The sequence below is a fragment of the Hyla sarda genome, chromosome 2 (genome assembly GCF_029499605.1).
Source record: "Hyla sarda isolate aHylSar1 chromosome 2, aHylSar1.hap1, whole genome shotgun sequence".
NCBI lineage: Eukaryota > Metazoa > Chordata > Amphibia > Anura > Hylidae > Hyla > Hyla sarda.
Genome location: NC_079190.1, coordinates 392,969,208 through 393,113,386, shown reverse-complemented (window position 1 = coordinate 393,113,386; position 144,179 = coordinate 392,969,208). Strand labels below are relative to the sequence as shown.

The 144,179-nt window shown below is 42.4% G+C and overlaps 2 protein-coding genes across 6 annotated transcripts in view; both read left to right on the top strand.

Moving 5' to 3' along the window:
* Positions 1-45,079, top strand: part of PITPNA (phosphatidylinositol transfer protein alpha) — a 64,814-nt gene extending 19,735 nt beyond the window's left edge. The window contains exons 3-12 of the mRNA XM_056558679.1: positions 15,643-15,788; positions 17,615-17,706; positions 19,725-19,732; positions 20,655-20,729; positions 21,780-21,863; positions 22,756-22,833; positions 31,080-31,190; positions 36,628-36,750; positions 40,053-40,119; positions 43,640-45,079. Of these exons, the coding sequence (XP_056414654.1) occupies positions 15,643-15,788; positions 17,615-17,706; positions 19,725-19,732; positions 20,655-20,729; positions 21,780-21,863; positions 22,756-22,833; positions 31,080-31,190; positions 36,628-36,750; positions 40,053-40,100 (765 nt within the window). The 3' untranslated portion in view covers positions 40,101-40,119; positions 43,640-45,079. The remainder of the gene's footprint in view (positions 1-15,642; positions 15,789-17,614; positions 17,707-19,724; positions 19,733-20,654; positions 20,730-21,779; positions 21,864-22,755; positions 22,834-31,079; positions 31,191-36,627; positions 36,751-40,052; positions 40,120-43,639) is intronic.
* A 14,044-nt stretch (positions 45,080-59,123) lies between these two features.
* Positions 59,124-130,578, top strand: INPP5K (inositol polyphosphate-5-phosphatase K). Of its 5 annotated transcripts, none has more exons than XM_056558678.1 (14): positions 59,124-59,159; positions 78,177-78,246; positions 97,026-97,133; positions 103,455-103,563; positions 106,016-106,132; positions 109,162-109,337; positions 111,367-111,478; positions 114,664-114,773; positions 118,422-118,448; positions 123,293-123,485; positions 124,883-125,020; positions 126,422-126,505; positions 126,666-126,770; positions 129,444-130,578. In XM_056558678.1, the coding sequence occupies exons 2-14, from the start codon at positions 78,185-78,187 to the stop codon at positions 129,534-129,536; spliced, it is 1,434 nt and encodes a 477-aa protein (XP_056414653.1). In that variant the 5' UTR covers positions 59,124-59,159; positions 78,177-78,184; the 3' UTR covers positions 129,537-130,578. The 5 variants fall into 5 exon arrangements, with proteins under 5 accessions (XP_056414653.1, XP_056414652.1, XP_056414651.1 ...); XM_056558677.1 differs by having other exon boundaries at positions 59,129-59,234; XM_056558676.1 differs by lacking the exon at positions 59,124-59,159 and adding an exon at positions 59,185-59,273.
* Positions 130,579-144,179: the final 13,601 nt, after the last annotated feature.

Sequence of the window (144,179 nt, the reverse complement as noted above, 5' to 3'; positions counted from 1 at the left end):
ACCTATATTTCTTGAATAAATACCTTCTTTCTGTTGCTCACTTGGTTCGTCTATCTCAATCAAATCACAATAATTGTGGATTGCGATATAACCCTTCGCAAAATTTTGCGATTATGCTGGGAGGTAAACAGTGAGACTCATACCGGAGGTGTCGGCTGTGTGCTCATCCTCTGTAAAACGTGTTCCGGCCCCTCCAGTGTGAGTCTTAAGAGTCTATTCACAAGGCGGAACATCTGCTTGCGGAATTCCGCCTCAAATTACAGCCAATAGACTTCTATGGGATTCCGTACTCCCATTCAACCTTCTGAAATTCGGCTTGCGGAATATCAGGAGCTTGAATGGAAGTGCGCAATCCCATAGAAGTCTTTGGGCTTTAATTTGAGGTGGAAATTTCACCGTGTAAATAGACCCTTACTGTTTCCCAGCAGTGCCCAGCGCTGGGAGGGGGTTAACTCCACCACGGCTGGGTGCAGTTTATAAACTGTGCAGCGGGTCTATGAAGTAAGCCCAGGAGCTGAGCTCGCTGCAAAGTGGCTAATGCCAGAATTACCGATCCGAGTGATGTCCGCATTAACCCTTTAGTCGCCACGATAATGCTGGTAGCTCAGTTGAGCTGATGGGGAAACCCACAGGGTTTCGTTCAGCGAAGAGGATGGGCAGAGGTTCCCTACCTGCCTTCGGCTAGTCCAATCGGCAGTCCAATAATGCAGGCAGCCTGTAGTAATGGAGTACCGATAACACTGATCAATGCTGTGCTATGGCATAACATTGATCAGTGCCTACAATCACAAGATTGCAAATAGTAGAGCCCATGACAGTTTTTTGCTAACAGTGTGTCCCCAGCTGTTGCAAAACTACAACTCACAGCATGCCCAGACAGCCTTTGGTTAACCAGGCATGCTGGGAGTTGTAGTATTGCAACACTTGACAATGTTTGGGAAAAACTGCCCTATGGGGACTACAAGTGTAAAAGAGAAAAAAAAAGTAAAAACAGAAAAGGTAATACATGTGAATATGCCCCTCCTCTAATAAAAGTTTAAATTAACCCCTTCCATCATCCCTGTTTTTACATAAAATAATGTAAACAACAAAAAACGTATGTGGCCTTTCCACATGCGTAAATGTCCAAACTATTAAAATATAACATTAATGAAACAGCACGGTCAAATACCAGGATTGCAACTTTTTGGTCACTTTATATACCAGAAAAAAGTTTTCTATAAAGTGATGAAAAAATCCCATCAAAACAAAAATTGTCCCGATAACTACAGACCACGGCATAAAAAAGCTCTCGTACAGCCCAATATAGGGAATTTTTTTTTTTTTTACAAAAGATGTAATAATTAAATCAAACATGTCACAATATCGCAATCTCATATTGATATCGCAATATTTAAATTAAATAAATCTACATGTAATTCCCCATATAACCCTAAAACTGCTTAGATGAAATGTATCCTGTTGTGCTCTTCTGTGGTTATAGATAAATAAGGAAATGGTGACAGTAGAGAGCACTGTGGTCAGACTGCAAAGAACTACACAACTTCCTATAGAGCATACAGCAGCTAAGTACTGGAAGGATTAAGATTTTAATTAATTTACAAATCTGTATAACCTTCTGACAGCAGTTGTTTTGGAAAAAAAATTCCTTTGTGTTTGTCTTTTAGGTGACGTTGTAGTAGTAATAAAGTTAAAAAAAATAAACAAATCTCGTAGAGGAGACAGTATGACTGTCATGTCTGTACATGAGAAATAGCATTATTTTAAGCTCAAGTCCCATGCAAGTATATAGGACTTCTGGTACTTTACTCCACAAGCTCTGCTCTGCTTCTCCTGGTGAATGCATCAGTCTGGCTGGTAAGCCACACCCTCCCTGCATGCCATGTCCCATCTCATAAAGACACACCCACCTTTTAAGCCACACCCCTTTTATTTTCAGCTTACAATGTCTTTATCACAACTCAGCCCCACCTGAGGACGGGATATTAGGATTAGAAATGAGGATTAGCTATGGGGACGGGATATGGGGTAGAGATATGAGAACAAAATATGAGGTTGGAATATAAGGAGGGGATTTGGGGTCGGGATAAGGAGTCAGGATTTAGGGACGGGATACGAGGACAAATGCTTCCTCCTTTGTTGCTTCTCCTTCCCCACAAGGATAAGGTAGGAAAAACCGGGCAGCACCGGGTACTCAGCTAGTAGGAAATGAAATGCAATCCCCCTACTCTTATTCTCCTTTGCAGATGGAAACTGTAAAAAGAAAAAAAAGGTCTTTTTATATATTTATACACAATAGGAGCATATGTTTGACTTTGACACTACATTCCTATACAGTGACATGCGTCACAGCCTTCCATCTGAAGTATACAGTGGGAGATCCTCCTAATGTATACAATTCATGTGGACTCACAAAGAAATACGAACAGCCTTACTTGCTGGACTACTCAGACCTGTTTTGTTCCAAAATAGAAAGAGATTTCCTGTATATCATTGTTAGATATAAGAGCAATTTATGAAATGTGTAGGTGAGACCAAACCTGCTGGCAGACGTTTATTTTTCATGCAGCACCATATTTAGCACCTGCTTTTCTGGTCCTTATACTTTTTTTTACGTTTTTTAATATTTGTTTCATCTTTTAAAGGGGTATTCCGGGTTTATACAGTCATGGCTGTAAATGTTGCCACCCCTGAAATTTTTCTAGAAAATGAAGTATTTCTCTCAGAAAAGGATTTCAATAACAAATGTTTTGCTATACACGTTTATTCCCTTTGTGTGTATTGGAACTAAACCAAAAAAGGAGGGAGAAAAAGCTAATTGGACATAATGTCACACCAAATTCCAAAAATGGGCTGGACAAAATTATTGGTACCCTTAACTTAATATTTGGTTGCACACCCTTTGGAAAAAAAAACTGTAATCAGTCGCTTCCTATAACCATCAATAAGCTTCTTACACCTCTCAGCCGGAATGTTGGACCACTCTTCCTTTGCAAACTGCTCCAGGTCTCTCTTACTGGAAGGGCACCTTTTCCCAACAGCAATTTTAAGATCTCTCCACAGGTGTTCAATGGGATTTCGATCTGGATTCATTGATGGACACTTCAGAACTCTCCAGCACTTTGTTGCCATCCATTTCTGGGGGCTTTTTGACATATGTTTGGGGTCATTGTCCTGCTGGAAGACAAACGGACACAACATCCGTTGGTAATCCTCAGATTTCATGATGCCTTGCACACATTCAAGGCACCCAGTGCCAGAGGCAGCAAAACAACCTCAAACACCATTAAACCTCCACCATATTTCACTATAGGTACTGTGTTCTTTTCTTTGTAGAACTCGTTCTGTTTTCGGTAAACAGTAGAATCATGTGCTTTAGAATACTACAAAAAAAAAAAAGGGGGTCGCTAAAATTCTATATTTATTAATCCATTTAAAAGCCACCAAATAGAAAAAGTGATAACCAAAAGAGACAAAAAAATTTGCCCTAAGTAAGCTTGGTCACCGAACTCTTGCTAAATGAGCCAATACTAATACTCTCTTCACTTAGAACAGTAAATATAGATTGTGGTAAATAATGGCCACATCAGTTTCATATAATTTTGTATGCGTTTCTGTCCGCATGCTGTATAATGCGCATGGGGACATCCTCAGGTGAACCTTGTGCTCACAAATAGCTCAAATATTTCTATAAAAGAGGATGCATTTGAGTTAATTGAATATGCATTCCTAAATAAATACAGGCCATGTGACCATGTGTAGTGGTCAAGTCATCCAGCCAGACATCCCAATATCAGTGTAGGAATCCCATAAGTTGCCTGTAGAATCCAGCATGCAGTGCCGAGAAGTAACAACAATCAGGTCCTGCAGTGGCAGGAAGCCGGGGAAGTCTCCAAGCGTTCACGTCTGGCTTGTGGTGAATCATGTGCTTTACAAAGAAGCTCTATCTTGGTCTCCTCTGTCCACAAGACATTTTCCTTGAAGGATTTTGGCTTTCTCAAGTTCATTTTGGCAAAATGTAGTCTTGCTTTTTTCATGTCTCTGTGTCAGCAGTGGGGTCCTCCTGGGTCTCCTGCCATAGCATTTCATTTAATTTCAATGTCGACGGATAGTTCGCACTGACACTGATGCTCCCTGAGCCTGCAGGACAGCTTGAATATCTTTGGAACTTGTTTGGGGCTGCTTATCCACCATCTGAACTATCCTGCGTTGACACCTTTCATCAATTTTTCTCTTCCGTCCACGCCCAGGGAGATACAGTGCCATGGGTTTCTTGATTAATGTTGCGCACCGTTGACAAAGGCAAATCTAGATCTCTGGAGAGGGACTTGTAACCTTGAGATTGTTGATATTTTTCTACAATTTTGGTTCTCAAGTCCTCACAGTTCTCTTCTCTTTCTGTTGTACATGCTTAGTGTTGCACACACAGACACACATTGAAAAGACTAAGTGAACTTCTCTCCTTTTTATCTGCTTTCAGGTGTGATTTTTATATTGCCCACACCTGTTACTTGCCCCAGGTGAGTTTAAAGGAGCATCACATGCTGGAAACAGTCTTATTTTGTCACAATTTTGAAAAGGTGCCAATAATTTTGTCCAGCACATTTTTGGAGTTTGGTGTGACATTATGTCCAAGTTTTCTTTTTCCTCCCTTATTTGGTTTAGTTTCAATACACACAAAGGGAATAAACATGTGTATAGCAAAACATGTGTTACTGCAATCCTTTTCTGTGAGAAATACTTCATTTTCTAGAAAAATTTCAGGGGTGCCAACATTTACATCCATGACTGTACATCTTATCCCCCTATCCAAAGGATAGGGAATAAGATGTATGATCGACAGGGCCCTGCCGCTGGGGACCCCCACAATCTCTGTGCAGCTCCCAGCATATGACGTCACGTTCACCGTCTCTGAAACAGCGCTCGGCACAGAATGTCGGGTGCTGCATCGAGAATGCGGGGGTCCCCAGCGGCAGGACCCTATGGATAGGGGATAAGATGTATAAACCTGGAATACCCCTTTAAGAATCATTTGAATCAGGGGTTCTCAGTCTTTATCTCCCATGCACTTGTGAACCCTGGCCTCATCCCTGGTAAGCATGTAGTCATGATGTCTCGTGAGTGCTGTCCATCTGGAAGGGGCCTCATACAATGAGTGATACTGGATTAGTGCCTGTGCAGTAAGACTGTGGTGTATTAATGGCTGTAGAGCTTGTAGACTGTAGCGGGGAGAGGGAATTGCTCTTCACTGAACGTGACACTTTTTTTAAATTTTTTTTTGTTGAGAACTGTTATCTACTATATGATGTCTCGGGACTCCACGTGTCATTACCACCAACTTACATACTAACCAGCCAGACACTATGGACTGTATTAGTACACTACACAAATTCAGTAAAGTAACAGGTTCTATCACCGGTCACCCTTATACACTGATTTTATTTTTTTAATATGACCAAGCTGGATTGACTGGATAATTTCATAGTAGTTGCTTTATGACATCACCACCTTTCAGTCAAAGGTTGGGCCGTCAGACTGTATAATTGCGGTGCACTGTAATTTTATGTTAACGCTACAAAGTTAACTTTGTGTCTGCCCTGCACTTATTCACTGCTCTTATAATCCAGTCACATTTACATAGTTTGTATCGATGATGACTGCTCTGCAATTTCTGATAGTGTATTTCTGCTAATGTAATAAAAAAAGGAAGTTGCAACCAAATACCTGGAAAATGTCTTCCTCTATCACTTGTGTATATAACTCACTATCCTTTTTGTGTGAACTTGAACAAGTACAAAAGTGAAAACACTACATTAGAAACACCAACATGACACTAGAAGATCTAGCACCCCAGAAAACACACAGTGGCACTATTGCTAAGCCTGAGACCGGATAGCTGGGCTCGGAGGAAGGGTTATCACTTCCAATATGGAAGACCCTGAGTCCAGAGGTACATAATCAATAACTCTCCCAAATAGAAACAATAACGGTTCCCCGCACTCACCGCAAGGCTTCAGACTTCCTGCTCCGAAATGGGAGTTTCTAACGGCCCCGCTACTGGACAAGCTGAAGGGCGCTCAGAGACGACTATTGGCGGATTCGCGCGAATCCACCAATAGTCATCTCTGAGCGCCCTTCAGCTTGTCCAGTCACGGGGCCGTTAGAAACTCCCATTTCGGAGCAGGAAGTCTGAAGCCTTGCGGTGAGTGCAGGGAACCGTTATTGTTTCTATTTGGGAGAGTTAATGACATTAGAAGATATTCTATATACATTTTAATAACAATGTACTTATCATAATCTAATGTACTGTGGAATTGCCATATTCTGTGGCTACTTGACTGAAGAAAAATGTTGGACTACACTACTAGATGTACAATGTGATGCCAGTCACTGTGACCTGAATATGTAGTCGAAGACCAACTCCTCCATAGACTCTGTACTCGCTTGTTCTCAAATTGCTAGTATGCAGATTATAACATACATAATCTGGTCGTTGACTATTATGACACATCATGTAAAAAGAGACTGTTTGTTTGTAAATAGATGCAGTATGACATCATTGCATTTACCCTAATGACATCACCATTCCATATTAGACCTTCCTGCTGAATAGCCTGTGTAAATCCATGCTTTCTTATATGATCAGTCATAATGTGAACAGTGGGCAGGATTTCCTGCATGCTCTATGTATACTTTTCCTCCTGTGTCCTTCCATCTTTGGCAGACCAATGACTGATGAGGAGTAGAACTTCACAAGGGGCTGGAGTTATCCCATCTGGTTTACTTTTATAGTCAAATGAAGGGAAAATGTGGAGTGATAGTGACTGAAGATGGCTCCCAAAAATGACCAACTGGCATTGCAGCAGAAGACAGCAATATTGGATCATCCATAAGTCCAGTCTAGTGCTTTGACCCAGTTTAACCTATAGGATGCAGGGAGCAACACATCCTGAACTCTTATGTGGTGGGGGGAGACCCTACAAAAAAAGAAGGCTCTGCTGCACTCTTCTTCAGAGGGCTGTGTCTGGTATTGCAGCCTTTATCACCAGCGTTTTATTAACTGCTTGCTACGTATATTGTTCTGTGTTTTTGTCCTGGCTCAGTTCTTAAGCCAAGCTGTTTTTATATTAAATCAGGAGCACAAAATGTCTCGCATTTATTGCATCTGTATCCTATTCTCTTGTCTATTCATGTTTTCCATAGCAACAGATGTCAAACTCACGGGGTGAAAGCACACCAAAATTACAACAGTGTTCTGGAAGCACTAAGACATGTGAACGCAGAGTATTTTAAACTACATTACTGCTATATTTAAGCTATACATCAGTGATGACGAACCTTTTTGAGCCAAAGTGCCCAAACCATAATGCACGCCAACTTTTTTTTTCCCCTCAAAGTGCCAGCACAGCAATTAAATCAGAATACTTAGGTTTAAGTTTAGAAAAAACAACTCGTACAGTTGCCATAACTAATTATCATCTTTTGTTTTAAAAGAAGAACACAACAACAGAGTTCAATGATCCAAACTTTTTTTTTTTTTTTTTTAATTGATAGTTTGTAGTTCCCCCACATTAGATTGACACCACAGTTCCCCCACATTAGGCTGGCAGTATAGTTCCCCCACATTAGGTTGGCAGCATAGTTCCCACACATTAGGTTGACAGTATAGTTCCCCCACATTAGGTGCAGTATAGCTCCGTGACGTCCCTGCGTTCGCTACATCCCGGCGGCCCCTGCGTTTTTAAAATTAATGCAGGGCCCCAGAAAGGTAAAGGGGACATCCTTGTGTCCCGAAAAGATCTTTCTGGACACAGGGATGTCCCGAATGGGCTGATGGCGCACTATGGCAGCATGCCCAGAGGGGGCACGGCGTTCCACCTGTGGCACACGTGCCATAGGTTCGCCATCACTGCTATAAATGAACCCGGTACAAGGCAATGGGTAACAGTTTGATCAGTATAAATGCTAAAAGCCTCTGTTTCTCATCCATATAATCCTACAAAAGTCTAACACTATCTAAATGTCCATAAAAAAAGCCTTATAATAATAATAAAAAAAAACCTTAAAATCACAGTACAAACAAAAGGACCCGCCTACATTAAAATGCACCTATTCATAAAACCCAAACCCCAAAGAAGATGGGGAGCCCCTGACGAACCATGTCCCAACCAGGTAATATTTCCAGTATTTATGATTAATGCTTATTTACACTGTAGTGCATAGTATTGTTTCATATAAGGACTACAGTTTGCTGGAGTTTTGGGTGGATGCTCCCCACCTTCTTTGGGGTTTGGGTTTTGTGGGTGGGTCCTCTTGTTTTTGTATTGTGTGTTTATTTGTTTTTGTTTTTTAATAAAAGGTTTTGTATTTGGACAGTCAGATAGTGGCAGTCTTTTTGTAAGATTATATAGTAGGTGTTAGTTGACACGCGAAGGCCATGTTCACACGGTGGAATGTCAGTGCGGAATTCTGCACGGACATTCTGCTGCAGCAGAGTCCCATTGATTTCAATGAAATTCTATTGCACTGTCCACACAGCAGAATTTCTGCAGCAGATGTTTCTGTGTGGAAATCCCAATTTCGGCATCAGCAAAAAGAATTGTCTCTCTGCAGATTCTTCTTGGAAATACATTGCTGTCTATGAGATGAAACATTTTCAAGAGATCATAGCACCTGCAGCATCATTCAAATGTACAAAATATCAATCAGTGTTTTTCGGGCGGACATTCCGCACACTTTCGGCCATGTTAACCCGGCCTAATTGTGTGACTGTAGGAACTTTGTAGGTTGTTGGTCGGGTTCTTGTGTATAGTAAATATAGCAGTAATGTTGTTCAAAATGTTCTTATATATTCAATACTTACATCTTAGAGTCTGCGGGGTGCTGCAGAAGTCTGTGTGTGCGCCATCGTAGCCCTGTACGCTTATTTCATTTAGGTATTTTTTGTTAGTTTTTTTGCAATACAGCAGTAGTCTTCATAGCAATAGTTGTGTTCATGTTCAGTCATAATTTTATTTATATATTATAACATATTTAATCCTTCACATCCGCAGCCTTACTAACCATAACATGTTGGCGGTTGCTAGCCCCAGAGGGAGTTACGTATGTTTTCTTATGAGAGTTAAATACGGTGTTGTAGTTCTTATAAGGAAAAAAACATGACTCATGTCACCAGTAAAACCGATGGGCGCACAGATGTCGTGTTCTGAACAAGCACTGGCAGAACCGGAATAAGGAGTTCCAGTCGTTCAGTAATGATAGTTCTGCCTGGAGTTGCTGTAATTCCCTTGCCTTGACGTCTCGGTTTGCTTGTTTTTCAAGACGTGGTAACATCCTAACAACACAACCTGTTTTTCAGTACATTAATACAAGAGTCAGAAATACAGACATGCTCATGGTTACAGAAATCTTGGCTACATAGAACCTGTGTATTGTTATACAAGTGAAAATGTACATGCTGCAGGTGTTTCAGCCCAGCCAGATATAAATTGACATTAGAGACAATGCTATGAAATAAAATTAATAAGTGTGTGTTTATATCAGTGTTTCCCAACAGGGGTACCTCCTGCTGTTGCAAAACTACAACTCCCAGCATATCTGGACAGCCTTCGGTATGCTGAGAGTTGTAGTTTTGCAACAGCTGGAGGCAATCTAGTTGGGAAACACTGATTCGTATAGAGTGTATGTTTAAAAAGTACCTATACCCAAATAAACTTTTCTAAACTAACTCGGGCTATGTTTACTAACATTCCTCCCACCCTTAAAAAATAAATAAATAAATAATAATAATAATAATAATAATCTGATCTTTAAAAAGCTGTGTATTTTACCTTTCTTCTTGCTCACATAGTGCAATCTCCCAGCTGGAGAAAGTGGGAGTTTCCCAGCAGGCATGACATTACTCAAGACTGCTGGGGGATCACTTCCGCCCTCACATGGTTGTAGCGCTGTGATGAATAGAAGAGAATAGATTACCTCAGGCTCTGTGCATGTTTCAGTCTATGTTGCTATCAGTGAGGCTCTCCTGCAGGTTTCAGTCTGTGCAGCTTTCTGTGAGATCTGTAGAGCTTTCGCTTTCTGTGCAGCTGTCAATCAAGCTCCGTGCATAGAAGCACTTTCCTTAGTTTGGTCTCCTGCCAGGCCGGGAAGAGACCAAACTCACTGTATTAATTGCGTCAGGGAGCAGAACAGAGCAAGTGAATGGGAAAGTGTCAGCTAATTACACAAGGAACACTATATTAAAAGTTTTCTTTTACTGTGCCAAACTGTCAAGACAACTCTTACAAGAAAGAACCTGTCATAAGACATATAGGTGATCCTTAGGCTGGGTTCACACACAGTATTTTTGTCAATATTCTGATCAGGAATAGACCTGACAGAGAGAGAAAATATAATGGAAAGGTTTGCAGCTTTTTCATTGTATTTTTTTTTGTTTGTTGTTTTATTTTTTTCTAACCTATTTTTGGCTTTTCCTACAAAATACTGGCTAAAAATATTGGGGGTCTGGCTCTTGGCACCCCTGCTCATCAGCTGTATCCATGCAGAGTGACGCATCACGTGGAAGTTGTACGGCTCAAGAAACGTGTGGATTGTGTGTTTTTTTTTATTTTTTTTTATTTTTTTGGGGGGGAGGTGGTTGTTTTTCATCAAGAGGAAAAAAAAAAACTAAACCTTTTTTTTACTACTTGGACTTTTTCTAAGCTGCAACTTTTTTTTCATTCTAACATAAGCTATAGCCCTCCCAAAAAAATGGCTGTATTTATTTTGGGAAATGCACCCAAAATTATATGCCGAAATGCAGCTGTATTTTGGCACGTAAACAGCTGAAGAAAGGCCCCCAACACTAAACTGAATTGCCAGAGAGTGGAAAGAACCTCTTTTTTTTCAGTTTTTTGGGCAATGGCCCAAATTACTGTATGGGAGCATAGGCACAAGGCAGCCTAAAACGGCACAGGAATGTTGTGGATTCCCCACTGAAGACAACAGGGAGGTCTGTAATATATCCCCAGCATTTCTGGATCATAATTTGGCAGGCTGTGGAGGCCAGACCTGAACACAGGTCAGACGTTGTATGGATTTTTTCCTGGCAGCATGTGCATGAGATTTATTCAGATCCTACCCACGTTACTTGTACTGTAAGTGCTGCAGGTTTTTCACATGCAAAATTGGCAGTGCATCCGCACAATATGAACATAGCCTAGTGCAGTAGTAGGCAAACAGCCTTTGATTAAAGATCTAATGTAGGTACACAGAAGTTACTAAAAGATCTGGTATAATAAAAAACAGCCCATTTTTAACATGCCTATAGTTAGGGTAGTGTTTCTCAACCAGGCTGCCTTCAGCTTTTGCAAAACTACAACTCCTTGCATGCCCGGACAGCCTTCGGCTGTCCGGGCATGCTGGGAGTTGTAGCTTTGCATCAGCTGGAGGCACCCTGGTTGGAAAACACAAGGTTAACGTAGGACATTGTGATTTTATGACGCTTTCATTTATTACTGGAGCAGTAAAGGAATTAGATTCCCCATGGCTGCGATTTACCCCCCGCCCCCCCACCGCCACCAGCACAATACTGTCGACTGTCTTAACATAGCTATCCTGTATACACAGAACGGGGTCACAATACAGCACTCTCTCTTCTTTTTTTGCTCACAGAATGCGGCTGTGCTGTGCACCCTCATGCAAGGGACAATCACATTTCACCATGTTGGGGAATTTTTAAGATCACTTCTATTGTGAAAAATATTTCTATCTGGTGAACCTTTCTTATAGTTAAAAGGGGTTATCCACCATAAGGGGATTGTAGTACTCACCTGCCAGACAGTAATGGACATGCTTATCAAGGATCCATGCTTGTCTTGGGGCCCAAATGGCTGTGTCGTGAGTCCACCATAACGTTGTTGCTTTCTTTTTGTGAAATGGCTGTTTCCTGTTTGAGTTCCTCCCCTCCAACTACAAGTCCCAGGATCTCTTGTTTGTGTGAGGTCACTTTTTTCTCCCTCCCACACGTCAGTCACCCCACCCATTGAAGCACACCTGGGACAGTTTCCTGAAGCCCTATGGAAAATGATCGACTTCCCACCCAGCAGTCGCTCCATTCATTAAAGCAGGCAGGCTGAGGCAACACTCATGTTGTAGGCTGTTAAAAATAAACATTGGGGCAAAGATCACATAAAAATTGCAAGACCAGCCATCAAACACAGGTGCAGACACTATATTATGAACTACACTAACTTCACAGCCCATGTAGCATAGTCAAATAAAATAAAAATTAAAAAAATCTGTGAATACCACTTAAATACTGCAAGAAGAGGACAGTGTGTATGTGGTTTTGGCAGTCATCTTCAAGATCACCTTCATGTATAGAAGATGATCTTCACGTGCAGTATTCCTTTGGAATAAGCTTAGACAGGATGATACACTACATAGAGACTTGTTCATGAAGGTTGGAGAGCATGTTAATCTGGATGCAGATCCATTAAAAGTAACTGAAGGATCAAATATTGCTGATCTACCCTATAAAAGAAAAGGCGTCCCCTGTTTAAAGGGGTTGTGCAGCGACCACTGGGACCCCCCACGATGTACAGACTACATACACTCCATTTATTCTCTATGGGAGTGCCAGAGAGACCAGAGTGCTGCATTTGGGCATCTCCGGTGCTCCCATAGAAATGAATGAAGCGTGTGCCAGGGCCCATGCAGGAGATCGCAGGGTTTCCAGCAGTCGGACTCCCGCAATCAGACAATTATCCCCCATGAATAGTGGATAAGTTAGTTTTCGCTGCACAATGCGTTTAAGACTCTCTCACGTTTAAAGCGTCACTGTCACTTGGAAAAAGACATGTCAAAAGTTTCGATTGTCCCCAAATTACCATATACTGTATTATGCAAATCGTCAAATATACCATTATTGCATAACTTGTATGCTGTTATTATGGGATTTCAGGCACCAGAGTTGTCATAAGTAAATGTATTCATCTATACTTCCCTTTTTGAAAATGGATCTTGTGGGATCTGCTGAGAGATTTCTCATCCATTTCATCTTTTTTTTCCATTGTAAATGAGATTAACGGATCAGAAATAACAGGAAGGATTAAGTTAGCCAGGCAAATGCTGCAGGGACCAGCTGATCCTCTTAAAACTTGTTGTGTGACCTGCAGTGCAGAGATCAGCCCCTGCACAGGAGCCACAGGGCAATGTGGGTGAAAGTAAGTGCCCTGTGATCTCATCCTAGTGGTTAACTCTGCTCCATCTACATTTGTAATATTTAGGAGGTTATTATCAAGCACTTTTAGAGCAATTTTTTGGTCTAGGTTTGGCACAGTTCAGGCGCAAGCAGCATATTTAGCAACTTTTATGCGATTTTTGATATAAACAGTTTCACTCTTTTTTTTTTTTTTGACCATGCAGTGGTCACGTATTTATCATTTGCGACTTTTGTCAAGTCGCTATTTTGTGCGCAAAGGTACTTTTTTAGGCGCAAAGCTACACCACCTACCAGTAGGCGTGAGAATAATTTCTACCTTCCACAATTGAACCTTTAACCTCTTGTGGACGACAGCGTCCAACTCTCCTTCTATGACATGAGCTCAGGAGCTGAGCGCGGGTCATAGCTGGGTGGTTCTGGTGGCTATCTGCCACCATCTCTAATGCCAGACATCACCGTGATGCCCGGCTTTAACCCCTTAGACACCGCAATCAAATTTGATTGTAGCGTCCAAAATGCAAGTAAAAATGTCCCGGCAGCTCTGTGAAAGTGAGTAGAAACCCCTAACCTGCAAATTCAGGACCCTTGAAAGTGTCTACTTCCCTCCCTCACAAGCGTCTAGAAAAAGTGTATGTGGTAGAGCTTTTCCCACCACAGCAGAGCTGCGCAAAATCATCATCCTGCTGCATCTTCTTGATGAATAAGATGCACGCTAGTCAAACCCACCACCCACACAACGTGGGAAAATAGCTCAACCGTAGACATTCTTTGATAAATCTTGGCCATTGTGAATAAATGTTGCAGATTTTGTAAACCGCCCTATCTTGACGTGTTTTGAAATATTTGAAGAGGAATGATCATACTTTGTAAGTCTCTTTACATTTTGTGCACACTTGGTTTAATAAACAGGCTATAATGCTATCCTATAATGGGTTATATGGCACCCAATCTTTGACATGCTGAGATTTTCCAAATCCCCATCACCTATACTTTGTGTTTTTCATAGTGGCCGCCGCAGCACATACTGTACTATGAGCTGACAAATGTCCTCTGTTTTGCAGTTGACCTGTTCATTTTGCTGTGTACACTGTGGTTGACTTGACAACTGTATTGTACTGCCGGTGGCCTAGTTATTTATTCATGTAGGACCATCGTATTCCGCAGATATTTCATTAATTCCCAACTGTGGCTCACATTCTAAATTCCAGAATAATCCATCAGTTCATTCAAAATTTTGTTTTGTATGATGTTTTAGACATTTTGGTGCCTCTTGATAAGGTGACGTTGCTGGAAATGAGGCATAGCTTGTGTGGGACCCTGTGTGCCGAACATTGCTCCAAAATTGTGGTGTACCATTATTGGAATACATCATGCCAGCTTAAAAGGCTAGTTCACAGGTGGAATATGCTAAGAAATTGACACCCATTGATTTTAGTGGAACTTCTGTGACACTGTTTACAAAGATGTAACTTCCGCACAGAAATTTCTGGCTTGGATCCGAATTCCGACAGAAGATTGGGCATGTGCAATCTTCCGCTGGAGCCAAAGAGTTAAATCCAATGAAGTCAATGTGACTTTAAATTTCACTATAAATTCCTTGCCAAAATAGCACCAGTTCCGCTTCTTTTCTGCTTCATTTTACTATAGAGCAGACAGGATATCGGCACCAGATTTATCAAACAGTCCCATGTTTTTACATTGTCTTAGTTAACACAAACTGCTGAACGGAAAGTATAGTAAATCTCAGCCAGGGTGATAGTATGATAGGCAGTTTGACCGTAATAGTAGGAGATGTCGGCGCTGGATGAAGGAACCAGGAGGAGTGCAGCATAAAATCAAGCTGGGTTTATTGGATGCAACGCGTTTCGCTGCGCATGCGCAGCGAAACGCGTTGCATCCAATAAACCCAGCTTGATTTTATGCTGCACTCCTCCTGGTTCCTTCATCCAGCGCCGACATTTCCTACTATTATGGTCAAACTGCCGGGGATAGATCTATTCCCCTTCCCTATGGGCCTGACCTGCTGATCCCGCACATGGAGCGCCTTCTGTTTTCCTTTTAAGGTGATAGTATGGCTATGGTGTGCTTCGCCCCCTTGGACCTTTCTAGTTGTTAAACAGAGAATCCTTTTTATACGTTTATCTGCAATGAATTCATAATTAGAAAATTTATACTAGTCAACCCAAAGGGAATTGTATAAATCAACAATTATTTTATTTTAAGTTATTGTATAGAATTTCTTTTTAGGCTGTCCTTCTTCCCCCCCCCCCCCCCCCCCCCAAAGCCTGTACATGTACCCGCGGAATTGCAAAGTGCAGTGAAATATATTGTCACTGTGTAGATGATCCACTGTCACCGATTACGTAAAGTTGTTCTGGTCATATTTGTATTAGTAACCCTATGTATGCTGAACTAACCGGTTTTGTCATCTCTTGCAGTACCAAGTGGGACAGCTCTACTCAGTAGCAGAAGCCAGTAAGAATGAAACAGGAGGAGGTGAAGGTGTGGAGGTTCTTGTAAATGAGCCTTACGAGAAGGATGGAGAGAAGGGGCAGTACACACACAAGATTTACCATTTACAAAGGTAAATTTATGTTTTTTAATATATATATATATATATATATATATATATATATATATATATACATATATATATAATATAATATAATTATTTTTTTTTTTTTCTAATTCTAAGTAACACCTTCATTTTGATGATCAGAAACGTTGCTCTGGTTGTATGTGGTCTTGCAATAAGTGTATACCACTCATTATAGCTGCGTTCATCAGTAATGAAGGGGCCCAGTGCATGCAGCCACACGCTTCTGCCCCTTCATTCTAGTGATCATCTCGGCATCTTGACCTTCATCTATGCAAACTTTTGGGGTGTCACTATGACGTGTCAGAAGTTTGTTGTAATAATAGGTGCTTTAAAGGCAAATCCTCAAATCAGTGCAGTTCCCCAACTATTTTGGTAGTTTATTCCTATATTGCCCATAAAAGGCTTGTTTCAGTCTGACTAGTGACTGTTTAGGCCACTTCCCGCACATATATGTTTGTTTAGCAGAACGCAAAACCACAGCACACCTTTTAGAGTTCTGCTAAATAAACGTATACATGGGAGAGGCCCACATACATTTTATAGCAGACTGTATTCTTTAAACAAAACGTGTCCACTTCAGTTCAGGATACTGACATGTACCTGACAGACTCGAGTAACCTAGTGTGAACCCAGCCTAATACCCTCTTTCACAAACACACAGGGGGAGATTTATTAATACCTGTCCAGGGGAAAAGTTACTGAGTTGCCCATAGCATTCAGTCAGATTGCTACTTTCGTTTTGCAGAGGCCTTTTCAAAAATGAAAGAAGCGATCTGATTGGTTGCTATGGGCAACTCGGCAACTTTTCCTCTGGACAGGTTTTAACTCTTCCCCATACTGTATTAAGACATATGGATATGGGGGAAATTTATCAAAACCTATCTAAAGGAAAAGTTGCTGAGTTGCCCCTAGCAACCAATCAGATAGCATTTTTTCAGAAATGAAAGAAGCATGGTTGCTATGGGCAAATTTTCCCTTGGACAGGTTTTTATAAATCTCCCCATGATTTGTCCTGTGTGATACATATATGTGCAGTTGCTTTGTTCAGTAATATTGTTGCAGTTGTTTGTTGTAAATTTAGGCCATTGGATGCTTTCTTTAATTGATTTGTTCTTATTTTATCTTTTTGTTGTATATAATACTAATCCTGTATCATTGAGCACTTACATGTAAAATAAACTTTCTAGGCAAAATTGGCTGGGGTGCCTGGTGTTGGCACTAGAGATGAGCGAAGTTACAGTGATTCGATTTGTCACGAACCTCGCGACTCGGCGTTTGCTGACTTTATCCTGCATAAATGAGTTCACCTAGGACTGTATCCACCTTTTCCAGACCACCGGAGCACCTGAAAACTGAACCAATATATGCAGGATAAAGTCAGCAACTGCCGAGCCGCGAGGTTCGTGACTAATCGAATGACTGTAACTTCGCTCATCTCTTGTTGGCACCTACTGTTTGGCTGTTCATGGCCGGTTCTGAGGAAAGACCAATCATTTTTGATGGAGAACCTCCTAAGGTTTGGTTCACTTTAGCATTTAGCTTTGTTGGGCTCTTCCAGCACAGGTTGTCAAAAATAACAAATAATGCAGCATACTGCACTGTTTTGCCTGATAAAATTACCAGTAAATTCAGTGGGGTCCCTTCGTGTCCAGTGTTAAATTCTTACTTCCAGTGATGCAGGTGTGGACCCAGCCTAAGGTCCTGTAACAGATTTTAGGAGCTCTTGTTTGTTTATGTTCTATAACCATGCATTTAGACTTTGTTGCAGTCTGTGTCTACATAACTGTTTATACTGTGTGTCTTTTCTACAGTAAAGTACCAACATTTGTAAGGATGCTGGCGCCTGAAGGGGCACTAAATATGCACGAGAAGGCCTGGAATGCTTACCCTTACTGCAGGACCGGTAAGTATGGAGACTGCCGGCTTGTCTCTTGAGTATACAGTATAGGCGCACAGTTTGTTACAAGCTGTATATCTGTTTTACTGTGCAGGCTCACTGCTCTAGTTGTGACATTGTTACCTTATCTGCATGTGCTTCTCACTTGCTCTGGTCTCCTACATGAATAATGCAGGCCATTCTGACAAGCATCTTGTTACCTACAGTAGGTTGGGGGGAAGTGCAACTTGGAAAGTAGATTTAGATCGGAGGACCATGACCTTACAGTTTAATTTCTTAAAACCATATATTTTTATTAATATTTACATCATGTTAAATCATGTTTTGTTTTGTTTTTGGGGGGGTCGGTTGGGGTTGTTCTAATTGTTAATCACAACCATTAAGATTATAGATAGTATTCTGTGAATGCAGTGAGGTTCTCTGCTCAGTCCTACATTCTGCTGGTGATGCCCTCAGGACGATAAGAATTAGATTTCCCTGCCTTAGCCTTGTTCTATTACCAGACTTTCTCTGTTCTGATTCCTGTAACAGATATAATTAAGGAATAGCTACATATGTGATTGGCTAATGTAATGCTCATTTTGCCTCCCAGGGATTTTTTATTTTATTTTAAGTGAAAGGTGCATCCATCCCTGACCCTCACATGCCCAAATAGACATTGCCACAAATACACTGTAGTCTTGTATGCATCACACTTGGATGCCTTAAATAGTACTGTATTTGTCTTTATTTTGCTAGAACCCACAGGGTGCTCTCTGTGCTATATACGTTCTTTGTCAAGTCATATATCCACATCACCTATTAACGATAAACAGAAAAAAGTTAATAAATCACAGGCTGATGAGCTGCCAAGTATCTGCTGGACATTCCTAAAGCTGTCCAGTGTCCTGACTCTTTGTCCATTTCCATCTTCAAGCCACTGTGTGTACCTGCCCTTCCCTTCTGTTTAACTGAGATAAGACGCATGTGTCTCTCACGGTGTTATAATATCCTCAGAAGCAGTGCCGCTTAGAGGAACATATGCGCATTATGTCAGGGAAGCCTTTGGCCAAAGCAAGCAAAGGCACTCTGCACCCTGAGTAAAGTAAGTGAGGAATCAGTGCTTATTTTGTGCGGAAAAAAGTCCCGTTGACTAATGGAGCGGATTCCGCCCCAAGAATGACCATGTTTGTTCTTTTGACAGAATCTGGATCCACTCTGTGCCATGAGCAGCAGTATCCTATTGTAGCAGATTCTGCCTAGACTTTTCCTCTTGAAATTTCTCAGTGGAATTTACTCAGTGTGCATGGGCCCTATGGCTTCTACATTTGGTTCCATTCAGTTCTGGAGGACTGTAGTATGGACTTTTGCATTACCTTTACTCAATCCTGTCCACTCTGCTTTTGCTACTATTAAACAAGAACATTCATTGTCATAAAACTGATCCAATGATTTTTTTGCAGCTTTATCCAGTCAAAAAAAAACAGGGATTATCCAGTCAAAAAAACACAGGATAGGGCATGAGCATCTGATCGCCAGAGATACCCGGGTACTGTAATCTGGTATCTCTGGCGCTCTTATATACATGCTGCCTGCCACTCCATGCTGCTGGGAGAACTGCCCCCACCACCCCGATTCCCCCCCCCCCCCCCCGAACCACCAGAGTGTGGTGCCCCAGTTCTCCCAGCAGCATGGAGTGGCAGGCAGCATGTATAAATTCCCAGCATGCCTGGGAGTTGTAGTTTTGCTATGGCTTCAGGCACTCGGGCTGGGAAACACTGCAGCCCAACACTCAATGCACAGGGAAGGCCGGGGTCCCAGCAGTTGGACCACGAACCCAAACAGCTCCCCCATGTGCAACCAGCTGCTTATGTTTTTTTTTTTGTTCTTTGGTATTTTGGCTGGATAACTCCTTTAAATATTTGATAACATTAGTGTTAGTGTTTTGAAGCGTTATGTATTTTATAAGAAAAAAATCTTTGCTGTATGGAAATGATATATACTAACCTCCACTCTTCTTTTTCTTTCCATCCATCATTGAGCAGTAATTACAGTAAGTATATACATTTTTTTTTTAATTATTATTATTATTATTTTAGAAAACTATATTACCATATTGCAAAATATAGTGCAAAAAACTATTGCTTAGTTGTAGACAATGTAATTTTGTGTATCATTTGTTAAAAAAAAATAGGAAGATGTAGATCCTACTGGTTACTCTTCCTCAGAGTTTTCCTTGTCGTATAGGGATGTCAGCAGATTACATATGGTGTCTGTAGGCAGGGATTTCCATAATTCCCCAAGCAGAAAAGGGAATAATACTTAGCAGATCACCCGAGCGGCATTGAGCTGTTCCGATCCACATGTGTCAGGCACAAGTCTAAAATACTGTACATGGGCTTTGATGTTTTGTAGATTCCACCGCTGTCTCGGCCAGCACTGTGAACTTTTACTTTCTTCTCTACTACACAATGCCATCAGTTGTTTATGCCGTTAATCCAGAACATTTCTTTGTTACATATTGGTGCTTTTCCCTATTTTTCAGACAGAGAAATCTTTCCCCAGGGGCCTTTTTGCTGTTGGCTCATGGGGAATGTATTTGTATTAATAGCTTTACAGCTCATTGTAATTATCCTCATGAATTGCTGTCTACACTATTAACAATCACTTACTCAAGGCCTGCTCTTAACTTCAGGACTGTAAACCATACCAGAGATTATAATGGTATAAAGAAGAGTAAATAACAATTATTCACTGAAATGAGAAGTATTAAATATGCATTCCTCTTGCCTCCAAAGTGGTTCTAATAACAACTAGGCCCCACTGCTTGTCAGAATGCTTCCATTAAATGTTCCCAAGCAGAATTGAATTTATTTTACCAGTAAATCTTAAATAGCTAATAATCTTGGCACGCTCTGGATTATTATGCTATTTTGAGAGAGGATGGCTACTCAGGACTTGTGCTTGCCTTGCAGAATGAATACATGAAGGAGGACTTTTTGATCAAGATTGAGACATGGCACAAGCCAGATCTGGGTACACAAGACAATGTAAGTGACAAACACAGAGCCTTTTCATTATCGTCCCTACAGCCATGGGAATCGTTCCAGTCATTATGCACTGGGTGCACTTTTTGGTCCCTCGGAACATCTGAGACACAACACATTTAATAGATTATAAATTAAAATATAAATATATACAGTGACCCCTCGACCTACGATGGCCCCGACATACGATCATTTCAACATACGATGGCCTCTCAGAGGCCATCGCATGTTGAAGGCAGCATCAACATACAATGCTTTTGTATGTCGGGGCCATCGCATAAACTGCTATCTGGCAGTGCAGACTGCTTCAGCTGCCACCGGATAGCAGTTTACAGTGCCCCGTGTGGTCCGCTGACGATCACTCGCCTGTCCTCGGGGCTCCGGCGCATCCTCCTTGGGATCCCCTGCATCAGCGCTCTCCATCGACATCATCACGTCACTGCGCACGCCGTCCCGTCATTCAATAGGAGCAGCGTGCGCAGCGACGTGAGAGCGGCGATGGAGTGCGAGGATGCCGGGGAAGCAGAGGCCTTGCCGGAGCGTCGGGGACACCCCGGGGACGCGGCGACAGCGATGGAAAGCGACATCCCGGGCAGCGGTGACGGTCCGGAGCGGCGGGGACAGGTGAGTACAACTTCCTATACCAGTGGTCTATAACCTGCGGACCTCCAGATGTTGCAAAACTACAACACCCAGCATTCCTGGACAGCCAACGGCTGTCCGGGCATGCTGGGTGTTTTAGTTTTGCAACATCTGGAGATCCGCAGGTTGTAGACCACTGTCCTATACTTTACATTGCACGGATCCCTCAACATGCGATGGTTTCAACAAACGATGGTCGGTTCGGAACGGATTACCATCGTATGTTGAGGGACCACTGTATATATGAAAAACGTATTTTACTTATTTTACAACCTATGCAAATGGATTTAATGAACGGATTTAAGAACGGGCAAGAAATAATGGAGACAGACTGCCATGTGAATGAGCCCTAATAGGAAGTATTCAGAAGTCCCTATCTGCTTTATTTATGACTTGTTATCTATCTTGCAGGTGCATAAACTAGAACCAGATGTGTGGAAGAATGTGGAAGTTGTGCAAATTGATATAGCAGATAGAAATCAGGTTCTCTCTAAGGTTGGTACAAGAGCTCCAGTATCACTAGGAATGACCCAGCCTATCATATGTTATGTGATAAATCCCTATATAGTGCTCGTATACCCCAGATCAGTAGTTCCCTTTTTTACTTTGCAGAAAAGGGCCTTCTTTTGGTCTTCATATTTTATATTAATAAGCCATAAGTTCAGCTAATGGCCGTGCCAGAAGTCTTTCTTCAGCAGAACACCTTCTGCCAGTGACGCTGTTATAGGCCACAGAGAGGACCTATGTCTTAGGCTGGGTTCACACCACGTTTTCTTAAATTCGGTTCCCGTATACGGTTTGGAGGAGGGGGGCGGGGCTTAATCGCGGCGCCCGCACTCAGCCGTATTCGGGAACCGTATTTAATGCAAGTCTATGAGCCGACCGAAGTGAACCGCAGCCTCCGGTCGGCTTCGTTTTCGGCCGTATGCGGTTTCCCGACCGCAGGCAAAAACGCGGTCGACCACGTTTTTGCCTGCGGTCGGGAAACCGCATACGGCCGAAAACGAAGCCGACCGGAGGCTGCGGTTCACTCCTGTCTGCTCATAGACTTGCATTAAATACAGTTCCCGAATACGGCTGAGTGCGGGCGCCGCGATTAAGCCCCGCCCCCCTCCTCCAAACCGTATTCGGGAACCGTATTTAAGAAAACGTGGTGTGAATCCAGCCTTGCCACGCCTTATGGTTATAAATCATCTATAGTTTGTTCAGTAATGTGTATGGTTGCACCAAGTGCACTCTAAATGGCAGTGATGCTGCAGTGTCATCGCATTGTATCTGGTATGACACAGAGTGTTTCATAAATAAGGAATGACAGTATATCAGTGTGCTTTTACTTATATATATGGGTTTATTTATTTAGTTTTTAATTTAGATATGTTTTGTTTAGGATTATAAACCAGAGGAGGATCCAGCTAAATTTAAGTCTTTGAAGACTGGACGTGGACCCCTAACTCCTGACTGGAAGGTAGGTGATTGCATGGCTACAATGTGATTATAATGGGTTAATTATGCATGGCAATATTATGCACGATTTGTCACCATAGGAGAGCAGCAGCGATTTACAGTGAATCATATAAATTAGATACCATTGTAATAAGGGAGCCTGTCAGGGTTTATGCTGCCTGTGGTTCAGGCAGAACGAATCTGAAAGGTTCCCTTTAACATTAGGCAAAAATAATCAATGCAGCTGTAATGTTTTTTACAATTGGAATAGTTCTGGCAAATATCTGTGTAGTTATGTGGCTTAAAGAAATACATTATGACGTTCATCTCTTAGTGCCAACAAAAAAATGTCCCTCCTATATGTAGGCTCAAGAAGGTATAGCATTTGTGAATAAAATAGGGGTGCACAAAGAAACAAACACGGTAACAATAACACCTAGAGGTGTGCCAGGCACACAAACATGTAGACCCCAAAATAATAAGACTAAAATACAGTTAAAAATATATTTTATTATATTTGATATAAATTGTGCATACAAATTGTAATATAAAAACAGAATAATATATGTAGATATGCTAAGACCAATAAAAACAGAAGGGGATACTGGGGTAAAGAGTCCTGTGTAGATAAATATTAAATATGGCACATAGGCCTAATCTGCTCCAATGAAAAAACAGTTAATAAAAATACAAATTCATGTAGAAGTGAAAATGTAAACATGCGTGAAAAATATATATAGCAGCAGATAGAAAAAGGGCCAGTGTCAGTAACGCAGGACTCACCCCAGCACCACACCACAACTCCAACGCGTTTTGCCAGGAGCAGCTTTATCCAGTTCCTCTCTTAGTGGCCAAATCAAGTATAAAGACTTAATAGATTAATTGGAATATCTTGCCAGTAACAGTGTAGATTGTGACATATAAGTACAATGGGGGACATTTGCCATATTTATTATGTTTTAAATAAAAAAGTGTTGATCAGGTGTAGTCACTAGTTTTAGCCTGGGGTAGCATGCTCCACTCCCCGGCTAGTTGCAATCTCTCTCCAGTTGTAGGAGATTTTTGTCCTGAAACTAGACGGAGAAAGCGGTCAGCCAGGCAGTAAATCACATCAACGTGCTATTTCCCAGGTTATATCTAGTGGACTGTAGGGGATCATAGACAGTATTGACAAATGTGCCCCAGTGTGTTAAATTATGGTCAACCAGGGGGCGTGGCCTGAATGCCGGAGTGAGCGGACGCGTCCCGTAGGAGCTCCAGCTACCCCTGCCTAATAACCCCTTATATACTCACACTGCATGTCTGGTCTTCATTGGGCTGGTAGATACAGGTGGTGGGAATCTCCGGTGAGGCCTCTGGTACGGTCTTGGCGGCTGTGCAAGGTGCGGGGAGTGTTCGGCTTCTGCGACCTGTGGAGTCCTGGTCCCGGTTGGAGTAGTGCTGTAAAGCTCAGATGCAGCGGCGACGGTCTGGTGGCAAGGTCCTGCTTGTCCAGGCTGTGGTGGTGAGTGAGGTGGTGCGGGCCCTCCTGGCCTTGCTGGATTCGGGGTCTTCGGCCAACTGCTGGGACTTGTGGTGCCATGCCTTGCTTATTTACTGAGGATTGCAGTATAGACCCCTGGGGGAGACCAGTGTTCCTGGGACTATTGTACTAGTGCCTTTCTACCTGCTCTGTGTACCCTGCTAGCCATGGGTGGCCCCCCGTGGTACTCATAGAAAAAATAACTCTAAACTGAATGCTGAAGCCTTTCGACCGACCTCTGATGAGGATGCTTCCTCTGATGATGGGTTCTCCCGTACCTCTGGCCCTTCTCACCGGGATCCTGGTGCGCAGACTCCGCTTGCTGCTAAAGTATCCGTGCAGGCAGTGAAAGCGCTGAGTCAATTCTCCAGACCACCGTACAGGCATAGGGGTGACCCCCCTGAGCCGACTCATTATTTCAGGGTTCTCGGACTTCTCCGCAGCAATTGTCACCTGAAAGACCTGTTTATGATGCTGCTGCTCTGGACCAGCAGTTCTCTGATCTTTTGACTGCCTTTACATCCTGTCAGTCAATAATGGTGACTAAAGTAGATGAACTGCAGCAGGAATTTGTTATTCTGCACCGTGAGACCCAGAAGATACGTGAGCTCCCTGAGGAGGTGGAGCGCAGGGTCTCTGCGGTGGAAGATACTCTCCATCCTTTGCCGGACAGTGTGGATTCACAGCAGTGCCAGATGGCAGGAGTTCTGGGCCGCATGGATATGGAGAATCACCTTTGGCGCAACAATATCTGCCTGGTGGGCCTTCCTGAAAAGGTGGAATGATCCTGTGCTATTCCTGGAAACGAGGTTGAAGGAGATTCTTCCGGTGGACACCTTCTCTCCCTATTTCTCCGTTGAACAGGCTCATAGAGTCCTGGCTGGACCTCCTTCTTCTGGGGTTCCCCCACGTCCTTTTCTGCCAAGCTCCTACACTTTAAGGACAAAGATGCTGTTTTACCAGCTGTATGACTTGAGAGGTCATTTGCGAAGGGAGCAGACTGTCCTTCTAGCCTGACTTTTCTGTGGAGCTAAGCAAGCAGCAGGTGCAGTTTACTGAGGTCTGGCCGAAGCTGCGTGCCAAGGGCTATCGCTATTCAATGCTTTATCCTGCTCGCCTCAGAGTGGTGGATGGGACATCTACTAAGTTCTTCACCTCCCCGACCGAGGCTCTTCATTGGGTGTATGCGGCCTCTTCTGTCAGACCCCCAGACTGAACTGTCATGGACTGTCCTGTTCTTGATTACTATCCCCTATTAGTTTGGTGAGGGAGTTAGCTTCTTTAGGGTTTCCATAGGTTCCAGCTCACCTTAAGGTATCCCTGGGTAGTTTTCTTAATTACCGGCCATTTTAGTTTGTGGTGGAGAAGCGGGAGGGTTCTGGTAAAAGTAGTGTTTTCAGTTTACTCTGCGTTCTGCTGACGCCCCGCAGTAGTTGTATTTTGGGTATAGATCTGCACAGTGTTAGGGTGTAGTTGTTTTACTATCTCCCGCTTAGTGTTAGACAGGTAATTCATGGGATTGTTCTGTTTATGCTTTGTTGCATTTGTTTATGCGTTTGTGTTTGTGCCCAGTCTCTCTGTTTGTGTGTGGTCCCAGTGCTTCTTCCTTCCTCAGCCTGGTCCGCCTTTGCTTCCTACTGTTGTTGTATATGGCTGTGTGTAGTGATGGGGACCCTAAAGGTTTTTAGCTGGAATGTTCGGGGGCTTAACTCCTAGTTCAAGAGGGCCTTATGTCTAGACTTTGTGAAACGCCAGTCGCCTCACATTATTTGCTTGCAGGAGACTCCTATCACGGGCCAGAAGGTACTTGCCCTGAAGAGGGCATGGATAGCGAAGGGATATCATGCCTCTTATTCTAATTATGCCAGAGGTGTCTCTGTTTTAATTACTAAGTCCCTGCCACTGTTTTTTTCCCAAGTAGCCTGTGACCACTTTGGGAGGTTTGTGATATTACGCTTTTCTATGGGCTCTTTTTCATTTTTTCTTGTCTCCGTTTATATACCTCCTCCTTTTCAGATCTGTGTTGGAGTCGCTTACTAACAAACTATTGTCTTTTCCCTCTGACCCTGTCTTATTTGTAGGAGATTTCAATGTAGTTCCTGATCCTCCTGCTCGACTGCACCACTGCTGCTGACCCTGGCTCCTCATCTTTTAATACCTGGCACACGGCGTTGGGTCTGACCGACCTCTGGAAATGGAAGTACCCAAATGCATCTGCCTTCTACTCTGCTGCCTGTAGGTCCTTCTCTCGCATTGATCTTGTTCTGGCTTCCGAGGATCTCCTCCAGGTGGTAGGAGAGGTTTCCTACACCACTAGCTGGATCTCGGACCACTCTGCTATATTGGTAGTTCTCAATCTGGGTCCTAGTTCCCCTTCCCGTATCTGGCGCATGCACCCTGGCTGGCTACAGGCTGAGGCGGTGGTGGAGGCTTTAGGGGTTGCCCATACTGAGTACTGGGAGCATAATGCTACTTATCCTGATCCTTTAGTTCAATGGGATGCATACAAGGCCAAGATCAGGGGTGCTTTTAAAGCGGGGGTAGCAGTTCGGAGGAAGAACAGGTCGACCATGGAGAATAAGTTGTTGCAGGAAGTTGGTGTTTTAGAGGAGGCATATATTAGGCATCCTTCTCCTGATCATGAGAGCGCGTGGGCCAAAGCTCAGAGGTCACTTTTGGTTGTCCAGAAGGATAGGGTCCAATTGAGGTTAGCGGATAGGGAAGCGGCCCTTTTTACGTTTGGCGATAAGAATGGGAAGCTATTAGCTTACCTGGCGAAGGCTAGTCGCCCTGCTGCCTTTATCCCTTGTATTAGGGGAGGGGATTGTTCCGTGGTGTCTGACCCTCAGTTGATTAATTCTGTCTTTATGGATTTTTACTCCTCCTTGAATTCTGCTCCTTCTAGGACCTATCAAGGGGAAATTCAGTTTTTTTTCTACAAGACATTCCCAAGCTTAGTCACGCTCAGGCGGATGCGTTAGATGCCCCTTTCACAGTTGAGGAGGTGGAGCAGGCTATTCTGGATCTTCCTCATGAGAAGACCCCTGGTTTAGATGGGCTCATAAGTGATTGGCATGGGATGAATGGGGAGCGACTGGCCTGTATACTCCTTAAATTGTTTAACTCGGTAGCTGTTGCAGATTCTCTTCCGGACTCTGAGGGAAGCATTGATTGTAGTGCTCCCCAAGCCTGGAAAGGACCCGTTGCTGCCTGATTCTCATAGACCTATATCCCTTTTGAATGTTGATATTAAGATCTTGGCTAGAGTGCTGGCTACTCGCCTATACAGGGTCATTGGCTTTATCATTCATCCTAACCAAACCGGGTTTATACCAGGTAGGGCTACTGATGTTAATGTGAAACGCCTGCAGCTTAACATCGCAGCGGTGTGGGAGGGCTTTCCTACTAGGGTGGTGGTTAGTCTGGATATTTATAAGGCCTTTGATTCAGTGCTGTGGCCCTATCTGTTGGAGTTCCTGGGTGCATTTGGGTTTGGTCCCTGATTCTGTGCTGTTATATGACAGCCCCAGGGCTCGTATTCGCACCAACTTGGATGTTTCTGCTCCCTTCCTCCTGGGTCGCGGGACGAGGCAGGGATGCCCGCTATCTCCCTTCCTTTTTGCGCTGGCGATTGAGCCTTTGACAGCTGCCATCCGTAAAGATCCTGCTATCTGTGGTATTCCCAGGGGGTCTATTGTGGAGAAGATTTCCCTTTATGCAGAAGACTCACTGGTGTATTTAGCGGATACAGGGGGTTCCCTAGTGTCTCTTATTGACCTATTCGTACGGTTTAGTTCCATTTCAGGCTTGCGGGTCAACTGGGCTAAGTCCTCTCTCATGGCGCTCATGCCTGGATTCCCCCTTCCCTCCTCTCTTCCAGTGGGGGTGCAAGTGGTCCCCGTTTTACATATCTGGGGGTGGAGGTTACTGCATCCCTGGTGGAATATATGTCCCTGAATTTGGAACTACTCTTGTGCTCCACTGTGGAGCGGTTGAATGCCTGGTCCTCTCTCCCTCTCTCTCTAGCCAGAAAGATCAGTATTTTTTTAAAATAATTTACCTTCCTAAATTACTTTTACCTTTTTCATTTGGCTCCCATAGTTCCCCCTAGGAAATATTTTAGTAAATGGTGTGGTGCTCTGGGATCCTTCTACTGGCAGGAAAAATCTCCCAGACTCTGTCGGGCTCTTCTCCAGGCTCCTAAACAACATGGTGGCCTAGCTGCTCCTGATGTATATAACTATTTTGTTGCCTCTCAACTGGTCAATGCAGCGCGGTGGATCGACCTGGATCTGTCAAACTCGGCAACTGCCTTGGCTGGAGTGCTTATGGTTTCCTATGAAGCTCTCACTAAGTCGCTCTACAGGTATCACTCTCACTCACTCCTCCTTACCTATTCCCCTACAAACTATATCTAAAGTATGGTCCGTGGTGTCGAGCAAATTCCCACAGCCTCTGGTATCTCCTAGGGCACCCTTGTAGAGGAATGTACATTTACCTCACCTGCATGGGTTACAGGAGGACAGTTTCTGGGGTTCTCATGGAGTCAAGTTTGTGATCCACTTGTTCCGGGGAGGATCAGGTCTGCTTATCCTTTTCGGACATGAAGGAACGTTATCGCATCCCTGGAAATGCCTTTTATAGGTATCTTCAGCTGAGGCATGCGGTTCAGACGCAATTTGGCTCTGACGTTTACTCCTGTGTTTTCTGATGTGGAACCTTCTCCTGGGTACCACTGACCTTTCTAAACCCCTTACTCAGTCCTATGCTCTCCTCCAGACATTGGCGCCTAGCCCATTCTCAGAAGCCTTTCATAAATGGGTGGCTGATATCCCTGATTTGTCTGAGTGCCAGTGGAAAGAGGTTGAGGGTTCGTATTATTCCACCGGACTAAGTAGTAGAGAGATGTTGATTAAGTCAAGGTATGTTTTGAGATTGTATTATACCCCTGCTAAGCTGAAAAGTATCATTGTTTCCCCATCTGACTTATGTTTTTGCTGTTCTTCAGAAGTCTGTACCTTTTTGCATGCGGTTAGGGAGTGTCCTGTCATAGCCTCATTTTGGAGGGAGGTGATGATGTTTATGGCAGATAATCTGGACTTCCCTTTCCTACTTACCACTGTGGTATGCCTGCTGGGAGTTATTAATGAGGTGATCTCTGGATCGCATAGACATATGCTGATCCACTTCTTGCTATTCTGTGCCCGTAAAGTGGTAGTAATGACTTGGAAGGAGTCTTCCCCTCCCCTTCTGTCTCGTTGGCTGAATATGGTTAACAAATATGTCCCGTTGTACCAGGCATTGTATATGAGACGTAAGTGCCCGAAGAAATTTGACAAGGTGTGGACCCTGTGGCTTTTACTTGATGTGTCGACTGACCTTCCGACTTGATTGTCCCTGTAGGTTTTCTATAGCAGGCTACTGTACTTTAAGGGAGGTTCAGGGTTACCGAGATGTGTGATTGTGTGAGTTAGTGTTTGTCTATTGGTGTGGGGCTTTTCTCCGGATGGGTCTCGGGCGTGCCCTTCCTTCCTGTTAGTGATTGTCTTTGAATATCTTACATCCCTGTCATTGTGATGGAGTCAGCCTATGGACCTACGGAGGCGATTGTTGTATGTTTCACCTTATTGGTGATGTTTGTTAATTAAACTGCAAAATTCAATAAATAAATACTTTTAAAAAAAGATTATGGTCAACCAAGGGAAAGGAAACATTTGCTATGTATTTTTGGACACTCACTTAGGCCCCTTGCACACTGCACAATTTCCGCTTTAGCAGCCTCCCATTGTCTTCTGTGACGGAAATTCAAATTGCAGAAAGATTGAATGTGTTCATTCTTTTGGTTGAATATCGTGCATAATTGCGTTGTCATGCGGTCATAGCACAACAGCAGTCATTATGGCCTTCTGTACACTGCCTATCCGAAATTTCTCCAGGTGGATTTACCATAGTGTGCAAAGGGCCTCATTCTGCTTATGCACTTTCTATAGCTTTTGGCTGAACACTCATTTAGCCAACAACGATTATTTAATCTAAATTCTGTATGCCCAAACGTTTGTTTTTGTTTCCCCCCAATAACACTCCACCAACCTCACATCTGCTGAACATTTCTAACACATTAGATGGTTGGCTGGCCACCTTGAACCTAGAATTTTTTTCATAATTCTCGCATGTGGACATTTCTTGAACAAATAGCATTTGACTTGAGCAGATCTTTGATATGACTGGAATAGCCATGTATTCTGTGACCATTGTTAGTGTTCTGGTTATTATCCGCAGCATGTTTTTCTGTTCTCAAGCAGCAACATGAATACTGGTGCCTAGCAAAAAATATGACACTGCTCAACGTTTTATCCTCATCCTAGGCCTTTTCTCAAGCTTGTGTCAAAACCTTGGGTATGTTTATGTGAATAAATGAACCCCTTAATCAGTTGGAGGGCCTTTATCTCTCTCGTGAAGGGGTCTTCACATGTTCAGGATTTTAGTTGCAATTATTGAATAGAAATCCAGGAACAGATCATAAATCGAGGACACATATGAAGGAAAAACTGAGCCTTCATCTCTTGTCACATCCATTCCTGGCTTTTTATTCAATAGTTTAAATTAAAATCATAAATGTGTGAACACCGCCTTTATATGGTCTGATAGTTATACTAAATAGCATATAAATTATAGTTCTTATACTAACCACCACCACTGTTTTATACATTTGTAAGGTTGTCTTATATAATCTTTGTTTTTCATAGAAAACACTGGCACAACGAAAAGATGTGCCCCATATGTGTGCATACAAGCTAGTGACTGTCAAGTTCAAATGGTGGGGCTTGCAGAACAAAGTAGAAAGCTTCATCCAAAAGGTGAGTACATTTTGTCATGCTGTTGTGTTTTTTCTTTTTTTTTCTTTTTTGTATGAACTGAATCATTTTTACAGCTAATGCAATGCTGCAGCTCCTACACTCTTAAGATTGGAGGGGGAGGTCTGGCAGGTGTTGCTAGTCGGACCCATGCCGATCCAAAACTGATGGCATATCCTGGCAGCATATTTTGAACTAATAGGCCTGCCCTGTAAGATGCAGAGCTAAAACGCATTCAACACTAGAGATGAGCGAACTTACAGTAAATTCGATTCGCCACGAACTTCTCGGCTCGGCAGTTGATGACTTATCCTGTATATTAGTTCAGCTTTCAGGTGCTCCCGTGGACTGAAAAAGGTGGATACAGTCCTAGGAGACTCTTTCCTAGACTGTATATACCTTTTCCAGCCCACCAGAGCACCTGAAAGCTGAACTCATTTATGCAGGATAAGTCATCAACTGCCGAGCCAAGAAGTTCGTGACAAATCGAATTTACTGTAAGTTCACTTATCTCTATTCAACACCATAGAAAAAGGAAGACAAATTCTTCCCAAAAGCGCTTGAATGTAAGTTGTAAGATTATGACAACATCTGAATGTTCTGCATTAAATATTGATCCTAATATATTAGTCAGGACAGGGGAGGAATAGGAATCTATAATAAAATGACTTGACTATTAAACAGATTCCTTTTGTGTTTAGAATTGGTTCCCCATTCAGAGCCTTTACAAACGACTTCACACACATGTACAGCAAGCATCATGGCCATATGAGTTCTCTTACTCAACTACATGTTCAAGGGGACCAGTTTGTATATTTGTGACTGTACATGTTGACATATGATCACCTTTCAGTAGCAAAAGTATCTGTGGCTGGGTAAAGGAAAGAAAAACATGAGATGTATTAAAACCAATGCAAGTAAAAAGTTTGATGTTTTTTTAAATGGGCACTGTCAGATACAAAAACTTTAGATATGTTGGAAAGCATGCAAAACTGATAGGTTTTGCAATTGCTTTCATAAAAAATACTGAAAAAGCCAGTCAAACAACTGCCCCCCTGCCTGCTTGGACACAAACTAGTCCTGCTGTGTCCATGCATCATCACCTATGTCATGGACACACTTCCTTGATTGACAGCTGGTAGCGCAGGGCTCACAGCTAGAGGAAAAATCCTCCCACTGTCAGCTTGTGTCCCGCTACTGTCAGTGAGGACAAGCTGGGAGTTGTAGTTTTTCTAATGCTAGGGGAGATGTGAGCAGACAGCATACTGAGGGAGGGGGCGGAGACCTGCACAGTGAGTACACGCCCCCTCTTTGAGAGGAATTCAGACTAGTGAGCTAAATTAAAAGTGTAATAAAAAAAAAAAATAAAGGTGCTAGACACATAAAAATTAGATGTACATGGTCAGGATTAGGTACTGATATATTGTTGGATCTGATGGGTACGCTTTAAGGTTGGATGAAAAGTAAACGGAATCAAGTGGTCGCTCTTGGCCACCTGACCGCTTTCTAGTTTCAGAAATGTCTCCCATCTCACTAAGCATTAGTCTTCAAAAAGGAATTGAAAATGTGTTAGAGTTTAAATATGAGTGGGTAATAATAGTAATAGAAATTGAAGGAAGCCTCAAAATATCAGTTTTTACAAACTTTTGTCATGTATAGTGAAATATTTGATCGATTTGAGTCTCCTAGACTTTTCCTGAAGCGGTACACTGCACACTTCGCTTTCCGAGGAGAGCGGAGTAGAAACAAAGGGACACCATACCCAATATTACCAGTTTCATTCCCACACTGCGCTCTTGGGGTCCTCATTCATTATTTGCTGACTCCTATACCTCCCTCGACTGAAAGGGTGACCACTGTGTGGGTAGACCCTTCAGGAGATACGGTGAATTTGTAGAATCAATAAAATATGTATGAATTACATATCATTATAGAAATATATGTATTCATAATTTCTCTATACATCATGTGTCTGCAGTTCAATAACTTATTTTTAGGCATGAATGAAAAATTATTTGCAATTCTTTTTTCCTTGTTCGTACATTGTCTGCCCTACCTAATGTCTGTGTGTATCCTTTATCATTGTATTAGGTATATGTATAAATAGTAATTCCCTAATAAACAATAAAATAACATGTACTGCAAAAGAGATGCAAACATATGCTTGTTTACCTATAATGGAGCAAATAAATTTGAACTGTTCATGTGCATGTTTATGTCCATTTGCTACTGACTTAATAATAATCAGATACATTAAGACAGGGCCTACTGAGAGTTGTAGTTCCACAACAGCTTGAGAGCCACAGAATGATAAACAGTGCTTTAACATATATTTTTTTCATTCTGAAATGTATAGCCTCCACCATTTTACTGTACCAACAAAAAAAAGTATACAGCCATGAACCTGTCCTAACAGAGCAACTTTTGTCTTGTCCAGCCCATGGAGGGGGTAGAGAAAGTCCTGATATAGGACAAAACATGGCAGGAGCATGCCCTGGATGTCGCCCTCCATCGCTGTCGCCGCGTCCCCGGGGTGTCCCCGTTGCTCCGGAACGTCTCTGCTGCCGGGTATCCTCGCTCTACGTCGCCGCCATCACGTCGCTACGCACGCCGCTCCTATTTGATGACGGGACGGCGAGCGCAACGACGTGATGACGACTAAGGAGAGCGCCGGCCATGCAGGGGATCCCGGCACAGAGCAGACACCGAGGAGGCATGTAAGGTCCCTCCCGGTGTCCTGTAAGCTGTTCAGGACGCCGCGATTTCACCGCGGCGGTCCTGAACAGCCTGATTGAGCAGCCGGGTTAGTGTCACTTTCGCTTCAGACGCGGCGATCAGCTTTGATCGCCGCGTCTGAAGGGTTAATACAGGGCATCACCGCGATCGGCGATGTCCTGTATTAGCCGCGTGTCCCGGCCGTTGATGGCCGCAGGGACTCCCGCGATAGGACAGGTTTTAATGTGTATTTGCCGCATAAGACGCACCAACTTCTCCCCCCACAGTTTTGGGGAAGAAAAAGTGCGTCTTATACGGCGCAAAATACGGTAGGTACTTTTTTGTTGGTACTTTTTTATTTTATGTAGTATTTCATAACCTGCAATGAACGGGGCTAATAATCTTGGTCATCAGTCTGTGAAGAGAACTCACAAACACATTGGCGGTTATTTACTAATGTGTTTCCGATGAGTTTTTTTTGTCAGGTTTTGCGGCTGAATTTAGGCGCACGTCATGTTCACCAAAATTTGTTCTCAAACCCGACCATCACTCCATTTTCCCCAAATGAACCTGAAAAAAGGGGCATGATCCCTGTAAAAGGGGTGCGAGCCCAACATATTTAATAAGGTTTCCACATAAAATGTGGTGGATTTGAGCTCTGGAAAACCAACAGTTTAGAACTGTTAGGGGGAAAAAAAAAAAAAATAATAATATTATATATATATATACATACACACACACACACACACACTTAGGGCTGGGTGGTATACCGGTTCATACCAAATAACGAAATTTTTGTGCTGCACGATATGAATTTTTCCCCATACCGCAATACCGGTTTGGCCCCTCCCCCTCGGGAATGAATTAATCAGCCCAGCGCTGCGCTGTCCCCACATCGGGGAACTAATCCTATGTGACCTGCGAGTGCTGTTCTGCCCCCCCAATTAACTACTAGCCCAACCCAGCGCTGTCCCCATCAGGGTACTACTCACATTTCACCCGCATGCACTTCCCTCCTCGTCCTGTTTGTTGCGCCCGCTGGCGCTGACACTCTATACCAGTGGTCTCCAATCTGCAGACCTCCAGACGTTGCAAAACTACAACTCCCAGCATGCCGGGAATGCTGGGAGTTGTAGTTTTGCAACATCTGGAGGTCCACAGGTTGGAGACCACTGCTCTATACTGTATGCTGTATCCCTATGCCTGGGCTGCAAAAAATAAACAAAATAAATTTTAACTCTCCTCCCGTTGGTCCGGTACCGGCCTCACTTGTTTCCTGGGAACAGGACCGTCGGACAGCCGTTAGCCTATCACCGGCCGCAGCGATGTTCCGCCTCAGCCGATGATAGGCTGACGGCTCTCCGACGGTCCGGTCTCCAGTATAAGGCCAACGTAGGTGCGTTAAAGTTTATTTTGTTTACCTTTTGCAGCCCGGGCATAGGAATACCGCACAGTATAGAGTGTCAGCGCCGGCGGCCGCAACAAGCAGGACGAGGAGGGCAGCGCTTGCGGGGTAACATGTTAAAAAAAATACTGTGATACAGACATTTGGTCATACCGCCCAGCCCTAACTACACTCTTAGTAAATCGACCCTAATGTTTGATACATCTCCAGTACCAGGTGTGTCCATACCAGTGCTACATGCTGACAATATGGAACTGGGACTGAGTGATGTGTCGCTGATCCAGTCTCCAAGTTGTACTCTATAAAACAATTCATTGATCGGCAAATCCCTTTAGACTTGTTTGTTCATAATTCATATTTTGCACTGGGCCTTAAAGGGGTTATCCAGGAAAAAACTTTTTTATATATATCAACTGGTTCCAGAAAGTTAAACAGATTTGTAAATTACTTCTATTAAAAAAATCTTAATCCTTTCAGTACTTATCAGCTGCTGAAGTTGAGTTGTTCTTTTCTGTCTGACAACAGTGCTCTCTGCTGACACTTCTGTCTGTCTCAGGAACTGTCCAGAGCAGAAGCAAATGCCCATAGCAAACCTATCCTGCTCTGGACAGTTCCTGAAATAGACAGAGATGTAAGCAGAGAGCACTGTGGTCATACTGGAAAGAAATTCTAAAAGAAAAGAATATACATCCCAGATTTCCAGCCCAGTTTAGAATCAAATCCCCATAGCAAACCTCTTCTAAACTGGGCGTTTCCCGAGACATGTGTCATCAGAGAGGACTTAGACAGAAAAGAACAACCTTAACTTCAGAAGCTCATAAGTAATGAAAGGATTAAGATTTTTTTATAGAAGTAATTCACAAATCTGTTTAACTTTCTGGAGCCAGTTGATATATATAAAAAAGTGTTTTCTTGGAATACCCCTTTAAATATAAATGATTTAATTCAATACTGCAAAAACTGTACACAATGACAAAATGATGAAGAAAAACAGGTGTTTCCTGCTGTTTACTGACTGCAGATTTCTGTCTAACCTGGTTCGCTTTGCTCTTCTGTAATGAGTGTCTTAGCTTATTTTACAAGGATGTGTTTTAAAATAAATAAGACAGGAAGCACTTCTATTTCTTGTGCCGTGTCACATGTTCCACATGGTGATGGAGACTGGGGTTCTGGTACCCTAAGGGTCCAAATTTATGGACCCTAATATCTGCTGAAATGTCTTTATGATATGTTAAAATATAAGTTTATGTCGAATCCCCAATTCATTCTCAGTGCACTGGAGCATAATATTTTATCCTCGCAATGTTTTTTGTTTTTCAGCAAGAAAGGCGGTTGTTTACAAATTTCCATCGACAGCTTTTCTGCTGGCTGGACAGGTGGGTGGAGTTAACAATGGAGGACATTCGCAGGATGGAGGAAGAAACCAAGAAAGAGCTAGATGAGGTGATGTGATTGATCTCTCGGAGATAAATCCTAGGCTTTTCTCTGCCAGATTCTATCTTATCGTTGCATTCTGTTTTGTAAAAAAATTCATTCAGAAAGTTTTCATACCCTTTTATTTTTTCACATTTTTATATGTTAAAGCCAGGTGATAAAGCAATATAAAAAAAATGTTCCCCCCATCATTCTGAACTTAAAGGGGTACTCAGGTGGAAAACCATTTTTTTTAATCAGTGCCAGAAAGTTAAACAGATTAATAAATTACTTCCATTTAAAACTTTTAATCCTTCCAGTACTTATCAGCTGCTATATGTTCCACAAGTAGTTCTTTTCTTTTTGAATTTCTTTTCTGTCTGATCACACTGCTCTCTGCTGACACCTCTGTCTATATCAGGAACTGTCCAGAGCAGGAGCCAATCCCCATAGCAAACCTATTCTGCTCTGGACAGTTGATGACATGGACAGAGGTGTCAGCAGAGGGCACTGTGGTCATACTGAAAAGAAATTCAAAAAGAAAAGAACTACCTGTGGAGCATACAGAATCTGATAAGTACTGGAAGGATTAAGATTTTTAAATAGAAGTAATTTGCATATGTTTACCTTTCTGGCACCAGTTGATTTAAAAAAAAATTGTTTTCCACCGGAGTATCCCTTTAATACCCCATAATAACAAAGAGAAGTATTCAGAACCTTTACTCAGTACTTAGTTGTAGCACCTTTGCTGTCAGGTTGCATGGAGAACGTCAGTCAAACCATTTTCAGGGCTTTTGTCAGGGCTCTGGCTGGGCCACTCAAGAAAATTAACTGAGTTGTCCTAAACTACTCTTGTGTTGTCTTGGCTGTGTTCTTAGGGTTATTGTCTTACTGGAAGGTAAACCTTCGTCCCAGTCTGAGGTCCAGAGCACTTTGGATCCAATTTTCATTAAGAATATCTTTGTACTTTGCTCCATTCAGCTTTCCCTCAACTCTGACCAGTCTCCCTGTCCCAGACGTTTAGACACCGCCCCCCAGCATGGTGCTGCCACCACCAAGCTTTACTATAGGGATGGTAGTGGGCATGTGATAACCATCTGCACACAGGATCTTTGGACCTAAGCCAGAGTTGACCATTGTGTTCATGGGCATCTCTCCAACCAGGGCCCTTCAGCCCCGAGTACTTAGTTTGGTAGGGGAAGCATCTCTACAGAGTCCTGGTTGTTACAAACTTCTTCTGTTTAACAATTATGGAGGCCACTGTGCTCTTGGGAACTTTAAGTGCAGCAGACATTTTTTTGTACTCTTATCAAATCTGTGTTTCTACACAATCCTGTCTCTGAGCTCTGCAGGCAGTCCTTTTCACCTCATGGATTGGTCACCTCACATTGTCAGCTGTGAGACCTTATATAGACAGCGCTCTTACCAAATCCTGTCCAGTCAACTGAATTGACCACAGGTGACTCCAGTCAAGGTGTGGAAACTTCTCAGATGATCAAGAGAAATGGGAGGAGCCGGAGATGAATTTCAAGTGTCATAACAAAGGGTCTGAATACTTATGTCCATGTGAGATTTTTTTTCTTCTTAAAGGAGATGTCTCATGTAGAAGAAAAAATACCTAATGTCCAGGCTGCCTGCAAATAAACCTTCCACTGCTTCTCCAGTGTCCCAGTCACTCGCTCCACTACTCCGCCATCTTCTTCTTTCTGGTCCTCTTGGTCAGTAAATTGCCAGCCGCAGTGATGTCCTGCCTCTGCTGGTGATAGGCTGTGCGGCAGGGTGATGCATTGAGCTACGCCATTGGTCGCCTAGGCTCAGTGCAGTTACACAGTTGCTCAGACTATTGCCGGCTGAGGCAGGACATCACTGCGGACTGCGATTTGCTGACCAGCATTGTGTCATGTGCTGAAAAAAAATCATATATTGTGGCTTATAGTCTGGTCCATGCAGACATGAGGACACACACAATCTTAAAAATAAAAGATATAGATATACAGAGCTGATAAATAACATTGATGCCTATGTCCATATCCTCACATATTAACCAGAACTTAAGAGATGATAAATATGTGATTCAGATTCCTGACATTCACAATATAAATCTGTTAAAGGGGTACTCCGCTGCTCAGCATTTGGAGCAAACTATTCTGAACGCTGGAGCCGGCGCCGGGAGCTTGTTACGTCATAGCCCTGCCCCATTATGCCCCACCCCCTCAATGCAAGTCTATGGGAGGGGGTGGGGCATAGACTTGCATTGAGGGGGCAGGACAATGACGTTACGAACTCCCGGTGCCGGCTACAGCATTCGGAACAGTTTGTTCCAAACGCTGAGCAGCGGAGTACCCCTTTAAAGGACTAGGGGGGGGGGGGTGATAAGATGTGAAACTGCTTTTTCACCCTTTTGGTTGGATCAAAATACTCCCTATAATAACATCTGAAAACCTGTTTTCTCTCTCCTTCTATGTCCCCCTTAGGGTATGTTTACACGATGGAATTTCCGTGCGGAATTCCACATTAGACTTCCGAATTGGAGATTCCGCAGCAGCAGAGTCGCATTGATATGGGATTCTGCTGCGCTGTGCACACGGAGGAATTCCAGCAGCAGCAGATGTTTCTTCTGCGGAAATCCCGATTCTGGAGTCCGCAGAAAGAAGTCCATAGGAGTTCATTCTGTGGAGTCCTAAGGAAATGCATTGCTATCTGAGACGGCGCATTTCCTAGTGCTCCCAGCACCAACATGTTCTGCCATGTGAACAGAGCCTTGGGGTTATAGGAGGGATGTAAAGCTTTTTACCCTGCTCCTAACTGCACAAGAGCACTGCTCCTGAAATAAAGTACATAGCGCTTTACTGCTGGTGTCATCTGAAAGCTAAGAATCAGAGCTTTGAGCATATTAATCTAGTTGTGGCTTCTGTGCTGTTTCTGAGATTTGCCCTCAAATCCAATTATGTAATGAACCTCTTTGGTGCTCTGAGGTTGTACCCAGCCACTTAGTACCACCACCACACACATACCACCCCCGGAAGGTGATGCTGGTAACAGATTCCCCTTTTTAATTAAGAAAAATGTTTCAACACAGCAAGTATAAAACATATCTGTAAAAGCCTTTTAAAATCATCCTAGAAATCGGTGCATCCTAAAAACTGAAACCTAAACCAGCCATAAATTTATAATAAATCGGTCAGGCTGTCGAAGGCCATGCCATTACAGCTTAAGTCTCTCTTTTTTTTTTTTTTATTTTTTTTTTTTAAGAAAAGTGGCATGAGTAGTGGAAACATTTTTTTTTTTTTTTTTTTAGTTATCTAACTCTTACCTTGGTGTTTCAATTTTAGATGAGAGAGAAAGATCCAGTGAAAGGCATGGTGGCAGCAGATGACTAGCAGTGGCATATTCCGTTCTGTAAGTATATGAATGGTATTAATTGTAATGCTGACCTTTGTCCTTAACTTAGAATAAAACAGAGCTTATTGGGCCACTTTGTTTTAATGGTCATCTTGCTCAAAAAATAAGGATGTGTTGTGAACTGGCAGATTTTATTTCGAAATAGCAGCAGGTTTCCTGCTGCGAGTTCGAATTGAGTCGGGCCCTCCCCGGCAGATTTTTTGCAGCAGACTCCATTGAAGTCAGTGAGGTCTGCAGCGGATTTTTGGCAGCAGAATTTTTGCCATGGAGAGCCCGGCCTGATTCAATCTTGCTGCGGGAAACGCGCTACTATCTTCTAATGAAATCTGCCTGTGTGACCAAGCCTTAAATGGGCACTGTCAGATTTTGCAATAGCTTTCATTAGAAAATTTTCAGTATTTCATACTGAAAAAGCCAGTCAAACAACTGCCCCCCCCCCCCCCCCCTGCTTGGATACATACTAGTCCTGCTGTGTCCATGCATCATCACCTATGTCATGGACACACTTCCTTGATTGACAGCTGTGAGCGCAGGGCTCATATCTGGAGGAAAAATCCTCCCACTGTCATCTTGTGTCCCGCTACTGTCAGTGAGGACAAGCTGGGAGTTGTAGTTTTGCTAATGCTAGAGGAGATGTGAGCAGACAGCATACTGAGGGAGGGGGTGGAGACCTGAACAGTGAGGCCATGCCCTCTCCCTTTGAGAGGAATTCAGACTAGTGAGCTAAATTAAAAGTGAAATAAAAAAAAATAAAGGTGCTAGACACATAAAAATTAGATGTACGTGGTCAGGATTAGGTACTGAGTGATATATTTAAAAAAAAAAATTTTGTTGGATCTGACGGGTACGCTTTAAGGGTATATTCAGACCTGTACACATTTGATGCTGCAGCTTTAACACTGTGTTCAGTCATTTAGTTTACAATGAACTTTGCAACATAAGATCTGCACCTTCAAATCCTGTGCATCAAATAGGCGCAGGATACTGTACTTGTGAATACATCCTAAGGCTATTTTCACACTCCAAAATGTCCGCACCGAAAATCTCAGTGCGGACATTCTGCAAACTGCGGGGGCCGGTCCGAAAATGCGCTGCCTCCATAGACTGCAGTGCATTTCTGTGCGGAGTCTGCAGAAAGAATGGACTTGTCCATTCTTTCTGCTGACAGCGAAATCTAAATTTCCTGTTGATGTTTCTGGCATGGGAATTCTGTATTGCATATGACAAGCTGCGTTTAATCCCTATATTCAAGTTATGTGATTAAATAATTTTTTTATCAAAATAGAATCTTATCAGCATTTTCAGTCCGTTTTTCCTTTTAATTATGTCATCCAGATTAATGGATCGAGAATCCATTGTTGATATGAATGGGAAAACATTTGTTTACTTTACAATTTCATAAGATGAATTTAAAAATGTTCTGGGATGTTCTCTAAGATATGTAGTTTTTGTGTGCTGAAAATGTGTAGGAGTACAACATTTATTAAATGGTCACAGAGCATTTGATACATTTTGTGCAGGTCACATTTTCTGAAATTCCTCTCTTCACATACACGAAAAAGCTAAGCTAAGTCTGGGCTGGTGTAGTTTTAGAGACTTTTCAGTGGCTTTGTGCCTATAATGTGCCTTTTCACAAAAAGGCGCAGTTCATAAAACCCTTCCATATCATGTGTATTGCCAAAATAAGTGGATTGCAACTCAAAATCAGCAGAAATGTGTAAACCAAAAGGCGCAAAAAAAAGTGCAAATAAACCCTGCTTGCGCCTTTTTTGCACCTTTTGTAGACACAAAAAACAGTCTAAAGACAATGATAAATGTCCGCCAATGTATGTAATTAATAAAATGAACCTATTTGGGTCATGTAACAAACCAGAGCCATTAATTCTGTACTGTGACCCCTTACTTATGTTTTTAAAGGGGTTATCCAGGTTTTATTAACTTTCCCTATAGTGCATTTGATGCCAAGTTATGTCTTAGTTAAAGGGTACCTCTCATCAAAAAAAAACTTTTGATATATTATAGATTAATGTATGCAGAATAACTTTACAATTGCATGTTATTAAAACATATGCTTCTTTCTATTTAATTTTCCACTTTGAAGAAATGACCACTAGGGGTCTCCCTACCAGTCCTGGCAGCAAGCATTTCAGACTCATGCTGGAGTCCTAAACACTACAAGCTGCCAGTCTGCTTTGTTCACAAAGGAGAACACTCAGAGCTGCCAGCCTGCTTTGTTCACAGCCTGCTTGGCTGTGAACAAAGCAGGCTGGCTGCTCTGAGTGTTTAGGACTCCAGCATGAGTCAGAAATGCTTGCTGACAGGACTGATCGGGAAAAATACAATAGAAAGAAGCATATTTTTCATTAACATGCTATTGGAAAGTTATTCAACATTCATTAATCTAAAATATATCAAAAGTTTATTTGATGAGAGGTACCCTTTAAAGGGGTACTCTGGTGGAAAACAAATGTTTTCAAATCAACTGGTGCCAGAAAGTTAAACAGATTTTTAAATTACTTCTATTTAAACATATTAATCCTTCCATTACAGAAGCTCAGTTGCTGTATACTACAGATATCCTACAGAGAAATGTGTGAATTTCTTTTCAGTCTGACTACAGTGCTCTCTGCTAACATCTCTGTCCTTTTTAGGAACTGTCTGGAGCAAGAGAGGTTTGCTATGGGGATTTGCTTCTAATCTGGACAGTTCCTGACACGGACAGAGGTGTCAGCAGAGAGCACTGTTGTCAGACTGAAAATAACTGCATCATTTTCTCTGTTGTATACAGCAGCTGATAAGTACTGGAAGGATTAAGATTTTGAAACAAAAGTTATTTAAATCTGCTTAACTTTCTGGCACCAGTTGTCCACTTGTTTTCACCTGTGTTCCCCTTTAAGTGCTTTACTTTCCTTCCATGTGTGGGTTGGATCAACCCCTTTTTTGTGATTTCGTTGCAGGGGGCTTGGCATCTTTTTATCTTGCATGACAAGCCAGCCCCCTGATGACGTGTGTGTGGTCCAGCTGTACCTGCCACCTCGCCGACATTTAATGCGTCTGCACTACTGAAATCACATGACAGCGGAGGACGTATTGAACGTCGGCCAGTAATTGTCACTCTTCTGGTTCTGCCCTGGACCACACGATCAGTGAACAAACTTGCTGAAACAATTGTACGTTTTTGGCGGGTTCACACTGTGCTCTCCAGTTTTGAAAAAGTTGGCAAAGCGCAGGGAAAAGGAGCCTGGACACTGTGACTAGCAGAAACCTATGCCGGCTCGGAGTCCCATCTGAAGCACATTGGCGCTCTTATTTAGAGGCCAGCGCCACTGAATAAATATGCCGAAAAGAACAGCATGTGATTCGCCGGACTTAGTTAATTCCCCTATGTCTAAATCTTAGACATGAGAGCTCAGCCCATTTTAGAGTCCTGTAAATAGTATTACAATATCAACCAAATATTAGCAATTTCTGTTTTATTAAGTGTTTTTTTTTTGTTTTTTTGTTTTTTGTCTTTCAGTCTTGAACTTAAGTGATGGGCGGGAATATCCTGTACTCCGGTCCTGATGGATAGCTCACTTCTAGATCAAGTCCACTACCTGTTTTTGCAAAAGATTTTAATCTCCCCTGTAGTTTACTCTAGGCACCCTGTAATATTGTGAGCTAGTAGTCCTATAACAAGCAAACGCTATGATTCTCATACCTGCGTGATGAAGGAGCTCACTCCTCAGGTGCATTGTGTATATACTGTATTAACAAAGCCCTCTGCTCTTATATTTTCATCGTCCCCAGAGAGTCTACTGAGCAACTCTTTAGGTTTTTTTTTTTAGTTTTTTTTTTTAGTTTTTTCTTAAAACTGACATTTAAATTAACGTCTTGTGATGATTGTGAATTGCAAATAGTTCTGTTATACTTATTTGACACATGAGTTGCTATTGGAAACAGTGATCTTATTTCATGGGGTGGTCCCAGTACAGTGAGTACCACAATCCCAATGTACCTACAGGACATCTGAAGCTTTGTATGAAATGAAGACCTCCATAGCAGAAGTATATCCTCACTGTTTTGTATTCTTAGATTCGATCAGTTTGTGTCACAATTTACAATGATGTAAATAATTGCAGACCTGATGGTTTATGTTCTGTAAGACAATCCAGTTCCTCGATTTGTTCTGCTCTTAACATTCCAAACGTTCCTGTGTTGTAACCGTGCTGCCCAACTAACCCAACTCCCAGCATGCTCCGCAAAAATGATGTGGATTCTGTAATTAAGATGTATTATCATAACATATTTTCCTAATATATATATATATATAATCATGTATATACAATGCAGGTAAAAAGGTATCCACATAAGTTAGCTTCTGCTTAATATAGATGGGACATGCTGGGATTTGTGGTTGGACAAAACATGTACTTCCACAGGCAGAAAAGTTTTTAAGCAACAGACAGTTGTGCAATAACCCAGATTTGTGTTGAATTTTGCAAAGCTTTTGACTATTTACCTTTCCATCCCTTTCAGTAATTGTGTCTGAATTGTTTCCAAAACGTCTTTACTAAGTAAATGATGTAGATGTTAGCCCCGAAGAGTTAGCCAGATGCTTTAGACTTTGTAAAAAGTAGAACTGTTTGAAAATAGTAAAGCTGAAGAAGAAACCGTAAAGTACAACTAGGGCTGGGCGGTATACCGGTTCATACCGAATACCGACATTTTTGTGCTGCACGATATGAATTTTAACCCCTACCGCAATACCGGTTGGGCCCCTCCCCCTCGGGAATGAATGAACGAGCCCAGTGCTGCATTGTCCCCAGGGGAACTAATCACAAGTCACCCGCGAGCGCTGTTCTGCCCCCCAATTAATTATCAGCCCAGCGCTGTCCCCATCGGGGTAAATACTGACATGTCACCCGCATGCACTGCTCTCCTCACTCTCATGTTTGTTGCGGCCGCCGGCACTGACACTCTATACCAGTGGTCTTCAACCTGCCGACCTCCAGATGTTGCGAAACTACAACTCTCAGCATGCCCGGACAGCCGTTGGCTGTCCGGGCATGCTGGGAGTTGTAGTTTTGCAACATCTGGAGGTCGGCAGGTTGAAGACCACTGCTCTATATTGTGTGGTATCCCCATGCCCTGGCTGTAAAAAATAAACAAAATAAACTTTAACTCACCTCCCATTGGTCCGGTACCGGCCTAATCTGCTTCCTAGTGAATGGAACGTCGGAGAGCCGTCAGCTTATCACCGGCCGCAGCGATGTTCCGCCTCGGTCGCTGATAGGCTGAGCCCACTGTCATGTAAGAAGCCGCCCAGAGCTTCTTACATGACAGTGGGCTCAGCCTATCAGCGACCGAGGCGGAACATCGCTGCGGCCGGTGATAGGCTGGCGGCTGTCCGACGTTCCCGTCCCCAGCGTAAGGCCGACGTCGGAACATGCGTGAGTTTATTTTGTTTACCTTGTGTCTGCGCCGGCGGCGGCAACAAACAGCACGAGGAGGGCAGCGGGTGACATGTGAGTATTTACCCCGATGGGGGCAGCGCTGGGCTGGTGATTCATTTTTGTTGGGGGGGGGGGGGGGTGCAGAATAGCGTAGCGCTGGGCTGATAATTAATTTGGGGGGGGGGGAGGAAATACCGTTATATACCGTGGAACCGCCGAAAGTTACAAAAATACTGTGATACGCAGATTTGGTCATACCGCCCAGCCCTAAGTACAACTATTTTATTATATACATAACAAATGTTTGTCAATGGTTCAGAAAGACTGCTTGTACAAGACATAAGGCCTCACCCCTTTTCTAGCCATTTGTCAGTTTTATTATATTATTGGGTCCTTTGAATGAAGGACACATTCACATTACAATAAAGCTGTACAGTATGTAGCGCCCTACTGGCAGCAAGGTATGGTAGTGTACCCGTTGCAGGCCCATTTAGTTTATTGGACCAAATGTTGTCAGTTCACAATACAGTAATGCTGTAATACAGGTATGGTAGCGTACCTGTTGCAGGCCCATTCAGTTTATTGGATCAAATGTAGTCAGTCTGTTAGACTCCGCTTTTAGTCTCGCAAAAAAGGGCACATTCATAATATGGACTGAACACAGTTGCTAATAGATGAAATGGGTACAACTTCTACTAGTATGCCAACCTACACCATAAACATATGGCACTTGTGTAAACGCAGCGGAAGACATGGAACTCAACAAGGTAGCAGGAAATTTTGCCCTTGTTACTCGTAGTAACCAATTACAGCACAGCATTAATTTTGTATTCTGCTCTCAAAAAAACTAAAGTTGTTCTAGGATTGGTTGCTACGGGCAACAAAACCTTTTTTATTCATAAACCTGTCCCATTGGGCCTCATTCATCAAAACCAGCTTTTACCTAGTTGCCCAGATCGGCATCCATCTTCAGTGAATTGCGCGCGGGAGGTGAGCCTGCCGGCATAATTTGAATATTCATTGTCGCAGGTCATGTGATAGCTGTGCCGACTGAGCGCTCACGTCACCCTTGACAATGGATGGTCAAATTTAGCCGATGGGCCCGCCTCCAGCGTGCAATTCACTGAAGATGGATGACGATCTTCGGAGTGACAGATGACCGGAGTGCTGGTATGTATATAACCCATTAACCTCTCACCGGTCTCCTGTTCACCCACACTATAACCCAGTCTACTGGATTTAGTGTGGGTGGACAGATGACTGTTTTCCTTTAAGGGTACGTTCACACATACAGGATCCTGTGCAGATTTGATGCGCAGGATTTGTAACTGCAGATTAGAAATTGTGCTCAGTCATTTGGTTTACATTGAAATCTGCAGCAGAAAATCCTGCGCATCAAATCTGCGTACGTGTGAACGTACCCTAAAACTGCTTTGAGAAAGTGAAACCTGCACTGTGATTGGTTGCTATGGGTTACACAGGCACTTTTGATGAACTGAGGTCCATTATGTTCTGTTACATGACAGAACCATTGGTATAAAGACGAAATAAAATGCCCAAAATATGCCATGTCCATTAATGTACTTGTGCCGTTTTCCCCTGTAGGCAGATTGATATATGGGCCCTAATAAATCTACTAAATTATGCATCACCAAGGCTGGCAAGTTGTGGCTTCAGGTTGCTTGCGGTCAGTGCCCCAAAAATAAATACAAAATTTTAAAAAGTTTTTTTTCATATACTTGCCTATTCCTGTGCTCTCAGGGTGCATTGTACTGTATCTGTATAGTCCCATGAGATGTGACCAGCATCCTTGCTGTGTAATGTTATTGAACACAACTTATTTCTTCAATTAGCCAAAAAAGCACAAAACTGAGACAAACCATCTGATCATGGAGATTAGGGGTACAGGAATAGGGGAGGATTAGTTCAAATGTGTTTAAAAAGTTAAATTTTTTGGGGGCCATAAAAAGCAATTGTATCTTTGATAAATGAAACGGCATACATCCGCTTCTTGTGGCGGGCAAGACTGTATGGTTTATTGTAAAAGTGTTTAATGTATGGTTTTAATAACTGTAAATAATGAAATAATGTGTGGCTCTCATAAGGTACTCATGGAGACGTATAAGAAAACCTATCATTGGACCCACTCCCCTTATTTATTGAACAACCAGCACATGCATTTATTAGATTTCATACCACTCTGCACCAAATGTAAGGATATATTTTTGTGAAATGTTATTTATAAACGTCTATATTCCATCAGCCACTACAAAAAACGAAATCCACATTTACCTCAGACAGCATTCCTCATATTTTTGGTTGACAGGAAAGCAGCTGCTTTTTTTTTTTTTTTTTTTTAAGGGTAACTTGATAAATAAAAAAAGGGGATAAGTTATAGATCGCGGGGGGTCCGAGCGCTGGGACCCCCCGCGATCTCCTGCACGAAGCCGCGGGGGGTATCTCTATGGGGTACATGGAGTGGCGTGTCGGCCGGTGCTCCGCGCGGGGTCGGCACGCCCCCTTCCACCTGACTGCCAGTGCCCCGTGCAGGAGATCGCGGGGGGTCCCATCTATAACTTATCCCCTATCCTTGGAATAGGGGATAAGTTATTTTTCACCAGACAACTCCTTTAATATTTCTCCTCCTAGATCCCTTATCCCTGTTCCTCAAATCTGTCAATGAACCTGATATAAATACACCAATATCTGCCGAGCAGGTTAATATGGACTTTAGCCTTTCTTGCCCATTCATACAGCGTTTCCCAACCAGAGTGCCTTCAGCTGTTGCAAAACTACAACTCCCAGCATGCCCGGACAGCCGAAGGCTGTCCGGGCATGCTGGGAGTTGTAGTTTTGCAACAGCTGGAAGCACACTGATTGGGAAACACTGCATTAAAACTGTTGGGGAACCCTGCATTAAGATATAGTCCGTTATTGTCATAGTCGCTAAAAGATTTTCTATATGGGAAGGAAGAGCTGCCTGTCATCCTTGAGCTTCCAGTTGAGTAGGGTTATAGGAGATTATAGTATTTCTATTAGCAAAGTTTTTTCCACCAATCAATTCAATTTTACCATGTTAGATGTTGAGATATATATATATATATATATATATATATATATATATATATATATATATATATATATATATGGTGTGTATATATATATATATATGGTGTATGTATGTGTATATATATATATATATATATATATATATATATATATATATATATATGGTGTGTATATATATATATGGTGTATGTATGTGTATATATATATATATATATATATACACACATATATATACATATATATACACACACGCACTCACAGATTTTACCTGCATGTGTCAGACTGCCATACTAATGCACCGCAGCCCTGTGGGCATGACCTTAGATACCTATGGTAGCTGCCATAGAAATTGTGCGACCTCAGTGCTATTCTACTAACTAGGCCTCTTGAATTTGCTGTATTGTAATAATGTAGCCTCAGCCTGAAATGAAAAAAAATCATAGATTATTATTTGTTAAACATCCTAAAGTGTTAGTGTCATTTTTGAAAGCTTTTGACGTGTCGTCATGTCGCATGTTTAGATTGCACCAGGTCTCAGTCCTGAGACCCTTTGTAATCGTGAGTAGTAGCCGGGTGAAGTAAGCAGTAGTGCTTTTCACTCCCTAGCTGTCAATCACATCCAACTCTTTCACTTTATTATTCTATGAAGTGAAAAAGTCAGATCAGGTGGCCGACCAGGGAGTGAAGAGCGCCTCCTCACACTTCAGATGGCTATTACTTACAGATAGCTATAACTTAAAGGGGTTATCCAGGAAAAGAAAAACAAAGCAGATTTTTTTCAAAAAAACTGCACCAAACCTGTCCCCAGATTGTGTGTGTGTGTAGTATCTCAGCTTTGCTCCATTGAAGTGAAGGGAGCCAAGTTGTTATATCACACCCAACCTGAGGACAGGTGTGTTGCTGTTTTTTGAAAGAGCAGTAAAGGGGTTATCTGGGAATATAAAAAAAAAAACAGAGCTAATATAAAAACAGAGCTAATATGAACTGGCTCCAGAAAGTTAAACAGATTTGTAAATTACTTCTATTAAAAAAAATCTTAATCCTTCCAGTACTTATCGGCTGCTGAAGTTGAGTTGTTCTTTTCTGTCTGACAACAGTGCTCTCTGCTGACACTTCTGTCTGTCTCAGGAACTGTCCAGAGCAGAAGCAAATGCCCATAGCAAACATATACTGCTCTGGACAGTTCCTGAAATAGACAGAGATGTAAGCAGAGAGCACTGTGGTCATACTGGAAAGAAATTCTAAAAGAAAAGAATATACATCCCAGATTTCCAGTACCAGGGTGTCTGGCAGCCCATCCTTCATCACTTGGTGGGAATAAGTTCAGTAACTGCTAGATAAACAGGTTTTCTGACAATGATCTTTATGGGCACTGCTAGTTGGTTCCATACTTGGCCCTACTCGAATGTGAGGACAGTGAAGACCTAGTAACCAATGGTATATAAGACAGATATGGAGGAAGATATAAATGGTTAAATTTTATTATGTTTGATGTCTGCATATACATTTATTTCCATAGTTTCTTCATAGAGTGTGATTCCCAATTCATACAGGTTCCCTTCATACAGTCAATACAGCCAGTTTGTGATCTGCATCAGGGTTTAGGATAACACAGACTTGCTGGTCTGACCCTTGGATTTACCATTATTATTCATTGCTGCTCTTGTTTTTCGAGAACCACTTCTACCTTTCCTGACCAATGGAAGTGAATGAAAACCTCACAGTCCATGTTCTCAGTTAAAACTGCTGCTTTCTTTTCCTGTTATTCTTTTGAGTAAAACCTCAGCTGATCTTCAGGCACATTCTGATTGTTTAACAACATTCTTCCTTTTGATATAAGTACGATTTGTAGATTTGTGTAGACTATTAGGCTAAGTTCCCACTTGTTTTTTTTTGGGGGTGGGGGGAAACGGCAAGAAAAACGCCAATTCTGTGCCGCATGGCATTTTTTCGGCCAAAAAATTCTGCGGCCAGATGTTAGCTGTAAATCATTGAGAAATCGCAACATTCTTTTTCCACTTTGCATTTTTTAGTTTGGCGTTTTTTTTTTTTGTTTTTATCCTTTTGGCGTTTTTTCACTCTTTGTTTTTCAGCTCCTTGGCGGTTTTGCAAAGTCGCAGCATGTTGAGCCTATGGCGTTTTTAGAAATCTATGGGAGTGGAAAAAATGACATGTGGGTTTTAACTTTGGCGTTTTTGCAAGCGGTTTTTATTCTTTTTTGGACTTTAGCAATCCAAAAAAGTTATGGAGATACCTTTTTTAATACCATAAAAAAAATGTAAAAAGATACAATAGTGATGGAAAAAATTGTATTTAACTAAATTTATCTTTATTAAAACAAAATAAATTTTTAAACAGGGATCAATTTATGTGGGCAGGCAGGGCACTAAAAATTTAGCCGACAATAATAAAAATGTAGTATGTGTGTGTTTTTCACTTTTTTTTATTTTATTTTTTAGGTAGTACTACTACTCCCAGCATGGAACACACTGTTCCATGATGGGAGTAGTAGTACCTGTACTAATTGACACATCACCCCGGGTCCATTGCGATCCTCCTGTATAATGTATAGATGCGTCCGGCGGCTCTTCTATGGTCCCTGCACTGGCGTATATATACACCTATTCATATTTCATACGCATCTATATATTATACAGGAGGATCACAGCGGGTGTCAGGAGTGACACTCGCTGCGATCTGTCTATTAATGCAGATACTACAGCTCCCAGCATGGAGCAGAGTGTTCTCCATGTTAGGAGCAGCAGTACCTGCAGTTAAGGAAAGATCACAGCGGGTATCACTCCTGACACCCCCTGCGATCGTCCTTCATCCCTGAGATGCGGAGCCACTTTCTCTTGTGCTCGCATCTTTGCTCTGTACTCCGGCCAGCCACTCACGCTCCGCATCTCTGCTATATTATGGACTATCGCATCGGGTGTCAGGAGTGACACCCGGGGTGATCTGTCTATTAGTACAGGAACTACTACTCCCATCATGGAACAGTGTGTTCCATGCTGGGAGTAGTAGTACTACCTTAAAAATATTGTTTTTTAAAGTGAAACACACACACACACACTAAATTATTATTGTCTAGTACCTTTTTAGTGCCCTGCCTGCCCACATAAATTGATCCTTGTTTAAAAATGTATAAAAAATTTTTGGGAAAAAATATTATTTAACTAAATTTTTTATATCACTATTGCATTTTTTTTTTTTTTTTTTTTTGTACCCAACAAATGTTGAATAAAACGCCAAAGGGGCCAAAAATGCAATTTCCTCTCAAATGCAAAAACACCAGAAAAAACGTCAGATGCAAGAAATTGCACTGGTGTTTTTTTCACACAAATAAAACCAAGTGGAAACTTAGCCTCATTGTTGTTTCTTTTATGTGAGTTTGTGCCTTTTTTTGTCTAATATTCCAATGCAGGTATATTGGAAATAAATATTCTAGAAGACTTTTGATTTGTAATTGTTTCTGTTTTAATGCAGTGCAAATTTCAGTACATGACAATACATAGAATATACATGTAATAATAAAAATTAGTGCAAGTAAAGGTTTCCTTTAGTGAACAGATTTCGGCTGTCAAGGAAAACAAAACATTAAAATCAGTGTTATTAGTAAATTGCTAGAATCTCGACAGACCTCATTAAACATCAAAACCCCAATGGTAGTGCAAAATGTGTAACATCATTCCAAGGTGGTGGGGTTGGCATAGCCAGACAAACGCTCCGTTTTTCTTACAAGGTGTTCTGTATAATTTGCATCGCATTTATCAGTGTTTCAAAATAAGGAAAAGAAAAGTAGACAAAAAATAACTGAAAAACCATCTTCATAAGTGAGCCCCCTATGGTCTATTCAGGTGATTTTACCACTTGTGTTTGTACCATCAGAGCAGACACAAAATAAATATTCCTGACCTCTATCTTAGGGTACGTTCAGACAAGCTGATCCACTGCGTATTTTACACTCCGGATCTGCCGCCATAGTGACACTATGAGAAGACACACTGCTGCGATGTGCGAGTCGTTGCACATGCGCGGTGTTCTCACTCACATCGCGGCCACTCCCCCTGCTCCCTGAGCTAGGCCGAGAGCAGCCATGATGTGAGAGTATACTGCGCATGCACGTGGCGACCTGCACATGGCAGTGTGTCTGCACGTCGTAGCGATGTATTGCCACTCTAAGCAGGCACATCTAAAGGCACCCTGTAGTGGTCCTTCGGCGGCGGATCCACTCGTCTGAATGCACCCTTAGGCTAGGTTTCCAATCAGGTTTTTTACTGGTGCTTTTTGAAAAACTGCCACTGCAGTTTTTGAGCCAAAGCCAGAAGTGTATTCAAAAGGAATAGGAAATATATGGGAATATGCTGGATCCACTTCTGACTTTGGCTCAAAAACTGCAGTGGCAGTTTAAAATAAATAAATAAAAATAAAAGACAGAAAAAAACTGTGTGGAAATATTTGTCTAGCAAATAAAGGTTTGGAATGTATGCAGAAGTAAAATGTTAGTCACTATTTATGGTTTAATATGCAGAACTTTGTCCCACCTTTTGCATTTCAAGGGGTACTCCGGTGGAAAACTTTTTTTTTTTTTTAATCAACTGGTGCAAGAAAGTTAAACAGATTTGTAAATTACTTCTATAAAAAAATCTTAATCCTTCCAGTACTTATTAGCTGCTGAATACTACAGAGGAAATGGTTTTCTTTTTGGAACACAGAGCTCTCTGCTGACATCACAAGCGCAGTGCTCTCTGCTGACATCTCTGTCCATTTTAGGAACTGACCAGAGCAACATATGTTTGCTATGGGGATTTTCTCCTACTCTGGACAGTTCCTAAAATGGACAGAGATGTAAGCAGAGAGCACTGCTTGTGATTCAGCAGAGAGCTCTGTGTTCCTAAAAGAAAATAATTTCCTCTGGAAACTGGAAGGACTAAGATTTTTTTTTTAAGAGAAGCAATTTACAAATCTGTTTAACTTTCTGGCACCAATTGATTTAAAAAATTAAAATAAAATTAAATTTCAACCGGAGTATCCCTTTAAAGGAAAATGGTCACCCACACTAAACCCAATACACCGGATTATAGAGCAGGTGAACAGGAGATCGGTGTGTGCTCTCTGACACATGTACACACCTTCATTCCGGTGCCTGGTCCCTCTGAAGATCAGCTTCTATCGTTGCTGAAGTGGGAGCTGGAGGTGGAGGAATATTTATGGCTGCTGGTCACGTTAGCGATTGTGCCTACTGGGCGTGTTAGGGTCCCATCTTAAGTGAGGCCACCTCTGCGGAGTGGATGGAGACATATTTTGATGAAAAGTGCTAAGAGCCTTACATTTTATATATATACATTTTTTTTTCTTTTACCAAGAGTGCTGCTGCAACCTTCTTTTTGTGAAACAAAACATGGAGGGAACTCTCCAGGACTCAGTAACAGCAGTAAGAAAGCTAAAAGCAAATTGTTGCCGATCTGAAGGCTTTGAAGCTATATTAACGCTTTAGGCATCATGTCAATTGTTGGATCTGCTGTAGATTTTCCATACTGATTTCAGTGAGGAAGCTGAATTCCGCAATAAATCTGCACGTGGTGTGGATTTTTTCCCCAAAAGTCAGTTAATACATTTTTTAAGGTTTTCAGAACATATGAAAAATGCAGTACAAGGTATTATTATGGAGGAGAAAGAACAATCCAGTGGTCCCTCAAGTTACAATATTAATTGGTTGCAGGACGATCATTTTATGTTGAGACCATAACTCTATGGAAACCTGGTAATTGGTTCTAAAGGGACCAAAATGTCATCCAAAAATAGGAAAAAAGTGAGGATTGAAGAAAAATAAGTAGATAACTAATACAGATAAAGCAAATCCTTATATATAAAAGTAAGAAAGAGTTGCTGGGAGCTGTAAATCACTGTCTATGTCAGTTTTTCCCAAGCAGGGAGCCTCAAGCTGTTGCAAAACTACAACTCCCAGCATGCCCAGACAGCCGAAGGCTGTCCGGGCATGCTGGGAGTTGTAGTTTTGCAACAGCTGGGGCCACCCTGCTTGGGAAACACTGGTCTATGTAGAGGACAGGAGCTTCTTCAGGGTCCTGTACAGTACACACAGTGTCCCAAAAAAAGTAATGGAGTCGCCCTCACCTGGTGTCCAAAGGAGCAGGTAACCCTGGTACAGGTAAAGAGTACAGAACATGTAATACCTCCCTCTACTGTAGAGGGCGCTTACCAGACACCAGTCAGTGCACACGCTTCAGTAATACAGGGGTTTTACCAGTAAATGCCCATTTTGATTGGTTGGTCCTTCCGGCCATTGACACATTTCACAGATCTGGACTGTCTGCAAGATGACTTCCAGCAGGCCAAAAATGTGCATGTGTCCACTCAAATGGTCAGAAACAGACTCTATGAGGGCCCGACGTCCACAGGTGGGGGTTGTGCTTACAGCCCAACACTGTGCAGGACTTTTGGCATTTGCCAGAGAACACTAAGATTGCCAAATTCGCCACTGGCGTCCTTTGCTCTTCACAGATGAAAGCAGGTTCACACTGAGCACATGTGACAGAGTCTGGAGATGCCGTGGAGAACGTTCTGCTGCCTGCAACATCCTCCAGCATGACCGATTTGGCGGTGGGTCAGTAATGTGGGGTGGCATTTCTTCGGGGGGCCGCACAGCCCTCCATGTGCTTGCCAGAGGTAGCCTGACTACCATTAGGTACCGAGATGAGATCCTAATTTGCAGTGAATTAGAACCTTATAGGAACAAGTGTAAAAGAGATTAGCGCAAGCCATAATTCTATAGGTTTTGGTGAGTTTTTGTTGCAGTGTAGATTGTGGATAAAATTGCAGGATGTTAGTGCTTAGGGAATTACTGTGTTGGGGGAACCTTGCCCTAGATAAATTCTGTGCACGGACTTTGTGATCTATGCCTTAGACTGTATTTAAACCTGCTCCAACATGGTCTGACATTTCGGCGTACTTTCAGCCAATGCAACTTGTCACCAAAAAGTCTCTTTTGATAAATTCAGCACCAATGCATTTTTCCATCTAAAATAGACTAGAATGCATGTACTGAAAATCCTCTAAAGCAAAAGTCGCACATATATAGACTGCAACTTTCTGTGCGTCAAATTTAGTCAGGAAAAACCAGTCTAAATCCTTTGATAAATCTCCCCCCATGTGTCTATCCTATCTATTCTGACCAAATCTGTCATATCCATGATCTATTCATTTATCTATTTTTCTATCTATGTATCTGTCTCATATCTATCATCTATCTACGTATGTATTTATCTATATTAACCCCTTAACGACCATGGACTTAAATGTACGTCCTGGTGTGGCGATACTTAGCGCACCAGAAAGTACATTTACATCCTGTGTATGATCGCGAGCATTGTAGCGGTGCTCACGTCATACACGGCAGGGGACCCGGCGGTAATGGCCGACATCCACACTCGCGCGGATGTCCGCCATTAACCCCTCAGATGCCGTGATCAGTACAGGTCACGCCATCTGCGGCAATGCGCATGTTAAAATAGATGATCGGATCGCCCGCAGCGCTGCCGTGGAGTTCCGATAATGTGTAATGGCGGACGGAGGTCCCCTCACCTGCCTCCGTCCGTCTCCCGGCGTCTCCTGCTCTGGTCTGAGATCGAGCAGACCAGAGCAGGAAATAGCCGATAATATTGATCGGTGCTATGTCCTATGCATAGCACTGAACAGTATTAGCAATCAAATTAGCAATCAAATCAAATAGTCCACTATGGGGACATAAAAAGTGTAAAAAAAAAAAAAATTTGAAAAATCCCCTCCCCCAATAAAAAGGAAAATTGTCAGATTTTACCCCCAAAAAGCGTAATTTTTTAATAAACATATTTGGTATTGCCACGTGCGTAAATGTCCGAACTATCAAAATATAATGTTTATGATCCCGTAAGGTCAATGGCATAAACGTCGGCGTAAAAAATTAAAAAAGTTTAAAAATGCATCTTTTTTGTCACATTTTATTCCATTTTTTTATTAATGATCTAAAAGTTTTATCTATGCAAATGTGGTATCGATAAAAAGTACAGATGACTGCGCAAAAAATGAGCCTTCATTCCGCCCTATATACGGAAAAATGAAAAAGTTATAGGTGGTCAAAATAGGACGATTTTAGATTACTGATTTTGTACAAAAAGATTTAGATTTTTTTTTAAGGGGTACAAAAATATAAAAGTATCTAGCCATGGGTATCATTTTAATCGTATTGACCCACAGAAGAAAGAACATGTCATTTTTACCATAAAGTGTACAGTGTGAAAACAAAACCCTCCAAAATGTGCAAAATTTGGGTTTTTCATTTAAATTTCCTCCCCTTCTTTGGGTTCGCCGTAAATTATTTGGTAAAATTAGGGATTTCATTACAAAGTACAATTGGTCATGCAAACAACAAGCCCTTATATATGGGTCTGTAGAAATATAAAAGTTATGGATTTTAGAAGGCAAGGAGAAAAAAAAACGAAAACGCAAAAATAAAATTGGCCTGGTCCTTAACTCCCTGGGGACGGAGACCTATACACCCTCAGTCCACTCCCTTTCTATAACACGGGGCCACGGTGTGGCCCTGCATCATAGCGGTGCCACGCGCTATTAAAGGAGTACTCCGGTGCTTAGACATCTTATGCCCTATCCACAGAATAGGGGATAAGATGCCTGATCGCGGGAGTCCCGCTGCTGGGGACCCCCGTGATCTTGCACGCGGCACCCCGTTTATAATCAGTCCCCAGAGCGTGTTCGCTCCGGGTGTGATTACCGGCGACCACAGGGCCGATGGCGCGTGACATCACGCCTCCGCCCCCCGTGTGACGTCACGCTCTGCCCCTCAATGCAAGCCTGAGGGAGGGGGCGTGATAGCTGTCACGCCTCCTCCATAGGCTTGCATTGAGGGGGCGGAGCGTGACGTCACATGCCGTCAGCCCTGTGGTCGCCGTTAATCAGACCCGGAGCGAACATGCTCCGGGGACTGATTATAAACGGGGTGCCGCGTGCAAGATCACGGGGGTCCCCAGTGGCGGGACTCCCGTGATCAGGCATCTTATCCCCCATCATGTCTAAGCACCGGAGAACCCCTTTAACCCTTTCGATGCGGCGTTCAAAGTTGAACGCTGCGTCTAAAGCGAAAGTAAACTAATGCCGGTTAGCTCAGGGAGCTGTTCGGGATCGCCGCGGCATCCCGAACAGCTGACAAGACAGCCGGAGGGTCCATGCTGTCCGTTCGTTGAATGACTGCTCAGTGCCTGAGATCCAGGCATGAGCAGTCAAGCGGCAGAATCATCGATCAATGGTTTCCTATGACAAACCACTGATCAATGTAAAAGATCAGTGTGTGCAGTGTTTTAGCCCCCTATGGAAGCTATAACACTGCAAAAAAAAAGTGAATAAAGATCATTTAACACTTCCCCTATTAAAAGTTTGAATCATCCCCCTTTTCTCAATAAAAAAAAAACCTGTGTAAATAAAAATAAATATATGTGGTATCGCCGTGTCCGGAAATTATAAAAATATATCATTAATTAATCCGACTGGTCAATGGCGTCCGCGGAAAAAAATTCCAAAGTCCAAAATAGTGTATGTTTGGTCACTTTTTATATCATGAAAAAATGAATAAAAAGTGATCAAAAAGTCCAATCAATATAAATGGTACCACTAAAAACTTCAGATCACGGTGCAAAAAATTAGCCCTCATACCGCCCCATACACGGAAAAATAAAAAAGTTATAGGGGTCAGAAGATGACAATTTTAAACATATACATTTTCCTGCATTCCTGCAAAAATCAAATCTATATAAGTAGGGTATCATTTTAACCGTTTGGACCTACAGAATAAAGATAAGGTGTCATTTTTACCGAAAAATGCACTGCCTAGAAACGGAAGGCCCCAAAAGTTACAAAATGACATTTTTTTCTTCAATTTTGTCACACATTGAATTTTTTTTCCATTTCAGCGTGGATTTTTTGGTAAAATGACTAATGTCACTGCAAAGTAGAATTGGTGGAGCAAAAAATAAGCCATAACATGGAATTTTATGTGTAAAATTGAAAGGGTTATGATTTTTAGAAGGTGATGAGGAAAAAATGAAAATGCAAAAATGGAAAAACGCTGCGTCCTTAAGGGGTTAAGTGTACATAATATACTATCATCTCTATATACATTATCTATTTTATCTGATTTAATATACCTTTTTGCCTATCTATTCTAAATGATCTAATATCATCTATCTATTTAATCTATCTGTCTAACGATATCACAACATATCAGTCTCCGCTCGCAATCAGTAATAAAGCTTTCACGCTCACTCTAATAATTCACGACACTTCACGGCGCAACCCAATCATTGCCACTAACAAGCATGGCGTCCGCGTTATCCTCGGTATCCAGGGGCGGTGCCCACTCACAGCCAATCACCACAGAGAAGTGAGGAATCCCCACCTAGCGCTTTTAGTCACGTGTAGAACTTCACGGCCGTAACTCCGCCCACGGAAGGGACAGTGGAGGTAAAAAAAAACATAATAATAAAACCAAAACAAACCGAAATAAAGTGGTCAGACGGGCTGGAGGAGCGGGGCCAGGTGAGGAGCGCCATGGCGGCTGCGGGGGTGTCATGTCCGGTGTGTGTTATTGTCACCCATGGGGGTCCTATATGCCTTGTCACAGTGGGTGCTGGTCTGCTGGGACATGTTGGTGGCATTTACTGGGCTGCACTTTATACAGAATTGTACATTAGGGGGCGTGATGGAGCCGAGGGCATGTTCTATTCTACAGCTGCTATTCGTGGTCCTGATACTATCTATACTATATAGCTGTGTTTTCTAACCTGGATTAAAAAAAAACTACAACTCCCAGCATTCCCTGACAGATGGCAAAACATTGCATAACTACAACTCCCAGCATGCCCTGACAGATGGCAAAACATTGCAAAACTACAACTCCCAGCATTCCCTGACAGATGGCAAAACATTGCATAACTACAACTCCCAGCATGCCCTGACAGATGGCAAAACATTGCAAAACTACAACTCCCAGCATGCCCTGACAGATGGCAAAACATTGCAAAACTACAACTCCCAGCATGCCCTGACAGATGGCAAAACATTGCATAACTACAACTCCCAGCATGCCCTGACAGATGGCAAAACATTGCAAAACTACAACTCCCAGCATGCCCTGACAGATGGCAAAACATTGCAAAACTACAACTCCCAGCATGCCCTGACAGATGGCAAAACATTGCAAAACTACAACTCCCAGCATGCCCTGACAGATGGCAAAACATTGCATAACTACAACTCCCAGCATGCCCTGACAGATGGCAAAACATTGCATAACTACAACTCCCAGCATGCCCTGACATATGGCAAAACATTGCAAAACTACAACTCCCAGCATGCCCTGACAGATGGCAAAACATTGCATAACTACAACTCCCAGCATGCCCTGACATATGGCAAAACATTGCAAAACTACAACTCCCAGCATGCCCTGACAGATGGCAAAACATTGCATAACTACAACTCCCAGCATGCCCGGACAGATGGCAAAACATGGCAAAACTACAATTCCCAGCATTCCCTGACAGATGGCAAAACATGGCAAAACTACAACTCCCAGCATGCCCTGACAGATGGCAAAACATTGCATAACTACAACTCCCAGAATGCCCTGACAGATGGCAAAACATTGCAAAACTACAACTCCCAGCATGCCCTGACAGATGGCAAAACATTGCAAAACTACAACTCCCAGCATGCCCTGACAGATGGCAAAACATTGCAAAACTACAACTCCCAGCATGCCCTGACAGATGGCAAAACATTGCAAAACTACAACTCCCAGCATGCCCGGACAGCCAAAGGCTGTCCAGGCATGCTGGGAGTTGTAGTTTTGCAACATCTGGAGGCACCCTGGTTGGGAAACCATTTTATATACTGTAGTATATGTAGTATACTATGTTTTAGCCGTTTTTCACAGTTAATAGAGGGGGGGGGGGGGAATTATATATATATATATATATATATATATATATATATACATATACATACATATTTATATTTTTTTTTTTCCGTTTTTGGCATTAGGTTTTTGTTTTATTGTTTTATTTAATTTGTTTGTTTAAACATGGCATGCTCTAGGTATATCATACTTCAGACAGTTTGTGGTGTTTTTCTTCTATAGGCCTCCACTCGTTTTCACGTGTACAATATCCTGCGCATATTGGATGCGCAGAATTCAAAGCTGCAGATTTCATGCTGCAGATTTCAATGTAAACTAAATGACTGAATCCAGCACCACATCTGCAGCTTCAAATCCTACGCATGATGAAATATGCGCAAGGTACTGTACGTGTGAATACACCTTAAGGGTACGTTAAGATGAGTGGATTTGGAGCGTATTTTACGCCGCTGAAGGACCTCTATATGCTTGCTTTACATGTGCCTGCTCAGAGCGGCAACACGCCGCTACGTGCAGACACACTGAAATGATTTTCGAGTCGCCGTGCATACGCGGTGTACTCGCACATCGCAGTGTGTCTGCTCATAGCGGAGTATTGCCGCTCCAAGCAGGCACATGTAAAGCCATCATATAGGAGGTCCTTCAGCGTCGGATCCGCAGCGAAATATGCTGGGAAAATCCACTCGTCTGAATGTACCCTAAAGGTAGTGTCACACAAAGCGCATCTGCACCGTATTTGACGCTGTGAATGCGCTGATGGCAGTCACGGAGTGAGCTCCCTTCTGCGGCTGGGTAGCTCTGTGTTTCTGCTTGTGACTGCCGGTGGAAGATCCGCCGATACGAGCGGACACACAGAGCTTACCGGCTGCAGCAGGGAGCTCACTCTCATGTCTCCCTGTGACTGCCATTGGCGCAACCGCAAGCAAGAATAGACAGGAGAGGACCTACTGGCATCTATGGGAGAGGCAACTGGACATGGTGTGGGACCTGTGCAGTGGTCGTTGTCTAGGTAGTTGTTGTGGTCGTTGTCTAGTTAATGGCCTGACACCATCTTATCTATACACTGGCGTTACCTTTTTTATTATTATTCTGTCTGTGGAGATAATAGCTGGAATAAAAGGCAAAATATCAAGATTAATTTATAGAAAGTAAATATATATATATTGATATATATATATATATATATATATATATATATATATATATGGTAAATATAGATAGTAAAATGGAAAATTAGAAAAATCATTACCCAAAATTTGTTTAATATAAAAACTTGATTTAGGGTAGGGTCACACGGAACGGATCCGCAGTGTATTTTACGCTGCAGATCCGCCGATGACCTGACCCTAAATTGTGCCTCCAGCTGTTCCATCGTGTGCGGCGGCAATGTGCAGCTCTGAGCAGCCACACGGGCCTGCAAGTCACTGTGTGTACTCCCAGTGTACTCACAGACATTGTGGAGCAGCCGCGATGGCTGAGTACACTGCGCATGCACGCGATGACTTGCAAGTAAAATACGCTGTGGGTGCAATCCATGTGAACCTACCCTTAAACTATAAGTCATTTTCTGATGACACATTCTCTTTAAATGGCCACTGTCATTTGGAAAAACTTTTGACATGTCCTAGCAATATGTCAAAAGTGTGGATTGGTGGGGATCTGAGTTTTAAGACCTCTGCCGATCAGGAGAACTAGTCCGGATAGGTTTGCGCTCAGTACATTCTCTCCAGGCTCTATTGGGGAGATTTATCAAAACCTGTGCAAAGGAAAAGTTGCCCGGTTACCCTCAGCAACCAATCAGATTGCTTCTTTTATTTTGCCTTGTAACAAATGAAAGAAGCAAGCTGATTGGTTGCCATGAGCAACTGGGCAACTTTTCCTCTGCACAGGTTTTGATAAATCTCCCCCTATGTCACGTAATCGAGACACACTCTCAATGTAAGTCTATGGAGTGTGTCTCAATCACATGACACAGAGCAGAGAGAGAAGCATGCGGAAGCGCATACTTCTCCCGGCTCCTTCTCCTTCTCAACAGAGATCTGAACACTTCCTGGCCATCCAAAATATTTCCAAATGACAGGTACTCTTTAAGAACCTTGCTCGAGATTTATTTCTAGAAAGATTGCAATTCTATTGCTGAAGGGGCTAGGCCATAGTTAGGGATGTCACAATACCATTTTCTTAAGACCGAGTACCAATACTTCTATTCATGTACTCACCACTACCAATTACTGGTTCTTTTTTTTTTTTTTTTTTTTTTGTCATGTGACAGTAGAAGTGGCTTTAGATAAATCCTTAGGAGAATGTCAAACATAAGGCCCTCACTGACACTCCTAATTAAGATATGCCCTCAGTAGGTAGGTAGGGAATCCCCCTATTAGGTAGTAGCCCATAGTAAGTAGGTAGGTAGGGAATCCCCCCTATTTGGTAGAAGCCCTTAGTAAGTAGGTAGGTAGAGGATCCCCCTATTAGGTAGAAGACCTTAGTAAGTAGGTAGGTAGGGAATCCCCTCTATTAGGTAGAAGCCCTTAGTAGGTAGGTAGGGAGTCCCCCCTATTAGGTAGAAGCCCTTAGTAAGTAGGTAGGTATGAAATCCCCCCTATTAGGTAGAAGGCCTTAGTAAGTAGGTCGGTAGGGAATCCCCTATTAGGTAGAATCCCTTAGTAAGTAGGTAGGTAGGGAATCCCCCCTATTAGGTAGAAGCCCATAGTAGGTAGGTAGGTAGGGAGTCCCCCTATTAGGTAGAAGCCCTTAGTAAGTAGGTCGATAGGGAATCCCCTATTAGGTAGAAGCCCTTAGTAAGTAGGTAGGTAGGGAATCCCCCTTTAAGATAGCAGCCCATAGTAGGTAGGTAGGGAGTCCCCCCTGTTAGGTAGGATCTCTTAGTAAGTAGGTAGGTAGGAAATCCCTTCTATTTGGTAGAAGCCCTTAGTAAGTAGGTAGAGAATCCCCCTATTAGGTAGAAGCTCTTAGGGTATGTTCACACTGAGGAATTGGAGAGGAATTTCCACGAGTAATTCTGGTCGCTTTTTCCTCTCCAATTCATTCAGCAGTGAAAATCCCCATAGAGCTGTGCAGAATTTCTGCCCCTCAGTTCACACTGAGGAATTTCCTCAAGCAGAATTCTGACGAGGAAGTCTGTTCCGCTTGAAGAAACAACATGTTCTTTCTTTCAGGCGGAATCAACGTCGTTCTCCATAGAGATCAATGTTATTATTTTTTTTGAGTCAGAAGCATTTCCACGTGGAATCCGCGTGGAATTGGCGCGGAATTCTGCGCCAATTCCACGTGAAATTCCGCATGAAATCTCTGTGAGTTCTTGTGGAAAAGTAACAATATTTTGAGGCAGAAAATTTGTGCTTGATTTCCGCCCCAATTCCTCAGTGTGAACATACCCTTAGTAAGTAGGTAGGTAGGAAATCCCTTCTATTTGGTAGGTGTAGTATAGTACCCATCCCTATGCTATAGCTGTTTGACCACTGAGCTACCTCTGTTGATTCATCCATGTACATGAAGATTCCGCCAGGCCATGTGTTCTGAATGGAAAAGATGATAGTTAAAATTCAACATGCCCGATCCTCCTTTCCCTCAATATCATCAGTCTAGGGCAGTGGTTTCAAACTGTGGCCCTCCAGATGTTGCAAAACTTCAACTCCCAGCATGCTGGGAGTTGAAGTTTTGCAACATCTGTAGGGCCACAGTTTGATACCACTGGTCCAGTGAAAGTCAGGAGGCCCCTGTACACATTAGATGTCTCGTCCTGCTGAAATCGTCAGTTTGGCCGCCATTTGACAATGTGCTTAGGGACTTTATACCATAGTGCAAACACAACCGCGCTGCTGCTTATGAAACAGCGAAACAGAGATAAGTTTTATGAATGTAACACATGAAAACTTCTCCTGGAAATAAGTTATTGCTACAAAGAAACTGCAAAAATAAGTTTATTGTATAAGAACAGTGAACAATATGATTATCTGTGAAGGAACGTTCTGTCATGTGGAATCTTAATGTTACTTCTATGCAACCGTAATCTGCCAGGGAATAACAACTGATAGGATAGAACTCCTTTGTACTTTCACTTTCATCTTCTGGCTCAGACTAAAGGGGTTCACAGTTTTATTTTTGGCATGAAATCCGGACATACAGTGCATTGACTTTTCACACATTTTGTTATGTTTCAACCTTGTGCTAGAAAAAAAAAAAAAAAAAGGAAAAAAAAAATCCCCCATCATGCTGCACTCAATACCACATAATGAAAATGTGAAAACCGAATTTTGGAAAAGTTTTTTTAAAATGTTTAAAAAAAAAAAAGTTTTTTTGCATGGACATAAATATCCATGAGATATTTGAGATGTTGATTGGAGTCACCTGTGGTAAACTCAGTTGATTGGACTGGATATGGAAAGACACCCCCCTGTCTATGTAAGGGTATGTTCACACTGTGGATTCCCCACGGGTAAAATTCCGCACCGTGAATGTTAGCATCTGTGTGAATGGGTCTTCCGCGAGACCCGTTCACACTGCGGAACTTCAGCGGTGGACAATTTCGCCACTGAAATTGTTCCGCGCAAAGAAAGAACATGTTCATTCTTTGCGCGGAAGTCCACGAGCACTGCATAGCCATCAACAGTGCCGCGCGGTCCTATCGCCGCCGCCGGCTACCAGGCTGAATCTCCACTCGCTGAATTCCGCGAGCGGAGATTCAGCTACACTTCCGCAGTGGGAACATACCCTAAGACCTCACAGCTGACAATACATATCAGAGAAAACTTCAAGCCATGAGGTAGAAAGAACTGCCTGTAGAGCTCAGAGACTGGATTGTGTGGGGGCACAGATCTTGGGAAGGGTACAACAATTTCTGCAGCACTGAAAGCTCAGTAACCGGAAGTTTGGAAGAACCAGGACTTTTCCTAGAGCTGCCTCACTATTTCAAACTAAGTAATTGGGGAAGAAAGACCTTGGTAAGAGAGGTGACCAAGAACGCAATGGTCATTCAGACTGAGCTCCAAAGATCCTGTGTGCAGATGGGAGAAACTTCTACAAGGTCAACCATCACTGTAGCACTCCACCAATTTGGGCTTCAATGCTAGAAAAAAAGGCACTGAAGGCATCAAAACTATGAATTAACACATGTGGAATTATAGACATGACAAACAAAGTGTGAAAATATATCATATTCTAGGTTCTAGCCACCTTTTGCTTTGATTACTGCTTTGCACACTCTTGGCATTCTCTTGATGAACTTCAAGAGGTAGTCACCTGAAATGGTCTTCCAACAGTCTTGAAGGAGTTCCCAGGATGCTTAGCACTTCAGGGATGTGGAATTTCTATCGCCCGACGCCCGGGACTAGCAGTTTTGGGCGCCGGGCAGGTGAATTTGTCCGGCCCTTAGCCCGGCTTCGGGCAAGCAGGGCCGGACCTGACAAGTGCGGCGGATCTGCAGTCTGTATGGAGCGGGCTGCCGACTCCTGCCCGCTCCATACTCTGCAGCCTGTGTCCTCTGAAGCAGAGCAGGGGAGATGAGAAGCTGTGTATGTGTCTTCTCTCCCCTGCTCTGCAGACGTGCAGGGGGGAGGGAGATGAGGGGTCGTGGCTTCTTTCTCCCCGTGCAGACCTGCGTCCTCTGCCTTCACTCCCCGCACGTCTGCACGGGGAGACTGTATGCGGCGCTCACAGGGGAGTATGGAGCGGGCTCCGGATTCCTGCCCGCTCCATACTCTGCAGCCCCCGGCTGTTCTCAGTAGCTGGGGGCCGCCGCTAATAGCCAGCATGTGGCGATCGCCGCGGCTGGCTATTAACCCTTTAGATCGCCGCTGTCAAAGCTGACAGCGGCGTCTGAAGGGAGATGTGAATGCTCCCTGGTGGGCTAGTGGGGTGGATCGCCCCCCGCAGCGCGATCGCAGGGGGGGTGATCCACTATGGAGGTAGCCGGAGGACTTACCTCTGCTTCCTCCTGTCCCGCTCTGTCATTGATAGAGCCAGGCTGGACCAGGCTCTATCAATGGATCACAGAGCACACAGATTAATAGAGTTCAATAGAATCTATTCATCTGTCTGAGGAATCTAATGATTCCTCATAAGTCTAATAAAGTGTAAAAAAAAATAATAATAATAAATAAAAGTTTTAATAAAAGTTTGAAAGACACATATTAACCCAGTGGTCTTCAAACTGTGCCCCTCCAGATGTTACAAAACTACAATTCCCAGCATGCCAGGACAGCCGTTGGCTGTCCGGGTATGCTGGGAGTTGTAGTTTTGCAAAATCTGGAGGGCCACAGTTTGAAGACCGCTGCATTAACCCCTTCCATGTTAAAAGTTCAAATCACCCCCTTTTCCTATATAAAAACACGTAAACATAATAAAAATAAACATATTTGGTATCGCTTTGTGCGTAATTGTACAACCTATTAAAATATAACATTATGTATCCCGTACGGTAAATGTAAAAAAAAATACCAAACCACAGATTTGAAATTTTTATAATATCCCAGAAAAAAAAAGTTAAAAAGCGATTAAAAAGTCAGATCAATACCAAAATGGTACCGATACAAAAAACAGATTATGGCGCAAAAAATGAGCCCTCATACAGCCTGGTATGCGGAAAAAAATAAAGCTGCAGGGGTTAAAAAATGGCAATTAAAAAAAATTAGAAAAAGCCCTGAATTAGTAAAACATGACGTAAACGATGCAAATCTGGTATCGCTGTAATCAGGCGCCTAAAGTATAAAACTAACATGTTATCTGACCACAAGGTAAATGGCGCAGAAAAGAAAACCACCAAATCTGCTAAATTATCTTTTACTATTTCAATTTCACTTCCCTTAATATATATTTATATATTTTTTTGGTTCAGAGAATACGTTATTGAAAAATTAAAAGGTATCATTATAGCAGGTAGTTATGGCTATTATAGGGCGAGGAGGAAAAAACGAGAGCGTAAAAGCGAAAATTGGCCCGGACAAGTGGATCGTCATGAGGGACAAGTAGATTTTGCTCCATTTTAGTCCCGTGGACAAGTAGTCTTTTATAAAATTTCCACACCCCTGCACTTATTGGCCCTTTTGCCTTTATTGGGTTCAGGTCTGGTGACTGTGGAGGCCAGGTCATCTGGCGCAGCACCCCATCACTCTCCTTCTTAGTCAAATAGCCCTTACACAGCCTGGAGGGGTGTTTGGGGTCATTGTCCTGTTGAAAAATAAATGATGGTCCAACTAAACGCAAACCGGATGGAATAGCATGCCGCTGCAAGATGCTGTGGTAGCCATGCTGGTTCAGTATGCCTTCAATTGTGAATAAATCCCCAACAGTGTCACCAGTAAAGCACCCCCACACCATCACACCTCCTCCTCCACACCAGCACACCTGTGAAGTGAAAACCATTTTAGGTGACTACCTCTTGAAGCTCATCAAGAGAATGCCAAGAGTGTGCAAAGCAGTAATCAAAGCAAAAGGTGGCTACTTTGAACAACCTAGAATATGACATATTTTCAGTTGTTTCACACTTTTTTTGTTATGTCTATAATTCCACATGTGTTAATTCATAGTTTTGATGCCTTCAGTGTGAATCTACAATTTTCATTGTCATGAAAATAAAGAAAACTCTGAATGAGAAGGTGTCCAAACTTTTGGTCTGTACTGTATATCCAGCAGCCCAAAGGTGGCTTAGTGTGCTTATAAATTTGGTGCATTTTGTTTCAACTTGTAAAGTGTTTGGTCTTAGGACAAGAAGGCTGAACAAGGTCAAAGCAGAGGCAGAACGTCTTCTCCTGTTAGTTATAGTGACAGTGCAGTCCCAGGCCTGTACATTGGAGCATTGATAACTGAAATATTCAAAAATACTTTCTTTTGTACTCTATAGGGGCACTTTATATATTAGATGTTGCTAATTTACTAACTCAGATTTAGAAGAATAGTAAATTTACTGTACCCTGTGTAAGTGACTGCCCATTCACTCTACGATATGCTTGTACATTTATCCTTTCTATTGTAAAGTGCCAAAGAATATTAATAATTTGTCAGTACTATTGCAGTGATGTGGGATTTTGTATTGCCCGACGCCCGGTGTAGTGCCGTAGCTTGTGTTTTTCCGTGGAATGTGTTACATGACTCAGCACTTTCCAGTGCTGGACTAAGACAGCGCCAATGGCTGACATGCGCACACCCGCCCCTACCATTGGTTCCTGGGGGGCTGGGGTTTTTTGCGCTTGTCACATGACCACAAATATGCTGTCTCAAACACCGTTCCCTTCAGTGTGAGTTTGGCTACCACAGCAAGAGGATGTCTCCTGCTGTGATAGCCAAAGTGCTGCAGCTGCAATGTTCTTCGCGATGCGGGTGTAATGTAACTGATTCCCGGCTATGGGGACCGTGCACCCGCGGGGGGATCTCAGCGCTGTGGCTGACATTACATTCATTCTCTGCTATGGGGTCCATGCACCCGCGCAGGGGATCTCAGTGCTGCGGCTGACATTACATTCATTCATCGCTATGGGGACCGTGCGGCCGCGGGTGTCATAAGCTGAGCGCAGCGGCTGGCATCTCATACAGATCCCCCCGCGGGCGCACGGTCCCCATAGTGGTGAATCAGTAACATTGCAGCAAGAGCGCTTCGGCTGTCACAGCAGGAGACATCCTCTTGCTGTGGTAGCCGAACTCACACTCAAGGGAACGGTGTTTGAGACAGCATATTTGGGGTAACATGACACCTGCACCCCCCCCCCCCCCCAGGAACCAATGGTAGGGGGCGGGTGTGCACGTGTCAGCCAATGGAGCTGTCTTAGCTTGTCATGTAACACATGCCACGGCAAAACACAAAATATGGTACCACACCTGGACATGCAGTTCCGAGCGCCAGGAAGGTGATTTCTTCAGGCATTTAGTCCTGCTTCGGGCAAGCAACGCTAAATGCCGGAAGAATTCACACACGGTGGCACACACTGCTACTGTACCTATATCTCCCTGCTGCAGCCTACAACAAGTCTTCCTGGAGGGGTACACTCGATTGGTGTTGTCATCGCATCCACAGCGCAGGACGCCGGGACACTGACGTCCTGCATGGTGCGTGTGATGACGTCACCTATCGTGCGCATCCCCACAGGGAAGGCTTGTTAAAGGCTGCAGCAGGGGGATGTAAGTACTGTAGCAGTGAAATACCTTAACGTGCCTAATTACTCAATAAGGGAGGACCTGCTTATCACCAGGGCCTGTCTTCATATGGGGGAGCTCTACCTAATGGGGGACATATCTATCTGGGGGCCTGTCTTCATATGGGGGAGCTCTACCTAATGGGGGACATATCTATCTGGGGCTCTCTCTGCCTGCTGGGGGTGCCCACCCTTTCTACCAACTGGGGGATATATCTATATGGGCATTATTTACTTACTAGGGGAGCCCTACCTGCCTACCTACCTGATGAGATGTACCGACCTGATAAAGGGACATACCTTCCTAAAGGGGACTACCTACTTAATGGGGCAGACTTACCTATCAGGGGCCCTATCCACCTAATGGGGTGACATACTGGTCTGCCTATTACGGTTCCATTAATAAAGACCTTATTTACAGACTATTTTGGTTGAAATTATTTTATGTACCAGGACAAGTAGATTGTCATGAGGGACAAGTAGATTGTGCTCCGTTTTAATCCTTTGGACAAGTGTTTGTTTTTTCTTTTTTTATTTTCACACCCCTGTATTGTACGGAGTGTGACTCTGTGGACATATATGACAATCACTGGGAGCTTCCCTGGTGCTTATGGCAAACATAGATGGCAAATACACTGTGCAAGTAGCCCAAACCAAAGCATAGTCAGCACAATGAATGTTTTATCCACATGATAAGTTCTATTTTCAGGCCCTGGTATGCTTTTATGTAGTCTGTTTGCATAAGCAAAGTATCATGTGAGTAAAGTAGGCTCCGCATCTGTCCCCTGGCTAGGATCAGTGCACACTCTTCCTTTACCAGTTCTCTTGTACAGCTGTCCATGCTCTTAAACTGTGTTGTCTTTATTGCTCTTTAACACTTTCCATATAACACACTTTCCCTATTAGGGTATATTAGCACTACAGAATCTGCGCATGGAATTCTGGTCAGGAATTCCACTGCCCTAATCTAGCATTGTTGGGAATGGGTCTTCCGTTGACCTATTCACTCTGCAGAATTTCAGCAATGGAAACTTACCTGCTTAAAGAATGAACAGGTTTATTCTTTTCACAGATTTACGCATTGACAGCATTGCCGTCAGTCTTGACAACGCAGGTCCATGCAGTCCCATGATGAATTTTCAGCGGTGGCCACTCAGATGGAAACTCTAACCCAGAATATCTCTAGACAGAGTTTCCGTAGTGGGAACATGCCCCCGCACCATCTTGAAGGCAGTTCATGGCTTTTATATTCTCTCAGATTGTTCAGTTCAGGAGGCTCACAGTTGACACAGGCTGACATTATAATGTGAGCTGGTTATTGTAGAGGTAATATAACTCTGTAAGTTGCAGGGCAACATGTGTGGCGCCACTGTGCTACTCAACTTGTTGGGCTTTGGGCCACTCTTGGCAGTGGAGTCTACATTTTTTAACCTTTACCCCACTCCGCCTTAGCAGCTAAGGCTTCCCACAGGTGTCCCCGATGTGGGTAGCAGCTGGCCATACATGAATATCAGGAGTATTCACTAGTGACTATGTTCAGGCCACTTCTCACATGTATTTGCCTGTTAACTCTTACTTAATAGGGCTGCAGACTATGCTATTGTGTCCAGTTAGACGTGGCCTGGACATAGCCACTAGGTGACTACATTTGGGCTATTGAAGTGAATGGGCCCACTGCAGTGCACTTGGGGTTTCAGCCTATATTCCCAGGGTGTTCTGGCTTTCCTGGCCAGCTGCCACCTAACCGTGACCACTCTTGCGGAAGTGACCTGGTATCTTCTCTCCATGGAGTGTGATAAAGGGGTGAAGACCAGGGGAAAACTTAGACTCCTCTTTTTTTTAGGAGTCTTCTAATTAGAAGTAAGAGTGCTGGCTCTGTCAGAATTCACTATTACATGTAAACTTGCTGAATTTTGTAAGATCTTTTCCTCCCTTCTGTATTCCATTATGCGCTATTTGTTCACTTTTTCTTTTTTTCCAGCAATTGTAACACAGTGTTCACTATTGGGTCACTCTCCTTGGAATCCTCTTTAACAATGTTGCTTTCATGATTAAATCCATAGGCCCCAAGTTCTCAGCAGAGCCTCATGAAGCCTATATGGAGGCACGCGAGCTCCCTGTGGTTTGGCACTTTGTTGGGTGCTGCATTGCAGCTCTATACAGGTACAGGCATAAGTGCTATAACAGCTGTTTTATGGAGGTTTTCTTGAGTTGTAATATAGAAAGAGTTGGTTAGGAAGCTGGTTATTTTATTTTTCACCAGTTATTTTTCAAGTTGGTGATGTTGCCTATACTAGTTCTGCCTTACTTGCTTCAATAGGCACAACACTACTAAATGAATCGTCACCACATACGTTCCAGTGAGTGCAACCCTTGATCGGTTGAACCAGACGTCTGTTTGTGACAGCTTGCCGCGAGCAGGCTAAACCGTAAGCCACTTACCACTGATCTTGCACGGTTTATGTAAGAAGAATTGAACTGTTCATCAAGAAAGAAATCTTCACATACAATTTTAATCTGTCTAATCCCCTAACCAAGAAAATCTGCATGCCAAATCTCTTGTATGGGAGCCTGAAATAATGGAACGCATTGACTGCAATCTATTTAAGTGGGCGAATGAACATACAAGGAAAAATTTTATACCATCTGGTCTAATCTGTTACGTTTTACTATACACTACTGCAGCATTATATAACTGACCATAAGTGGGAGGATAGTATTCATCCAGTATATCAGCTGTAATATGTGGGGGAGTGTGGCAGTAAGTGTTCACTGCCCTGAGGTGCCACCTCAGAGGGAACAAAGCATTGCTGTAATGGTTGGACATTCTGGGTCCACCAGAGAGCATTACATGTTCTACCTAACTGTTGATGAACCTTAAAGGGGTATTCCAGGATTTTTATTTTTATTTGACTATGCAACAGGGCCTGTAAAGTTAGTGTAGTTCATAATATAGTGTCTGTATCTGTGTGTGACGGTTTTCTCACAATTCTTCTGTGATTTTCACTCCAATATTTATGTTTAACAGCATACAAAATTACTGTTGTCTCAGATTTTTCCCAGGTTGCAATGCGGCCGAGACCTGACTCACTAGTCAGCTGATGACAGGGAGCCTGTCTGCTTCAATGGGTGGAGCAATCTCTTGGTGGGAGAGAGATCAATCTGCAGCTAATGAAACAGCTGTAGGCACCCTGATTGAAATCCACAGGTCTTTTGAATGGATGCAACTCATTTATGTTTCAATGTGTGATGTGTGGGAGGGAGGAAAATGGAATTGTGGGATTTGTAGTAAAAAAAAGAAAAGTCAAACAGGAAATACCAGTTCACAAACAGCTAGCCACAGTATTATGGTAATCTCACAACACAGCCATTTAGCCCCAAGACAAGTGCAGATCATTCCTAAGCACGTCCATAACTGTCTGCCAGGTACATACTAAAATCACTTTATGGTGGATTACCCCTTTAAATCAACTCAGCATTCCTTAATATACTATGGTAGTTGTGGGACAGTGGCTGCAATTACTCTTTTTTTTTTAATGCCATAATTTTCCTATAAAAGTTGTTTAAGTGACAAGGTGACAGTAGACATTTTTCTCGAGGACGGAAATGAGTAAGAAACCGGTTTTTCTGTGTGACAGTAACTATAGATAATATCCAGGAGCTTGTGTTCTCAAAGGGACTTTGTATGCAGAAAGTAGAATTTATTACAGTGGGCAGGGCTCTAATAATATAGTGCAGTCATTGTTTATGAGCACTCCTATGGGAGCTGTACCGACCATGCGTTTTGGTGGTTACCTCTAATAAATCACTTAGTGAGCATGCTGCCATAGTGTTCAAGAAAAAGAACACCTTTTAATGCACACTTATTGTGACAATGTCCTTTAAAGGAGTACTATGGCGCTCTTTTTTATTAACCCTCCGTGCCCGGGCTGCAAAATGAAACAAAACAAACGTTAACTCACCTGTTTACCTTCCCCCCGTTGCTCCGATGTCGGTGTCCCGTTCTCCGGTCCTTGTCTTCTACCGCTTCCTGCATGTCGGCGAGTCACGCTGCTCTCAGCGTATCACCAGCCAAGACATTTCTGCGGCCGGTGATACGCTGAGAGCAGCGTTACTCACCGACCCGCAGGAAGCGGAAGAGGACAGGGACCGGAGAACGGGACAGCGACATCGGAGCAACGGGGGAACGTAGACAGGGGAGTTAAAGTTTGTTTTGTTTCATTTTGCAGCCCGGGTACGGAGGGTTAGTAAAAAAAGCGCCATAGTACTCCTTTAAGCCTAAATAAAATATAGGTTTAAAAAAAAAAAAAAAAAAAAGGGACTAGACTAAACAGTCTGAGACTGTACAAGGTTTATCACTGTTGCTCAGGCTGTTTAAAAATGTAACGCATTCTTTACAGACGTGGACAACATTGTTGGTTCTCTTTTACTAAAACCACACTGCTCACTGAAATAACTGGAAACTGACAAAAGTAACAATGAATAAAAAAGCAACTGATGATAATCAGACATTGATTTTATATTGTGGTTCAACAGAACCAGTTTAAAAAACTAAAAAAATGAAACTGGCCTGGTCAAAAATGATGGTCCCCTATAAAAGATATTAAATAATAGGACAATAGGGACATGTTATATTAAGGTGTGTCCTACAATTAGAATCAATGGTGTCTCCAAACTTGTCATCAGTCACTTATTTATAGGGTGAAAAGTAGTCACTGTGCTGTTGGGTATCATGGTGTTCACCATAGAAAGTCAAGGAAGAGTTGTCTCAGGACATTAGAAAGGACATTATAGACAAGCATGTTGAAGGTAAAGGCTATAAGACCATTTCCAAGCAGCCTGATGTTCCTGTGACACTAGCTGCACATATTATTCAGAAGTTATAGGTCCAGGGAACAGTAGCCAACCTCCCTGGATATGGACGCAAAAGGGAAAATTGATGACAAATCTAAGAGATGGATAATACGAACGGTAACCAAAGAGCCCAGAACAACTTCCAAAGACATTAGAGGTGATCTCAAGGTCAAGGTACATTAGTGTCAGATCGCACCATCAGTGGCTGTTTGAGCCAAATTAGACTAAAGCAAATCATAAATTGGAAATCATAGACTGGAATTCTCCAAAATACATATCTAAGCCACAAAGCTTCTAGGAGAGTGTCCTTTGGACAAATGAGGCACCACTAGAGCTTTTTGGCAAGTCACATCAGGGAGAATTGTGTGTTTTTCTGTCTTTAACCCCTTAAGGACTCAGGGTTTTTCAGTTTTTGCACTTTCGTTTTTTTCCTCCTTACCTTTTAAAAATCATAACCCTTTCAATTTTCCACCTAAAAATCCATATTATGGCTTATTTTTTGCATCACCAATTCTACTTTGCAGTGACATTAGTCATTTTACCCAAAAATTCACGGCGAAACGGGAAAAAAAATCATTGTGCTACAAAATCGAAGAAAAAACGCAATTTTGTAACTTTTGGGGGCTTCCGTTTCTACACAGTGCATATTTCGGTAAAAATTACACCTTATTATTATTCTGTAGGTCCATACGGTTAAAATGATACCCTACTTATATAGCTTTGATTTTGTCGTACTTCTGGAAAAAATCATAACTTGCAGGAAAATGTATTCGTTTAAAAATGTCATCTTCTGACCCCTATAACTTTTTTATTTTTCCATGTACAGGGCGGTATGAGGACTCATTTTTTGCGCCGTGATCTGAAGTTTTTATCGGTACGATTTTTGTTTTGATCGGACTTTTTGATCATTTTTTTTTCATTTTTTAATGGTATAAAAAGTGACCAAAAATACGCTTTTTTGGACTTTGGAATTTTTTGGCGCGTACGCCATTGACCGTGCGGTTTTATTAATGACATTTTTATAATTCGGACATTTGCGCACGCAGCGATACCACATATGTTTATTTATTTTTTTTTTATTTACACTGTTTTATTTTTTTTATGGGAAAAGGGGGGTGATTCAAACTTTTATTAGGGAAGGGGTTAAATGACCTTTATTAACACTTTTTTTTTACTTTTTTTTTTTTTTGCAGTGTTATAGGTCCCATAGGGACCTATAACACTGCACACACTGATCTCTCATGCTGATCACTGGCGTGTATTAACACGTATGTGATCAGTGTTATCGGCGCTTGATTGCTCCTGCCTGGATCTCAGGCCGTTTATAGCCGCCGGGACCGACCCCATATGACGCGGGGACACCGCGTGACCCCGCAGCATATCGCAGGAGCCGGCAGAGGACGTAAATATACGTCCTGCGTCGTTAAGGAGTTAAAGAGGTAGTCCGGAAAAAACAAACAGAGTTTTGGTGCAAATTGCACCAGATTTTCTGCACAGGTCGTTTTATTTATTTCCCCCCACTGTACTTGCCTTTCAAATCCAATGCTGCTATTGGTTTCTGATCTACAGGGTGGGCCATTTATATGGATACACCTTAATAAAATGGGAATGGTTGGTGATATTAACTTCCTGTTTGTGGCACATTAGTATATGTGAGAGGGGAAACTTTTCAAGATGGGTGGTGACCATGGCGGCCATTTTGAAGTCGGACATTTTGAATCCAACTTTTGTTTTTTCAATAGGAAGAGGGTCATGTGACACATCAAACTTATTGGGAATTTCACAAGAAAAACAATGATGTGCTTGGTTTTAACGTAACTTTATTCTTTCAAGAGCTATTTACAAGTTTCTGACCACTTATCAAATGTGTTCAATGGGCTGCCCATTGTGTTGGATTGTCAATGCAATCCTCTTCTCCCACTCTTCACACACTGATAGCAACACCGCAGGAGAAATGCTAGCACAGGCTTCCAGTATCCGTATACACTGCTATATACTACTATATACACCGCAGGAGAAATGCTAGCACAGGCTTCCAGTATCCGTATACACTGCTATATACTACTATATACACCGCAGGAGAAATGCTAGCACAGGCTTCCAGTAGCCATAGTTTCAGGTGCTGCACATCTCGTATCTTCACAGCATAGACAATTGCCTTCAGATGACCCCAAAGATAAAAGTCTAAGGGGGTCAGATCGGGAGACCTTGGGGGCCAATCAACTGGCCCACGATGACCAATCCACTTTCCAGGAAACTGTTCATCTAGGGATGCTCGGACCTGACACCCATAATGTGGTGGTGCACCATCTTGCTGGAAAAACTCAGGGAACATGCCAGCTTCAGTGCATAAAGAGGGAAACACATCGTCATGTAGCAATTTTGCATATCCAGTTGCCTACATGATGATGTGTTTCCCTCTTTATGCACTGAAGCTGGCATGTTCCCTGAGTTTTTCCAGCAAGATGGTGCACCACTACATTATGGGTGTCAGGTCCGAGCATCCCTAGATGAACAGTTTCCTGGAAAGGGGATTAGTCATCGTGGGCCAGTTGAATGGTCCCCAAGGTCTCCCGATCTGACCCCCTTAGACTTTTATCTTTGGGGTCATCTGAAGGCAATTGTCTATGCTGTGAAGATACGAGATGTGCAGCACCTGAAACTATGGATACTGGAAGCCTGTGCTACCATTTCTCCTGCGGTGTATATAGTAGTATATAGCAGTGTATACGGATACTGGAAGCCTGTGCTAGCATTTCTCCTGCGGTGTATATAGTAGTATATAGCAGTGTATACGGATACTGGAAGCCTGTGCTAGCATTTCTCCGGCGGTGTATATAGTAGTATATAGCAGTGTATACGGATACTGGAAGCCTGTGCTAGCATTTCTCATGCGGTTTTGCTATCAGTGTGTGAAGAGTGGGAGAAGAGGGTTGCATTGACAATCCAACACAATGGGCAGCACATTGAACACATTTTATAAGTGGTCAGAAACTTGTAAATAACTCATGAAAGAAAAGTTATGTTAAAACCAAGCACATCATTGTTTTTGTGAAATTCCCAATAAGTTTGATGTGTCACATGACCCTTTTCCTATTGAAAAAACTAAAGTTGGATTCAAAATGGCCGACTTCAAAATGGCCGCCATGGTCACCACCCATCTTGAAAAGTTTCCCCTCTCACATATACTAATGTGCCACAAACAGGAAGTTAATATCACCAACCATTCCCATTTTATTAAGGTGTATCCATATAAATGGCCCACCCTGTATATATATTTATAATTAGGTTCAGTTCAAATCTCAAAGGTATGCAAGTTATTATACGAACAAAAACCCAGGGTACCTATATATATATATCATATATAATGGCAAATGTCAAATAAGTCCATGAGTGATGAATCAAGCAAAAAGAAGTGAATGGTATATGGCCTCCACCTCAGACCCTTACCACTTTGTCAGAGTGTACCGCTATTAGTGCTGAGTATTGCCTAAATATGGACACAATAAAAGTACAATACATTGGAACTAGAATTATATTTCTTTTCCTTTTAATATATTTTAGGATCAGAAATGGATCCTGAAGATCGGTGCCTTGAGTCACTAACACTGGATCCTGAAAAGCTGAATTTAAAGTAAGTATGTTTTTTGGTAAATTTAATAACAAACCTGGCGATGTTTTCTAAAAGGATGTGAAAATGATTAAATAACTATCTTTGACATAGCACATGATTTAGCTGGACACAAAATGAGCATCCTGGGCCTCGTTATTATCGGGCATTCAAGGGCACAAGCCCCAGATTTTTTACCTGGTTACTGAAAGTGGGGCACAGGGGTTGATGTCACCTAAAGAGGAGTACATTGAAGAGCACAGGGGGCAGTTTTACTGAGAGGAGACAGTATTACTGAGGGAGCACAACTATTACTGCAGGGAACAAGTGGTATTACTATTAAAGAAGCATTAAAACTAAGAAGGAGGAAAGTGAAGGGTACAGGAGGCATTACTACTGAGGGGGGCAAGGGGGCATTACTACTGAGAGGGGCACAGGAGGCATTATTATTGATGGGGTCACTGGTGGACATAGAAGGCATCACTACTTAGTCCCCTTTCACACTACTGTTGGTCACCTGTAAAAGACTTCCGTCATGAACTCCCGTCTAAAAGTCCCTAAAACGTCCGTCAAAAATAACAGTGGAATAAAGGACGTAAAATTTTTAACATTGAAGTCTATGGCTTATTTTAACATCCGTTATGAGCCGCTATTTATACTGCGCATGCTCAGAACAGAATGGCAACCAGGAAGTCACATGGAAATAAAATAATGGACATAAAATAACAGACTATAACTGTGCATGACGGATGAAATAATGGGTGATAACGGATGGAACATGTCCGTTATTTGGACAGAATGCCGTTAAAATAACGGATATTGGTCATCTGTTAGCATCCGTTCTGCAGAAAAACAGCTGTCAAAATGCAGGAACCTGACGGTAGTGTGAAAGAAGCCTTAGGGGGGGCAAGGGAGGCATTACTTCAGAGAGGGGCACAGGGGATATAATTATGTAGGAGTCATTGGAGGGCATAGGGGGCATTACTACTGAGAGTGGTACACAGCAGAGGGCACAGGAGGCATTACTACTAAGTGTCCCCACATGGCATTAAGGAACCTGTCATGTTCAAAGTGCAGTCCAGCATGTTTAAAGCAAAATCAGCTGAGAAGCTCAGTATATACATTTATGGGAAAAATTGCAGTATAACTAGAAATTCATTCCTTTTAAGGTTCTGCTTATTCTGGTCCTAGCAGTCCAGTGGGCGGTCTCATCAGAAGGACCACTCACTAGACTCCTAAGCCAAGAATGGACAGAAGTTTAAAGTAATTAATTAATAGTTATATTGAAACGTTTTCCACATATATGTATATCAATCTTCTTAGCTTCTCCTGCTCTATAACAAACTGGCAGTAGATTGGACTGTGTTATTAATATGATTGATTCCCTGTATACTTTTGATGGTATATGTCAGTGGTTTTTAACAGTGGTGGTTTGGCGTTAAAGACCCCCACTGAACAGTAAAACTAAGGAGCAAAGGTGCATAATGCCTGTGATCAGTTGTCTGTCTGTGGTCATGAGATCACAAAAGTGAGAGGCTTAAAGGGGTTGTCCTGTCTCGCAGATTCATTTTTCCTGCCACCTCCTGCCTGTTTGTGGCCTCAAGAGGTGGATGGTAAAGCAGAAGCAATCAAACCTGGAAAGTTACACAATTGGTGTAACTCCCAATTACTTTAATGGAAGTTATGCAAATATAGTAGCCCTGCAAGCTTGGTTGTTTACATAACTCCAGGAGTTCTGCAAATTGCATACAGGAGGTGGCAGGAAAAGTGAAACAGCGAGAGGGGACAACCCCTTTTTAATATGCTTACAGTATGTGTATCAGAGCTGTAACTTCTAATGAGCTATGCATCTGTGTGATCATCACATGACCGGACAGATATTTATCCCCCTGGGACTAAACAATGAAGATTTAGCAGAGATCTTTAAAGTAAGCCTATTAGTTAGCCTGTAAAGTGTTTGTGAACAGGAGTCCAATGAGGGGTCAGTAAAATACGTCCCCCAGGTCCAGAGATATGTCCTCCAGAAGATCCTCTGTTATATTCCATGAATTGCACGCTAGAGGCGGGGCCCCACCAACCCAGTTTACATATTCATGTCCTAGTGACCTGAAGTCGCGGGTCAGATGAACGCTCAGTTGCCGTATGCAAAGAGCAGAGTGCTCGTGTAACCAGCAACTCCACGTGACTAGGATGTGGAGCCACAGGACATGAATATTTAAATTAGTTTACGGAAAATAGCAGGAGATCTTCTGGAGGACATATCTCCGGACCTAAGGAACTTATTTTAGTAAGTGAACCGTTGTCAGACTCCTGTTCACCCACACTATAGCCAAGTGTATTGGTTTGGTGTTGATGAACAGACTGACAATTCCTTTAAAATATATTGAAACATTGTATTACATTTTATTATACAAAGAGAAATGTGTATTTGCTGAAGCTGCTATATCCTTTTAAGGGTAGGGTCACAGATTGTGTATATGCAGGGTATTCTCTTATGATCAGACACACATTGCTGCCCGGCAGCTCTGCGCATCACAGTAAGGTCAACACGCTGGCCCTGCCTCCAAACCTTACTGCACACACAGGACTGCCTCCAGGATGCCCTGTGTGTCTGCTCATAGGAGAATACGCAATGTATACCACAGAGTGAAATACGCTGCATATATGCTATGTGTGATCCTAGCCATAATCTCATTCATAAAGTCATGAACTGTATAATATTCCATAGTAAAAAAAAAAAGTACCATATTCCATAGTAAATGTCTGCATTATTTGCTGAATACTTTTTCTGTACATTTTATGACTGATTTTGTATTACGTGTTTTTTGCCATTCACATCAGAAACTACATTCAGAGTTTTGGTTTCCTGTTGCCTGAGAACAGTGCATTGTGGGAGCTTACATGACATTTACAATCGGAGCTAAGTTCTTAGATCGCAGTTCAGGCATAAATTGCATTCCTGTTCTAAAGGCAGTAGCAGAATTTTAAAATATGAATGGAAAAAACAATAAAAAAATTCTCATAATGGGTCCATGGAAAATGGGATGAGACACTTGATCTCTAGATGTAGCTTCCATTTATATCTATAATGGGCCAGACAGATGTATATATACAATGCTCGCTGCTTAGTAAGTTCCCAGCAGTGTGGAGCGCTGACAGATATGAACCGGACATAATAGATCTCATGTAAGACCTGCACAACGCTGTGGAATGTATTGATGAATTGTGTAAGAAGCGTATTAACTGAGGCGTGAGATTACTGGCTCAGTCCTTATACTGTTCCTATTCAGCTCCCTATTAGTGAGTTCTTGTGGGGAACAAAGGGTGGGAAATCACAAGCAGAGGCTTACAAGTGGCGGAGCTCAGTGAGGAATCTGGGACAAATTGTTGTACCAAGTACTTGCCGCTGTTCGCTGTGGTTGTGAATATGGTCTTTGTGTTCCTCCGGTCGTCCTACAGAATACAAGAGCTCGTTGGCGTCACCATTGGAAACGAATAGTTTCAAATGAGAATAGGAAATAAAGAACATTTGCTATGGGAAAAATAGTAACTGTGATATAAGGTGTGTGTGTGTGTGTGTGGGGGGGGGGGGGGGGTCATTAAATAATAAATTCCTGCAAGGTCTTACTCTTCCTGATGACCTTTTATTACTATTGAATCGCCAGATAGACCATATGGCTTTTATCAATAATTCAGGAATCTGCCAATTGACTTTATTATGGACAGAATTCTTGAAATACATAGCCTCCACTGAAAAAGAGTGCAGGGGGGAAACACACAGATGAGTAATGGAAATCTATTGCTTTCAATCCATTCCAATATAATTCAATGGGGTCTCTTAATGGATGGTAAACTGTGACTATGTAGACATTTTCCTTCTTTTAATTTGTTTTGTTGAAACAGGATCACCGATTACTATAGAATCCAAAAGTCTAAATTCTATCCCTAAGCTGAGGGTTCAGTTGTTGCTATTAAGTGGAGGGCAGTCACTTATATTAAAGGAGAACTCCAGCCAAATTAAAGGGGTTATCTGGGAATAGAAAAATAGAGCTAATTTCTTTTAAATGGGGTGCCAAGCCGGTTTTAATGGCTCCTTGGTGACTTTGTGGTTTTTGCCCAGTTGTTTACATGGAGCACTTTTGGACCCGGAGTAGCTTCAGCAGAAGGGGACATTATACCTGGAGCCTTGCAGATGCCTTTTGGCCCAGAGGCGAAGAGTTTGGTTTATTGGGGGCCTCTCTCCTTTCAAAGAATGGCTTGCAATGGACCACATCCTTGTGCATGTTCTTTTTTGTGTGAACACTTGCACTTTTTACTTGCACTTGGGTGAATTGAGAACACATATCTCAGCTCTTTAAAAAAAAAAAAAACTCTTTAAATTACCTTTTATATAGCTGTACATTTTAAAGCTATATAATTATGTAATGTACGAGTGTAATCTTTGCTGAGCACATACTCTGTTTCTCTCAGCTTTTCCTCCAGGCACAAAGTCCTGTAGTTCTTAGCACATGATGACTGTCGTCTACACTTTCCTGGTGTAGACGACAGGTCACTTTGCAATGTCAAACTCCCTTCTCCTCAGAGAGCCAAGAGCTCTTCAGTGTGTGATGGGCTGTGATTGGCTGAGACCGCACATACCTCACTCACATATATTCACTGCCTCTCTAACCATGTGACCTGTTCAGCTGTCTAAAGGCAGCTTCTCCCACAGCTCACACAGGAAACAAGTGCAGTGGCTGATGGTTTGTGTAGTTTTCTCTCTGTGTAGTAGCTCTCAGCTCCGTGCGCAATCCAGGAAGTACCTGAATTTTTAAAGCCTGTTTGTGTGGGCTCTGCGGGTGCGATTTTTAAACAAATCAGCTGAAATGTCTTGTAGAGTCATGGTGAATATATATATACATATATATATATATATATATATATATATATATATATGTATATATCTTATTTAGGTGGAAGGTGGTCTACCTGACTTCTCCTTGCACTGCTCAGCTTGATTGATATGTCTCTCCCAGATAGTATATAAGGAGAGAACTCCATAGCTCTCCAAGCTGGCTGGGAGACTGCCTTCTGTGCACTTCCCCCATACCACTGCCTGGTTTTAAACTAAGTTTTTTTTTCTCTGAATCGCCAGAGCATTTCAAAGCCTGTCAGGATTTTATGCTGTCTATGGTTTGGACAGCATAAATCTACTGACAGACTCCCTTTTAACCCCTTAACGACCGATCGGGCTGATGTCCGGTATTAACCCTTTAGACGCCACGGTCAAAGTTGACCGCAGCGTCTAAAACGGGAGAAAAGCGTTGCCCGTTAGCTCAGTTGGCTGTTCGGGACTGCCGTGGTAAAATCGCAGCGTCCCGAACAGCTGAGAGGACAGCGGCCGGCTTCTTACCTTGTCTCCCGCCGTCCGATCATCACTCTGCTGCTCCATGCCTGAGATCCAGGCTGGAGCAGCAGAGCACCGATAACACTGATCAATGCAATTCTATGGCTTTGCATTGATCAGTGTCTGCAATCAAGGTATTGCATGTTATAGTACCCTATGGGGGCTATAACATTGCAAAAAAAAAGTGTAAAAAAATAATAAATGTGATTTAACACCTTCCCTAATAAAAGTTTCAATCACCCCCCTTTTCCCATAAAAAAAAAGTAAATAAAAATAAACATATGTGGTGTCGCCGCATGCATAAATGTCCGAACTATGAAAATATAATGTTAATTCAACCGTACGGTTAATGGCGTACATGTAAAAAAAAATTCCAAAGTCCAAAATTGCGTATTTTTGGTCACTTTGTATACCCTAAAATTTTTTTTATAAAAGGCGATCAAAAAATCCCATCAAAACAAACATGGTACCGATAAAAACTTCAGATCATGGCGCAAAAAATTAGCCCTCATATTCCCGTATACGGAAAAATTAAAAAGTTATTGGGGTCAGAAGATGACAATTTTACACATCCTAATTTTGGTGCATAATTATAATTTTTTAGTAGTAAAAGAAAATAAAACCTATATAAATTAGGTATCCTTGTAACTATATGGACCTACAGAATAAAGATATGGTGTCATTTTTACCAAAAAGTGTACTGAATAGAATCGGAAGCCCCCAAAATTTACAAAATGGCGTTTTTTGTTTCTTTTCAATTTTGCCCAATTTCTGGTTTTGCCGTAAATTTTGTGGTGCAATGATTGATGTCATTATAAAGTACAATTGGTGGCGCAAAAAATAAGCCCTTATATGGGTCTTTAGGTGCAAAATTGAAAGTGTTATGATTTTTGGTAGGTGATGAGGAAAAAAACGAAAATGCAAAAACTGAAAAACCCTGCGTCCTTAAGGGGTTAAAGTAGCGTTTTCAAAACTTGCACAAATTCATAGAAGTAAGGCTCCTTTCACTCTAATGCCCATCAGTAGCGGGTCCGTTGGAAGGTAGCGGGAGAAAAATTTAATCTTCTGACAGAATAATGGGCGTCAGAGAATCCCATTAAAGTGAATGGGATTATCTGTACCTATTATGCCTCCCGTTGGGCTCTGTCACACTAGCGGCCATTAAAGGCAAAATAAAAATAGAGCCTAAATGGCAGTTTGTGGCGGGGCCCAGCGGCAGTGTGAAAGTAGCCAAACTGTGTCTTTGTATACTCACCAGATAATGCCACAATAACACAGTAGATTTTTTTTTAAATCTTTACTCTCTTTCCCAGTACTGTGCAGCACAGGTATTTTCATGATGCCAGGGCTTGCTGTGGCTGGAATCAGTGTAAATTTCTACATTCACCAGAATTCCTTTCTCAGATGCTCTCTGTATTTACACCTGCCTGCATGGGCCTCAAATACAAAGTGCAAGGTAGTGCTGTAATTATTCTCTGTCTCCACAGACAACACAGGTAGACATAGCTCTGCTTCTAAGACACTGATCGTGTATGATTCTGTGCCCAGGGAAAAGAATGGAAATAGGCACAGAAGAGAACAAGATGTCACACATCAGGGATAGGCACAGAAGAGAACAAGATGTCACACATCCAGGTGTTCATTCAGAGTATAAGAAGTTATACCATTTTACGTATTCTCTGTGACCTGTGAAGAGGTGCTGTGTGTGTATATATATATATATATATATATATATATATATACGCTTGATAAAGGCTACTATATATGCTTGATAAAGGCTACTACTGCCGAAACGTTGTATCTTATTGGGGCTGAATAAAGAGACCAGTTTATGAAGATCCTTGGCCTGCCGGTGCTGTGATTTGTGGACTTTGCTTGTATTATCCTGGACTGGCTGCTTGGGTATTCACATGCACGGAGGACGGTCCCCGGTGCTGTCTCATACCATTTTTCATATATGTTGTGAGAAGGTGAAGGGGATGATAGTGGACAGTCAATATGTGTCACCAAGGCTCCAGGCCTTGGTGAAGTAAGAGTCGGTATTTATTCAGTGTCTGTGCTGCGATGCAGATTGACACTGTGGCCATAGTATGGCTGGGAGGCCAATCTGGGACGGCTCTTACTGGAAATGGTCAAGTGTAGGGTGGGGGGCCATTCCCCACAATCCAGGCCGCCTTTTGTTGACCTTAAAGGCAGCCTGCTTCACCAGCTGCAGGGGATTTTCTAGTTGCAGCTCACACAGCCAGAGTGTAAAGATCTTCCCTGAGAGTTTGGAAGCTTGTGAGCAGACTGCCTGGAGGCTTGGAAAAGACTTGCTTGATGCCACATGGCATGGACTCAGGTGTGAACAAACACCTAAGAAATACAGGTGGACTGTTGTTACTTTTTCCTTTGTTCTGCATTTAAAGACTGTTTGCTGTTTGCCAAGTGTGAATAAAATACTTAACTTTGATTTGAAAAGTCCTGTTTCCGTGCTTCTATACTGCAACCGCACCTGTCTAAAAGAGCGAGTCATCACAAAATATATATATATATATATATATATATATATATATATATGTATACATAGTGGGGCAAAAAAGTATTTAGTCAGCCACCAATTGTGCAAGTTCTCCCACTTTAATTTTCATCATAGGTATACCTCAACTATGAGAGACATTATGAGAAAAAAATCCATAAAATCACATTGTCTGATTTTTAAAGAATTTATTTGCAAATTATGGTGGAAAATAAGTATTTGGTCACCAACAAACAAGCAAGATTTCTGGCTCTCACAGACCTGGCTCTCTCCTCTGTCCCCAAGTTACCTGTATTAATGGCACCTGTTTGAACTTATCAGTATAAAAGACACCTGTCCACAACCTCAAACAGTGACAGTACAGACTCCACTATGGCCAAGACCAAAGAGCTGTTGAAGGACACCAGAAACAAAATTGTAGACTGGCAACAGGCTAGGAAGACAGAATCTGCAATAGGTAAGTAGCTTGGTGTGAAGAAATCCAACTGTGGGAGCAATTATTAGAAAATGGAAGACATACAAGACCATTGATAATCTCCCTCGATCTAGGGCTCCATGCAAGATCTCACCCTGTGGTGTCAAAATGATCATAAGAACAGTGAGCAAAAATCCCAGAACCACACCGTGGGGACATATTGAATGACCTGCAGAGAGCTGGGACCAAAGTAACAAAGGGTGCTATCAGTAACACACTACGCTGCCAGGGACTCAAATCATGCAGTGTCAGACGTGTCCCCCTGCTTAAGCCAGTACATGTCCGGGCCTGTCTGAAGTTTGCTGGAGAGCATTTGGAAGATCCAGAAGAGTACTGGGAGAATGTCATATGGTCAGATGAAACCAAAGTAGAACTTTTTGGTAAAAACTCAACTTGTCGTGTTTGGAGGAGAAAGAATGTTGAGTTGCATCCAAAGAACACCATACCTACTGTAAATGAAGGGGTGGAAACATCATGCTTTGGGGCTGTTTTTCTGCTTAGGGACCAGAACAACTGATCCATGTGAAGTAAAGAATGAATGGGGCCATGTATTGTGAGATTTTGAGTGAAAACCTCCTTCCATCAGCAAGGGCATTGAAGATGAAACGTGACTGGGTCTTTCAGCATGACAATGATCCCAAGTACACTGCCCAGGAAACGAAAGAGTGGCTTCATAGAAGTATTTCAAGGCCCTGGAATGGCCTAGCCAGTCTCCAGATCTCAACCCCATAGAAAACCTTTGGAGGGAGTTCAAATTTCATGTTGCTCAGCGACAGCCCCAAAACATCACTGCTCTAGAGGAGACCTGTATGGAGGAATGGGCCACATACCAGAAACAGTATGTGAAAACCTTGTGAAGACTTACAGAAAACGTTTGACCTCTGTCATTGCCAACAAAGGGTATATAACAAAGTATTTAGATGAACATTTGTTATTGACCAAATACTTATTTTCCACCGTAATTTGCGAATAAGTTCTTTAAAAATCAGACAATGTGATTTGATGGATTTTTTTTTCTCATTATGTGTCTCATACAGGCCTCTCTCATCTTTTTACGTGGGAGAACTTGCACAATTGGTGGCTGACTGTATATATATATATATATATATATTTATATATTTATTTATAGTTACCTTTACTTTTTGTCAATATGGTGACACATTATAGATGTATGCCACCACTTTATGAGGTGGGAAGACTGCTTTAACAAGATTGAGAATGGGGCCAATCTCTGTACGACTCGCAGAATATTTATTTCCATGTACTTCAGCGGAGATCAGGCTTGTGCATTCAGCATAGGATACACATTTCACTTACTAACAAAAATCTCCTAATGCCGCATCCTGTTTTCTGGGCAGTGACATTACGGAGACATCTGCAGAGTAAATATGTTTATGTCTTTAAAGTAGCAAAATAATTGCTGCGGAGCCTCGTCCTCCGGCGAGAGCCTTCCTTCCCCATACATTGCCCCGTGTGTTATTTCAGAGGTCAGCTTGAAGGCTTAGCACTGAGAGGCTGGTACATTTTACATTATTAAACTACAGATTAAAGCAGCACAGATGCTTTAGCAATGGTTAATACTGTGCTGAATTATGCCGCATTTTAGAGTGGGATTCAGAAATGTCAGGCTTATATGCTTCTGTTCTATTTTATGTATTTTATTCCACAAACCACGATGCTTAGTATATTGTTCATCAGCTTATCTCTGACACTCACATAATAGAACATTATAAATGTGTCTGTATCAGATTCTAGTAACTATATTACAGATGTGTTGTATTCATGGATGTTGGCTGCACCCTGTGCATGGAGATAGAATCTTTGTTATATTTCATTAGCTTGGCACATACATTTGTTCTAATTCAGCTATTGTGTTCTTTTGGGGAAAGTGGGCTTCCTGCCACCCTGTGGCAGTGGGTGATGGGGGGCACACAGACACAGACTGTGTTATCTCTGCATGTTCCTGTATATAGGTCAGATGCACTTCAGGAATTATGTATCTATTTTTTTGCTTATATAATTCAGCATAGGCTATTATTAGAGAATATTGTAAAGGTTATTGTGTTTGCTTTGTCCTTTTTTAGCTGATGTGGCATGCATAGGTTTTCATACAGTCTTAATCAAAGATTAGGGAAGGGACCATAGTCTCTGGATGAAATAGTGTGGTGCCTGGGTGCTCTACTCCCAGTAAAATCACAGTAGAAAGAAGAGGCTCACACACACTAGTATTCTGCAATAAATCTTATTTCTTTATATAAGTATTCTTCAATAATACAAAAGCAAAGTGCAGAATATAATCACCCAGTGAGGATCACACAAAGTCCGCAGGTAGTTACAAGGAGAGGTAACCGGTAGGGATCGACTGATATTGATTTTTTAGGGCCGATACCGATAATCTGTGAACTTTGAGGCCGATAGCCGATAACTTATACCGATATTCCGGTATAAGTTATCAGCTATTTCTCCCCGTCCCCACAGAAGCCGCTGCAGATCAATGATTTAAAGCGGGCGCTTTAAATCAATGAACTGCAGCGGCTTTTGCGGGGCCAGAGACCGCTGCTGCCACCCGCTTCTCTCCCCCTGCCTGTCCTGGGGTCCTCCTGAGTCCAACCACCACCGCCGCTGCCCCCCCTGCCTATCCTCTGTCCAGAGACCGCCACCGCCCGCTTCTCTCCCCCTGCCGGTCCTGGGGTCCTCCTGAGTCCAACCACCACCGCCATTGCCCCCCCCTGCCTATCCTCTGGCCAGAGACCGCCGCCGCCCGCTTCTCTCCCCCTGCTGGTCCTGAGTCCAACCAACGCCGCTGGCCCATTGCCTCCCCCATCCCCGGTTTTATAATTACCTGTTCCCGGGGTCCGCGCTACTTCTGGCTCCAGCGGCGTCCTGAGCTGTCACTGTGCGCACTGACGGTGACATCGCGTTGAGGACGTCACTCGTCATTGCACAGCGCACAGCAACAGCGCAGGATGCCGCAGGAGCCAGAAGTAGCACGGACCCCGGGAACAGGTAATTATAAAACCGGGGATGGGGGAGGCAATTGGGCAGCGACGGCGGTCTCTGGCCAGGGGGGCGGGGCAGGGCATTATCGGCATATCGGCAAGGTAATTGCCGATACCTATAACGTCCAAAATCGTGAATATCTGCCGATAATATCGGCCAAACAGATAATCGGTCGATCCCTAGTAACCAGATTCTTGAGCTTCAGCGTGCAGCTTCACTGCCATACGGCAAAAGAAGTATGGCAGTGAAGCTGCACGCTGAAGCTCAAGAAGCCAGTTACCTCTCCTTGTAACTACCTGCGGACTTTGCATGATCCACACTGGATGATTATACACTGCACTTTGCTTTTGTATTATTGAAGAATACTTATATAAAGAAATAAGATTTCTTATTAAGATAAGAATACTAGTGTGTGTGAGCCTTTTTTCTTCTAATGCATAGGTTTTCAGCCATCTTGATTACTGTTTTCTCTCCTAATGCTGCCTACATTTCCAATGATGCCTCTGGCTTTGCAAAGAAAGGTCTCATCACTGCGAGTCCTATTCGCAGTAGCTGAGACCAATTTATATCCCTTTACACTGTAGAATATTACACTGTATGAGATACAGCTGCAGTCTGTCTTCATTTCTTCCTGTTACTGTAGCTCCTACACATACAATGTACAGATCTCTACAGAGCACCCACAAGAATCACTTCTACAGGTTGCTTGAAGTTTTGCTAAAACAATCTTACTAACGACAATACAGTACAATATCTTAAGCATATGGTATTTGTAAAGTAAGACATCAAATCTTCATAAAACACATCAATTGTGATTATAGGTCAAATCACTTTCTCTTCATGGCAAAATTCCTCTAAAAATGCCCTTTGAATAAGAAAACATGAACTGAACGCTGCAAAGAATGTGAACTGACACCAACCTACTCAATCAGACCAACTATAGGCTGCCAGCTGAACTGCTTATGGGAAATCTGGTCTGGATAAGGTGCAGCAGGGAGATCGCGGGGGTCCCCAGCGGCGGGACCCCTGTGATCAGACATCTTCTCCCCTATCCTTTGGATAGGGGATAAGATGTCTAGGGGCGGAGTACCCCTTTAAGCCCATGTACAGGTAAGAAATGGGCACTGATTGTGTTGTGGAATACACACCTATTCTATGCTTTAAAGGGAGTCCACGCAATATCTGGAAAGTGATCTGTCACTGCCATGTTTCCATGAAGATTCCTCACAGAAACCACATCAGAGACACCAGCTGAACGGCAAAAGCTTGAATGATCTTGATTTTTGTATGTATACACACCGTTATAGTGGGGCCTCATGATCCTTCTGACGTTTTGGGTTTTAGACATGAGGTGTATAGGATTCATCCATGTCATAATCCATGGCAAATGCAATGTGAAAATCTGCAAAAGAAACCAGAGAGTAGGCCTCAAATTTCTGCTGCAAATTTCCTTGTATGACAAGCCAGAAGAAGATAAATCTTGCTTTAAATGCACTATTAGGCCCAGATTCACCAATCTACTTGTGGGTGACCATTATCCTGCTGAAAATTGCCTGGTGGAAGCCCGACCATGAGAGACACCACGTGTGGCTGCTGGAGGTCCTGCACATAGCGCTGAACTTAGTGTCCCTCGTATCACTACCAGGGGGAAACTGTCATATGCGATGGCTCCCCAGATTATCTCCCCAGCAGATCAAAGGACCCTCTTTACTGGTTGTCTGTTTGAGCTGTGTCCGTGTGCCCTCGGTATCAAGGCCTTAAAGGGGTACTCCACCCCTAGACATCTTATCCCCTATCCAAAGGATAGGGGATAAGATGTCTGATGACGGGGGCCCCGCTGCTGGGGACCCCCGGGATCTCGGCTGCAGCACCCCGCTGTCATTACTGCACAGAGTGACATCACAGCTTTGCCCCTCTTGATTTCACGGCCCGACCTCTTAATGCAAGTCTATGGGAGGGAGCGTGATGGCTGCCACGCCCCCTCCCATAGACTTGTATTGAGGGGGGCGGGCCATGAGGTCAGGAGGGGTGGAGCCATTACGTCACGATGCTCCGGCCCCTGTATTGTCCATCATTATGCACAGAGTGAGTTTGCTCCGTGCAGTAATGACAGAGGGGTGCTGCAGCCGAGATCCCGGGGGTCCCCAGCAGTGGGACCCCCATGATCAAACATCTTATTCCCTATCCTTTGGATAGGGGATAAGATGTCTAGGGGCGGAGTACCCCTTTAACCCCTTAAGGAACAGGCCATTTTACACCTTAGGACCAGAGCGTTTTTTGCACATCTGACCACTGTCACTTTAAACATTAATAACTCTGGAATGCTTTTAGTTATCAATCTGATTCCGAGATTGTTTTTTCGTGACATATTCTACTTTAAAATAGTGGTAAAATTTTGTGGTAACTTGCATCCTTTCTTGGTGAAAAATCCCAAAATTTTATGAAAAATTTGAAAATTTTGCATTTTTCTAACTTTGAAGCTTTCTGCTTTCTGCTTTTTTTTTTTTTTTATTCACATTTCCAATATGTCTACTTTATGTTTGCATCATAAAATTGACATGTTTTTACTTTTGGAAGACACCAGAGGGCTTCAAAGTTCAGCAGCAATTTTTCACAAAATTTTGAACCTCGCTTTTTTTCAGAGACCAGTTCAGGTTTGAAGTGGATTTGAAGGGTCTTCCCATTACAAATACCCCACAAATGACCCCATTATGAAAACTACACCCCCCAAAGTATTCAAAATGACAATGAGTAAGTGTTTTAACCCTTTAGGTGTTTCACAGGAATAGCAGCAAAGTGAAGGAGAAAATTCACAATCTTTTATTTTTTACACTCGCATGTTCTTGTAAACCCAATTTTTGAATTTTTACAAGGGGTAAAAGGAGAAAATGTATACTAATATTTGTAGCCCAATTTCTCTCGAGTAAGCACATACCTCATATGTCTATGTAAAGTGTTCGGCGGGCGCAGTAGAGGGCTCAGAAGCGAAGGAGCGACAAGGGGATTTTGGAGAGTACGTTTTTCAGAAATGGTTTTTGGGGGGCATGTTGCATTTAGGAAGCCCCTATGGTGCCAGAACAGCAAAAATAACCCACATGGCATACCATTTTGGAAACTAGACCCCTTGAGGTACGTAACAAGGAATAAAGTGAGCCTTAATACCACACAGGTGTTTCACGACTTTTGCATATGTAAAAAAAATAATTTTATTTTCACTAAAATGTGTGTTTCCCCCCCAAATTTCACATTTTTGCAAGGGTTAATAGCAGAAAATACCCCCCAAAATTTGTAACCCCATCTCTTCTGAGTATGGAGGTACCCCATAAGTGGACCTGAAGTGCACTACGGGCGAACTACAATGCTCAGAAGAGGAGGAGCACCATTGAGCTTTTGGAAAGAGAATTCGTTTGGAATGGTAGTCAGGGGCCATGTGCATTTACAAAGCCCCCCGTGGTGCCAGAACAGTGGACCCCCCCCCACATGTGACCCCATTTTGGAAACTACACCCCTTACAGAATTGAATAAGTGGTGCAGTGAGCATTTACACCCCACTGGCGTTTGACAGATCTTTGGAACAGTGGGCTGTGCAAATGGAAAATTTTATTTTTCATTTTCACGGATCACTGTTCCAAATATCTGTCAGACACCTGTGGGGCGTAAATGCTCACTGTACCCCTTATTAAATTACATGAGGGGTGTAGTTTCCAAAATGGGGTCACATATGGGGGGGTCCATTGTTCTGGTACCATGGGGGCTTTGTAAACACAAGTGGCCTTCAATTCCGGACAAATTTTCTCTTCAAAATCCCAATGGCGCTCCTTCTCTTCTGAGCATTGTAGTGCACCCATAGAGCACTTTACATCCACATATAGGGTATGCTCTTACTCAGAAGAAATTGGGTTACAAATTTTGGGGGGCTTTTTTTTATTTTCCCTTGTGAAAATGAAAAATTTAGGGTGACACCAGCATTTTAGTGAAAAAATTTTTTTTTTTTCATTTTCCCATCCAACTTTAATGAAAATTTGTCAAACACCTGTGGGGTGTTCAGGCTCACTATACCCCTTGTTACGTTCCGTGAGGGGTGTCGTTTCCAAAATGGGGTCACATGTGGGTATTTATTGTTTTGTGTTTATGTCAGAACCGCTGTAAAATCAGCCACCCCTGTGCAAATCACCAATTTAGGCCTCAAATGTACATGGTGCGCTCTCACTCCTGAGCCTTGTTGTGTGTCCGCAGAGCATTTTGCGTCCACATCTGGGGTATCTCCGTACTCAGGAGAAATTGCGTTACAAATTTTGGGGGTCTTTTTTTCCTTTTACCTCCCGTGAAAATAAAAAGTAAAGGACAACACCAGCATGTTAGTGTAAAAAAAATTTTTTTTTTACACTAACAGGCTGGTGTAGACCCCAACTTTTCTTTTTCATAAGGGGTAAAAGGAAAAAAAGCCCCCAAAATTAGTAGTGCAATTTCTCCTGAGTACGGAGATACCCCATATGTGGCATTAACTGTTTCCTTGAAATACGACAGGGCTCTGAAGTGAGAGAGCGCCATGCGCATTTGAGGACTAAATTAGGGATTGCACAGGGGTGGACATAGGGGTATTCTACGCCAGTGATTCCCAAACAGGGTGCCTCCAGCTGTTGCTAAACTCCCAGCATGCCTGGACAGTTAGTGGCTGTCCGGAAATGCTGGGAGTTGTTGTTTTGCAACAGCTGGAGGCTCTGTTTTGGAAACACTGCCGTACAATACGTTTTTATTTTTTATTAGGGGGACAGTGTAAGGGGGTGTATATGTAGTGTTTTACTCTTTATTATGTGTAAGTGTAGTGTAGTGTTTTTAGGGTACGTTCACACTGGCGGGTTTACAGTGAATTTACCGCTAGGAGTTTGCGCTGCGGTGAAAAATTTGCCACAGCCCAAACTTGAAGCAGAAAACTTACTGTAAACCCGCCAGTGTGAATGTACCCTGTACGTTCACATGGGGGGGCAAACCTCCAGCTGTTTCAAAACTACAACTCCCAGCATGTACTGACAGACCATGCATGCTGGGAGTTGTACTTTTGCAACAGCTGGAGGCACACTGGTTGGAAAACCTTCAGTTAGGTTCTGTTACTTAACTCAGTATTTTCCAACCAGTGTGCCTCCAGCTGTTGCAAAACTTCAACTCCCAGCATGTACTGATCGCCGAAAGGTGCAACAGCTGGAGGGATCGCAACTACAACTCCCAGCATGCAGAGACAGCTGTTTGCTGTTTAGGCTTGCTGGGAGTTGCAGTTTTGCAACATCTGGAGAGCTATAGTTTAGAGACCACTGCAAAGTGATCTCTATACTGTGCACCTCCAGATCTTGCAAAACTACAACTCCCAGCATGCCCAGACAGCAGTTTGCTGTCTGGGCATGCTGGGAGTTGTAGTTTTGCAACATCTGGAGGTCCACAGTTTGAAGACCACTGTGCAGTCTCAAACTGTAGACCTCCAGCTGTTGCAAAACTGCAACTCCCAGCAAGCCTAAACAGCTCTCTGGGCATGCTGGGAGTTGTAGTTTTGCAACATCTGGAGGGTTACAGTTTAGAGACCACTATAGTGGTCTCAGACTGTAGCCCTCCAGATGTTGCTAAGTAACTCACCGCCTTCCGTTGGATCCGGGGAGCTGCGTCGCGGTCCTCTTCTTCCGCCGATCGTCGCCCGCTGCCGCCGCTGATCGTCGCCCGCTGCCGTCGCCGATGGGTAAGTGGATCTTCGGCGCCGGTCCCTGTCGGTTTCCCCGTCCTGCCCCGCCTATTGTGGGTGGGCAGGACGGGGAAACCGAAAGTAAACCCCTCCGCCCCCGATCTGCTATTGGTGGTCGCGTCTAGACCACCAATAGCAGAGATAGGAGGGGTGGCAACCCTGCCACCTCACTCCTATCGCTACAGGGGGATCGTGGGTGTCTAGGACACCCGCGATCCCCCTTCTATTCCGGGTCACCATAGTGTGAATTCACTTGCGATTTGCGCCGATCGCCGACATGGGGGGGTCTAATGACCCCCTGGGCATTTGCGCGGGGTGCCTGCTGATAGATATCAGCAGTCACCCTGGCGCGATCCCCGCCCGGCGCGCGGCGGGGACCGGAATTCCCACGGGCGTACAGGTACGCCCTTGGTCCTTAAGTACCAGGGAGCAAAGGCGTACCTGTACGCCCTTGGTCCTTAAGGTTAAATTGGTTATCCAGGAAAAAACTTTATATATATATATATATATAATATATAAACTGGCTCCAGAAAGTTAAACAGATTTGTAAATTACTTCTATTAAAAAATCTTAATCCTTTCAGTATTTATGAGCTGCAGAAGTTGAGTTGTTATTTTTTGTCTAAGTGCTCTCTGATGACACCTGTCTCGGGAACTGTCCAGAGTAGAAGCAAATCCCCATAGCCTCTTCTACTTTGTGCAGTTCCCTAGACAAGCAGAGATGTCAGCAGAAGACCCCACTATAGGTCTCCTGTGGTCTTTTTCCTGGGAATATTTCTACTACCAGTCGAAATGCAAAAGACTCCATCACCAGTAGCGTCCAGTAATCCTGCTTTGTATTATGAGACATTTAGTAATGTGTATGAGGAACAAGGATGCCTACATATGGTAAATACTTTGGTCTATGGGCCATGTTTATTTGGAAGGGATCATATTGTAGAGGAAGAAAAATGAAAGGGGCATGTTGGTTATAGTTAGCAGTTTTTCCCATTCTGAAATCCTTTACCCAGAGTGTGCTTAGAATCCGTGCCAATTACAGAAAGATTTTATGACAACTCTGACCCATAAGCATGGGATTTTTGTTTCTTAATGTTGGATACAAAGCCTGTACTTGTGCTGGGATTAATGCAGTTTCTGGTACAGCGTTTCTTTGGGAATGTAGATTAGCAAACCTTTAGATCTTTTCCCATCGCAATTAGTTTTGCTGCACCAGGATGGAGCGACACGGTGAAGAACGTCCCTTTATGGATTCCTTTTCTCTGCCTGGTGCGGAGGCTCGTGTGCGCTCAGATAGCCTGGGCAGCACCGGTTCATGTGGCAAGTTTGTACTGCGTCAGAGAGTGGCTCAGCTGATGACCTGCATGGAAGACGTCAGTTCTGATGATGACCTGCACGAGGAGCTCTCTCGTTCCATTGATCGTGCATTTCTAATCTGTGGCAAGAAGATTCCTCCGAAAATGCTGGATTTCAGGTTTCATCACACAAGATGCTATGTTTTTTGTTCTGCATTTGTCAGACATGATCCAAACTTATTCAAAATGTTCTATTATTTTGTTTACATTTGTTAATGTATTTGCTCTTATACAGTTTTGTATTATATAGATATATTTGCTTTGCTTTGTTATTTATATTATTGATCTAAGATTACGTTAATTCTTTGTCATCATTCTAAAATTTAAAATGTTTATTTCCTTAAGACTGCACATTGCTATTTGGAATGTGGGAACAGCGTCACCCCCTAGAGAACTCAGCTCTTTATTGCTGCTTGACTCTTCAGGTCCAGATATTGATTTGTATGTTATTGGGTAAGTGTTTATTTTAAGAAGTTTAAAATACTATCATATTTGTAATATAGCTGATTTTGCTCTATAAAAAATTTAGTTTTTTATTTACTTCACATTTACTTTTTTGCCTGCCACAGCAGCAATACTTAGATAAAATGTCCTAATAGCTGGAGGTGGGTGTCCTTTAATGACAAATACCTTTTAAGACACACATTCATGGTCATTGATTTTTCTCTGCTCTGATACCTATTTTCTAGTTTGTATGTAGTTTGTACACATCTTTATGTAACAGCTGTAGACACAAAACGGTAGACGTTTGATAAGGTTTTCCTTGATATTTATTATTCTTTTTTAATAATGTTATCTGCAGAGTGGCTTCATTTTTTAGTGAAGATGAATATCAGAAATATATTACACTGTGGGAAGCTGGTTTTTCACTGCCGGCATCTATGATCACTTTGCAATAAGGGCTATATCTGTGGGGGGGAAAAACTAATGTTTTCAGATCAAATGATAACTTACAAATCTGCATAACTTTTTGTTATTTCCATTTAAAAATCCTTAAAGGGGTACTCTGGCCCTAAGACATCTTACCCCCGCAATCTCGCATGCAGACCTCCCAGTCTGCCGGGTCATGACTACGGGGCCGGAGTATCATGACGTCACGCCTCCGCCCCCGTGTGGCGTCATGCCCCGGCCATGCAAGTCTATGGACCCGGCAGACTCGGAGGCTGCAGCGCTGCATGCAGTTCTCACAGGTGGGTGCTGCATGCGAGATTGCGGGGGTCCCCAGCGGCGGTGCCAACGCGATCAGACACCCAAAGGATAGGGGATAAGATGTCTTAGGGCCGGAGTACCCCTTTAAGCCTCTCAGTACTTATCAGCTGCTGTATGCTCCAGATGAAGTTGTGTAGTTATTTTCGGTCTGACCACAGTGCTCTCTGCTGCCACCTCTGTCCATGTCAGGAACTGTTTAGAGCCTGAACAAATACCCATAGAGAACCTCTTCTGCTTTGAAAATAGGTGCCGAAACCAGCGCATGTCAACTAGACTGGAACACTGCTCAATGCGCCATCATAGCTGAGGGCTAATGAGTAAATATGCCAGAATAAGGAAAAGTGGGTAAACAGATAAAGAACACTAAGTACTAAATAATCAATAAAATCAAACAATAAAAGTATTTGTGAACTTAATAGTGTATGGCAACTGATGCATCATAACTTTAACTCTAAACACATGCAAGGTTCTATACCCTGGGGCTGAGACACAGCAATCCCCGCATTTTAGGAACTCCATAGGGGGCACCAAGTAGGGGCATATACACTAGGGATCGACCAATATTGATTTTTTTAGAGCCGATACCGATAACCTGTGAACTTTCAGACCGATAACTTATACCGATATTCCCCCCTTGTAGACAGCAGCCCCCCCCCCCCTTTTAGACAGCAGGCCCCCCCCCCTTATAGACAGCAGGGCTCCCCCCCCCTTATAGACAGCATGCCCCCCCCCCCACTCCTCCTCTTGTAGACAGCTCACCTGCGGCTGTCCTCGGGTGTTGCCGCTCCGCTGTCCCATTCTCCCGATCGCATCATGGCGTCCTATGGAGAAGCATGTTACATACACATCACTCTGCTTCCTCTGTTGCATTACGCTGGGCACAGGGGAGGAAGAGTGACGTGTGTGTCACATGCTCCTCCATAGGATGCCATGATGCGATCGGGAGAACGGGACAGCGGACCGAGGCCGCACAGCAGCAGGTATTGGACAAGGTATCGGGAGCACACGAGCTGAACACATTATCGGCAAGGTTAGATGCCGATTAGACATGTGCAATTCGGTTCGGCACGAATGTCTAATTTACCGAATTTTACCGTTTTCGGGCATTCGGATCGATCCGAATGCACGAAAACATATTTTGAACATTCCCGAATAGCCACGATAATACGAATAGCAAAATAACGAATGCATTCGTTATCCGTAAACGAACATACAGAATTCATTCTAATAACAAAAAATAATAAAAAAGATACAGTGGTGATGGAAAAAGTTGTATCTAACGAAATGTATCTTTTTTATTATGAAATGTTTATTCATTTTTAAACAGGGATCAATTTATGTGAGCGGGTAAAGCACTAAAAATGTAGCCGACAATAATAAAAATGTAGTGTGTGCACACACTGTTCCATGATGGGAGTAGTAGTTACCTGTACTAATTGACAGATCGCCAGGGTCCCTTGTGATCCTCTTGTATAATGTATAAATGCGGCGGCCGCTCTTCTGTGGTCCCCTGCACTCACGTATATATACACATATTCATATTTCCCGCAGAGAGCTGTGATTGGTCAGATGGTTCCAGCCAATCACAGATCTCTGTGAGAAATAGGAATATGTGTATATATACGGCAGTGCAGGGGTCCATAGGAGAGCGGCCGCCGCATCCATACATTATACAGGAGCATCACAGCGGGTGTCAGGAGTGATACCAGCAGTGATCTTTCCTTTACTACAGGTACTACTACTTCCAACATGGAGTACACTCTGCTCCATGCTGGGAGCTGTAGTACCTGCATTAATAGACAGATCGCAGCGGGTGTCAGAAGTTACACTCGCTGCGATATGTCTATTAATGCAGGTACTACAGCTCCCAGCATGGAGCAGAGTGTGCTCCATGTTGGGAGTATTAGTACCTGCAGTAAGGGACAGATCCCAGGGATGTCACTCCACCTGACACCCACTGCGATCGTCCTTATGTGAATGTCGGGATCAGCTGTTCTCAGGGCTACAGAGCCGGGAGAACAGCTGACACTGAGCCGTAGGTATACATTGTATATCTACTGCACAGCGAGAACTTAAAGTGAGCCTGCAATGTGTATACAGTATACACATTGCTGGCTCACTTAACCCCTTGCTGAGCTGTGCGCTATGTGCAAGCCCAGCAAGGAAAGAGTTAACTTACACTGCTGGACAGTGTAGGTTAACCCTTTGGGCGGTATACACTATATACAGCTATCTATAGATAGCTATATATTGTGTATACAGAAGACGAAGTCCGCTTACTTCCCTCGAGTACCGGGCAGGTCCGTGCAGCTCCGCCCCTAGTGATGACGTCATTAGGGGCGGAGCTACAGAAGGGAACTAGGCTAGTTTATCTGAAGCTCTGTTCACATTGTCTGTTTTGTATAATGTGAACAGACCCTTCTGGCAGTGTCTACCCAGACAGGGAGACACCAGCTGTTGCTAATCTACAACTCCCAGCATGCCCAGACAGCCAAAGGCATGAAAATACGGGGAACCCTATGCGTTTTTTTTATTTTAATAAATTTAAAAAAAAATGCATAGGGTTCCCCGTATTTTCATTCTCAGCACAATACCAACCAAACAGTAACAGCCTGACGTAACCAGGGTGGGCGAGGACCATTGTTACTGGCCATCCCCGCCTAAATAATGCCAGCCTGTTACCGCCTAGGCCCAGGAGCGCCATTTCTGACGCTCCGGGCCTGTTGGTACCGGCTCTTCCCGGCACCCCTGGGGCGGTGGGTACCGGGGTAATAATTGGGGGTTAGTGCTAGCTGTTTTTGGGACTAGCACTAAGTCCTGGCTTAGTAATGGATTCAGTCAATAAGACCAGCTTCCACTACTAAGCCTGAAAATTCAATAAGAAAAAAAAGCACAACACATTGGAAAAATTATGTTATTTAAAAAAACACTCCCCCACAGCCCTCGTTAACCATTTTATTAAAAGAAAAAAAAAATCCGCCGTAATCCATCGAATCCGCAGTAATCCTCTGCATACACGGATCTGAAATGAGAAGAAAAACACAAAAAATTGGTTATGACATTTTTGGCGCTGTCCGCTGGGGAGAGCACCCATGATGCAATGTCTACCCAAACAGGGAGCCACCAATTGGTGCAAAACTACAACTCCCAGCATGCCCAGACAGCCTTTGGCTGTCTGGGCATGCTGGGAGTTGTAGTTTAGCAACAGCTGGAGTCTCCCTGTTTGGGAAGACACTGCCAGAAGGGTCTGTTCACATTATACAAAACGGACAATGTAAACAGAGCTTCAGATTAACTAGGCTAGTTCCCTTCTGTAGCTCCGCCCCCTAATGACATCATCACTAGGGGCGGAGCTACTCGGACCTGCCCGGTACTCGAGATAAGTAAGCGGACTTCCTCTTCTGTATACACTATATACAGCTATCTATAGATAGCTGTATATAGTGTATACCGCCCAAAGGGTTAACCTACACTGTAAGTTAACTCTTTCCTTGCTGGGCTTGCGCATAGCGCACAGCTCAGCAAGGGGTTAAGTGAGCCAGCAGTGTGCATACTGTATACACATTGCAGGCTCACTTTAAGTTCTTGCTGGGCAGTAGATATACGATGTATACCTACGGCTCAGCATCAGCTGTTCTCCCGGCTCTGTAGCCCTGAGAACAGCTGATCCCGACATTCACATAAGGACGATCGCAGCGAGTGACATCCGCTGGGATCTGTCCCTTACTGCAGGTACTAACACTCCCAACATGGAGCACACTCTGCTCCATGCTGGGAGCTGTAGTACCTGCATTAATAGACATATCGCAGCGAGTGTAACTTCTGACACCCGCTGCGATCTGCCTATTAATGCAGGTACTACAGCTCCCAGCATGGAGCAGAGTGTACTTCATGTTGGGAGTAGTAGTACTTTGTAGTAAAGTACTCCTGACACCCGCTGTGATGCTCCTGTATAATGTATGGATGCGGCAGACGCTCTCCTATGGTCCCCTGCACGGCCGTATATATACACATATTCCTATTTCTCACAGAGAGCTGTGATTGGCTGGAACCATCTGGCCAATCACAGCTCTGTGGGAAATATGAATATGTGTATATATACGTGAGTGCAGGGGACCATAGAAGAGCTGCCGCCTCATCTATACATTATACAAGAGGATCGCAAGGGACCCCGGCGATCTGTCAATTAGTACAGGTAACTACTACTCCCATCATGGAACAGTGTGTTCCATGCTGGGAGTAGTAGTACTACCTAAAAAATGTTTTAAAAAAAAGTGAAAAACACGCACACACTACATTTTTATTATTGTCGGCTACATTTTTAGTGCTTTACCCGCTCACATAAATTGATCCCTGTTTAAAAATTTATAAACATTTCATAATAAAAAAAGATACATTTTGTTAGATACAATTTTTTCCATCACTACTATATCTTTTTTATTATTATTTTTTTATGGTACCCCACGAAATTTTAATAAAAAAGGTATCTCCATAATTTTTTGGGATCGCTAAAGTCCAAAAAAGAATAAAAAGTTTTACCGAATGTACCCGAATACCGAATGTATCCGAAAAATGAAACCGAACACCCGAATATCGAATGTATCCGAAAAATCTAAACCGAAAATATTACCGAACCGAAAATTTTTTCCAAAACGAAAAAAGTTTACAAAACAAAACTTTTTCTAGTGCACAAGTCTAATGCCGATACCAATAACTTAAAAAATCGCGAATATCGGCCGATAATATCGGCCAATCCGATAATCGGTCGATCCCTAATACAGTGACCCCCCGACCTACGATGGCCCCGACATACGATAATTTCAACATGCAATGGCCTCTCAGAGGCCATCGCATGTTGAAGGCAGCATCAACATACGATGCTTTTGTATGTCGGGGCCATCGCATAAACGGCTATCCGGCAGCACAGACTGCTTCAGCTGCCACCGGATAGCCGTTTACGGTGCCCTGTGTGCTGCGGTGACGATCACTTACCTGTCCTTGGGGCTCCGGAGCGTCCTCTTTGGGATCCCCTGCATCGCCGGCGCTCTCCTTCATCGTCATTGCGCACTCCCTCCCGTTATCCAGTAGGAGCGTGCGTGCGTAGTGACATGATGGCGGCGACGGAGAGCGAGGATCCCGGGGAAGCAGAGATGTCCGGAGCGTCGGGGACACCCCGGGGAAGCGGCGACATCGATGGAGGGCGACATCTAGGGCAGCAGTGACAGGTCCGGAGCGGCGGGGACAGGTGAGTATAACTTCCTATTCTTTCCATTGCACGGATCCCTCAACATACGATGGTTTCAACAAACGATGGTTCATTTGGAACGGATTACCATTGTATGTTGAGGGACCACTGTATACACATCCCACCTGGCATCTGTCATGGACTATCCTAATAGACAAAGTGTACCCAGGAAGTCCTTGAACCTGATAACCTCAGTCCTATGCATGTGTGCACGTCCCTCTGGAATTTTCCACCTGATGTGCTGCTTCTGTTGAATTAGATATATTTAGGGTTATGAATAACTATGCAGTTCTGAAAAGATATGTATGTATGTGTTTTAGGTTGCAGGAAGTAAATTCCAAAATAGTAAACTTTCTCTCAGATTTGGCTTTCGATGACCCCTGGAGTCTTTTTCTTATGGATATTTTGGCACCACGTGGTTATGTTAAGGTAAGCATATTTTTTGTTTTCTGTTTTAATTTGAACTTTGCTTTGTGTCTAGATCTACTTTGTGTTTATTGCATATGATGAAATGGTTGACACCTGTTTCTGTATGTTTTTTTTTTTCTTTTTTCACATTTTAAGTTTTAAATGCCGCTGAGATTTCTATCAATAAATTGTTTTCCTAAACATTTTTGTATCAATGGCCTGTGCACCTCCCAGTCTGTGACATGCTGCCCAAACATTAGACTGCAATTTTAACATGACAGCCTCAATCTTTGTCCGTTCTATAGACATTAGTAATTAGTCTCCTAAACTGTTTGGGAAAATCAGGTGCAAATTTTTACCACAGTTCACACTGGGGGATGGGGGATTTACTAAAGTTTCCAAAAAGACTGAAATAAGACAGAAAGATTTAATATGCACCAGATTTTTCAACATAACTTTTTTATTTTTCGTCCAACCACATTGTGTGAGGGCTTATTTTTTGTGGGACAAGCTGTACTTTTTATTGGTACCATGATGATTTGTGATTCATGCTACCTTTTGATCTTTTTTTATTCCATGTTTTGGACCAAAATTACTGTTTTTTTGTTTGTTGTTTTACGGTGTTCACCGTGTGGGATAAATACCATTATTGTTTTATTGTACAAGTCATTATTGACGTGGCAATACCTATTATGTATAGGTTTGGGCACTTATTTATTTTTTGGGTGATTAATATAGGGTTTTATTGGGAAAGGGGCATTTATTTTTATTTTTTAACATTTGTATTCACTTATTTAAAAACCCTTGTTTTTTTTTATTTGCACTTTTTTACAGATTATACTGTGCTGCAGACAGTATAACTGTCAGTATACACTGACATGCAGCCTGTGCGATCCAGCCTTTGGCTGGACTTCACAGGGTGCCCTACTAGGCAGACAGGAGGGCATTAGCTGGCCTCCTACTGCCATGGCAACCAACGGGATCCCGCGATCGCACCGCAGGATCACCGTTGGTAAACAGGGGAGCCACCTCCCCCTGTCAACCCCATAGAATCCATGATCAGGACTGATCAAGGCATCTATGGGGTTAATGCTGCGGAGACCGGCACAATCCCGGTCTCGGCAGCTGCTGTGGGACCCCGGCTGTAATTGACAGCTGGGTCCCGCGTGCGGTCTCCTGCAGCCCGTCGTGCTAAGCAGGATATCGCCAGGACGTATGCATATGTCTAGTTGCTCTAACTAGCTATGGTATGTATGCATACATCCTAGGGTGTGAAGAGGTTAAAGCCAGGTTTTTTTTTTTTTTATTGGCGCATTTGTGGCAGCATCATCCCCACTCCTCCCCTAACACCAATAGTCAGTCTAGAAAAACGATTCAATTCCTTATAGATGATAGGGAAAAATTATGTTTATGGCCTGGTAAAAAGTTTTAAATACTGGCCCAGATATATAAATCTGCCCAAGGCGGAAAAAAACTGGACTCATTTACCCATAACAATCAATTATAGGTCAAGTCTCACTTTATCAGAGCTCAACAAGATATGAAAGCTGAGCTGTAATTGTTTGTTATGGGCAGATTGCTCCAGTTTTTGTCTCCGACAGATTAATAAACCTGGACCAATGTCTTCACAGCATGTAACAGGAATATTAGCTTTATGACTATAAGGATACAGTTATGAAGTATATAAAGATGTTACTATTATTTGAAAAAAACTTTTGACATGTAAAAAGTTTTGATCTGTTAGGGTCTTGGTGTTCAGACCCCCACCAATCACTAGAAGAAGACAGGAGAAGCACTCCACTAAGTGCTTCTATCCCTGTCTCCCTACTGGAGGTAGATTCCATAGAATTATTATATAATCGGTCTTCTGCAGCAAGTGGATATCTCAGCCAAGTGTTTTCCCTCCCACATTCTAACGATAGTTGGGAGGTCTAAACACCCAGACCTTGACCGATCAAAACCTTTGACATGTTTATGACATTTCAATTTTATTTTTTTAAAATAATTGTAGCTCTTTTCCCATTTTTAAGAATTATTGCTGAGAGAATGAGCTGCCTAAGTATAAATGTTGTCTTAGCAGAACTTAGTTCTCATGTTTTTGTTTACATTTTAGGGCCATGTTCACACATGTTTTCAGATTCTGTCAGAGTTTAGGCAGAGATTTAAATGAATAGGGTATTTTTTTTTCTTTTATCCCATCAAGCTTCTAAAATCTGAACAGAAAAATGAATGCATAGTGGATTTTTAAAATCAACAGGTGTTTATTATTTCCGCGGAGTAGCTCTATTAAATTACAGTGGGGGTTAATATGCGTGCGAGGCAGTTGAAATCTGAATTTTAGTGAATTTTGTGAAAATTTTGGACAAATTTGGGAGATCTGCTTTGTGTGCACATTGCCTCAGTCACTGAAATATATATAGATGTACGCCTCCTGCATCTTGCATTGAATACACCTCTCTTTTTTCACCCCCAGCTTTCATCTGTTCGGATGCAGGGTCTCCTTCTGATAACAATGGTAAAGCACAAGCATATTCCTTTCATACAGGACATTCGTACTAACTACATTCGCACTGGGCTCTATGGATATTGGGTAAGTGCTTTTATAGTCAAAAAATCGAGCCCTGCGTTGTGAATTCCAATTATGACCAAGACAATGCAAATGTAACCAGAACCTTGCCTGGGATAGGGTTAAGTAGAATTCCTTTTGCTGTGGACCATGTTAACACTTTTTTTTATATATCAACTGGCTCCAGAAAGTTAAACAGATTTGTAAATTACTTCTATTAAAAAATCTTAATCTTTCCAATAATTATCAGCTACTGAAGTTGAGTTGTTCTTTTCTGTCTGGCAACAGTGCTCTCTGCTGACATCTCTGTCTGTCTTGGGAACTGCACAGAGTAGAAGAGGTTTTGCTATGGGAATTTGCTTCTACTCTGGACAGTTCCCGAGACAGGTGTCATCAGAGAGCACTTAGAAAGAAATGAACAACTCAACTTCAGCAGCTCATAAGTACTAAAAGGATTAAGATTTTTTAATAGAAGTAATTTACAAATCTGTTTAACTTTGTGGAGCCATTGATATATAAAAAAAAAAGTTTTTTCCTGGATAACCCCTTTAAGGTAGTATTCTGAGAGCTTGTATTGTTAATGGCCTATCCTTAAAGGGGTATTCCGCCCCTAGACATCTTATCCCCTATCCAAAGGATAGGGGATAAGATGTCAGATCACCGCGGTCCCGCTGCTGGGGACCCCTGGGATCCCCGCTGCGGCACCGCGCTATCATTACAGCACAGAGCGAGTTCGCTCTGCATGTAATGATGGGCGGTACAGGGGCCGGAGCATCGTTGTGTTATGGCTCCGCCCCTCATGATGTCACGCCCCGCCCCTTTCAATACAAGTCTATGGGAGGGGGCGTGGTGGCCGTCACGCCCCCTCCCATAGACTTGCATTAAGGGGACGGGCCGTGATGTCACGAGGGGCGGCGCCATGACGTCACGCTGCTCCGTCCCCCGTATCGCCTGTCATTACGCACAGAGCGAACTCGCTCTGTGCTGTAATGATAGCGCGGTGCCGCAGCGGGGATCCCAGGGGTCCCCAGCAGCGGGACCGCGGCGATCTGACATCTTATCCCCTATCCTTTGGATAGGGGATAAGATGTCTAGGGGCGGAATACCCCTTTAAGGGCTGTGATACCCATGCAAGCACTGCAGCCTCTTTTATTACCAGGCACCGCTCCATACGCTTGGTAGTGACAGTTCTGAATGTTGAGATAGTGGCAAACTACAATACTGGATACATAGCCACCAGTAGACTGATAATGCCAATCCTTGTCATTTAACCACGTACATGCCACAGACCTATAGCAACCACAGCATCTAGGCTAAAAAAAGAAGGGACCCTCCTACCATGCAATAAAATAGCAATACACTGGAATACAAAAGCAACAAGCAATCCAGCAATGGTATATCAAAGTCTCCTAGGGGAATGGGAAAAAAAACTATTAAAAATAAATAAATAAATAAATAAATAAAGTCTCCAAAAATATTTTCAAACCCTAATATTTAAAGTTCAAAACACCCTTCTTCTTTAAAGAAAAATCTAATTACCTAAAAAAACAACATAATTGCCATTGTTGTATCCTGAAAAGTGTAAACTATTAAAATGTAACAATATTTGTCCCACAAGCTGAATGCTGTAAAAAAACAACAAATACCCAAAGTAAGAATTGCAATCTTTTTTTCTCATCTCACATCCTAAAATAATGAAATGAAAAGTGATTAAGAACTTGGTGTACTCCTAAATAGTTGTAATAAAAACTGCAGATTGCCCCACATAAAAACATGTCCACACATAACTTCATAGACAGAAAAGGGAAAAAGTTATGGATAATAGAAAATGTTATGCTTTTTGTTTCTTAATATATTATACTGTTTATACAGTTAACTATGTATTAAAGGGGATATCCAGAAGAAAAAAAAACTTTTTAATATATATCAAATGCTCCAGAAAGTTAAACAGATTTGTAGATTACTTCTATTAAAAAATATTAATCCTTTCAGTACTTACGAGCTGCTGAAGTTGAGTTGTTCTTTTCTGTTTTAAGTGCTCTCTGATGACACCTGTCTCAGGAACTGTCCAGAGTAGAAGCAAATCCCCATAGCAAACCTCTTCTGCTCTGTGCAGTTCCCGCGACAAGCAGAGATGTCAGCAGAGAGCACTGTTGCCAGACAGATAAGAAGAACAACTCAACTTCAGCAGCTGATAATTATTGGAAGGATTAAGCCAGTTTATCTTAAAAAAAAATTTCAAAAATCCCTTGAATACCTCTTTAAAACAGTATGCAGTAAGCTAAAGTCAGATAGCACTGTATATTTCATATATTTCAAACCTGTGTCTATACTGGAGATTTGTAGCTTTATTTAAAAAAAAAAAAAAACAGAGCTTCAGACCCTATATAGATATATTTAAAAATGAATTATATAATTTTTGATCTAAAAAGCATTATAAAATGTGGGTATTACTTCACTTCAAATGAAATTTGTCAGCTTTACTTGCTGCTTCGAGCTGCAGGCATAGTTAAATAGCTGTTAGGGTATAAAAGCAAACTACCTTTTTGGGGCACCTTTTTATTTTTCAGCCGAGTGTGAAGGAGGTGGAGCCGAGCTGTTCAAGTGCCACAGTCTGGCACACCTCCTTGCTCACCCTCACCTCCCAGTCCCTCCGTGATTGAAGGGCAGGCAAGAAGATGTTCCAGGCTGCGGCATTTAATCAGCCCAAGTTCTTTACATCATGGAGACATTTACTGCAGCATATTCATTTTGTTGCAAATTGTTTGCTGGTTTTTACCACAGATGTCACCATTATTAATGTAGCAGGGTTGAATTTAAAGCAAAATTCACAAATAACACACATAACAATTTCCACTGTGTGTAGATCCTGCTGTACAGTGTTCACATTGTAGATTTCTGCAAAGAGACCCAAACAATGAAATGGATTTTTTCAGACCACATTTTCCCTTTTATTGACAGTCAGTAGATGGACATTTATTATTATGTGGAATTATGTGACCAGATTTGTGATCTAGTCATTGACTTTGATTACATATATATATAATTACTAGGGCAATAAAGGAGGTGTGACGGTACGCATGTCTGTATATGGACACATGCTGTGCTTCATGAACTGCCATCTGCCTGCTCACATGGAGAACACCAACCAGAGGCTGGATGACTTTGAGAGGATGCTTGAGGCCCAACAATTTGATGGTGAAAGCATTGGCAGCATTTTGGATCATGAGTAAGTCAGTACATTGAATATTTCAGCACATACCTGCCCTGTTTCCCCGAAAATAAGACATACCCATAAAATAATCTGTAGCAGAATTTCTAAGCATTGGTGTAATATAAGCCATACCCCGAAAATAAGACATAGTGGTAGGCGTGGCTAAGCGTACCGGTGCAGAGCAGTAAAGAAGAAGGGCAGCCCTTCTCATTTGCCCCATCGGGACAGCTGCTATCTCGGAGGTGACCGGAGAGGTGTCGGCAGCCCCATCAACAAGGCTAACTCCCCCTGTCAGATCCCGTTCCTTCTGTTCGTGCTGCCAGCCGCAGCACAGAGGGAGACAGAAAGTGCAGGTTAAAGTCTCCTCAGTGAAGCGAGAAACATAAAGTTCTGTTTTGTGAGTCCTCAGGGGGAAGAATAAAGCTGTGGATGCCATTTTACTCAGCACTGTGGGTCTCTCTCACTCAGCACCAACCAGCAACAGTCTGTGTGTCTCTGTATTGTTGTAGCATACTTAATAAAAATAAGACATCCCCTGAAAATAAGCCATAGTGTGTCTTCTTGAGAAAAAATAAATATAAGACAGTGGCCCTCATTTACTAAAATCCCAGTGTTCTTTCTGGAGTGTTTTAGATTTCACTCCTCTTTTTCTGGGAGCTGATTTACCAATGTGTCGCACGTGTCGGTTCATTTTCTGTCGCATGTTTTTTTTTGTGTCCCATGGGAAAATGTGTCGCACATACTCCGAGTTAAAATAAAAAAAATAAAAAAACATGGGTATAGAATACAAATCATCAATAGCATGTGCAAAACCAAACAAGCAAAATACAAGATTTAACGGGAATTAAGCAACAAAATAGAACTAAAAAAATTCAATGGACTTAGACCATCTAATATAGGAGTTTAAAAACACCCCACCACACACACAAAAAAAAAATATATATATATATATTTATACAATTAAAGGCATATTTTAAAGTTTAAAATGCATTGCTTATTCTAAAAATCCTTGTGTAGAACTGTAAAACAATGAAAAAAAGAAAGTAGTTTAAGCGCTCCCCACCACGTTAAGCTGTGCCTTTGCCAAAATTACTTGCTTTTGGTAGTTTTTACACATCCTCTTGGCTGACGGTTATTCTGTGAGCCAAACTCACGCTTTTTCAGGAGTGATTTTGGAAGTACTCCGAGTAATTTCACGCCCATTTTTTGCTTAACCACGCCCATTTTCTTGTTATAAAAAAAACACTCCGAGTGCTTTCAAAAGTGTAGATTGTGCGGTGTAAAATTTGGGCTCAGAATTAGTCGCACGGATGGTTTGGCAAAAATTTAGGCGCATAAACCGAGAAAAAAAAGTCGGTTGGACTTTAGTAAATCAGGGCCAGTGTCTTATTTTCAGGGAAACACAGTATTATTGTTGGGAAATATAGAGCAATGGTGAGGCCACTGTGTGCTTCCAAATAAAATACACCAGATGACAAAACAAGAACCTTAGTGGGAAATGACCAATTATTTCTGCCAGTTGTGTTAAAGCGTAACTATAAAATTCTATAAAGTACACTATGCTCATTGCTGCACTATATAAAAAAAAAAAAAAAAGTATTCCAGTTAAACAATCACCAGCAATGTATTATATGACTATTTATGCATCTCTATAGTGTCCTTGTCATTTAAATACAGCTTTTGACATTTCAAAAGTTTTGATTGGTCAGGGTCTCAGTGCTAAGGCCCCCACTGATCAGCAGAACGAGCAGGCAGAAATACGCACCTGTGTGCTTCACTCCCCTGTTTGCTGCAATCTCTGTCCAGTTTCACTAGAAGGGCTCCATAGACTTTTAATATAGCAACTGGATAGAGTTCCCAGCCAGCCAGGGAGTAAAGCGTATAACCGCGCTCTTCTCCCCTCTCATTCTAATGATTGGTGGGGGTCTCAGCACCGAGACCCATACAGATTAAAACCTTTGACATGTCAGTGACATGTCAAAAGTTCTTTCAAATGTCAGGAACACTTTAAATACTAAAATGTTTATTTTCTTCTACCACATAGTGTTGTGTTTTGGTTTGGGGACCTTAACTTTCGGATTGCAGACTTCGGAATCCACTTTATTAGAGAAGTGGTTAATAGCAATAGATACAATCTGCTATGGGAAAAGGACCAGGTAAGCCAGCCTAACTTTTTCCAATTAAAGACGATGATTAGAAGAACATGGCTGCTTTCTTGTAGAAACAGTGTCTCACCTGTCTATTGGTTGTGTATGATATTGCATATAAATCCAAATTACCCATGGGGTATTCCCCGGGTTGTTAAACAAATTACTCAAATTTCCATTCAGGCTTATGCTCTCCTGGGACTAATTTCCCAAGCTCGGGAACCCTAATAGATAAAATATGACTTTTATTTTCAGTATTTTAAAATTTAAAACTGACAACCCCTTCCAACCATTCAGGGATAATCCCTGGATCGGAAGTGATGTAAGTGTTGCCCAAAACGAAGGGATTGGTAGGAATTAATGGGAAAGGTTATATCCACCGACAAACAGAGTATATAAAAACTCTGGATCTCAGACAGGGATGACATTAGCACCTCGACCCTTGATAAAGCCGGTCACGGGCGGCAAAACGTCAGGGGGGGGGTTCTGTATGAGTGCATTTTAAATAAGCAGCATTTGGATCAGCACAATTATCTAATAGTGCTGGATGTGAATGCAAAATTCCAAAAATATATAATAGATATCCTGGCTAGGAATCAATTTTCCAGCACTAATATGAATATAAGGAGAGTGAAAAAACAATTAAAATGACTGTGGTTTGAATTCACATTTGGGGAGATTTATCAAAACCAGTGCAGCAGAAAAGTTGCCCAGTTGCCCATAGCAACCAATCAATTCACTTCTTTCATTTTTAACAAGGCCTCTGAAAAATGAAAGAAGCAATCTGATTGGTTGCTATGGGCAACTGGGCAACTTTTCCTTTGCACAGGTTTTGATAAATCTCCCCCATTATTGTTTTGTTAGCTCACTAAGTTTGGACACAAATTTTTAAATCACAAAAATAAAAGTTATATTTTTACTATTAGGGTTCCCGAGCTTGGGAAATTAGTCCCAGGAGGGCGTAAGCCTGAATGGGAATTTGAGTAATTTGTATGATATTGCAGCTCAGGTCCACTGACATAAATATGGTGACTGTAGTAACACAGCGAAATTCTAGATGCATGTGGCACCATTTATTGGCTTAAGTAGCCATGTTTTTCTTGTCCTGTACTTATAGTGAAAAAGTGATCACAGCTAACCCCTTCATGACCCAGCTAATTTTTTTTTCTAGCTCATGTTGTTTTTCCTCCTTACCTTCTAAGACCCATAACTATTTTATTTTTTGACTGCCAAAGTTGTATTAGGGCTTATTTTCTGCATGGCGAGCTGTACTTCCCAGGGATAAAGGGAAGACGCAGAGGACAAGTTAAGGCCTCGGGCTTCCCTAGCAGGCCCCCCCCCCCCCCCCCCGCAAGGGCTACGGGACCACTAGACACCAGGAAATAGCGTCATTTAATGTTTAAATGCTGTGATCTGTATAGATCATGTTATTTAAATAGTTAAATGACAGACAATGGAGCGATCCCCGATTTCCGTCATTACCGGCAGATGTCAGGTCCGCAGGCCCTCATAATGTCCGCACACCAGACCAATGACGAATTTGTATGTCATGCGTTGAAAAGGGGTTAAAGTATACCTATTATTATAGCTGAATACCAAAGTCCTAAAAAAATGCACCATACACTCCCATGTGCCCCAATGACTCCCATAGGGGAGTGTGTACTAATCCTGTCAAGGACAGGGGAACTCCATAAATGAATGTATACAGAGAAATTGGAGTTATAACACCACCTTAAGTATAAACGTATAGATCTTTATTGAAAATGTTTTACATAAAAAACATATAGATGCAAAAAAGTGAAGTATTGCAATGGAAATCCAACACAGAAATATCTGGCGCAGAGTAAGAATAGTACATACAAATGAGTACATAGAAATTGTCCACACCCTATATATAGCAATCTATGGAATAACACAGTTTAGCCACTATGGGCTATCCATACAAATGCTGCATATCAATGTATCAAGATTAGCTAGTAATATAGCCCAGAACTGGTGTATAGCCAGGTCTGAGAGTGCATAGTGAAATACAATGATATTGGGGACAAAATATCTAAGTACTCAGTAAAAGTCAATGTGTAACCTACCCATGTGGGATAGCGAACTCTGCGACCGACCCCATGGGTAGGTTACACATTGACTTTTACTGAGTACTTAGATATGTTGTCCCCAATATCATTGTATTTCACTATGCACTCTCAGACCTGGCTATACACCAGTTCTGGGCTATATTACTAGCTAATCTTGATACATTATTATGCAGCATTTGTATGGATAGCCCATAGTGGCTAAACTGTGTTATTCCATAGATTGCTTTATATAGGGTGTGGACAATTTCTATGTACTCATTTGTATGTACTATTCTTACTCTGCACCAGATATTTCTGTGTTGGATTTCCATTGCAATACTTCACTTTTTTGCATCTATATGTTTTTTATGTAAAACATTTTCAATAAAGATCTATACGTTTATACTTAAGGTGGTGTTATAACTCCAATTTCTCTGTATACATACTATTATTATAGCTGTCCAGGTGAATATAGAAAATGTTGTAATATGTGTTATTAGGAAATAGTAGCATCTTCAAACCTTGTTCTGATATTTCGTATTCTTGACTGCATCCACACTGTAAATATTTAGAAACCTCCTTGGTAAAAGTCAATTTAGTGCAATGTTGCCCGTCCTGGGTTCCCCAGAACCTGGTCAGGGTTTCCTCAGCAGCAGACGACAAATAGACTGCTGAAATATATGTACTAAGGCAGTCAATAAATCTCACCCTGAATATAGTGGTGGACAAGAACTGTAGAATACAAAAGAATATGGAAGAAGATATACAATATTAAATTAAGAATAGACATAAACTTTCTACAGCTCTATAAGTAATATATATATCTACACTGTATTTGTGGTATATTTCAAATAGCACCTGCCGTAACATTAATACAGAATAAGGATCTTGATAAAACTTAAAGATTTCTGGATGAATTAATTTACATATAGATATGTGATAGATAGATGTAATGATATACAATAATTTTAGTCATCATTATAGAACATTTTCCTAATTTTGCCTTTTGTGCTAGCATACTCTGTGTATGACATGCAAAGCCTTCATACTATGTGAACCAGTTGGTATTGGGAATAAGTAGTTTGTCCATTTACAAGCAGACTTTTCATTTTTGTAAACTTGTAGTTAAATATTGCTAAGAAGAAAGAACGATTTCTCCAAGGATTTATGGAGGGGCCATTGAAGTTTAAGCCAACTTACAAATTTGACCTGAACTCAGATGTATATGATACAAGGTAAAATTGTCAGCAAAATGTAATAAAAGAAAGTGCTCATGCACTCTTCTTTGGAACAACACTGCAGGATCATAGGATCAACTGAATAGATCTATTGCTTTTTATAGCCTTAAAAAGTATTTTACGATGTTACACAGTTTAATTCTAGATATTAGTTACTACTTGTGAAAGGAAAAATTCTGCTGAATTGCTTAGTGATAAAAAGTCCTGCAGATTTTAATGCATTATAACTGTTGATTTGCTAAATTTACCATTCAATTAAAAAAAAGGGAGAAAAAAGGAAAATTTGGCACTTTGAAAAGTTTGGGTATCTTTTACATTTATTTTTTGTTTGTTTGTTTTTTCAACTGTCTATTTCTTTTTCTTCTCTTCTTACTATTTTCTTATGCATTCTTTCAAAAACAGTGCCTTATTTCTCCACGGGTTGTCAGTGGATGTGGCACATACAACCCCCTTTACTTTACCCTCTAGTGGGACTGCAATGAAATTGCATATTTGCTGTAATGTTTTCTTATAGATCACTTATGACATGTAGGTGTTGTTTTAGACCAGGGAACCCTTTTAACCAAGTTGGTTGAAAAGAATTGCAAGAATTTACCAACCGCTGGGACCCCCGTGATCTCCCGAACGAGGCCCCGGCAATCTGTTGGAAGGGGGCCTGCTGACCCCTCCCCCCCCATGGACCGGCAGTTGACACACCCCCTCCATGTATCCGATAGAGATACATGGAGGGGGCGTGTCTGAACCTTCCTTCCTTCCTGCGGAGGTCAGAACGGCCTTTTCCAGCAGACTGCCGGAGCCGGAATTTTCTTATAAATCACTTTTGACACGTAGGTGTTGTTTTAGACCAGGGAACCCTTTTAACCAAGTTGGTTGAAAAGAATTGCAAGAAATAAGGCTTTGAAACATCTTCAGTAACAGTTATACATCCCAACTTCCACATACACGATTCATGATTTATCATACACATGATGACAAGCTTCAGACAGACAGCTGGTACTGGCTTTGCTTTTGCTAGTCTGTGTGTATTTTTTCCGCTCTGATACATTTGGCAAATAAAAAGTAATAATGCATTAAAGGGGTACTCCGGTGGAAAACTTTTTTTAAATTAACTGGTGCCAGAAAGTTAAACAGATTTGTAAAATATATGAAGGTATATAAGCGTAATTTATATAAAACCAGTCCTCAAGGTACAATTTGAAAAAAGAAGAAGGATATATGAAATAAGAGTTGGTCCAGTAAAAGTTAATATATGGTATTTATTAATTACAACAATTATTTAAAATATATAATATAGGACAACCTATTAAACCTCAGCAGGGCCCTTGCATGGGGTATAGGGCTCCAAAAGATGAGAATGGTAAAATGGAAAAAAGAAAAAGGTAGAACAATTATGTGAAGATAAAATTGTAAAATATAATAAAATATAATAATGTACTGTATATCGAAAACAGTTATTGGCAGTCTCTGGTGCAAATCAAGTCCATTAGTTTGAAGCGCTTGTTATAATTCAAAAAAGGGTGCCTAAGATGTTCAGCATTGGAGTGGAAGTATACTGTAGTAATGAGCTGGCGAACTGTCACAGTTCATTCATAAGTTAGGATACAGATTTGCCGCAATGGTACAGTGTAACAATGTTGGCACAGTTCATGTTCAAATATTTGAGAATACACTGTATATTGTTAATCAGAACCCACTTGCCATTCCGGCATTCGCAACTGCTGGATGCCCTCTGTGCGGTGACCACCACTTTACGCGCGCAGATAGCGCTCCGTTCAGACACGAGGACACCACCACAGATCACCACTCCCGCAACTAGCTCCGGAACACCCAACGGCAAACCAGAGTCCAGGACATTTACCTCAACAGGCCGGACGCCAGCCGTGCCAGCCCAGGACTTAGCTATCCAACTGCCGGACAGTCACTTATCCATCTGTGCCGACTGCCCAGCCGTGCCAGTCTGTCCCGTCTTGTTCTTCCTAGGAGCCGGTGAGTGGTGCTGTGCACCGAACTCTATTATAAACAGCCGTACGATACCTCAGTATCCACGACTGAATTGTGACAATATCCATACACTGTCACATGAACTGTGCCAACATTGTTACACTGTACCATTGCGGCAAATCTGTATCCTAACTTATGAATGAACTGTGACAGTTCGCCAGATCATTACTACAGTATACTTCCACTTCAATGCTGAACATCTCAGGCACCCTTTTTTGAATTATAACAAGCGCTTCAAACTAATGAACTTGATTTACACCAGAGACTGCCAATAACTGTTTTCGATATACAGTACATTATTATATTTTATTATATTTTACAATTTTATCTTCACATAATTGTTCTACCTTTTTCTTTTTTCCATTTTACCATTCTCATCTTTTGGAGCCCTATACCCCATGCAAGGGCCCTGCTGAGGTTTAATAGGTTGTCCTATATTATATATTTTAAATAATTGTTGTAATTAATAAATACCATATATTAACTTTTACTGGACCAACTCTTATTTCATATATCCTTCTTCTTTTTTCAAATTGTACCTTGAGGACTGGTTTTATATAAATTACGTTTATATACCTTCATACATTTTAATTATAGGCCTTCTTGGGTAAAGGCAACACCTTTAACCTCAGGTACAATCTACTACTAAGTGAGCTACACAAATCTATACATTTGTAAAATACTTCTATTTAAAAATCTTAATCCTTCCAGTACTTATTAGCAGCTGTATGCTACAGAGGAAATTCTTTTCTTTTTGGAACACAGAGCTCTCTGGTGACATCACGAGCACAGTGCTCTCTGCTGACATCTCTGTCCGTGTCAGGAACTGTCCAGAGCAGCATAGGTTTGCTATGGGGATTTTCTCCTGCTCTGGACAGTTCCTGATACAGGCATCAGGTGTCAGCAGAGACCACTGTGGACAAGACAAAATAGAAATTCAAAAAGAAGAGAATTTCCTCTGTAGCATACAGCTGCTAATCAGTATTGGAAGCACAAGTATGTTTTAATAGAAGTAATTTACCAACCGCTGGGACCCCCGTGATCTCCTGAACAAGGCCCCGGAAGGGGGCCTGCTTACCCCCCCACGGAGCGGCGGCTGACACACCCCCTCCATGTATCCTATAGAGATACATGGAGGGGGCGTGTCGGCTGCAGCTTCCTGCGGAGGTCGGAACGGGCTTTTCCAGCAGACTGCTGGAGCCCCTTCAGGAGATTGCAGGGGGTTGCAGCGGACGGACCCCCCCACGATCTTTAACCTATCCCCTTTGGATAGGGGATAAGTTATGTTTCACTGCACTACTCCTTTAACATAAAAAAATATTTGATTAGCAAACATTTTAATTATTTTATGAAAGTCGTCCTCAGTAGATCTATAAATAAGGCTAAAATTATTGAGTATGTATACTTCACCAATGTGAGCCATAGTCAGGCTGTATATGTAATGTTCAATCAGCAGACATGATCAATCAGTTACACAAGGATTGCATGTAACCTAGTCCAGTGCTGAAAAACAAAGATTAGGGCCCCATGATGGGTACTTTGTTATAGTATCAGTTTCCTTATTTACCTGGAGTAAAGGGATTTTACAGTTATCTATAATGGTATCCTATGTCATGTCTTTTTATTTATATGCTTTATTTTTAGATGGAAGAAGTCACTATTGGGATTTAAGTAAGAGGAATTCCTTTGCATCCCTGACTAAAACTAGTTGTAGATTGTACTAATATAAAACAATCAGAAGTATACTGCCATGTGCTAGATGCCATTTTACATGTGTTGTTTTGAGATGTATCCAGTATTGTCCTTGTTTTGTCTTTTTTTTTATTAATAGGTTATATGTCCTTCTGATCACATAAATACATTTATTGTTACTAAACATCAAAGAGAATATATCTTGGATATTACAAACATCCTATATTATTTTACCAGTAAATGTCTTTTGTAGTTTTGTTTATATGGTTAGATTAGTGTAATTGGTCACAGCAGGTGGTGGATTCTCCGGGCCTGTGTGGATGATGACGTGAGCCATGCCAGGGAGCGGAGTCTAAGGTGCCGCTGGTTTCCACCAGATCCTGCCGCAAAGCGGTATGGTCTTGCTGCGGCATTTGGCACCCAGGTCGCTACCCTTTGCACGACTTGTCCACACAGGTTGATGGGATGAGGTGAAGCACAGAAGGAGACTGGCAGGATGTGGCAAGATGGCAGTAGGTCAGGGCAGGTGGCACAGGTGCAGGGTCAGGGCTGGTGGCACAGGTGCAGGGTCCGGTAAGGTAGCAAGGAACAGGTACACAGTAACAGAGACACAGGACTATCACTATGGCAATAGACAACCAAAGATCCGGCAGGGAACCAAGGGAGGAGCTGATATTTAAGGACAGGGTGCAGGTGTAGACACTTGATTGAATGAACACTGGCCCTTTAAGAGTAAGAGTTCTGGTGCGCGTGCTCTAGGAGGCGGGGGCACGCACGCCAGGGCTGTGAGAACACGGAGAGGCGGAAGATGAGGGAGGTGAGTGACGGGCTGGGATGCGCATGCGGGCGCATCCTGCAATGCGAATCCCAGCCCCGCCGGCAGCGGGGACATAAGCTGAGAGCGCTCACAGCTCGCGTGTCCAACCGGAGCGCTGTCGTTACAATTTAGTTGACCAAGTCATTTTCTTCCCATAGAGAAGTTCATAGTTCGGTCCGTTCACACTATGATAATTCCATCCAGAGGAAATTCTGGACGGATTCCGCTTGCAGAATCAGCCCATTGATTTAAATGGGATTCTGCTGCACAGTTCACACCTCATTTCTGCCACGGAAATTCCGGAATCCAGAGTCCGATGATAGAATAACAAGGTTCATTCTTTTGGTGGAATCATGTGATGGAATCCCATTTGTTCAAGTAGGCAACCGCACAAAATGACTCAGAACTAAAATTCCGTAGTGTGAACGGGCCCATATTAACAGTTAGGTTTGCCTGAAAATATGTCAGCACAATAAAATGTTTAAGAGTTTGCAAGCACGTAATAGCGACCCGGATTTATCAGTCTGTGTGAGACAATAATGTCTGATTTTCCCATATGAACCAATCACAGCTCAGATCGCTTCTTTTAGTTTTAAAAAGGCCTCTGAAAATTAGAGAAGCAATCTGATTGGTTGCTATGGGCAACTGCACCACTCTTCCTCTACACAGGTTTTGATAAATCTCCCCCTTAGAGTGTAGCTGTTTGTCACATCTCTAATACTAGTATGTTCCAGCAGAATCTTGACTACCAATCACCATCTAAATAATATCCAACTAATCAGCTGCATTGAACCAATTAGTTTATTAGTATTTTGCTGCTATGCCCCCTAGCTCCCAAGATATTTTATATATTCAAGGGGGAGTGGGGGTGAATTTTAGAGTACATGAATCAGGCTCAGGGGAGCTTAAATATGATGTTGAGTGTGTATGAATTACCGTATTTTTCGCCATATAAGACGCTGCGGCAAATAAGACGCACCCAATTTTAAAGGAGGAAAATCTAGAAGAAAAAAAAGAGATTCTTAACCAAATACAATGTAAAGTATAGGACAGTGATCTTCAACCTGCGGACCTCCATGCCGGGAGTTGTAGTTTTGCAACACCTGGAGGTTCGTAGGTTGAAGACCACTGGTATAGGAGGTAATACTCACGTGTCACCGCCGTTACGGACCCGTCACCGCTGCCCTGGATGTCGCCCTCCATCGCTGTCGCCGCGTCCCCGGGGTGTCCCCATCTCTGCTACCCGGTATCCTCGCTCTCTGTAGCCGCCATCACGTCGCTACGCACGCCGCTCCTATTGGATAACGGGACGGCGTGCGCGACGACGTGATGGCGACGAAGGAGAGCGCGGGTCATGCAGGGGATCCTGGCACGGAGCATACACCGAGGAGGCAGGTAAGGTCCCTCCCGGTGTCCTGTAAGCTGTTCGGGACGCCGCGATTTCACCGCGGCTGTCCCGAACAGCCCAACTGAGCAGCCGGGTTAGTGTCACTTTCGCTTCAGACGCGGCGGTCAGCTTTGATCGCCGCGTCTGAAGGGTTAATACAGGACATCACCGCGATCGGGTTGTGAATATAAGGCTGAGGGGATGTAAATCAGGATCATTGGGTGTGAATATTTGGCTGTGGAGAGAGGGGTGTCGTGAATCACGCGCACACCCCCCCCCCCCCGAGCTTTGCATTCAAACCAATCATTAGATAAAGTTTACACCCACCTGACTATTAAGGGAAGAGTGCTGCCAGTCAACCAAATACTCAATTCTTTATGCTGACCACAGGTTCCTTTAAAGCAGCCTTAAAGCGTAACTATAAAATTTTATTAAAAAACACCTTGAGCAGGTACCTAGGCCGAGTTGTAGGCTCCGTCTCATATGGTACTTTTACAGTTGCTGTGGGTGGAGGAAAAGGGCCACTTTGATCAGGTAATAATAGGCAGAATTCTTAATGGCTTTCGTGCTCAGGTAATTTTTTATAAAACTTTTTCTAGTTACGCCTTAAGCAGCTGTGTTTATTATTCACACTAAACCATACATAACAGAATGCAGAGTACAGACGCTCCAGCGATAAAGAGGGAAGTCGTGGTTTACGCTCAGGATTCACCTGCTGTATCCTAACATTGGATGTATCAGATCGCTGTTTACTTCCTTTATAAAAATAGATTTGGCTAGTGTTACTACAATTCATCAGGATTAAAGACAAAACAAAGACATGAAATGTTACTTTAATATCCAAGAGGCATTCTCTTTTTCTAGAAATGACTTACGTGTACCTGTTATTTGTATATTGCTCTGGGTGCTGTTTATAAATTATGCAGATAGAAAGTGCCCAATGCATGTAGCATCCTTTGTGGGGGAAAATACCCTGTATATTTATTTATCTGTGGCCTCCAGCTGAACAGTTCAGTGAGTCCGAGCCACATGAAGAGTCAGCCACCCAGCATGACCTGGTCTAATAAGCAGTGAATATTGGAGAGGTCTCATATTAACTCTTCTGAACGTTCATCGTTCCCGTTCTTCCCACAGTAGCACATTAACCATGTTATTTTCTATAAACGTTTCACGCTAGTCTGTCTTGTTTGTGTGAGCTGATCATATAGAAAACATCTCGTTGTTTTGTTGTATTTTTATTGGCATTGACTTTACAGCTGTAGCAGGCTTTATTTTTCTTTCAACCCTTTGTTGGCTTTGTTCGTGCATCGTGACCACTCTTGTGATGCTGAAGCTACATGCTGTCTTGTGTAACACCACAAAAACACATTATAATGTCATGATGAGTTATAAATTAAAAAAAACTCACCACTATTAGACCTTTATGTATTTATTTGTACATTGTTTATATAAGCTTTTCCATTTTTCCTCATAAATCTGTTCATATGTCATCATTATAACTGTTCTAATCTTATTAGATCCGTAACATGAAGCACCCTAGTGCAAAGCTGTATGGCATCTGTGTACTGCTGTACGTGCTTAAGAAAACATTCCTCCAATTCAAAAGAATAAGAAGAAATAGAATACAAATGTCTGTTGGATTGATATTATATTCAGCATTAAAGAGTACCTGTCACCAAATAAAACATTTAATATAGTGTTCCTTGTGTAATTAGCAGACACTTTCCCATTCACTTGCTTTTAAAATTATCAACATAAATATGGTTAAAATGTAATATAAAAAAACAGCCACTAGTGTTCCCTGCCACAATTAATACAGTGAGTTTGGTCTCCTCCCGGCCTGGCAAGAGACCAAACTCAGGAAGTGCTTCTCTGCACTGGGCTTGATTGTCAGCTGCACAGAAAGTGAAAGCTCTACAGATTCTCACAGAAAGATGCACAGACTGAAACCTGCAGGAGAGCCTCACTGATAGCAACACAGACTGAAACATGCACAGAGCCTGAGGTCTTCTATTCATCACAGCGCGGCAACCATGTGAGGGCAGAAGTGGTCCCCCAGCAGGCTTCAGTGACATCATGCCTGCTGGGAAACGCCCACTTTCTCCTGCTGGGAAATTGCACTATGTGAGCAAGAAGAAAGGTATAATACAGGGCTTTTTAAAGCTCTGAATTTTTTTTAAATTCGGAGTAGTGTTCGGAGTAGTTATGGTAAATAAACTGTAGTAACAGTTTATTTGGTGACAGGTACTTTTTAATGTGCCTTACTATGGAACTGGTATTGTTAAGGTTAAGCACACTACCGAAATGAGCCATAGTAAAGCCATGTGCATAAGGGCTAAAGGAGTTTCCCGCTGTTTGTACTTTACTGGTAATTTGCTTTACTGTTCATAGTTCTGGTGCAGAGCTAGTACTAGTTGTGGAACCTGGAGCTCATAGAATGGCAGAATTATTTACAAGAGAAAATTTGACTCCTAAGATTGATCATAATGAGGATTATAAAGGTTATTACTACTATGGATGAACTATAGTGATAAGCCTCATTCTCTGGTAGAAAACAGACTTTTTAGGACTTGACTGATTCTACAGATAACCCTGGGCATGTAATGCATTATTTTCTAGTGGGAAAAAACGTAAACCAGCTTGGACAGATCGAATTCTTTGGAAAATAAAGGAGGATTCGGAAAGTGAACTGGATGAAGCTGTGGGATCAGATTTTGAGCATATTTTAAAAGTCCATTTAGAAAAGTATGCAAGTCATATGAACTATGGAATTAGTGATCACAAGCCGGTAACAGGAACTTTCACATTACAGGTACATACTTATATACAATTCACAGCTCGTGATGCTTATAATACTGCTGTAGTTTTTGATTCTGTGTTGCTGCCCACCATTTTGTAGCCAGCAATTAACTATAACATTCAAATCGCCTAATATTGTGTTGGTATCTCTCATTCCACCAAAACAGCTCTGACCTGTCAGGACATGACCTTTAAAGGTGCCCATGACCTTGGTCACGTGCCATTGTAGATGCTTGCTTTGGTCAAGTGGGGTCAGCGACACTCCTTTTCACTGCTGGTCACTATTTCTTACTGGTTCCTGTTATGTGCCAGGAACCAGTCAATGGCTGCAGTGGTGTCCCGCCTTAGTAGGTGACTGGTTGAGCGAGACAGTTCCTGTAGGGTCATTACATCATAGGAACCAAGAAGAATCGGTGCCTAGCAGGGGACCAAAAGCTTCATCTGTCAGTGGTCTTAAATGGTTACTTTTGTTTTAAACAATTTCCCTCCATGTGATATTTGTGAATTACTTCATTTATCAAAAATGACTCCTTACTCCTGAAAAACTGCTCTAAAATCAGGGAAATCTGCTCTGATCAGGACAGGACATAGGAAGTGGAGGCAGGGCTTAGTTACTTCTATGTGCATCAGAAAGAAGGAGAAGCCTACGCTGTGGACCTGTTTGCTTGCTAAAGATGATCCACACTGTGTCTCAAAGGGATATCAAGGCATCACTCTCATCTCTCCCCCCCCCCCCCCCCATACAGCTTTCAGCAGTTGTACTTTGTGGAAATACCTGTGTACCTACTGCTGCATGTCCTCATTTCTGCAATGTAACATTTCCTTTCTCCCCTCCCCTTAGCTTCTCAGCAGCAACAACAGTGCGTAGTGTAACCCTTCCATGTTAAACTGCTGCTGTTTTTTTTTTTTTGCTCACATTGCACCTTGCAATCCCAGTGCATCATTAACCCCTTTTATCTCCACATACCATCTATAGTGCTGTACTGTAAGTTATTCCACAGCACAGTCCTAGCCTGTGCAGTGCACTTTTACCAGCACAATGTCACTTGCATACCAAAGTTGAGTATGTGCCTTGTTCGGATTTGCTAGAGAAGTAAGGGTGGTAGAAACAATGTGAGTACTACTGGCAAACAGCCCAGCACTGTCCTGTCCCCTAAAATGTAGAGAATAAGACAAAGCTGTGAACCATGAAGGGGACATTCACAGGCTCAATAACACCAGTGAGAACACTAAAATCGCCACTTTTTTCCCCACTCTGAAGGGTTAATCTAACAAAACCTTTTTAAGCGACAGGTATACTTTAGTGTTATGGCTGATCGATGTATGTAACCTGTATCTTAAGACCTACGACGTCTTGATGGCTAACACAGTACGAAACATGTTCTAAGTGAATTGTAACGTTCCTTGTAGATGAAGCCTCTAATCCTCACACCTTCAGTTACCCTGAGAGCAGAGGGAGAATGGAACGCTGATCATGACTCTCTCCTCAGCTATTCTGTGAGCAAGGATTTTCCCAGCAGCACCTGGGACTGGATTGGGCTCTACAGGGTATGTCATGGTTAATGAAATTTGTGCAGATTCAGTTTATATTCGGATGAGTTGACAGCTGTATCCTGTGATCATTCATGCAATGCACCATTCATAAACAGGCAGCACCAAATGGGTTTTATGTAAACATAATTTCCTGGAGACTCCTTACTGCGTTTGTTCTAATAAAATAAGATATACTTTAAACAGTAGTTTCTCTGTAGGGCTGATACAATTATTCTCCACAATACACGATAGATTGGTATTACCCCAAACATCTCTGTAGACCCACAGGTTCTACACATACCCAAAGAAGCTCAAATCAGGATCCACTGTAAACAACGCTGTAGTTGAGCTTTGCTGGAATAACAACAAGGCTTTTTAAATATATTGCAAAGGGGGAAAAATCTGTTAAACTCCCCACAAGCCATGAAAATTTACATTGTAAAGTAGTGGTCTCAGGATGGAGCTAGAATGCCTCCCTATGGCTGTTTCGCATTTAGTTGCATCTTATCCAGCAGCAACAGTGCTTAGATTAATCCCTTCCTTTCTGTGCTGCTGTTTCCTTCATTTCTGCTCACACTGCACCTTGTAAACCCAGTGCACCAGTAACCCCTTCTTCCTTCCACATACCATCTATAGTGCTTTACTCTAAATCATTTTACAGCACAGTGCCAGCCTGTGCAGTGCACTTTTACCAGCACAATGTGCATAGCAAAAAGATGTTTAAAGGGGTACTCCCGTGGAAAACTTTTTTTTTTTTTTTTTTTTTTATCAACTGGTGCCAGAAATGTAAACAGATTTGTAAATCACTTCTATTAAAAAATCTTACTTCTTCCAGTACTTTTTAGGGGTTGTATACTAAAGAGAAATCCAAAAAAGAAATGCATTTCCTCTGATGTCATGACCACAGTGCTCTCTGCTGACCTCTGCTGTCCATTTTAGGAACTGTCCAGAGCAGCATATGTTTGCTATGGGGATCCTGTGCTGGACAGTTCCTAAAATGGACAGAGATGTCAGCAGAGAGCACTGTGGTCATGACATCAGAGGAAATGCATTTCTTTTTTGGATTTCTCTTTAGTATACAGCCCCTAAAAAGTACTGGAAGGATTAAGATTTTTTAATAGAAGTGATTTACAAATCTGTTTAACTTTCTGGCACCAGTTGATTTAAAAATAAAAGTTTTCCACGGGAGTACCCCTTTAAGCTTTGCTGGAATTTGCTAGAGAAGTAAGGGAGGAAGTAACAGTGTGTGCCCAGCACTAATCCTGCCCCTGAAGTGTAAAGAATAAGAAATAGCTTTGTACAATGGAGGGGATTCAATAACATCGGCTCAATAACAGTCTCTTGTCCAAATGGGTTGTAACCATGTTTTTAATATGATATAAAAATTTGAATATAGTTCATGTCTGTGTTTTCTAGGTTGGCTTCAGACATACAAATGACTATGTCACTTATGCCTGGGTTAAAGATGATGAAATTTCATTCAGTAAAGATTGTAGTCAGGTAAGGAGAGAAATTAATTTTTGTGCATTGCAACATCTACATTTAGTCAGTTCATATGTTTGTTACGCCTAAACTTACTTTTGGCATCACTGCCTTAGATTGCATGTTATAAGCTGGAAATACTGCTTGCTGAAAGATTTTAGTCTTTGCCTCTTTATAGGTTTACATTAGCGCTGATGGAATTCCACTTGATGGAGGTGAATTTCTGTTGGGCTATTTCTGTCATAATTTGCAATGTTTGGCTGGCATCAGTGAACCTTTTCAGGTAGGTGAATTAACTGCATTGGGGGGTCGCTGGAAATGGGGGCTGACAAAGCATTTTGTCCATGTGCTGGGCCAGCGCGCCAGCATGCCACTTTCTTCTAGTTTGGGTATTTGGATAAACATAACCTTTCCCCTGGTAAAACAAGGTTTATCTATGCCTCTGTGAATACAAGTCATATTTTGTATGAAAACAATTAAGGATGGGTTTACATCATGATATGATCATATGTGCCACATATATTTTCACATCCTGACAAAATTGGATGCCAATGTATACCAGCTGCACTGTGATACTTGGCACTGATGGGGTGTTATGTATGCTGCATGGTGGCATTTTTCACTGTGCAAGTGGTGTTACTAGTGAGGCCTCAGCATCAACATGGATTGGCTGGTGAGACCCCAAGTAGGAAAACATTGAGACGTCCTAGTTAAGACCAGGAAAGCTATACCCTAATTGGTTGACGTGATGGCCAAGTGACATGGCCACTTATTCTGTGAGCAAGAAACCAATTTAACACAGCGGTTCATATTAGTGAGGTTCACATCAGGATTTGACCATGTGTATCACGCATATGTCCGCATCCTGATGAAATGGAATAGCTATGTATACCAACCTGTGCTCTAAGTGGTCCCTTTCACATTAATGTTTACCACATTAATGTTTAAACATAGTTTACCTAGTGGCTATGTTCCAACCATTTTCCAAATGTATATGTTTACTTTGTGGGGCTCAGAAAAAAAAGATTATGTTTAGAAAATGTCTCTAACAGATCACAGTTCCACAGTTTAATTCCACATAAATTAAAGGGAATCTGTTAGCTACAATTCACATTTTAAACTGCAGACACTGTTGGATAGCTGTTTAGACAAGGAAACACCTGGTAACTTTATTTATCTGTCTATGCTTCTATAATTTGGAGAAATGCTTTTATTTTATGCTGTCAAGTGTCAAAGAGGTGTTCCCAAGCCCCTGAAGTGCTTCAGACTGGAACGCCTCCTCGCTACCCCCACCCCTCTCCTGTTTAATTGACAGTGAGCTGAAAGCCGAGCCCTGTTTCCAAGTCTCACACCTGTGCACAATTTGTATGCACAGTGCAAAAATGCGATTTGGAAACTGGGCTCGGTTTCCAGCTGACTGTCTATTAAAGGGGTTATCCACCATAAGGTGATTTTAGTACGTACCTGGCAGACAGTAATGGACATGCTTCGGAAGGATCTGTGCTTGTTTTGGGGCTAAATGGCTATGTTGTGAGATTACCATAACATTGTGGCTAGCTTTTTGTGAACTGGTATTTCCTTTTTGAGTTTTCTTCTTTGCCTACAAATCTCACAATTCCATTTTCCTCCCTCCCCCACATCAGCCACCCCACCCATTGAAACATAAATGAGCTGCATCCATTCAAAAGACCTTTGGTTTTCAATCAGGGTGCCTACAGCTGTTGCATTAGTTGCGGATTGATCTGTCTCCCACCAAGCGATCCCTCCACCCATTGAAGCAGACAGGCTCCCTGTCATCAGCTGACTAGTGAGTCAGGTCTCAGCCACATTGCAAGCTGGGAAAAATCTGAGACAGCAGTCATTTTGTATGCTGTTAAAAATAAACATTGGGATGGAAATCACAGAAGAATTGTGGGAAAACCATCACATGCAGGTACAGACACTATATTATGAACTACATTAACTTTACACCCCCTATAGCATAGTCAAATAAAAAAAATTCCTTGAATACCCCTTTAAGCAGGGATAGGATGGGGAGCGAGGAGATTGTCCAGCTTAGAACTTTAGGGGCTTGGGAACGACTCTTTGCAGCAGAAAAAAAAACATATTTTTTTTTACATTTTGGAAGCACAGGCAGATATATATGAAACATGTCAGGTGTCTCCTTTCCAGCTATCAAACCGCGTCAGCTGGAGTGGGAATTGCAGCTAACAAATTCCCTTTAAAACTAATCCCCTAGTCTCTGGATAGGGGATAAGTGTATCCCCTGGGACCCCTTGTGATTGTACATTTTTGAATAGGGGACAGGTCTTAATGGTGGGACAACCCCTTTAATTCAACAGCTTATCTTTAATTGAACAGTGTGTAATCATAGTTCCCACAATGCACTATTCTCTGACCAATAGCAATCAGTAAAATTGTGAATTTAGCTTAAAGGGAACCTGTCACAATGAAAATGCAGTCCAATCTGTAGGCATGATGTTATAGAGCAGGAGGAGCTGAGCAGATTAATGTATAGATTTGTGGGGAAATTCCAAGATAACTTCTTTTATTTTTATGTAAATCTCATTCTGTGCCAAGTAGTCACGTTGGTGGTCCTACACGTGATTGACAGCTATAGTGATGTGTCTATGGAGAAGAGCTGTCAGTTACTAAGTAGGGCCGCCCACTTGACTTCTTTGTTCAGAGTGAGCAAAGATTTACATGAATAAATGACAAGTTATCTTTTCTTACAAATCTATATATCAATCTATTCAGCTCCTCCTGCTCTATTATATTCTGCCTGCAAATTAGATTGCATTTTCAATATGACAGGTTCTCTTTAAGACGAGCATCGAAATTGTTTTTAATCGCTATGACATGAAAATGCCACCAAATATAAATTTTAATGTATAAAACAAAAACTCGACATAAACACCATCCTGTGGTTTGTGTTTTTGTTTTTTGCTTTTTGCAGATACAGCCAGGCAAAATCTTACCAGCAAAAGATGGCACAGAAGAAAAAGACGAGTCCAGCAAGTCCAACATGTTCGTGGGAACTGGATTTTAGAAGTCTCGTATGCTATGAAATTCTTATATGTTCAATTACCTTGTTTTGCTCTATGGCAGCACAAAAACACAGATCCTGCTTAGCTTTGTTGTACTCTCAGCAAAAATGTGTTTACAGTCTTGAAGGAGAACATGTCATAATACCACTATAGGCAGCAGGACACCATTCATTATTACACATGGTCTATCAATCATTCCATTCACACAGTAGTTTCTTTTTACCTAAATGGTTTTATTTAAAATTTGTAAATTGTTGACTAAAAAGCACTAATACTTGTAAATGCAGCCAACGACTACTTTTAGCCAATATAATTTGGTTATATGTGTTATTTTTTCTTTATACGTCCATGATATTTCAATCCAGTATGTGCATCTGCTACTGATGATTATCGCTAGGGAGGGACTTACTTGTGACATGTCCCTTAGTGTACTCTTTGCTTACATGTCCCTTAGTGTACAACTTCTAAACGCACAACTTACAATATAAAAAAAAATAAAAATCTTTTTAGTATTTAAATATTACTATTAAAGGAAATCTGGCATCAGTTTCACCTGCACTAACCTGTCAGTACAGTCAGGTAGTGTAGATGACACTGATGACAACAATACTTACCTGGTCCTGTTCTGTACTCTGGTTTTCTGGACAGAGCTTAGGGAAGTCACAGTTGCGGTTCTCTGCTGGGTCCCACTGCTAACAATAAGCAGCGGTGATGTTATGAAGCTCCTCTCATGCTCCAAGTCGGGCCTGGAACAGAAGATACCAAAGAGGATAGCCGGAGAACGGGAGTACGGAACAGGACCAGGTAAGTATTGTTGTCATCACTGTCACCTGCACTACCAGTCTCTACCGACAGGTTAGTGCAGATGAAACTGATGACAGATTTCATTTAAGTTTAACTATTCAGTTTCTTATTCTTCTTTTTTCAAGTATCCTATTCCCATGTGTTGGTTGCACTTATTAACAAAAACAGCATATAATTACTGTTTACAATGGGGCAAACATTTTTAGTCAGCCACCAATTGTGCAAGTTCTCCCACTTAAAAAGATGAAAGAGGCCTGTAATTTTCATCATAGGTATACCTCAACTATGAGAGACCTAATGAGAAAAAAATCCATAAAATTACAATGTCTGATTTTTAAAGAATTTATTAGCAAATTATGGTGGAAAATAAGTATTTGGTCAATAACAAAAGTTCATCTCAGTACTTTGTATTATACCCTTTGTTGGCAATGACAGAGGTCAAACGTTTTCTGTAAGTCTTCACAAGATTTTCACACACAGTTGTTAGTATTTTGGCCCATATCTCCATGCAGATCTCATCTAGAGCAGTGATATTCTGGGTTGTAGCTGGGCAACACGAAATTTCAACTCTCTCTCTTTTCTAAGGGGTTGAGATCTGGAGACTGGTTAGGCCACTCCAGGACCTTGAAATGCTTCTTACTAAGCCACTCCTTCGTTGCCTGAGTGGTGTGTTTGGGATCATTGTCATGCTGAAAGACCCAGCCACGTTTCATCTTCAATGCTCTTGCTGATGGTAGAAGGTTTTCACTCAAAAGCTCACGATACATGGCCCCTTAATTTTTTCCTTTACACGGATCAGTCGTCCTGGTCCCTTAGCAGAAAAACAGCCCCAAAGCATGATGTTTCCACCCCATGCTTCACAGAAGTTATGGTGTTCTTTGGATTCAACTCAATGTTCTTTCTCCTCCAAACATGATGAGTTGAGTTTTTACCAAAAAGTTCTACTTTGGTTTCATCTGACCATATGACATTCTCCCAATACTCTTCTGGATCATCCTAATGCTCTATAGCAAACTTCAGATGGTCCCAGACATGTACTGGCTTAAGCAGGGGAACACGTCTGGCACTGCATGATTTGAGTCCCTGGCGGTGTAGCGTGTTACTGATGGTAGCCTTTGTTACTTTGGTCACAGCTCTCTGCAGGTCATTCACTAGGTACCCCCGTGTGGTTCTGGGATTTTTGCTCACCGTTCTTGGGATAATTTTGACATCACGGGGTGCGTTCTCCCTTCTGATGAAGGGAGATTATCAGTGGTCTTTTATGTCTTCCATTTTCTAATAATTGCTCCCGCAGTTGATTTCTTCACACGAAGCTGCTTGCCTATTGCAGATTCAGACTTCCCAGCCTGGTGCAGGTCTACAATTTTGTTTCTGGTGTCCTTCTGCAGCTCTTTGGTCTTGGCCATAGTGGTGTTTGGAGTGTGAATGTTTGAGGTTGTGGACAGGTGTCTTTTATACTGATAACAAGTTCAAACAGGTGCCATTATTACAGGTAATGAGTGGAGGACAGAGGAGACTCTTAAAGAAGAAGTTACAGGTCTGTGAGAGCCAGAAATCTTGCTTGTTTGTAGGTGACCAAATACTTATTTTCCACCATAATTTGCAAATAAATTCTTTAAAAATCAGACAATGGGATTTTAGGGATTTTTTTTTCTCATTCTGTCTCTTATAGTTGAGGTATACCTATGATGAAAATTACAGGCCTCTCTAATCTTTTTAAGTGGGAGAACTTGCACAATTGGTGGCTGACTAAATACTTTTTTGCCCCACTGTATATTAACATAGGACTCTCAAGAGTTTAAAGGCACAGTAAATGCCAAAGGAAATTATCTTTATAGAAAAGCGGCTGTTTGTTGCATCTGATATAAAAGAAAAAACATGGGTTGTATTTACATCTACTGATAATACGATACACACTGCACTGTCTTTTTTTTTTCTTTACTGTGCAGCATGGTACCACTAATGTGTGAGTACACACTTAAAACAAGTAATTTTGGCACGTCAGCAAAAACAGGTGTCTTTCTTTACAAGCATTTTGGAAAAATGCTATTCAACACATGGATGTTGTTAGTATTACAATAGCCTGTAGGTTCCTATTGTCAGGCCTCTTAGACTCTGCTCTGCTTTTTATCCGTCTCCTTCTCTCTTTCCCTTTCTTTCTCTCGTTCTGTCCTTAGGCTTCTTGTAGACCCAGACCTATTGTTCTTATATAAATTTTACGTAAATTCTTTCTAGCTTGTATTATACCCATTATTCAAATAGGGAGAGATCAACCAGTCAAGGCTGATAGGGCTGCAGGAGACAGCCCCAGTGACTTGAATCCTCATTGCCGGACGGTTTTATGACTATGTCTCCTCTAAAATGCTGCAGCGTTTTAGGCTATGTTCACACAGCGCAAAATTGGCAAAATGTCCGCCCGGAAAACATAGGCAGACATTCCGCAACTAGCATGTTCTGAAATTTATTTCTGAACCAATTACAGGAGGCTGGAATTGGGATTTCCATGGTGGAAACATCTGCTGCGGAAATTCCGTTGTGCGCACGGTGCAGCAGAATACCAAAAAACAATGGGAATCTGCTGCAAGTGAATTTTCATTGCGTAAGAAATTACGTCGTGTGAACATGGCCTTAGAGTGAATTACTGTAACACAGCTTGTTAAAATGGGTCTTTCTGACAGCTTGTATTTTCAGAGTATACCTATCCATCTATGGAAACTGTTTCTTTTCCTTCTCCAGGGCACTGTGAAACATTAATGCTGCCAATAGAAGCCAGTCAGATTGTGACTGTGTTATCAAATTACAAATGTATTACACATTAATGCAATTCTGATGATATATATATATATATATATATATATATATGCTTACATACATAGATATATAAATATATAAACATATACATATTTACATTAATGGCTTATTTAAAGGGGTACTCCGGTGGAAAACTTTTTTTTTTATTATTATTCTTTTTTTAAATCAACTGGTGCCAGAAATTTAAACAGATTTGTAACTTCTATTAAAAAAATCTTAATCCTTCCAGTACTTATTAGCTGCTGAATACTGCAGAGGAAATTATTTTCTTTTTGGAACACAGAGCTCTTTGCTGATATCATGAGCGCAGTGCTCTCTGCTGACATCTCTGTCCATTTTAAGAACTGTCCAGAGTAGAAGAAAATCTCCATAGAAAACATATGCTGCTCTGGTCAGTTCCTAAAATGGACAGAGATGTCAGCAGAGAGCTCGTGATGTCAGCAGAGAGCTCTGTGTTCCAAAAAGAAAATAATTTCCAGTTGATTTAAAAAAAAAAGTTTTCCACCAGAGTACCCCTTTAATATACGCATTAGACTAGTGTTTCCCAACCAGTGTGCCTCCAACTGTTGCAAAACTACAACTCCCAGCATGCCCGGACAGCCTTTGGCTGTCCGGGCATGCTGGGAGTTGTAGTTTTGCAACAGCTGGAGGCACACTGGTTGGGAAAAACTGTTAGACTATAAAGGAATCGAGGACCAAAAGCTCCTTAGTGCCTTGCTCCATCTTGCTGGAGAATATGAAGAGCTTTATTGTACTTCTGTGTAACGTATGGTTCGATCGTATTTTACACATGTACGGTTTACGTATATTCACTACTTGGTGATTTGCTCTTAAGCCTTTAACAATTCAGTTTCTCAGGCAAGTGTCTTTAATAAGGCAGGCTCCTCTGGGAAAAATGGGTTAAATTCTTATCCAGAAAAGCAGTTTTGGGCTATAAGATCCATGTTGTTGTAAGGATCAGCCCCCCCCCCCCCCCCCCCCCACAAATGGTTTATCAGTACTAGTTTGTATATTATGCACTTAAGATGTTTTTGTTGTATATGTCACATGTTAGTAATAAGCTGATTATTGTGCCTAGTACTTTCTTCTTGTTAAAGGGGTACTCCGGTGGAAAACTTAATTTTTTTAATTTTTTTAAATCAACTGGTGCCAGAAAGTTAAACAGATTTGTAAATTACTTCTATTAAACAATCTTAATCCTTCCAGTACTTATTAGTTGCTGAATACTACAGAGGAAATTCTTTTCTTTTTGGAACACAGTGCTCTCTGCTGACATCACAAGCACAGTGCTCTCTGCTGACATCTCTGTCCATTTTAGGAACTGACCAGAGCAGCATATGTTTTCTGTGGGGATTTTCTTCTACTCTGGGCAGTTCTTAAAATGGACAGAGATGTCAGCAGAGAGCACTGTGCTCATAACGTCAGCAGAGAGCTCTGTGTTCCAAAAAGAAAAGAATTTCCTCTGCAGTATTTAGCAGCTAATAAGTACTAGAAGGATTAAGCTTTTTTTATTAGAAGTCATTTACAAATCTGTTTAACTTTCTGGCACCAGTTGATAAAAAAAAAAAAAAAAAATTCCGCCGGAGTACCCCTTTATTAAAGATTTCTAGGCTGCTGCTGCTGCTGCTATAGTAAGATGTTTGATTTATTAGGCTTACAATACTAGGATGTGAAATCATGCCCTATATATATATGTATAGTTCCGAAGTTAGGTATATTTCCTCATCTTTCACTTTTTGACTCCGCAATGTGTTTTATCCGTGAAGGAAACCCAGAAGGAACCCCACCAGACACCCACGTTAACAGGGTTCCCCAGCGACCGTCTGTGGGATGACGAAACCATCATGTTAGTGATGCCTACATTGTATACAGAAGTGTGAACGTAGCCTGACACACGTAACTGTTATTTTTTTCTCCTTTTATCATTTTATATTTAGAAATTGAATGATAATATATTTGTTTTTATTAACTTAAAAAATGGTAAATACAAAAAACGTTCCATTGGCCAATTGTACGCACCAAAATGTTGTTATCTAAAAACGGGTCATGCCTCTGGTAAATATTCTGAACTTAATGATGTCCTAAATTATCTATATCAGAGACGTATAAAAGAACGACATGTCCCAACATTAGCTAGCCAAATTCTGCTGTATATGCTTCTTACAACTGAACTATATTTCCAAGGAAACCCATTCCATAAATTTCGATTCTCCAAAAGTATCAATGTGTTACTCTATATAACTTCATGGCTAGCTATTTTGTTAGTTGTTTTTTGAAGCTAGATGTATTATTTATTAGATGAGGTGTAAATATTGCATTTAATAGATGTTCTTATATTATTAATAATATATTTTGCTATTTTAAAGTGTTCTGTGGGTTGGCTTCCACAAGACAATATCCAAACTGGCTGCTTATTCCACATCATTGTATGCATTTATTGTTAGGATTTTGTTATATTTACATCTTCTGTCAACCATATACTACGATTGTTGTGTTTTTCCCATTTTTAAACAATATTGGATACTAACAAATAAATGTGACAAAGCATTCTTTTTATTGTGTTTTTCAATTCATTCTTTCATATAGAAAAAGTATCCGTATATACTCGAGTATAAGCCGACCCGAAAGTAAGCCGAGGCCCCTAATTTCACCCCAAAAACCCAGGAAAAGTTATTGACTCGACTATAAGCCTAGGGTGGGAAATACATCATCCCCGCCATTGGCTGTCCGGGCATGCTGGGAGTTGTAGTTTTGAAACCTCTGGAGGTCTGCAGATTGAAGACCACTGAGAAGAGATTGACAGGCGGAGAGTTCACTCGAGTATAAGCCGATGGGGGTGTTTTCAGCACGAAAAATCGTGCTGAAAAACTCGGCTTATACTCGAGTACATACCGTAAATGACTAAACATGGTATAAAGGTGTAAAGGTACATTTATTCGGCCAACAGCTATCTCTCCTGTGAGGAGTGTTTTCGTGTTTCGAATCGGGAGTGTAGAGGTAAGCTCCTGCCAGACAGCTATGGCAGCGGCTTATCAACTGAAAAACCAAATGGGCAGTTGAAATCTAACAGGTCCATCTTGGACCTAAACTTTTACATTTTCCTGAAAAACCCATTTAAAGGGGTACTGCGCCCATAGACCTCTTATCCCCCATCCAAAGGATAAGGGAGAAGATGTCTAGGGGGAAAGTACCCCTTTAAGGCCCTCATACACATTAGCCAAATCCATTTATTTTGGCAGGACCAACTGATTCTCTGTGTATGGGAGCGTTTGGAACACACTTATTAAAAGCAGCACTAAGCCAAGGTGTGCCACTAACACCCAGCATCTGATCAATGCCCCAGGAGGTTGCACCCCTCTCCCCCCAAACCGCCACCCCACCGCCACCCCCACCCCCCACACGGTGGTAGAAACGGCCTGGCCTGGGAACATAATTATCCCAGTCTGACCTATGCCGTAGCTTTCTCATACAAATTTCCCTGCCATACTGGTTATTGTCAATCTTTTCACAGCTAGGCTTTGTGCATGTAACAACATACAGTGGCTGACATCACACCATAGGGTCCCATTGTAAAGAAAAAAAATATGGTGTATGTTTGTTTGTTTTTGCAGTCTGCTTTAAATTCTTTTACACCTGATAAGTAAATGTATGCTGACCGATATGGCCTGCACATTAGCCCTTCGCCACCTGGATGTACATTTGAATGATCTGTAAAAGAGGAAAGGAAGACAGGAGGGCAGCACATTGTGTGTTACCCTAAAAATAGAGAACCTCCATACAGGGGTTACACATATGCAGGCTTTATAAATTAGCCGCTCACCTTGCAGTTTCCATTCTGGCCACTAGGTCTAAAACTAAGTGGAGACTTCATGTTCTGTACAGATCATTTCCCAGTAATGCCTTTCTTCTGAGAAGGCCTTAATGGCTTCCTTCAGTTCATTCTTGGAAATTGTACCTAAAAGGTTAGCTTGTAAAACCTTCCTACAGTGATGATCTGGCCTTATATATTTAAGTTATTTTACTATACACAGAGAACACATTCTTGGTCTTGTCTTTGGTATTTAAAGAGTTACTCCGCTGCTAGACATGTTATCCCCAGTCCAGAGGGGCCCCCTGACCCCATTCATCCGGTGCACGGAGCAAACTCCACTTCGTGATTGATGACTGGCGAACTAGCTGTGTACTAGCCATCATGCCCTCTCCCATAGACATGAATGGAGGGGGCATGGCGTGACGCAGATGGACCCCCCGCGATCAGATATGTTATCACCTATGGATAGGGGATAACATGTCTAGGGGCAGTGTACCGCTTTAATCTTGTAGCAGCATTTCAGTACATTGTATCTATCATAATAAAGGTTTTGCTCCTGTAGGTACTGTATGCATTCCCAAATTCAGTAGCGTTGTAGACTGCTTCTGGCTGTGCTAAGAAATGCATGAGATCTTTTATGTACATAGTATCCTGCTTACTCATCTAAGCCACTCTGTAAACTGTCTCCGTTTTCTGACTCACTAATCTCTGGCCGCAGCCCCAATCTATATTTACACTCTGGAAATCTCCCTTTGACTAAGTACACACAAAAAAGAAAGAGAGAATTACACTTACTAAAAAGTTGCTTTTAATGTTAGTCAAAATCTTTCCTTAAAGTGTTTGATAGTATATCATTGCAGTGTATACACATAGTTGAAACGGATTAAGGATTGTTTATTTTAGACACTCATTTTTCTTGAAAGGGCCCCCCAATGAGACATGTTATCCCCTATCCAAAGGGGACCCCCACGATCTCTGCTGCAGCACCCCAGTCATCCCAAAGATTAGCTGTTGAGATCTATATCAGCAAACATTCATTTTCTCCACAGTGCCTCCACAGGCAAAATAAAGCATTACACAATTCCTATGTTTAAAGGAAAACGCTCACCCATTCACCTGCACTATAACCCGATACACTGGGTTATAGTGCGGGTGAACAGGAGACATATGCAGGGTTTCGGACTGCTATACCTACCTGCAGTCCAGCCCCGATCCCTCAAAGGTCCTCCTCTTCCAGCGCTGACTTGCGCTTAGAGGCAGGCTCGACGGCTGGATTTAAATATTCATAAGCGCCGGTCATGTGAGTGTTCAGTAGGCATGAGCGCTCACATAACCAGTGCTCATGAATATTCAAATCCAGCCAGCAGGCCCGCCTCAAAGCACAGGTCAGCGCTTGAAGAGGAGGACCTTTGGGGGATCGGTGCACCGGACTGCAGGTAGGTATAGCAGTCCAAGACCCCGCATCGGTCTCCTGTTCACCCACACTAAACCCCGGTGAATAGAGTTATAGTGCAGGTGAATGGGTGACCGTTTTCCTTTAAGATGGACTTCATAGGTCCTCTTTCTCCTGTATGAACTCAGAACTCCCTATTGGTATAGCAAAATAACAATCCTGAATAATATTTGCATTAAACAAAGTGGGTGTATAAGTAACCACATAAGTACACATGATAAGATGGCCCTAAAAGCATTTAGATATTGCCCATTTCCTGTGTTACATTTGCGAGTGTTTTAGGTCACGTAGATGAGTTACAACATTTTTTCATTCTTTAGTTATTTCCTGGTTACGAATCTGTTTGGACAGCTGTCGGCATAGCGGTGACCAGCAGAGGACAGCATAGTCTCTTCAATACGATTCTCTGTCTAGGTGTGTCTGCTGAACAGAACCCTTCCTTAGTAAGGAGCATTTTGCATGGAAAACTTCAGTGTCTTGTAGGCGTAAAATAATGTAATATATTAAAGCTTAATGACCATGTTTAATATCCCATGGCCAACTTTAATTTCATTAGACACAGGAACTGTAGAGAGGTAACCTTAGGCAACTATTTCAGAAAACTGCTTGGGAGGCCAAAAATGTAGATCAAATAAAGAATAAATAGTTTCATGCAGCTCTCTATAGTGGTAGTCAAAATGTTAGGCTTGTAAGGTTCCCATTTTTGTGATCTGTAAGCTAAGCAATCTGAAAGATGTTAAAAAGTCATTCAAATGTGTACTATGCCCCAAAGGAATAAACGAAAAGGATTTTCCGAGCAAATTACTTTAACACTGTAATTTCTATATTGCTGAACAGTATGCCAAACTCTAATGACTCTGAGGGGAATTAAAGGAGAACTCCGGAATATAAAAAATTTCGCCCATACTGCCGGCAGTAAAAAAATAAAGATGTACATACCTTCCTCCGCTCCCCCGGGGCCTCCGGTAACCGGCTACAGTCTCCGCCGCGATCCACTTCCTGGTGGTCGGATAAATCATACTGCGCTCAGCCAATCACCAGCCGCAGCAAAGTCAGACTCGCCCGGCAATAGGCTGAGTGGCAGTGTGAAAACGCTTCAGGACCCCAAATTCTTCACTACACCGGCACCTGCTGCCGGGGCCGAAAACGTCCCACTGCCGCTAAGCCTATCGCCGGCCGAGTTGGGACTTCACTGCGGCTGGTGATTGGCTGAGCGCAATAAGACTCTACGACCACCGGCAACCAGGAAGAGGATCACGGCGGAGACCGGAGACGGTTACCGGAGGCCCTGGGGGAGCGGAGGAAGGTATGTACATCTTTATATTTTTACTGCCGGCACTATGGGCGACAATTTTTATATTCTGGAGTTCTCCTTTAAGCTACAGTCAGCACCTTAAATACTTTGTCACGTTCCTCAAATTATTCCTAAACAGTATAAGCATTGGCCTATTATAGCAGGATAATGCCTTGACCACTCTGCATTTTGGAATTACCATTACCATGAGGGGTGTACTTGGTCTGCATCAATGTATAGGTAGGTGGTACAAGTCAGAGTAACATCCACATGAATGCCGAGACCCATGGTTTCCCAGCAAAACATTGCTCAGAGCTTCCCATATGAATAGTGCCATCTCTCCCGCAGGTCAGCAGCCTGGTCATTCACGTATATAAAAGAAAACGGGAACTATCGGATCAGACCACTTTCTTCTATTTGCTTCATGGTCCAGTTCTGAACTCTTGTTCCTATTGTATGCGAATTTGGCAGTGAACAAGGGTCATCATGAGCACTCTGACCGATCTGCAGCTATGCAGCCCCATATCTAACAAGTTACCATGCATTGTGTTCTGATATCTTTTTTTCATAGTCTGTATTAACATTTGCAGCAATTTGAACAGAAGATCTTCTGTGGGATTGGACCAGATGGGCTAGCCTTCATTCCCAATGTGCATCAGTAGCCTTGGGCACCTATGACTGTGTCGCCAGTTCACCAGTGGACTGCACTCTTGGTTGGTACCGTATTTTTCGTCATATAAGATGCTCTTGCATATAAGATGCACCCAATTTTAAAGGATAAAAATCCAGAAAATAAAGATTCTGAACCAAATACAATGTAAAGTATAGGACAGTGATCTTCAACCTGCGGACCTTCAGATGTTGCAAAACTACAACTCCCAGCATGCCCGGACAGCCAACGGCTGTCCGGGCATGCTGGGAGTTGTAGTTTTGCAACATCTGGAGGTCCGCAGGTTGAAGACCACTGGTATAGGAGGTAGTACTCACCGTTCCGGGACCCGTCACCGCTCGTCACCGCTGCCCTGGATGTCGCCCTCCATCACTGTCGCCGCATCCCCGGGGTGTCCCCGTCGCTCCGGAACATCTCTGCTGCCCGGTATCCTCGCTCTCCGTTGCCGCCATCACGTCGCTACGCATGCCGCTCCTATTGGATGACGGGACAGCGTGCGCGACGGCGTGATGACAACGAAGGAGAGCGCCGGCCATACAGGGGATCCCGGCACGGAGCAGACACCGAGGAGGCAGGTACGGTCCCTCCTGGTGTCCTGTAAGCTGTTCGGGATGCCGTGATTTCACCGCGGTGGTCTCGAACAGCCCGACTGACCAGCCGGGTTAGTGTCACTTTCGCTTCAGACGCGGCGGTCAGCTTTGATCGCCGCATCTGAAGGGTTAATACAGGGCATCACCGCGACTGGTGATATCCTGTATTAGCCGCGGGTCCCGGCCGTTGATGGCCGCAGGGACCGCCACGATAGGACAGGGTTTTAATGTGTATTTGCCGTATAAGATGCACCAACTCCCCCCCCCCCCCCCCCCCCAGTTTTAGGGAAGAAAATGTGCGTCTTATGCGGCGAAAAATACGGTACTTGCCACTACAAGGAATATCTCACTAGAACTGCTGATTTGAAGATGTTCTGACCCAGTCATCTGGGAATTACAATTTGGCCCTTGTCACTCCCATCCTTGGGCATTTTTCCTCTTTCCACCACTTCACCATGTTATATAAGACAGATAGATTAAATAGATAGGACTAGATCCACTAGTGTTCGGCTAACAAAATATTTTGCCAATTGTAAGCCATTTTTTTTATTTTACATTTCCTCTATATGGATTCACTGCCCCGTTCCCCTTCAGCATCTCTCTGCACATGGACCACAGTTGTTTACTCTTCTATTTTGGAACTAAAAATGTTCCCAGCCAGTAATATTTCATATGTTTTCCAGCACATTCACCACTCTGTATTACTGAAGACAATGTTCAGACATGTACTTTCATGAAATTGGGAAACCACAGCATTCAGTACGTCACAAGTAGAAATACAATGTGTACAGTTCTATGCAGACCACCTTTTTTGTCCATCACATATATTTTTTATCCTAAAACAGAGTAAAAAACGCAGCTCTTCAATAACGTGGAATTTAACCTCTTAAGGACGCAGGGCGTATGGATACGCCCTGCATTCTGAGTCCTTAAGGACGCAGGGCGTATCCATACGCCCGTGGGAATTCCGGTCCCCACCGCTAGCCGGTTGGGGACCGGAGCCGGATGCCTGCTGAAATCATTCAGCAGGCATCCCGGCATATCGCCCAGGGGGGTCATTATGCCCCCCCATGTCGGCGATGGCCGCAGATTGCTGGACAATTCAGTCCAGCGATCTGAGGCGATTCCGGGTTAATCGGGTCTCCACTGACCCGGAATTACCGAACAGCCAGAGCCTGCAGGGGTGAGGTGGCACTGATGCCACCTCACGATCGCCCTGATTCGTCGGCCGGATTACCGGCCGATCAATCAGGGCGCCTGTTGCGGGTGTAACTCCCGCACCCGCTCCGCCCCTCTTCCGGAGGACGTGAGTGGGTGCGGGAAGACGACCCCGGGTGCTGGGGACCCCGATCCCCGGCGTCCCTGTTGGGATCGGGGCCCCAGGAGCGACGGCCGCGGCGAGGGACTTTCCTGTGACGGAGCAGCAGCAGGAGGTGAGTGACAGCCTCCTGCTGTTGCTTAGCAACAGCTCCCAGCATGCAAAAAGGGCATGCTGGGAGCTGTAGTTATGCAACAGCAGGAGGCAGACCACCACAACTCCCAGCATTCCCTTATGGGCATGCTGGGACTTATGGTTTTGCAACAGCTGGAGGCACATTTTTTCTATGGAAAAGTGTACCTTCAGCTGTTGTATAACTACAACTCCCAGCTTGCACAAACAGCTAAAGTGCATGCTGGGAGTTGTAGTGGTGCATCTGCTGGTTGCATAACTACAACTCCAAGCATGCCCATTGGCTGTCGGTGACTGCTGAGAGTTGTAGTTTTGCAACAGCTGAAGGCACACTGGTTGTGAAACTCAGTTTTTTTTTACCTAACTCAGTGTTTCACGACCGGTGTGCCTCCAGCTGTTGCAAACTACAACTCCCAGCAGTCACCTTACACCATGCACCGTACATGCTGGGAGTTGTAGTTTTGCAACAGCTGGAGGCACACTGGTTTTGAAACACTGAGTAAGGTCACAAACTCTGTGATACATAACCAGTGTGCCTACAGCTGTTGCAAAACTAAAACTCTCAGCATGTACAGTCTGTCAGTGCATGCTGGGAGTTGTAGTTTTGCAACAGCTGGATGCCCCCCCCCCCCCCCCCATGTGAATGTACAGGGTACACTCACATGGGCGGAGGTTTACAGTAAGTATTGGGCTGCAAGTTTGAGCTGCGGCAAATTTTCCGCAACAGCTCAGACTGCCAGCGAGAAACTACTGTGAACCCCCGCCCGTGCGACTGTACCCTAACACTACACTACACTGCCACAAAAAATAAAATAAAAAGTAAAAAACACTACATATACACATACCCCTACACAGCCCCCCTCCCCTCCCCAATAAAAATGAAAAACGTCTGGTACGCCACGGTTTCCAAAACGGAGCCTCCAGCTGTTGCAAAACAACTACTCCCAGTATTGCCAGATAGCCACTGACTGTCCAGGCATGCTGGGAGTTTTACAACAGCTGGAGGCACCCTGTTTGGGAATCACTGGCGTAGAATTTCCCTATGTCCACCCCTATGCAGTCCCTAATTTAGGCCTCAAATGCGCATGGCACTCTCACTTTGGAGCCCTGTCGTATTTCAAGGCAACATTTTAGGGTCACATATGGGGTATCGCCGTACTTGGGAGAAATTGTGTTACAAATTTTTGGGGGTATTTTCTGCTTTTACCCTTTTTAAAAATGTTAAATTTTTGGGAAAAGAAGCATTTTAGGTAAAAAAAAATTATATTTTTTTACATATGCAATAGTGGTGAAACGCCTGTGGGGTATTAAGGTTCACTTAGCCACTTGTTACGTTCCCCGAGGGGTCTAGTTTCCAAAATGGTATGCCATGTGTTTTTTTTTTGCTGTCCTGGCACCATAGGGGCTTCCTAAATGCGGCATGCCCCCAGAGCAAAATTTGCTTTCAAAAAGCCAAATGTGACTCCTTCTCTTCTGAGACCTGTAGTGCACCAGCAGAGCACTTTTCACCCCCATATGGGGTGTTTTCTGAATCGGAAGAAATTGGGCTTCAAATTTTGGGGGGTATTTTCTGCTTTAACCCTTTGTAAAAATGTTATTTTTTTGGGAAACCAAGCATTTTAGGTAAAAAATTTTTTTTTTTTTTTACATATGCAAAAGTCGTGAAACACCTGTAGGGTATTAAGGTTCACTTTACCCCTTGTTACGTTCCCCGAGGGGTCTAGTTTCCAAAATGGTATGCCATGTGGTTTTTTTTTTGCTG

Bases quoted from the DNA above. Each gene is read 5' to 3' on its own strand.
- INPP5K (XM_056558674.1), top strand. From the start codon at position 71,846: ATGAAGCCTATATGGAGGCACGCGAGCTCCCTGTGGTTTGGCACTTTG. The intron at 97,134-103,454 runs GTAAGTGTTTAT...TATGTGTTTTAG, and splicing joins ATTGATTTGTATGTTATTGG to GTTGCAGGAAGTAAATTCCA. The intron at 126,506-126,665 runs GTAAGGAGAGAA...GCCTCTTTATAG, and splicing joins TCAGTAAAGATTGTAGTCAG to GTTTACATTAGCGCTGATGG.